At 39.5% G+C, this 144,179-nt stretch overlaps 3 protein-coding genes and 1 long non-coding RNA gene across 8 annotated transcripts in view; 2 read left to right on the forward strand and 2 right to left on the reverse strand.

The window, feature by feature from the left end:
* Positions 1-5,612: 5,612 nt before the first annotated feature.
* LOC115218090 (RAB6A-GEF complex partner protein 2) lies at positions 5,613-29,645 on the forward strand. Of its 5 annotated transcripts, none has more exons than XM_036508017.1 (10): positions 5,613-5,894; positions 10,594-10,663; positions 18,371-18,519; positions 20,866-21,020; positions 21,948-22,031; positions 23,980-24,129; positions 24,864-25,007; positions 26,124-26,251; positions 28,081-28,258; positions 28,847-29,645. In XM_036508017.1, the coding sequence occupies exons 3-10, from the start codon at positions 18,410-18,412 to the stop codon at positions 29,068-29,070; spliced, it is 1,173 nt and encodes a 390-aa protein (XP_036363910.1). In that variant the 5' UTR covers positions 5,613-5,894; positions 10,594-10,663; positions 18,371-18,409; the 3' UTR covers positions 29,071-29,645. The 5 variants fall into 5 exon arrangements, with proteins under 5 accessions (XP_036363910.1, XP_029643733.1, XP_029643732.1 ...); XM_029787873.2 differs by lacking the exon at positions 5,613-5,894 and adding an exon at positions 6,457-6,490; XM_029787872.2 differs by lacking the exon at positions 5,613-5,894 and adding an exon at positions 6,514-6,684.
* An 8,543-nt stretch (positions 29,646-38,188) lies between these two features.
* On the forward strand, positions 38,189-117,853 carry LOC115217926 (DNA polymerase eta-like). Its single transcript, XM_036508018.1, has 12 exons — positions 38,189-38,392; positions 45,777-45,913; positions 48,605-48,739; positions 52,797-53,029; positions 57,336-57,484; positions 59,492-59,595; positions 61,128-61,247; positions 62,823-62,946; positions 65,035-65,100; positions 65,544-65,722; positions 68,478-69,767; positions 117,794-117,853. The coding sequence occupies exons 2-11, from the start codon at positions 45,795-45,797 to the stop codon at positions 69,763-69,765; spliced, it is 2,517 nt and encodes an 838-aa protein (XP_036363911.1). The 5' UTR covers positions 38,189-38,392; positions 45,777-45,794; the 3' UTR covers positions 69,766-69,767; positions 117,794-117,853.
* Positions 117,854-120,067: 2,214 nt separating this feature from the next.
* Positions 120,068-120,765, reverse strand: LOC118765647. The gene is made up of 2 exons (XM_036508019.1): positions 120,440-120,765; positions 120,068-120,376 (listed from the first exon to the last, which is right to left on the reverse strand). Exons 1-2 carry the CDS (start codon positions 120,740-120,742, stop codon positions 120,299-120,301), a joined length of 381 nt encoding a protein of 126 aa, XP_036363912.1. The 5' UTR covers positions 120,743-120,765; the 3' UTR covers positions 120,068-120,298.
* An 11,840-nt stretch (positions 120,766-132,605) lies between these two features.
* LOC118765648 overlaps positions 132,606-144,179 on the reverse strand; it is a 12,383-nt gene continuing 809 nt past the window's right edge. The window contains exons 2-4 of the long non-coding RNA XR_005001512.1: positions 141,803-141,804; positions 138,089-138,094; positions 132,606-132,708 (exon numbers count right to left, since the gene is read on the reverse strand). This is a non-coding gene — a long non-coding RNA (uncharacterized LOC118765648). The remainder of the gene's footprint in view (positions 132,709-138,088; positions 138,095-141,802; positions 141,805-144,179) is intronic.

Genomic DNA, 144,179 nt, shown 5'->3' on the forward strand with positions numbered 1-144,179 from the left:
ATCTTATTTCTTTATTGCCCACAAGGGGCTAAACATAGAGGGGACAAACAAGGACAGACAAAGGGATTAAGTCGATTACATCAACCCCAGTGTGCAACTGGTACTGGTGGTTCAAACTGAACTGACTGCAACACCCCAGGTACCTTGGCTGTGAGTCACCTTAACCAACCAGGAGGGTACAGGTTGTAATGCAGACAATAACACAGAATGTAACAGCAAAGCAATATCCAGGAGTCATGACCTGGATGCAACCCAGCCCCTTAAAGGGCTGAAACACTTGCAGCAGGGTGAATGAGGATGCTTCTTCCCTTAAGACCTTCTGCTGTGTGCCTCTTCATAGAATTTATTACTACCTGGCTGTTTGAGATACAGTAAAAAAAAAAATCTTCTCATGGCTTCATTTTAGTAACTTAGAAGTTACCCCCCTTGTCATGTAATCTTGTTAGCTTTCACTTGAACCAGCGTTTTCCAGATTGGGTTCAGCAAACCTCAGGAATTCAAGAAAACTATACCAAGATTCTGGGAAACAGAGTATCTCTTAATAACATTTAATAAAAGTTATATTTTAAAAACATGGTATTCACTTATTTTCAAAATTATGATAAATTTTTATTAGATGTTTTATATAAATGTCATTTATACATAAATCCTCTATAAAATAAATTTTATTTCATATTTTAAAAATTTATTAAAACTAAAATAGCAGGGATATTGTCTTTCAAATACAGCATTTTATGGCATACAAGATGACAGGTGTATAGTATAAACATGTAGCATAAGCATTTAAGCGTTGTCACTATCTTTCCAAATCCTGTTGAATTTCACATGAAATTTTTGGTCCTCCAAAGTCGTTTTGGTATATAAGTCAACTTCACATTTTTGGCTGTAAATTTGAGTTTTGAAAATTCGACATTTATGCTGGAAAATACGATATTAGTATGAACTTAGAGATTTTTTTTTATTAATTGTCTAAGGATTCTGTGACAAATTAAGTTTTGGAACTTCCTGCCAAAGCCACTTTGCACAATATGAAATCCAAGAAAACTGATTCTTACTCTTTTACTTGTTTCAGTCACGTGACTGTGGCCATGCTGGAGCACCACCTTTAGTCAAGCAAATCTACCTCAGGACTTATTCTATGTAAGCCTAGTACTTATTCTATCAGTTTCTTTTGCCGAACTGCTATGTTACGGGGAATTAAACACACCAGCATAGGTTGTCATGCAATGTTGGGAAGACAAACACAGACACACAAACACACATATACATATATATACAACGGGCTTCTTTCAGTTTCCGCCTACCAAATCCACTCATAAGGATTTGGTCAGCCCGAGGCTATAGTAGAAAACACTTGCCCAAGGTGCCACGCAATGGGACTGAACCCGGAACCATGTGGTTCATAAGCAAGCTACTTACCACACAGCCACTCCTACACCTATGGCAAAAAAAAAATTAATCCTTATTTGGTTAAGAAGCTCTCTTTACAACCATAAAATAGCATGAGATCAGTTAACATATCCTATATATATGTTATATATATATATAGTTGACATATCCTATATATATCATCATCATTTTCATATCTACTATTACATAGTTGCATGGAAAAGCGAGTCACATGAGACATGGCTCATCATCAGCTGGGCTGCACTACTAAAAAAATAGAAGGTGATTTTTCATTAGACATGCCTTTCAAAAAGTCCCGCACACTACATGTGGCCTACAGGTGGTATGTTGTCCATGACTGGGCTAGAACCTTCACAAGGTATTTCTAACAGACCATACGATTTACTGAGTATGTGTTCAGCGCATAAAATAAATTGGCTGTGTGGTAAGTGGCTTGTTTACGAACCACATGGTGCCGGGTACAGTCCCACTGCGTGGCATCTTGGGCAAGTGTCTTCTACTATAGCCTCGGGTCGACCAAAGCCTTGTGAGTGGATTTGGTAGACGGAAACTGAAAGAAGCCTATTGTATATATGTAAGTAGGAGATCAGTTAACAATTGACTTTAGGGTTCCACTGTATCTTAGAACAATGCACATTGTTGTCAGAATACCTGAGAACAAGACATTTCTATGTCGGTGAAGGTATGTGAGATGCACATCTTGCATCTCACCACGACAGTAAATAATTCAGCAGTGGAGAAGCTGTAGATAGGTTTGAGTTTGTTTTGTATCAAGGACATTGTTCTATGGCTCAAACTAAAATACTTTCAGGCTTTGTTCACTTATCTATGGACAAATATCAGAAAGAACACTGGGACTATTACTCTTTACTTGTTTCAGTCATTTGACTGCGGCCATGCTGGAGCACCGTCTTTTAGTCAAGCAAATTGGCCCCAGGACTTATTCTTTGTAGGCCTAGTACTTATTCTATCGGTCTCTTTTGCTGAAAAGCTATGTTACGAAGATGTAAACACACCAGCATCGGTTGTCAAGCAATGTTGTGGAGACAAACAGACACACAAACATATACACACACTTACATACATATATATATATGTTTATATATACACATATATACGATAGGCTTCTTTCAGTTTCCGACTACCGAATCCACTCACAAGGCTTTGGTCAGCCCGAGGTTATAGTAGAAGCCACTTGCCCAAGGTACATCGCAGTGGGACTGAGCCCGGAACCATGTGGTTGGTAAGCAAGCTACTTACCATACAGCCACTCCTACGCCTACTTACATATATATGATGGGCTTCTTTCAGTTTCTGTCTACCAAATCCACTCACAAGGCTTTGGTTGACCCGAGGCTATAGTAGAAGACACTTGCCCAAGTGACTGAACCCGCCACCATGTGGTTCGTAAGCAAGCTACTTACCACACAGCCAATTTATTTTATGCGCTGAACACATACTCAGTAAATCGTATGGTTCCAATCTGCTTCCTTCGATTGGAAGAGAGCAGATTGGAACCTGTACCACACTGAACTACAGCACCCAAACTGGCGTGAATTCTACAACTCTGGAGATGTGAATACTATACTCCAGAGTATCCTGGACTCAATATGGGCAGCATGTGCAGCATCAGTGCCACGTAAACAAAAAAAGAAGAACCGCCCCAAAAGGGCAATTTGGGAAACTTCAGCGGTCCGACTTGCCAGGAGGGAACGTCGGACTGCTGAACGGGAATACAGGTTGCATAAATCAGACACCAAAGGAAGAAGCGGAATAAATCCTCCAACCATCTCAAGCAAGTGACAAAAAAAGCAGTGCTTGAATTTGAACAGTGCATAGCAGCCAATCCTGACAGCAAGGTTTTCTGGAAATATGTGCACTCAAAGCAGAGACCTCACTCTCCAGTGGGCCCTCTTCGCAACCCTCACACAAACCAGATCACTGACGACCCCAAGGAATGCGCAGAACTCATTGCCGAGTGCTATGCAAACATATTCACTGTTGAAAGTCAAAATGTACCATCTTCACCATCACTAACAGCAAACTCCATAACAACTATGGAATTTACACCTGCAATGCTGCGACGTTCACCTTCAAAATAAGCGCAACTATGCCTCCCCTGGTCTCGATGGAGTTACATACCTGCTTCTCAAACGTGGCAGGCACTTCCTTTTACACCAGCTTTCTATTTTCTTCCAGTACTGTCTCAACAATGGTGCTACTCCGGAGCAGTGGGGAAAACTGCCAGTGTCATTCCTCTGTTCAAAAAGGGCGACCGCACATCACCTGTCAACTATCGCCCAGTCAGTCTCACTAGCTGTATTGCAAAACTGATGGAATCGTGTGTCAGAGAACACTCTGGAACTTCTGGAGCTCTCACAGTCTCATCCGACCCTCACAATATGGATTTGTCCCTAACTCCAGCTGCAGTGACCAGCTTGTCGAGTTCCTTGAGGACATTACTCAGATTACTGACAGTGGCTCATGGGTGGATGTTGTCTACCTTGACTTTGCTAAGGCTTTCAACTCTGTGCCACACAAAAGGCTTATGGTGAAACTCTCTGCAATGGGTGTGGGGGATGACCTTTTTAACTGGTTGAAATCCTTCATCCTCAGCCGAAAGGAGGAGTAGTCACAGTTCTAGGACAGCACTCTACACCATATGAGATGTCATCGGGTGTACCACAGGGATCTGTCCTTGGTCCCCTCTTGTTTGTGGCATACATTAACGACATAGATGCCAATTTAAAGAATGCCACAGTATTGAAATATGCAGACGACATCAAGCTGTACCTTGAAATCAAGAGGACAGATCCTGATGTCTACAACTCTTTCCTGCAATCAGACCTAGACACAATGCAGCAATGGATCACAGACTGGCAACTGAAACTGGCTGTGGACAAGTGTACCACCATGCATTTTGGGAGAAAAAACCCTGCGTTCACATACTCCCTCCACAACACTGATATCAAGAAATCCTCTTGCGAGCGTGACCTAGGCATCACTGTCAGCAGTGATTTGCGTTGGTCAAAGCATATCTCTAAGATTGTCAGGAAGGCCGAGGGGTGTGCTTGGCATCACTCAGCAGGTCTTTTGTTAGCCGCTCTCCAGCCATCTATTTAAAACTGTATACAGCTATGGTACGACCACACTTGGAATTCGCATCATCATTGGAACCCCTATCTTGCACAGAACATTGACCTCCTGGAATCTGTCCAGAGACGTGCAACCAAACGCATACCCTCCATCAGACACCTACCATATTCTGAGCGCCTTGTTTCCCTGGGCATGGATTCACTGAAGCTCCGGCGTTTGGCGACGGACTTGGTAAACACCCCAAAGTTATCAACCACCTCACCAACAACAACACTGAACACCTTTTTGATCTCCATGTGTCTAACACACGTGGACATGCCTACAAAGTCAGAAAACAATACAGCTCCTATGACTTTCGGAAACATTTTTTCACGCTCAGAGTTGCTGAAGCATGGAATAAACTGCCTGCGTCAGTTGTTGACTGCCATGACACTGCATCTTTTAAGGCCCTCATGCTTTCCGAAATCCGCCGAAACTACACCTGATTATATATACACTTTAGATGAGTTGTAGTGCACCTGAGCACTGTACACAATTATTATTATTATTATTTAAATACCTTGTGAAGGTTCTAGCCCAGTCATGGACAACATACCACCTGTAGGCCACATGTAGCCTGCAGGACTTTCTAAAAGGCATGTCTAATGAAAAATCACCTTCTATTTTTTAAGTAGTGCAGCCTAGCTGATGATGAGCCACGTCTCATGTGACTCACTTCTCCATGCAAGTATGTAATAGTAGAAGTGAAAATGGTGATGATATATACAGGATATGTCAGCTTTTTGTTAAAACTGTCCTAGGTGAAAGTTTGTCTCGGCAACAATTATAGAGTAAAACTTTGAATAAATTTATAGCCGTGACTGTGAGCTAAGAAGTTTGCTTCCCAACCACATGATTCCGGGTTCAGTCCCACTACATGGCTCATTGGGCAAGTGTCCTCTACAATAGCCCCAGGTTGACCTAAGCCTTGTGACTGGATTTGGTTGGCGGAAAAAAAATCGTCACGTGTGTGTGTGTATTTTCCCAACATCTCCTAACAACCGTTTTAGCTTGTTTTCGTCACTGTAACTAGCAGTTCGACAAAAATGAAACCATAGAATAAGTACCAGACTTATACTACAAAACCTTTCCAGACGGTGCCCCAGCTCAGCCGCACACCAGTGGCTGAAACAAGAGATACGAGAATATACCATGAATTGAAGTGTAATTTGACAGTTTCACTTTGACCTTTCGTCAGAAAAACGCGTTGTTTTCTTTCTCTCTGACGAAAGGTTATTCAGTCGAGAAATGTCAAATTTCTTCTCTCCCAACGGACTAAAAACTCATTTTATTTTAAACATGTCATTACGACCCGTTCAGATCAAACCATCCCCTCTTCTCACACTTTAGTAAGTTGTATCTTCATTATTCTCTATGCCAGTAGTTTCGTTTTTAGAACCTCCTATTGCGAATCATTGTTGTTAGTTACTGATATTTAACCCTAGGTCTGCAGTAATTGTATGAATACAACGTATTTTGAAATATTCCTCGAATCATACGTGAATGACGCCGTTTTAATGAAAGGACAGACACATTCGATGATATAGTCCTGGATAAGCTGAATAAAATCTGAAATCTTGTTACATTTCATCCAACTACGCGAAGGGCAAATAAATGACCATGGAAAAATCTGGTTGTTGTTTAACCCCGAGTCACCCCTTAAACGAATTGGAAAACCTACGATCAAATGCTCACCAGTCATGACTACGTCTATACTCATTCAGTCTTGACTACGTCTATCTACATCTTTGCATTCAATGTGGTCTTCCGTTTTTTTTTTTAAGACGTATGTGTAAGTCGTGGGAAATGTGTCAGCTATTTCTAGGAAGTCCCACATCCACGTAAAGGCTAACGCGTTGGCCGCAGTGCTGATCACGTGACCACTATACCGTAGTTGTCTCCCCCTTCGATTTACTGCTGATTTGTCTCGCAAGCAAAACACATGGTAAATATTGATAAATATATATCTCTCTCTCTCTCTCAATTGAACATCCATAAATCTATAAATATTTATACGTAAAAATGTAAATAAACAAACTCGAGAACTCGAAACTAAGGAAACAGGAAAAATGTTAATAAATTAAACTTTTGTTTTCACTGACTGAAATATTCTACACAAATGTCAGATTTGGTCTTCTGGTATGTTTAATTTTCATATATTTTTTACTTATCTGCATATTTGGTAATTATTTGTTATTGATTTAATTTACTAATCCATGCTAGAAACACTTTGATTTACTGTAACTAATTGTTTTCTATTAGGTAGAAGTGAACCAAACAAGAAAAAAATGTTATATTTTGTGCTTATTGCGAGATCTTATGTGATGCGGAAAATATGATATATATATATATAATAACAAAGGGTAAAATTAATTAATTAAGAAGTAATCAATAATTTCACCAAATAGAATTCGGCATGAAAAAGAACCATTTCACGGTAAACTTAAGTAATACTTAATAATTAGGGTTCAGCAAAGATTTGCTTTACCACATACCGAAGTTTAGAAATAGCAGCCAAAAAACCTTTGCTATTTCTTCTACTTTAAAAAGGGACTCCCAGAAAAAAAACCAAAGTAGAAGAAATAGCTAAGGTTTTTTTGGCTGCTATTTCTAAACTTCGGTATGTGGTAAAGCAAATCTTTGCTGAACCCTAATTATTAAGTATTATATATGAATGAATGTGTATGTGCCTATATATGTCTGAAACAGCATTCATCCAAAGACAATTTCAGCTATGAGAAACGATAGTAGATAAAACAAGAAAGTAATAAAATTTAACGCGGACAATATTTAAAATTTGTTATGCAAATGTTTACTTCGGTTTGTCTAGAAATATCGACAGTTCTATATTTTATCCCACACCTTTCATAAGTTCGTTATTTTAACATCTGTCTAAAGTTTATTTTACAATTATGAAACCGCGACAGACATCGTTATTTACATCTGTGAATTAAAAAAGATACAGAGATGCTGAACAGTTTCTGAGATTTATTTCTGATTCGCAACACTTAGAACGTTTTTCTCCTTTTTTTTTTTTACAAATTTTCGTTTTTCACCAAACCGATTCCACATTTTACACCTTCACTTCTGGTTGTCAACTGCATAATTTGTATATATCACTAATAGCGGCCACATGTATACGTTGGTGACACGCCGCTCTGTTCTAAGTCTTTGGACATCCTTATACAATAAGGGTTGGAAATTATCTAGTATGTACTAAATACTGGAGTTTCTTTGGGTCTGTATGTTTTAAACATCATAGATTACAAATATACTTTTGAATATTTTTTTTTTCATTTCAGATTTATTATTTTAAACAACTGAGATTATGATTCTTTGAAGTTATGCATGCTTAATATAAATAAATTTAAAAAATCAAAACTGAAAATTACGGAAAGGAATGGGAACGAATATTCGGCAGAGGTAAAGAATACACACACCACCCTAACCCTAAACACTGTGTGTGCATATTCTTTACTTTCCCTGAAAATACCCCCACCTTGCTTTTTGTAGATTTGTATGTACAATACTGAAAAACACAGTTCTGGAGAAAGAAAAAGAAAAATTACGGTATTTTGGCGTACTAAATAATTTCAAATTGTACAGGAATTTCTGTTTCCGTTTTGTGATTATTTAAGAATTTAAAAAAAAAAGAGTTTGCATTCAATTAGTAGATATATACCACTTGGTGAGAGGTATTTTGCGGAAAGACAAAAGGAAGTCTTGTCTGCTATTTCTAGTAGATGAGCGATCGCAAGAAATCTGATATATTCGATCAGCTGAATTACCTGCTCCTGGATTAACGTGTTAGGGAGGATTTCAGACACGTGTACTTTTAATCGCGGAATCAATATAAATACAATTTGCCTTGCCACATACTTTTAAAAATTACAATTTGTTAATCCATCCAACGGGGTTCCGTCCAGTTTCTGTTGCTCAATTTCATTTACAAAGTATGAATCAACTCGCGGCAGTAAAACATGAAATTTATCCTAGAGATCCGACGTAAGGATCGAGCCTGGGGCGTCGAGGTTGCCAAGCGAACGTCTTAACCATTCGGCCACGCTGCGAACTTGTTAACTTACTGTAGATGGGCGTTAAGGGAAAGAAAAGGATTAACAGAGGAAGTGTCAAAAAAATTAATCTAGCGATTTCGGTGTGGACTAGCTCTGAATGTTAATCAAAACAAAACTCCAGGTATTTATTTACTTATCTCTTTAACGTTCTGAGTTTAAATCCAGTTGAGTGGGTAGAAAGTCGATGTAACTAACTACAGTCTCCTCTAAAATTTATCAAACTGTTTGAGATACATACACACACACATATATATATATATAGGTAAATTTTTACCAAAAAAGAAAAAATTTATCTTACAGATCATCAACATATATTGCGAATGAAAGGTATCAGTCAAGTCTAACTGGGTATATATATATATATGTGTGTGTATAATGTACGTGTCTGAGAGAAGAGAAAGTCAGAATTTTAATGAAGAATCCCATAAGCACTTAAAAATTTTGAAGATAAATATTACTATTTATTTACAGTTTTATCTTGAAAGAACAAATGAAAAAAAAAATGAAGAAAAAAAGCATTTAGTTTCGAATCGTGAGATCGCCCCAAAGGGTTAATTTATGAGGTCGACCTGGTCTTACATAATATGTGATTGATTTAATTTTAAACTTATTAATGACATAATTTTCATCGTAACATCTGTAATCAACTCATGATATATATAAGTGAATTTAAATCGAATTATTCTCAAGACTTAAGTGTCCTTCCTGCCAACCGATATGTGTGGACGTGGAAAAGAAATTATCTTGTACTCGAAACACTTTAAGAAGTATATTTTAAAGTTCATATTTTAACAGTACCTTCATTCATTTTATTAATATTTTTTGTACCACTTCGTTGGATGCATACAGTAAGAATTCCAACATTTTTCTATTATTTTGTTTATTCCAATGATCAATATTTTTGTTTGTTTTAAGGCGGCGACCACGCCGGTCAAAAGATGCTTGGCAGTATTTTTGTCCACCTTTACGTTCTAAATTCAAATTCCGCCGAGGTGGACTTTGCCTTTCGTCCTGTACCTAAGGCGAAGGTATAGAATACGCACACCACTCGTTTTCGGAGGTTAGCGCTACGCCAAAAACGGATGGTGTGCGTATTCTTTACCTCCGCCCTAGTTGAGCGATGGGGGGTCGATATAATTGACCTTCGCCTTCTCCTGAAGTTACTGACCTTGTGCCAAAATTTGAAGTCAGTACCATTGTTTGTTTTAGTATATATCTTAATTTTCATATAGAGGGAGAAGAAAAAGAGAGAGAGAGATAATTACTTTCATATGGTGCTCTTTGTCAAGATGTTTGGATAAATTGTTGACTAAATACTTTTTATGAAGGTTTATGAGCCAAACGAGGAAGCCTTTAAGTGGTTGCGCAAACTGCCAGAAACAGCAGCCACGTTCTTTTGAAAACACTGCCTTCCGTCTTGAATAAGATGACACATTAGGTAATGTGTGTGTGTGTATATATATATATATATAATATATATATATATATATATACACACACACAAACGAAATACGTGAAATTATTTATAAATATATATATATATGTATATATATATATGTATATGTATATATATATGTATATATATATATACATACATATATATATATATAATATATATATATATATATATATATATATATATACTACATATGCGGGAAATTCTGTCTGTTGGTGTGTTTGTGGAGTTGTTAGCTAACTCTTCCTACATTGTTTTATCGATTTTAATGAAACTTGACATATGAGTAGAACTCATGTCTGGAAAACCTCATGGCATACTCAGATTGTTGAAAAATCGATAATAGGGCCCCTGGAAGGGATCCTTATATATATATATATATATATATATAATATATTTCATTTCAACAGCCAAGGGAAATTAACCCATTCCTTTTCCTAAATCATTTGGTATAATCAAATTGAGTATGAAGAATAACTGTTTAAACTCAATGTCTTTGCAACTTTCTCTTTTCAGGATGGTAGATTACTCAGTCAAATTTTGGATTATGGTAAAACAGGAATATCATTAGGCCTTATATCTATTTGTAAGTAAAACAATAATTGTCTCTTTACCCTTGTAATTGCATTTCTTTTTTCTTTTTTTCCACACATTATTACTTTCTTACCATTCAAAACAAAAGTGCTTAATTTTTTTAAAGGCATAGGAGTGACTGTGGTAAGAAGCTTGCTTACCAACCATATGGTCCCGGGTTCAGTCCCACTGTGTGGCACCTTGGGCAAATGTCTTCTACTATAGCTTCGGGTCGACCAAAGCTTTGCGAGTGGATTTGGTAGATGGAAACTGAAAGAAGCCTGTCGTATATATGTATATATATGTGTGTGTGTATATGTTTGTGTGTCTGTGTTTGTCCCCCCAACATCGCTTGACAACCAATGCTCATGTGTTTACGTCCCTGTAACTTAGTGGTTCGGCAAAAGTGACCGATAGAATAAGTACTAGGCTTACTAAGAATAAGTGCTGGGGTCGATTTACTTGACTAAAGGCTGTGCTGCAGCATGGCCACAGTCAAATGACTGAAACAAGTAAAAGAGTAAAGAGAGACCTTATCATCATCATCCCTTTTTTCTATGTTTGCATGGAACAGATGGAGTTTATTGAGGCAGATATTCTACAGCCAGATGCCCTTTCTGATGTTAACCCTCATCTGTTTCCAAGCAAAGTAACATTTCCCCATGGCCAGACATGTAACAATATTGGAAACAAAGGACACTGCTTGCATAACAGTGACACTCATTTACAATTATCATATAATGTCAGGGTAAGGAGACAGTATTACATGGGCACACACACATAAGACTAATCCATCATATACATACTCGAGAAGACCTATCCATCACAGCTGAATTGAACCAGCGCTGGTGCTACATAAAAAAGCATTGTTGCTCGTGCCACATTAAAAGTAGGGATCTTTACCTTTTGACCTACAGATTTAAAAAATAATTTTTTGTAACAAAACACTTTCAAACTTCGGATACTGGTAGAATGTGTCATCTTTTAGCATTTTTGAGAAAGCTTATATTTACAAAGTTATTTCATGTTAAAGTTGTCGTATTTCAGTAATTTCAACCAATCAGTGACGTGTGTATTTAGCTGAATAAAATTACTATTATTTATGACAACCCTAACCCTAACACCTTAAAGCTAAAACCAGTACAAACACACGAACGATGTCATAAATAACAGTAACAAACGAAAAATACACCGCCGATAGTCATTGTTGACAAACAATGGCAGTCATTTTATTCAGCTGAATACACATTGATTGGTTGAAATTACCAAAATATTACAACTTTAACGTGAAATAACTTCCTAAATATAAGCTTTTCTCGAAAACGCTAAGAGTAAAAGATGTTTTATATGACACATTCTACCAGTGTCCGAAGTTTGAAAGTGTTTAGTTACAAAAAATTATTTTTAAAATCTGTCGGTCAAAAGGTAAAGATCCAAAAGTAGTGGTGCTGGTGCCACATAAAAAGCATACAGTACCCTCTGTGGAGTGGTTGGTGTTAGGAATGGCATCCAACTGTAGAAACCATGCCAGAACAGACACTGGGGCTTGGTGCACACACACCCCCACCAACCTTACCAGCTCTGGTCAAACTGTCCAACCCATGCCGGCATGGAACATGGATGTTAAATGATGATATATGATGGGCTTCTTTCGATTTCCATCTACCAAATCCACTCTCAGTGCTTTGGTCTGCCTGGGGCTATAGTAGAAGATATTTGCCCAAGGTGCCATGCAGTGGAACTGAACATGAAACCATGCGATTGGGAAGCAGACTTCTTAACCAGACAGTCATGCTTGCATCTGTTGCTATGTGTGTGCCATAAAGTCAAAAAGGGGAACACACATATGCAATAAAGTCAAAGAACCTTCTTAGTTCCAAGGTCCCAGTTTCAATCCCACTGCATCGTATCTTGGACAGGTGTGGAATTAGATAGACAGGTGTTATCTACCTAACTGTGCCTGTAACCTGTAATTCAAATGACTGGCTTTATTGTATCACATCATGCTGATTCTGCCTGGGTAAAAACACACTTGTGGATTACACATTCTCTTGAACACTGATTCAATGAGCTTGGTAGTTCAGTTGATCAAACAGCTGTAAATATGTATATGTTATAGTCATAGGCATGGCTGTATGGTAAGAAGCTATCTTCCAAACCACATGGTTCGGAGTTCAGTCCTACTGCTTGATACCTTGGGCAAATGTTTTCTACTATAGCCGCAAGCTGACCAAAGCCTTGTAAGTGGATTTGGTAGACAGGAACTGAAAGAAGCCCATCGTATATGTGTGTGTGTGTGAGGCAAGTGAGAATCGAAATCGATCAACTGCCGGTGGCACGAAAGAGAACCATCCGAATGTGGCCGTTGCCAGCGCCGCCCCAACTAGCCTTGTGCTGGTGGCACGTAAAAAGCACCATCCGATCGTGGCCGTTTGCCAGCCTCATCTGGCACGTAAAAAGCACCCACTACACTCACATTGCCAGATCAGACTGGGCTTGGTGCAGCCTTCTGGCTTCCCAGACCCCAGTTGAACCATCCAACCCATGCTAGCATGGAAAGCGGACGCTAAACGATGATGATGATGGTGATGATATATATATATGTATATATGTTTAAATATACATATGTATAAACAGACCTTCAGAGTGTTGAATGTGTTGGTGTTTACAGACAAGAAAGTAAATTTTAAACACACCAGATCAGCAGAGTAAGATTGGGTATTTATCCTCATAGGACGAAAAAAAGTTGCCAGCAGGCAGCTACAGGAATCAAACCCTGTACTCCTCAGATGTCGACTGAGTATTTACCATTAAGCTAAATGGCCCCTGACAACAATTAACATCATTGTCATGATGTCCACTTTTCCATGCTCTCATAGGTTAGGCAAAATTTGCTGAAGCAGATTTTCTATGGCCAGATGCCCTTCCTGAGACCAACCCTCACTTATTTCTCCCATGGCCAAACATGTTTCCATTAAAGATTAGAAATGGTAAGCACTGTTTGTATGATAGTGACACTTCCTACAACTATCACATGATCTCAGGGCAAGAAGACATTAACACACACACGATAGACTTTGTTCATTTCCATTTACTAAATCCACTTTGGTAGGCTTAGGCTATAGCAGACACTTGCTCAAGTTGTCACACAGCGGGACTAAACTATGTGATGATAAGCAAACTTCTTACTATAAACACACAAACATACACACATGCACTCATTTAATTATTTATCTATATATTTCTTTTTTCCTTAAATGACTCCCTTCCTGTGCATTATTCTATGTACCGTTCATATGCTTTTGGTTACTTTTTCTGTTGAGTTGTAGTGCACCTGAACACTGTATACAGTAAGTTCATTATCATACATATATACACACAACAAATTAGACTGTTAGAAAAGAAAAATTCCTAACATCAGGCTACAGGAAGTAACCTTAGATGCCAAGAACCCTCCTAAGTATCCTATCTGTCGCAATTAACACTGTTTTCCGGAGCTGTACTAAGCTGGGTTTTATGCCTATTTCCTCTATCCACCTATTCAAATCTTTAGGGATATCATAATGCACCTATAACTTTATCATTATTATTATTATTATTCTCTTTTACTCTTTTACTTGTTTCAGTCATTTGACTGCGGCCATGCTGGAGCACTGCCTTTAATCGAGCAACTTGACCCCGGGACTTATTCTTTTGTAAGCCCAGTACTTACTCTATCGGTCTCCTTTGCCGAACTGCTAAGTAATGGGGACATAAACACACCAGCATCGGTTGTCAGGCAATGCTAGGAGGACAAATACAGACACACAAACACGCATATATATATATATATATATATATATATATATATAATACATACATACGACGGGCTTCTTTCAGTTTCCGCTACCAAATCCACTCACAAGGCTTTGGTCGGCCCGAGGCTATAGTAGAAGACACTTGCCCAAGGTGCCACGCAGTGGGACTGAACCCAGAACTATGTGGTTGGTAAACAAGCTACTTACCACACAGCCACTCCTGCGCCTATTATTATTATTATTATTATTGTTATTGTTGTTGTTGTCGTCATCAAGGCAGCAAGCTTGCAGAATCATTAGCATGCTGAACGAAATGCATAGCAGCATTTCGTCCATCTTAAAGACATTCTGAGTTCAAATTCTGCCAAGGTCAACTTTGCCTTTCATCCCTTCAGGATTAAGTACTAGTGACACACTGGGGTTGATGTGTTCGACTACTCCCTGTCCCCCAAATTTCAGGCTTTGTGCCTTTAGTAGGAAGGATTAATACCTCCGCCTTAGCAAAGGCAGAGGTATTGTTTACAGTCACATTTGTTTGTTTGTTCATGGACAAGATATGTCAAAAACTGCTGGATGGATTCGGATGAAACTTTCAGGGATGTTTGGCCTCACGACTGGCATGAACTGATTAGATTTTGGGATTGATCCAGTACTGGACAAGGATTCTGGCTTATTTTTCCGTTTTGTTTTTTTACTTAATTTTTGAGAGCGGTGAGGTTCATTTTTAGTATTCCCGTTTGTGAGAGCAGTCAAGTTTATTTCAGACATTCTCATTTTAAAAATCATCTCTGGCTAATCGTTGAGAGGACATTGATGTCGCCTTGGTGGAGGTTTGCATTCTCTGAGTGCCCTTGTTATTATTATTGTAATACGGGCTTTCACACAGATTTTATCTACCAAATTCTCTCATAGGACATTGGTCATCCTGGGGCTATAGTAGAAGACACTTGCTCAAGGAGTCATGCAGTAAGACTTTACCTGAAACCACATGGTTGCAAAGTGAACTTGTTAACCACACAACCATACCTGCATCCATAGTAAAAGATACTTAATCAAAATGCCACACATTTGGATTGAATCAGAAACCTTGTGATTATGAAGCTAGCTTCTTAACCATTTAGCTATGCTGTGACCATTAAAAACACAGCACTGTACTGATGTTGAGCTATGAGTCACAGTCTCTGCACCAAGAATACAAATAATAGTATCTCAACCGTACAATTCATCTATAGATATAAATATATTCAAACTAAATTATGACACAGAAGATTGTACATACACACACACACACACATGTTAATGTAGGGTAGCGAATTTCTTCACTACTTCAGGGAGTGACAACCCTGCCTGACACAAGTCCCGAGCTCAGCTGGCTCCGGCTGACTACCCGGTATGGGCCCCTATCCAGGGTTACAGAAAGGAGACAACCTTCAAAGAAATCCAGAGTGGAGCCCCGTAGGCAGTTTAGTGTTCAACTTGACATCCTTCTGGCAGCTCCTGCAACCAAGCTGGTGCCAGATGTAATGCTCTGCACTCCTTTGGACTACATCAGCAAGGTCGAGAGAGGAATCCTGGCGATTGGGCTACCCAGGATTTTCTTACATCTAGCCCAGGCCTGCGCAAAACTGGAGAGGACATGAAATGTAAAAACCAGACTGGATTAGTTTATGCACAACTCCATTGTCTCCCGAGACAAAAGGATGCCAACAACAAGAAGATGTTGTTTTATATACATATAGGCACGTACATCCACTTATGCACTGCCAGACATACATGCACTCATATGCAAGCAGATACCTGCATTTACTTTCACACATATGCATACTGACTAGCATAAGTGCCTTACTGGCACTTATGCCTGTGCTAGTAGGGTGCAAGAGCACCATCCGAGCGTGATCGTTGCCAGAGCAGCCAACTGGCTTCCGTACCCGTGGCATGTAAAAGGGCACCATTCGAGCGTGATCGTTACCAACGTCTCTTCACTGACACGTGTAAAAAGATTCGAGCGAGGTCGTTGCCAGTACTGCCTGACTGGTCCTCATGCCGGTGGCACGTAAAAAGCACCCACTACACTCTCAGAGTGGTTGGCGTTAGGAAGGGCATCCAGCTGTAGAAACTCTGCCAGATCAAGATTGGAGCCTGGTGCAGCCATCTGACTCGCCAGCCCTCAGTCAAAATCGTCCAACCCATGCTAGCATGGAAAGCAGACGTTAAATGATGATGATGATATTCACATATACCTTATACTAGCACTATCTGCTATGTGTATATGCATACCCATACACATACAAACACACTAACACAAACATGCATGTTCATACTGATACACACACACACACATAATATATGCAATTAGTCATAGACACATATACATTGGCACACACACATATTCACACACGCTGTTTGAAACAAGCCAATTGATTTATTCTATTGATTAGTTTCTCCTCTTGTAGCACTTTTGCGTTATTTCTGTTGAATGAGAAAACAACTGCATTAAATTTTGTGTGTGTGTGAGTAGTCTGATGGAAGCTGCAGGCTGTCTGGGAGACTCTGAGACCAGGAAGATTAGCACTGTTTATGTGTTTATTGTCCACTCAAGCATTTGCAAGTTCTGTGGTTGTCGAGGGGAAAAAATACTCACAGTGAGAGTTTCTGCTCTCATTCTCTCTCTCTCTCTCTCCCTCTCTCTCTCTCTCTCTCTCTCCTCTCTCTCTTCTCTCTCTCTCTCTTCCCCCTCTCTCTCTCTCTCTCTCCCTCTCTCTCTTCTCTCTCTCTCTCTTCCCCCTCTCTCTCTCTCTCTCTCTCACTCTCTCTCTCTCTCTCTCACTCTCTCTCTCTCTCTCTCTCTCTCTCTCTCTCTGGTTAGGTAACCATGTACCTCCTCTACAGCAAGACATATGTTTCTGTCTCTCTATCATAGTAACCTTTCATCATCTGGTTTAAGATCAATCCCCTCCACTGCCTCCTCTCTGTAACTTACTGGTTTGACAAAAAGTTACAGTTAGGTAAACAAACCAATGCCAGTTATCAAATGGCATTTGGGGACAAACACAAAGACATACACAGATATATATATATATATATATATATATATATATATATATATATATATATATATATAATATATATATATATATATATATATATACTATAGGCTTCTTTTAGTTTCCACCTGCCTAAATCCACTCACAAGACTTTGGTCAGAAATCCTCAGTAACGGTTTGATAGCATTTGTTATAATGTTGAGGGTTTTAATTGCATGCTGACAGGAGGCAGTCAAGAGATAAAAGTTGCTGGAACCCTGTAGACAGGTGATTTTGCAGGGAGATTTATTCTTTTATTCCTTTAGCTGTTTCAGTCATTTGACTGCAGCCATGCTGGAGCACCACCTTGAGGGGTTTTAGTCGAACAAATCGACCCCAGGATTTTCTTTTTTAAAAGCCTAGCACTTATTCTGTCAATCTCTTTTACTAAATTACAGGGACATAAACACACCAACACCAGTTGTCTAGTGGTGGGTGGGGGACAGACACAGGCACAAAACCACATGTAGCTATAGACATATGACATGCTTCTTTCAGTTTCCATCTACCAAACCCCCTCACAAGGCTTTGGTCAGCCCAGGGCTATAGTAGAAGACACTTGCCCTGGGTGCCACGCAGTGGGACTGAACCCGAAACCATATGGTTGGGAAGCAGGCTCCTTACCACACAGCTACACCTGTGCCTAGATGTGAAAGAAATTTGTTGTGTATGTGTGTGTTCTGCATCTTACATGCACACCTTTACAAACGCATCTACCTACAGGTGCCTATTTTCTCATCTCCATGTCACCACCAAACTGAAACATAGCTAAAATATTGAAAACATACAGCATTGTGTAAGTTGTGTTGAATCATATTGAACTGTTCTCTTCTGCTTCAGGGTGTGTTGCTGTTGTTGGTTGCTGTTGAAGGAAGCAAGATGATTGATGTGGTGGCCACCCTCCCTCGTGGGCCAGTCTACCTTGCAGGGGAGACGATCCATTGTATCATCACTTTCTCGAATTCAGCTCTTCCTGAATATGAATCTCAGTAAGTATATTTGTTTGTCTCAGGTGGAGGTGTGTGTTGAGTTGTTAGTGCCCATGCTTGGGACTTAGTCGATCAGTCTCTTTTGCCAAACTGCTAAGTTAACTGGGATGTTCACAAACTAGCACTGATTGTCATGCAGTGATGGGAGAAAAACATAAACACACATGTACATGGATGATGGGATTCCACTCAGTTTCTGCCTACCAAATTCTCTCAAATGGCCTGGTGTTATAGTAAAGAACAGCTAGGTTCCAAAACCACAAAACTAGGGATAAAATCCTGAAAGGAACAAAATGAAAAGTAAACATTTTTACCATATTTCATTTTGTTCCTTTCGGGATTTTATCCCTAATTTTGTGGTTTTGGAACTTAGCTGTTCTTTCTAGCATGATGAATCCCATGAGTGGATTCCTATTATGTGTTTAAATATACACTGTATTTTATGAGTAATATATAGTCTTTGGACTAAATTTTTACACGCTAGGCCACTGGAAGTGAAAATTTCTATTAATTTTCATTTCCCTTCGATATGATTCGTCGTTTAAAAAACGTCCGTTCTCCATGCTAGCATGGGTTGGACTATGATTATATATATATATATATATATATCCATATATATCCATATATATCCATCCCTCTCTCTCTTTCGGAGAGGCACTGAGCAGCTATACACACACGGCAGTAACTTCCACCTACCGAATTCAATCACAAAGCTTTGGTCGGCTCGGAGCTATAGCGGAAGACACCTACCCAAAGTGCCACACAGTGGGACTGAACCCGAAACCATGTAGTTGGGAAGCAAGCTCCCTAACCACACAGCCATGCCCGCGCCGAGAGAGAGAAAGAGAAAGAACTTGAGTCTATAGTGGGGCTATAGTAGAAGACACTTGCTCAAAGTGCCATGCAGTGGGACTGAACCTGAAACTGTGTGATTGCAAAGCAAGCCTCTTAACCATACAGTAGCACCTGCGTCTATCATAGGACAAAGTACCTTGTGGTATTTGTACTAGGTCTTTTGTATTCTAAGTAGGCCTGTGACAACATTGATGTCTAGCTGAATAGGCCCTTCCTTGCCTTTTCCTCGGACAACATCAACAACAGAGATGGGAGATTTGCTACATCAGCAACTGCTAATCTTCCATTAAAAAAAATCTTTGACCAGTTTTGTATCATGCAGAAGAACATCTCTGGTGAAGAAAATGGTTGATCCTGTGTAACAGAGACTATAACAGAACTAACTGTACCCTCCACTACCTACTGAACCTATGTTGGAAATCATTTTAACTCTTTCACATTCAAACCAACCACCATCCAGCCAAAATATTCTTTCTGTTTTAAGTTTAAATTGGACAGATCCTACATTTTACACCTACTCTACAATGTCATAGTAAAAATAAACAATCACCTTGGGCAAGTGTCTTCTACTATAGCCTCGGGCTGACCAAAGCCTTGTGAGTGGATTTGATAGACGGAAACTGAAAGAAGCCCATCGTGTATGTGTGTTTGTATATGTTTGTGTGTCTGTGTTTGTCCCCCTAACATCGCTTGACAACCGATGCTGGTGTGTTTACGTCCCCGTCACTTAGCGGTTCAGCAAGTGAGACTGATAGACTAAGTCTAGGCTTACAAAGAATAAGTCCTGGGGTCGATTTGCTCGACTAAAGGCAGTGCTCCAGCATGGTCGTAGTCAGATGACTGAAACAAAAAAAAGAATAAAAGAAAAATTACATCATTGAAATCTCAAAGCTATGAGATAAAGTATAATTAATTCAAGACAATGTAAATAAAGAAGCATTAGATTTGACCAAGTAACCTGAGTACTAAAGGGTTAACATACACTTTTCTATACTTGCATGAGTCGGATTGCGTTCTGCATAATTGTATGAATTCCCATGGCTAGGACACATCATCATCATCATTTAACGTCCGTTCTCCATGCTAGCATGGGTTGGACGGTTCGACCGGGGATCTGGGAAGCCAGAAGGCTGCACCAGGCTCCAGTCTGATCTGGCAGTGTTTCTACAGCTGGATTCACTTCCTAACGCCAACCACTCCGAGAATGTAGTGGGTGCTTTTTACATGCCACCAGCAAATTCACAAAAAATTTCTGAAAATTCCAAAAATTAAAGAAGCTACGAAGGGTTATATGGGAGGCTTAAACCAGAATTCTGCCAAACTTTTTTCTTCCATTAATATGTACTGCTGAAATTGGAGTGCATCTTTTATGCCCATAGTGCATTTCTTAAGTCATCAAATATGGTAAGTTGAGAACAAATGAGATGTTTTAATAAAAGCCTTCTTTGATTTCTGTGTTTATTTTTTAATTTTATCCTATTTATCTTCTAGTGGTGAGCAGTATGATGTTCTTGCTTGGGCCAGTGTCCAGATACATTGTCAAAGAACGGTGAGTGAGACACGTATTGTTTTACCATCTTCCACTAATTTATCCACTGAAGAAGTATCAACAACAGGCTGTGAGACATCGTTTGTTCCAAACAAAGGTAAGTCCTAGTTTTCCTTGAATATCATTTAAACATCATCATCATTTAGCATCCATTCTCCATGCTGGCATGGGTCGGACAGTTTAACCAGAGCTGTAAGCCAGAGAGCTGCACCAGGCTTGGTTTCTATGGCTGGATGCCTTTTATGTGTCACCAGCACAGGTGCCTCTTATGTTTTACTGGCACAGTATATATATATATAAAATGATCAATATCATTTAATGTCCACTTACCATGCTGGTATGGGTTGGACGCTTTGACAGGAACTGGCAAATCAGAAAACTACATCAAGCCCGTTTGACTTTTTTTGGTATGGTTTCTACAGCTGGATGCCCTTCCTAACACCAGTGTATAAGCATGTGTGTGGGGATGTGATGATATTATATACACAACAGTCTTTCACACAGTTCCTATCCATCAAAATCATTCACAAAGTATTGGTTGGCCCAGGGCTATAGTAGAAAGCACTTCCTCTAGGTGTTATGCAGTGGGACTGATTCCAAAACCACATGGTTGTAAAACAAATTTACAAGAATTGTGTAATGACCAGTATTTATGCCCTTGGCATTTGGAAGAGCATCTAGCTGTACAAACCATGCCAAAACTGACATCACCTGTACTGGTGCCCTGTAAAAAATACATTCAGTCCACTATGCTGGGTAGTTGGTTGGTGTTAGGAAGGGCATCCAGCCATAAAAACCATGCCAAAACAGATACAGAAGTCTGGTGCAGGCTTCTGCTGGCCAGTTCCTTTTAAACCATCCAACCCTTGGCAGCATAGAAGGAAGATGTTAAACAATGATGATGACACACACACACACATAAATATGTGTGTGTTTGTATATTTATCTGTAGGTTTCAATAACAGTTAATGTAACTAGATCATAAATATTTTCATTAATATTTATAATTTTGATAATTTTCCAGGAGAAAAAGGTTGTACAGTTCTTTCAACAAAACCAAAAATACTTTTCTGTGACCTCAAACTGGCACCTGGAGAGTCAAAACAATGTAAGTATAGAACTGCCTTTCCCACTCACATACACACACTTTGTTTCTGTATAAAGATGTTTTGGTTTGGATATTTCACTGAAATATTAATGTTATTATGGACAAAGTTGTTGTAATAAAATTTTCTTTGATATTCATTGACTTCCACAGATATTACTAGCAAACATTAATTACACTATTAACTTCATCTTGAGAGATGAAGTGTTTTTACTATTTACATCATCAACACTGATACAGTTGTGGCTACATGGTTAAGCAGCTTGCTTCCTCACCACATAGATTCAGGTTCAATCTTACCTTGGGGAAATGACTTTTGTTACAAGCTCCAGGCTGAACAAAACTTCTTAGTGGGTTTAGTATATGAAAACTGAAAGGCAATTTTTGTATGTGTCCCTAAAACCAAAAATAAAAAACATGAAACTTCGATAAAACTTTCATCACTTTTGCCTTTGTCGCACACCAACTCAAGTGACCGAAGTTGAACCACAAATCTCCTGTCAGTTTCGACGTATGAGGATCTGACAACCTTCACTGTCTTTGTCAGTCATAAAGCTTATGTTGAATGTGACAATTGAGTCCCGCCAACAATTTGCAAAGAAGCCTGCAGGTGTTACAAGTATAATTAAGGATTACGGGTCAGTGCAGGTGATATATCTGCAGCCACTTTTCTCCTTTGCCTTGCACCCCCAAGTATGTTAATGCTGGTTGGAGCAGAGTCTCTTATTATACTGTTTTGACATGATGATCTTCATTTTGTTACACTCACAATCACTAAATCGTGGATTTGATTCCCAGGCCAGGCAACACATTGCGTTCTAAGCAAAACACTTCATTTCATGTTGCTACAGTTCCCTTTTCAATCAAGGGGAGAATGTTGGCTTGCATGCCAATACTAACCTTAACCTGTTTCCAAGTAAGGTAATATCTCCCCATGACCAGACATGTTTTCATGGAAGATTTGGAGTTATGGAAGAAAATAGGGTAACTGCTCTACCTGACCAGGTCAATCATCTTCCCCGGCGGCAACCTTGTGTAGAGCTCATTTGATAGAGTTGGGCTATTCTTTGTTGAATATCCTAGGTCATATAATTCCATGATTATAAGGTATATATAATATGTATCGATGATGAATTTCTGATGACTGTAGAGTGCACCACCAGGGATAGCATCTATAAGGCACAAGATGCAGGCAACATATTGCAATATACTTTGCAGTGTATGGGAGCATATAACCTGTCTAAGAATCCATAAATCAGAAAAAATATTCACTTGTATATTTGTCAATACATTAGGCATGTTAATTGAAGTGTACAGTACTGTATATCCATTATGGCTGATTTTACCAATCGGTTTTGTACAAGGGGTTCAACAGGATGTTAGCTAACAGTCCAATTATGTAACCTTGTGCTCCTCAGAGTTGGCAGTTATGGAAAAAAAAATATGCTGATCACTTCCACATACTGCAGAGTGTATTGCAATAAGTCACTTGCATCTTGGACTGGATCTATCATATTTAGTGCAAAAAGTGTTAGTTTCATTTTGGATTAAGATGTCAGATTGCTTCAGGTAATATTCTGGAAAGATCTCAGCATGGCCAAAGCCATTAATGACTACAAGACCATTAATAACATCTTAGAGTGAAGTGTAATGTCTAGAAAGCTCCATGAAATATGAACCCAAGACCAGTGGTTTAGCAATCCAAAACTTCTATTTCAATTATTCTGTACTATTTGAATGTGCAGTCTACCTGGCCATTAACACTTTAGCATGCAATCTAACCGTAATCCTAACGCCTAACCCTAAATCATGACATAAACCCTATCCCAGATCAGGTCATTTTACTGCATAGACTACAGATACTGTAGTAGATCACATGCTACAGTAGCACCAATCACTCTATCATGTATCTCTCCTGTGTCAATATTATTCCTTTATATTTATTTTACAGATGAATACAAAGACATCGTGCCAGCTGATTCACCTCCTTCCTATCGAGGTCAAGCTATTAAATACTCTTACAAGATCACCATTGGTACACAGAGACTCAACCAACCAACAAAATTACTTCGCATTCCTATCCGTGTTATGGTGCTATTTGGTAGGTATACTCCCTTTTTGTTTTTCTGTTATTGCTACATTGTCAAGTATTGGTCAGTTATGATGAGGAAACTTATTGCTGGAGTGCTAATAAATTCTTTAAGAGTTTAGTGAAGACTGACCTTCACAGGCTCTTCAGAGTTGTTGGGATTGAACTGGTGGATGTCCAGCTTAAATATCTGTAGGTCGAGATTTGTAGGAAAAATATATATATATATATCGTGATCAGGTGACCGACCAGGCTATCAGATGTTGCTACACATCGCTGGTCACAATGCGCTTCGCATTGTTTTAGCCTTCAAATGACGCCACCCTGCTGGCTAAGCGAGCAGACCTACAGAAGAAAGAGTGAGTGAAAGTTGTGGCGAAAGAGTACAGCAGGGATCACCACCACCCCTTGCCGGAGCCTCATGGAGCTTTAGGTGTTTTCGCTCAATAAACACTCACAACGCCCGGTCTGGGAATCGAAACTGTGATCCTACAACCACGAGTCTGCTGCCCTAGCCACTGGGCCATTGGACCTCCACACACACACACACACACATATATATATATATATATATATATATATATAAATTAAATTATACATATACACACACATACTCACACACTTATATGTAGGAGTCTATTCTTGAAATATATATATTGTATTTGTTTACCATAATATGATGTTGAATGTAGGAAAGTAGTATTATTTGCAAATATATATATATATGTATGTATCTTCTGTTTTAGGGTTAAATGATACAAGTGTTTATAATGAAAACGAAGTAGACGTAGCTCCAACAAACCCATTCTTGAAGCATTCCAGGAAGGAGAATTCTATTTTAGATATGGCATTACAAGTTCTATCCACAGTCACCACCAGGAAAACTGCTCGTATGTCTGATTTGAAAACTTTGATTCTTTGCATTATTGAACTTGTTTCCTCTTTTATAAATAGTTTATACGTCTATCCTTTCTTTTTCTTTAGCTTTTTCAGTCATTAGACTATGGCCATGCTGGGGCACCGCCTTGAAGAATTTTAGTTGAACAAATCAACCCCAGTACTTATTTTACTTTTTAAGCATAGTACTTATTCTGCCGGGCCCTTTTGCCATACCGCTAAGTTACTAGGATGTAAATACACCAACACTGGTTTTCAAGTGGTGGTCAAATACAGACACAAAGACACACACATATATATTATGAGCTTCTCTCAGTTTCTTCTTTTTTTTTTTTTATTTCTTTGTTGTCCACAAGGGGCTATAAATAGAGGTGACAAACAAAGACAGACAAAGGGATTAAGTCGATTACATCGGGCCCTGTGTGTAACTGGTACTTAATTTATCGACGCTGAAAGGATGAAAGGCAAAATCGACCTCAGCGGAATTTGAACTCAGGACGCAACGGCAGATGAAATACCTATTTCTTTATTACCCACAAGGGACTAAACACAGAGGGGACAAACAAGGACATACAAAGGGATTAAATCGATTACATCGAGCCTTGTGTGTAACTGGTACTTAATTTATCTAACCCCGAAAGGATGAAAAGCAAAGTCGACCTCGGCGGAATTTGAACTCAGGACGTAACGGCAGATGAAATACCTATTTCTTTATTACCCACAAGGGGCTAAACACAGAGGGGACAAACAAGGACAGACAAACGGATTAAGTCAATTACATCGCCACACTCAAAAATTAAGTGAAAGAACCGGGAAAAATAATCGTTGACCGGTACCAGATTGATCCCAGAATCTAATCAGTTCGTGCCAGTCACGAGGCCAAACATCCCTGGAAGTTTCATCCGAATCCATCCAGCGGTTCTTGAGATATCTTCTCCATGGACAAACAGACATATACAAGTGAAAACAATACCTCCGCCTTTGCTAAGGTGGAGGTAATAAATTAAAGGATTAAGAGGAGGATGTTTAAGCTACTTTATTTAGGATTAAAACTGATCCCTCTCTAAGACTTATATACTGACTCTATTTCCATTCTTCTCTCTTTCCAGGTTTCTACAACATCACAAATGTTCGAGGAAAAGTTGCCCGTTTTCATCTGTTTAAAAATGCATATCGTTTGGGAGAAGATATTAATGGAGTGTTTGATTTTTCAGGTGGTAGTGTAGCCTGTGTCCAGGTAAATTGAATCTCTCTCTCTCTCATTCTATCTATAATATCTATCTCTCATTTTTTTAATGGCCTCAACCACACAAAATTGGTGTGTAATTCTGCTTTTGAATTTCCAATCATCATAATATATGGTTGGAAACCAAACTTTTTAACAATGAATTCTGCTAGAATTCATTAGTTTTATTATGGAATGGCAGGACAAGTGGCAGAAGGAAAAGAGAAATGGCAGAATCGTGACAGCACTGGACAAATAACTTGTGGTATTTATTCTGGCTCTATGCATTCTGAGTTCAAATCCCATTTTTCATTATTTCAAGATCAATAAAGTAACGTACCAGTCACGTCCTGGGGTTTATATAGTCAACTATTCCTGACCAATTCACCCACCCACAAAACATTGTGGCCTTGTGCCTATGTTAGAAACAGGTGTAGTTGTTGTTTTTTAATAAATAAACACTGGCTATGGTGCCATGCAAAAAGCTCTGGTGACGGTGCCATGCAAAAAGCTCTGGTTATGGTGCCATGCAAAAAGCTCTGGTTATGGTGCCATGCAAAAAGCTCTGGTGACGGTGCCATGCAAAAAGCTCTGGTTATGGTGCCATGTAAAAGCTCTGGTTATGGTGCCACGTAAAAAGTACTGGTTATGGTGCCATGTAAAAAGTACTGGTTATGGTGCCATGTAAAAGCTCTGGTGACGGTGCCATGTAAAAAGTACTGGTTATGGTGCCATGTAAAAGCTCTGGTGACGGTGCCATGTAAAAAGCACTGGTTATGGTGCCATGCAAAAAGCACTGGTGATGGTGCCATGTAAAAAGTACTGGTTATGGTGCCATGTAAAAAGTACTGGTTATGGTGCCATGTAAAAAGTACTGGTTATGGTGCCATGTAAAAAGCACTGGTTATGGTGCCATGTAAAAAGTACTGGTTATGGTGCCATGTAAAAAGCACTGGTTATGGTGCCATGTAAAAAGCACTGGTTATGGTGCCATGTAAAAAGCACTGGTTAGGTGTGCCATGTAAAAAGCACTGGTTATGGTGCCACGTAAAAAGTACTGTTATGGTGCCATGTAAAAAGCACTGGTTATGGTGCCATGTAAAAAGCACTGGTTATGGTGCCATGTAAAAAGTACTGGTTATGGTGCCATGTAAAAAGCACTGGTTATGGTGCCATGTAAAAAGCACTGGTTATGGTGCCATGTAAAAAGCACTGGTTATGGTGCCATGTAAAAAGCACTGGTTATGGTGCCACGTAAAAAGCACTGGTTATGGTGCCATGTAAAAAGCACTGGTTATGGTGCCACGTAAAAAGCTCTGGTTATGGTGCCATGTAAAAAGCACTGGTTATGGTGCCATGTAAAAAGCACTGGTTATGGTGCCATGTAAAAAGCACTGGTTATGGTGCCACGTAAAAAGTACTGGTTATGGTGCCATGTAAAAAGCACTGGTTATGGTGCCATGTAAAAAGTACTGGTTATGGTGCCATGTAAAAAGCTCTGGTTATGGTGCCATGCAAAAAGCTCTGGTGATGGTGCCATGTAAAAAGTACTGGTTATGGTGCCATGCAAAAAGCTCTGGTGATGGTGCCATGTAAAAAGTACTGGTGATGGTGCCATGTAAAAAGCTCTGGTGATGGTGCCATGTAAAAAGCACCCAGTACACGTAAAGTGATTGGCATTAGGAACGGCATCTAGCTGATAAAAACCAAGCCGGAACAGTCTATGGAATCTGGTGCCGCTCCTGTCAAACTATCCAACCCATGCCAGCTTGGAAAACAGACATTAAATGATGAAGACGAGGATTTCCATTTACACTTTTCCTTCTCCCTTTCTATTCCAGCTGAGTGTTTCCCTGCAGAGTGAAGAGAGCGTTGCCGAGGAATGCTGTCGCAAAAAGAACCAACCTACTTCCATCACTTTCTATGGCAAACAGCAAGAGATGTGCCTTCATACCCAGCGCACCCACATCAGTATCCCTGTGCCACTTACTATTACTCCTGGCTTCATTACTGACATAGGTAAGTATAATTGTTGCTGTCGTTTTTGAGGTAGATTCAAAAAGTTCCTGGATTAGTTATGTTTAATAAAAAATAACTTATTTACCTAAGTTTTAACATCATCTCCTTCGAAATAGTCACATTGTGCAGCAATTCACCGGTCCCAGAATTCATGCCACTTTTGGAATCTGGCCTGAAAGTTGTTTTCCGTAAGCTATTGATTTGGATCTTTTTTTTTTTTTCCTTGCCCTTTTAAAGCCTAGCCAGGCTCACAGGCCCGATTTCCTGGTTTCTGTGGCATATGTGTTCCCCATCGCAGCGTTACTCAAGAAACAGGAAGAGAGAGTGAGGGAAAGTTGTGGCAAAAGAGTACAACAGGGGTCGCCGCCACCCCCTGCCAGAGCCTCATTGAGCTTTTAGGTGTTTTCGCTCAATAAACACACACAACGCCCAGTCTGGGAATCGAAACTGCGATCCTTTGACCGCGAGTCTGCTTGTCCTAACCACTGGGTCATTGCGCCTCCACATCTATTTAGTGATTGATTTTATAGTTTCTTATTCAGATATTCCTTCTGTTTTATTGATTTGTTTAATCTTTTCTTTTTCCAGTTTGTCTTCGATGGAGACTTCATTTTGAGTTTGTCACAGTTGTTGATGAAGTACACGACAGCGAACAGATCGTAGCAGCTGATGGTTGCTCCATGTGGCAGGGATCTCCAGTACTAAACGTTGAAACAATGGTGTGGGACCTACCTATTAAAATATTTCCTACGAGTCCAATCCATGCATGGAGTGCTACTTTGCTGAAAAGTGAAGAATTTATCCAAGTTTAATGATTTTCCCCCCACAAAAAAAAAACGAAGAGAAAGAAAAAATCTGTATAATACCTGAATATATTTGTGTGAATGTAAAGGAGATTGATTGCAGGTGTGTTGACATTAATGAACATTCGTAAAATGTTAGCAGCTAGGTATTTGAATCTAATATTACTGTGTTACCTGTGGGTGTTACCTGTGAGGCCTGTAAACCGAGATATGTTTAGGTCACTCACAACAAATAAAGGGATGTCATCATAGCTTTGTATTATAATTTTCCCTCTAAAATCACAACAACTAAATCTTTATTCACATATCAGCTACCCATTTATTTAATTGAAAAAAAAATGGAAGTTTATTTGAGATAGTTTCTCTGAAAATACTCTCCTGTAGATATCCAGGAACAAACACTGAGAAAGTAACTTAGTCATTCTTTATTGTTACAGACATTTTAAAGAATCACAAGAGCTCTAGCAGAATTGCTATTTATTAAGTTTTGTTTTTTTTTCAACACTTCTTCCATTTTCTGTCCAAATTTTTATTTCCTCACCGAGACATATCTTTTCTAAATAAATCAATAGGATTTTAAACGAGTTAAGAAGTAGTTCAAATTCAGCAAAGTAAAACATTTATTTATTGTATTTAATCAAAATTCCATAGTCTAAATTGCTTTCAAAATTCCATATTCTAAATTGCTTTCAAAATTCCATATTTCAAATTGCTTTGAAAGTATAAACAATTATTTAGTTCAGATAAAAAAAATGGAATTCCTAGACAATATGCAATTCCATAACTCCTATAACCAATTCTATATTTCACCATTTTGCATTGTAAAAAGAAGAAAATTCAGAATAGCCAAAGTTTTTTTTTTTTTCTTGCATAGGATCATGCACACATTTATAATATATGATCCCGTGTCATTTTTTACTCATCTCAGCCAGATTTAATTCCACATACTTGTCTTCCAAATATATACCATAGTGTACATGAAATAATTTCTATGAAATATTATTAAACTGAAAAAATAAATTCTATGAAGAAATTTTTGTTGTTGTTTTTTCTTTATCTTTTATCTGTCGGTCATTAGAATGTCGCCATACTGGGACACTGCTTTGAAGGGTTTTTAGTTGAATGTATTGAGCACAGGACATTTTTTTTTTAAGCCTGGTACTTATTCTATCACTCTCTTGCACATCACATCTGGTGCTTTTTATGTCTGACATTTCTCTCAGGGCGCTTACACTCTGTCGTGTGTGCACACTGACATTACACATCCATGCTAGCTTCATTTCTTTCGAACCTACGCATGTCTTCAGCAGTCACAGTCATGGCTCATGTTTCATTGCCGTGAAGGATGGCAGTTCACACACATGCATCATACAATCTACCTTTCACTCAGAGTGAGAGGCCCTTTGTCATCTGTAGGGATAGAAGCTTTCTGAACTTTGCCCAGGCTATTCTTATTCTAGTGGTAACTCTCTCTGAGCATCCACCCCCACTACAGACTTGGTCACCTAGGTAGCGGAAGCTATCAACTACTTCTAGTTTCTCCCCTTGGCATGTGATGGAGTCTGTTTTCTGAGCATCTGTGGTGTTTATTGCCCCTGTGCATCTGCTGCACACAAAAGTTATCTTCCCGGTTAATCTTCTTTTGATGTTGCTGCACTTCTTATGTGTCCATAGCTTACACTGGGTACATCTTATGGAGTTTCTACCTACACCTTTTCTACAGATCGAGCAGGGCCACCTACCTGAGGGTGTGTGTGATGTGTTCGCCTTCCTACTTACTAGAACTTTGGTCTTTGCAACATTGACTCTAAGGCCCTTCGATTCTAAACCTTGTTTCCACACTTGAAGTTTCTTCTCTAGTTCTAGTAGTGATTCTGCTATGAGGGCCAGGTCATCAGTGTAGAGGAGTTCCCAGGATCAACCTGTCTTGAATTCTGTTATTGCCTGGAGGACTATGATGAATAAGAGGGGGCTGAGGGCTGACCCTTGGTGGACTCCTACTTTTCCCAGAATTCTTCACTATACTCATTTCCAATCCTAACCCTACCAACAGCATCTCTGTATAGGGCCTGTACAGCCCTTATTAACCATTCGTCAATCCCCAGTTTCTGCATCGCCCACCAGATAAGGGATCGGGGGAGCCTGTCAAAGGCTTTCTCCAATCCACAAAAGCCAAATACAGGGGTGTATCTTTGGCTAGGTATTTTTGCAGTTGCTGTACCAGGAATATAGCATCAGTGGTACTTCTACCTGGCACAAAACCGAACTGCATCTAAGCAGACTTTCTCCCCATGGGCATAGGGTTGGGGATAAAGGCACTGGTTTAATGCAGTGCAGTCACCAAGAGATTCTGAGTTCAATCCTGGCAAGGCACTTCAGGGAATCACAAGTCACTTGAAGAACACTGTAGTATATATACAGCCGAAATGTAATGAAAGCACTCAAACCAATACATAATATAATTTCCTCATATCAGAAATATAAAATTACGGAGATGTACTTGCATAGCAAGTGACCTGATCTGAGATTGTGTGCTGGAATGAAAACAATTGCAGTGTGGAGAGTGTTTATAAGCCATTTAAGAAACACACAAAAACTGTTAGATTCACTTCAACATTTGAATTTAGTTTGTCAAAATATTTTCATTGCTTTGAGACTGCGACTTGTTCACTGACAAATATAAAAAAAGTTTGTATTATAGAACCATGGATGGTCTGAAATAAAAAATCAAAAGGAGTTAACCATTTTGACTACCCTGGTTCTATGGTATAAACTTCCAATTTTAAAGTGATCTAAATAAAAGCCTATTAAAATTTCATATTAATTTAGGTTCTAAACACCAAATCAATAATGATGGTTATGTTTTTATATTCTTCATTTTAAAAAATATTTATTGAAGGCACGTAAAAGACACCATTCGAGCGTTATCGTTACCAGCATCGCTTTACTGGCACCTGCGCCGGTGGCATGTGTAAAAGATTCAAGCGAGGTCATTGCCAGTACCGTCAGACTGGCCCCGTGCCGGTGGCATGTAAAAGCACCCAATACACTCTCAGAGTGGTTGGCGTTAGGAAGGGCATCCAGCTGTAGAATGTCTGCCAGATCAAGATTGAAGCCTGGTGCAGCCATCTGGTTAGCCAGTCCTCAGTCAAATCGTCCAACCCATGCCAGCATGGAAAGTGGACGTTAAACGATGATGATGAACATATTTTATCCCCCATCTTTTTGCACTTCCACTCACCCTCCCTGAAACCACTTACTTTGTTTCTCACATTCCCAGTATCATCCCTTACCATCTTATTTTCCACTGAATCCCTTTTTCACCTCCACTCTTCCACTTCACAATCTCTCATTCTGCCAGTGGCAGCCCCAACTATTGGTGTCAGTCTCCTACTTGTTTCCACCCCTATGTACCTCTGACCTTGTCTCTGGCACTGTGCATCTATTACACACTGCCCACTCTCCACGTCACCTGTGCTATCACCTCCCAATCCTATTCCCTCCACCTTTCTTCCTTTTGGGTATCCTGCACAGAGGGGAAAATAAGATGGTCGAAGCTGGAATGCCTTTGATTATAGGTTTTCTCAATCGGGGTTAAACTGAATAATAATAATAATGAAATTATTGTATACAGTGCTCAAACTTTGATTATAGTATTATGAGCCCTGCCCTCACGGTTAATTATGAATAAAGTCAGTGTTTAGGGAAATAGAAGAGCTAAAATGTGTAGTGCTGAGATTAAGAAGAAAATAAATATAATTACTGGTTAAGTGCATTGAGCAGTGTCTCTCCAGATGTATTCAACAAAGCGCCATGGAGAACTATGAACCCCAGTACTGATAATTATGGGGTGTGGGGATATGGAATGAGTACATGTAGCATGTACAAGGTCTGTGCACATCGTGTACAGCATAATATACCATTATATTCATTTGGAAGTTGTTTGAGATGTTTGTATTGTTAAAAAAAGGGGGATGCCAAGATCCAAAGCTGGACCTCAAACCTGACCTTCACCATGTGGGATGCACAGTGATTTTGAAGGTCAAATTTTGAGAGAAAAAGTGACCATTTTATATGCCACAAAATACAGTAATCATATCTTCAAAATCTTGAATTTATAATATACATGATTAATTTTTTTTTAATGTTAATAAATAAGCATTACATTTGATAAATTAATCTGAATGCTAAAGGGTTAATGTCCACTTTTTCATGCTAGCATGGGTCAGGTGGAATTTGTTGAGGTTGATTTTTGTATGACTGGATGCCCTTCCTGTTACCAACCCTTGCCAGTTTCCAAGCAAAGTGATATTTCTCTATGACCAGACATGCAGCGCCACATAAAAGCACCCAGTATACACTCTGTAGAGTGGTTGGTGTTAGGAAGGGCATCCAACTGTAGCAAGCCAAAACACACAATGGAAGCTGGTGAGGCTCTCTAGCTTGCTAGCTTTGGTCAAACTGTCCAACCCATATCAGCACGGACAATGGACATTAAATGATGATGGTGAATAACACAGCTTGTATGACAGTGACAATCATTTATAACTATTAAGAGACACCTAGACCAATGCTACTCAAAGTGGTGTTCCGCGGACCGGTGCTGGTCCATGAGCCATCAGCTGCCGGTATGTGGTGAGTTTCCAGAAAGAAAGAAACAATATAAAATGCTTATGTAATATTGTATAATTTGTTAAAAAAATAAATATAAGATTTAAAAAATTGTCTACTCTTATAATATTCATTATGTATATTGTTTCCAGTATAAGTTACTATTACTAAGAATCTTCTGCTCGCACTCTCTCCAAGACCTCTTGCATCATTACCATCATCTTCTCCCCCACTTTATCACCCCAGTTCACTCCTTTTGCTTGCCTTTTGACATAGCTACATGCTGTTCGGATCCATCCTGCGACAGTGTAGTGACTTACCAACTTCCCACACACTGAGAACAGTTCATGCCTATTCATATTCTGATTTAGGTCTCTCCAGCTTGCCAGCCCTGGTCAAACCATCCAACCCATGCCAGCATGGACATTGGACATTAAATGATGATAGTGAATAACACAGCTTGTATGACAGTGACAATAATTTATAACTATCAAGCGACACCTAGACCAGAGCCTACCCACTTTGTCTCCTTTGAACCTGAGCCCCAGTGTCACAGCTCCTTCTATAGCTTCTGGCAGTTTTGTTGTCAGCCCAAACCTTCTAAGATGGTCCACGATTTCCTCTGCCGATGCCACATTCTCATCTACCATGATATCGTTGATATATGAGCTGGTAGCCTGCCCCACTTTGGCCTCTTTGCCCAAAACTGCCTCAAGGATCTTCACTATGATCTTCAGCACTGAACTCAGGTCGAAACCCAGTTGAGTCAGGCAGTATGTTCTGCCCCTGTACCTCACTAGTTGGTACTTCCACAACTTCTCTGATACATGGAGCTACAGATAGGCCGATGATTGTAGTTCCCCCTCCTCCCATTCACTTTCACTCATGAAGGGTTTCTCCATATATGTCAGCTGCCTTGCCACCCATATGACAGGACACATATTTATTCAGTTCCCTAATGTCTAGCGCTAGTTAAACCTTACTTTTTGTCAGCTGAACCACAGCCATCAACAGCAGCACACTGCCCGTTGTCTCCTCACTCCATGGTATCAGAACGCCCTCCTCTATCTCAAACCTTGCTTCTCCTTTCAGGGTGTGCTCATAGCAGCTCACCCTGTTTCTCAGTATGGGAGGTTCGCCTTTCAAGAAGTACTCCACCGTCCATCTTTCACTGTTGAACTCAGCATGGATGTCTTTGTCTTCCACTGCAACTATGGAAAGAACCTCTCTGTGCCAGTAATCTGTCACTCCTACAGCTTTCTTCCTTTGCTCTACACTCACGGCACACAGCACACTGGTCACCAAACTACACTCCTTCCTCACCAACTGTCACATCTCCACCACCTCATCAACTACAATCTCCTGCAGCCTCAACACAGACCCCTGTATCTCTATTTCTATGTCACTGATGTCCCTACATTTGACCTCCCAACCATTTACCGCTTTGAGCCTAGTGTTTCCTCTCTAGCTCTCCCAAGCTTGCTGTAGGCTTTAAAAGTCCCCTCTGTGTACGCATCCTTCAGCCACTCTTCAATTTTTTCCGCTTTTTCTTGGTCTGCTTCATTCATCTCCAGGCAGAGATTCAGTGCACTGCCTTCTAAGTACAATGGCATAAGGCTAGCCGCATCTATTCCCTGCAGCTTCGCCACAAGTCTCACCTTCTTTATTCAGGCCACCACATTGCTTTCCTCGGTGAATGGTTTCAACACATCACTACTGATTCGGGTTTTTATGGCCATTGCAAAAATAAACAAGGAAGAACAAGAGCAACAGAAAAATATTCAAAAATCTACTTCTCGAATGTATCCTCACAGCTTGCAACAATGTGCTGAAATAGCTTGTGGCTTGAAGGCATGAAAATTAAGTTGTTCTTATCTTGACTTACAATAGGATACTGTCAGCAGATTGTTCAATTGTGAACATGATATCATGACCTCTCTTCGCTACGTCTACCCAGACTGTATGAAAAAAGAGGGTAACTTTTCTTCTCATTTGCCAATGTGACCTTATTTCTCACCTCTTCCACATTCCGATAGAATAGTACTGGGGTTGGTTTATTCGACTAAATTTCTTCAAGGCAATACCCCAGCATGGTCACAGTCTAATGACTGAAACAAATAAAAAGACGAAAGACGCTAGTGGTCCAAATTTTGATCATTTTTAGCCAATCAGAAAACAGGAATTGGAAACTTTAAAATTGCTGGTTACTTTAATAACAGGAAGTTTTTTGAGAGCTGCTGAAAGCATTTTGCTCTCCCATGCTAGTATTACAGTAATGTATGAATAATTGTTGATTCAACGTGAAATATCGTTGCAAAAACAGTAGTATCTTTCTTTTTTACTTTTCATTACAATCTTGAATTTTTGATAAAATTTTTTTTAAATGTTTGTTTAAATAAACCCATTTCAAGAAAGTATCAAGCTGCCCGTGGGCCTCAGGTTGGCCAGCTCTGCTCAGAATGAATTTTATGTATATCTTCGTTGAAAGTATTTGGTAGGTACATTTTCGTAGTACTTTTATCAATGTCTGCTTTTGTATTTCAAAATTTTCAGAAAAAATTAAAAAAAGCCTCGTTGTAACATGTAGGCCTATACTGGAACTAAATATATTTTGTCGTTTCACTTCTATTTTTCATTTGCAATAGTTTAGTAGAATAAAAAAAAAAAAAACAGTTTTCAAAAGTAAACAGTAAGAAAATGGAGAAAGAATACAAAAAACTTGGAAGTAAAAAAAAGTGACATGTACATGCCCTCAATTATACACCACTTTGGAAAAGATTTTACCCACACATTTCTTTATAATCGTAATGTATGCCGTTTGAAAGGCATTTCTATAAAATTTCATTGAAAAAAACCTATTTTACTAAAAGTTATGGGGGAAAAACTCGGATCTTGTGAATTTTTCAAGGTCCTCTCCCCACACTCCTGTTGCTTTGCGCGCATTTTTTTTTCATATTCAGGATCTTTTCCTTTTGAGCGGCAGTTTTCAACTCAATTTCTAGTTAACTAGACACCTTTAAACTTCGTATACTGGTAGAATGTGTTTATAAAACATCATTTTTTCTTGGCTTCATTGAGAAAATTCTATAGTTTGTAAGATATTTCCACTATAAAATCGAGCATTTCGGTAAATTTAACCAATCGCTCACCTCCATTTGGGGTGAAAACATTCCGTGCTGTATGAATTTGTCCCTCAGAAACAGATTGGGTTTATTTACATTTGCGAAGAAAAAAAGATACCCTTCCCCCTACCCCTAACTAACCCTAACCCTAAAACAGATTGAAGCGCAATAGATCGATACTAGGGTTATAATTATGGGTGACAATTTCATACGACACCGCTACGGAAAATGGGATATTTTTCTAGCGGTGTCAAATGAAAATGTCACCCATAATTATAACCCTAGTATCAATCTATTGCATTTCAATCTGTTTTAGGGTTAGGGGTGGGGGTAGGGTATCTTTTTTTCTTCGCAAATGTAAATAAACCCAATCTGTTTCTGAGGGACATATTCATACAGCACAGAATGTTTTCACCCCAAATGGAGGTGAGCGATTGGTTAAATTTACCGAAATGCTCGATTTTATAGTGGAAATATCTTACAAACTATAGAATTTTCTCAATAAAGCCAAGAAAAAATGATGTAAACACATTCTACCAGTATACGAAGTTTAAAAGTGTTTAGTTAACTAGAAATTGTGTTGTTCAAAAGGAAAAGATACCTCCATTTTATTAAAAGTTATGGGGGGAAAACTCGGCTCTTGTGAATTTTTCGAGGTCCTCTCCCCACCCGCCCGTTGCTTTGCGTGCATTTTTTTTTTTTCATATTTGTCTCCTACACATTTTTTTTTTTACACCTGTTGCACTATTTTTTTCTGATTTTCGTTTCCAAAACCCCCCAAAAAATTGTGGGTGTGAAGAAGTTTTTGAAAATTCGCACGAGTTGACTTTGTTTCCTCCCAGCTTTCAGAAAAGTGTTTTTAATGAAATTTTCTACGAACATTTTTCAGAGTGTGTAAATTGCGATTATATCAGAATTTGATGAGTGGCGGAGGCAAACGAAAGAAATAGGCACTCAATACATAAAAGCAAGTTACATTATTATTTAAGAGCCAGAGTGGCGATCTTTCGTTACAAGAACATACGACTGCTAGTTACGAACCACGTGTGAATGCCGAATAGAGTTGAATCAAACTTTTAAATAGCAATGTGTATATACAAATTTACATAATTTTATTTATGTTTTATTTTCTGCAGATGTTGTAAGTTCTCTTTATTTATTGGCATTTATGTTCGTAAATGCCAATAAAAATTTAAAGTTTCAATTATTTTGCAACTTTAACGAACTTTCGGCTTTAATCGTCAAGAGGTCGGATAGGAAACGCCCCAACCTAATTTATGTTAATATATTGTATGTAAATCATTTATTGTAATGGTAAATGAGTATAAAAAAAAGAAAAAAGTATTTAAACACATTACACAAGTCACTTATTTCTCATAACAGACATAATAATTAGTTAAAACATAGAATAATAACCTTTTCTCTTTTCTTGACCTGACCTCCATGTGTCGTAAATACAGGGAAATGCGCGGGAAATTAAATTCTGAAACGTTGTCGGGACAGTTGGACGTTCGTTGAAGAAAATATATCACCATGTCAAATAAAATGGTTTAAATGAAAAACCAAGAACACAGGCAGAGTTCTATAAGCAGATAGAGGTATGTTGAAATGAAATTTTCCCTTTTTTAAATTTTTTTTTGCAGATTTTATTGTTTATATTCTATTTAATGAGAAAGTAAGGAAAGCCGAGCATGCTTATATAAGTGTTATTCGATTTTATTTCTTCACAACTTACAGAAAAATGCTTATTTTTTGATGAAAATTTCTATAAATACTTTTCAGTTACAATTATATCGTAATTTAATGTAAAAAATACAAACATTGGTGTGCGTATATACATACTGAAGCACCGCGATTTTTTTCAAATTTTCAACTTGCATTTTGTGTGTGTGATGCATGTCAGTATATATATGTCTGCGCGCCCACCGTTTTTCCCCACATTAAAATAAAAAAATAATAATGAAATTATATTGTATACTGTGCTCAGGTGCACCACAAATTCTGATATAATCATAAGCTACGCCATATGAAAGGTAGGTATTTGTATAAAATTTCTTTGAAAAGTATCTGTTTTTCTGAACGCTACGAGGAAACAAAGTTGGAGGCTGTACACTTGTGTAAGCATGCTCAAAAATAGATTTACCCATTCCTCTTGGTTTGTTTTTAATTTTTACAGTTTTATACAAATGCCTTGAGAAGTTTTAGTCGATCAATTCGATCCCAAGACTTACTTTTTAAAGTTTAGTTCTAATTCTATCGGTTCCTTTTTGCCGATAGAATAAGTACGAGGACGTAAACACACCAACACCGGTGATGGCGGACAGGACATACATAAAGACACGAACACACACACACATATATATATATAGTAATTTAGGAAGGAAACATACATACACACACGATAACACATATACAGACATTAATACATACGCACACGGGAACATAGATTTATTTCACCACTTTTATTTAATCTATTTTATCTGGCGAACATCGCCTTCTATCTTATTTTTCACTTTTACTCCTATACTTTTATTACAGAAGGTAAAGAATACGAACGCCCAGTGCTTCGGGTTAGGGCTACGCCAAAAACGGGTGGTGTGCGTATTCTTTACCTCCGCCCTATCTTCTTTATATATAAAAGTAAGGTTGTGTGTCTGTCTCCTACGATTTAGATTCCTAACTACTCCCACATTTTGCTGTGCAGTGTATCCTATAGTCGTGATTCATATCAAGCCCTTCTGGGTATTAGCGCGCGTCTACGATTTTAAAAATAATTTACCATCATTTTTTTCCATTTTAATGCATTTTTTCGCTATTATATAAGGGAAGTAACTCTCTAAAAATGTCTACGATGAGTCAACGATTTAAAAAAAATTACCATTTTTTTTTCATTTTTAATGCATTTTTTTCTACTAGTTATTTCCCTTACAAACCCGAGCAACGCCGGGTGATACTGCTAGTCTATATATATAAAACTGTAGTTGTGCGAGTGTCTGTCTCTTACGATTTAGATTCCTAACTCCTCCCACATTTTGCGGTGCAGTTTAACCAAATTCAGGTATCTTATAGTCGTGATTCATATCGAGCCCGTCTGGCTATTAGCGCGCGTCTACGATGAGTCTACGATTTAAAAAATAATTTAACATCATTTTTTATTCCATTTTAATGCATAATTTTTCGTGTGTCGATGGCGGCGGAGTTGGCGTCCATGGTCACACCTGCACCTGTGTTTGCTTCTCCCCCTTCTTCCCCCCCTCTTGAAGCTGTGGGGAAGGGAGTGTAAAGAAATCAACGTCGTAATGTGTTGTGAAGGAAACCAGCGTTCTTTTAGAACAACGACTTCATGGCTTGAAGACACCAAAACAAAAATGGCTAAGAAAGCCCGAATTGGCATCTATAAAGGAAGTAACTCTCTAAAAATGCTTATATAGTTATTTCCCTTACAAATCCGAGCAACGCCGGGCGATACTGCTAGTTATATATAAAAGTAAGGTTGTGTCTGTCTCCTGCGATTTAGATTCCTAACTACTCCCACATTTTGCGGTGCAGTGTAACCAAAACCGGGTATCTTATAGTCGTGATTCATATCGAGCCCTTCTGGGTATTAGCGCACGTCTACGATTTAAAAAAAATTTACCATAATTTTTTTCCATTTTAATGCATTTTTCCGCTATTATATAAGGGAAGTAACTCTCTAAAAATGTCTACGATGAGTCAACGATTAAAAAAAATTTACCATCATTTTTTTCGATTAAGTAACTCTCTAAAAATGTCTACGATTTTTAAAATAATTTACCATAATTTTTTTCCATTTTAATGCATTTTTTCGCTATTATATAAGGGAAGTAACTCTCTAAAAATGTCTACGATGAGTCAACGATTTAAAAAAAAAAATTTACCATTTTTTTCGATTAAGTAACTCTCTAAATATGTCTACGATTTTAAAAAAATTTATCATTTTTTTCCCATTTTTAATGCATTTTTTGGCTATAACTCTCTAAAAATGCTTTATAGTTATTTCCCTTACAAATCCGAGCAACGCCGGGCGATACTGCTAGTATTTTATAAACTCTAATAAGTAACTTAAGAAGGAAATATATACGCATACACACATATTGGTCCATAAACCATTGACATCCATACTTGTGCATGAGAGATTTTGGCATCCAGAAAACCCAAAATGGCAGGTAAGACTATGAGACTGCAACTCTAACATCCAACATATATATTTTTTTTTTTTGAGCTTCAGAAACGCACATCTCCAATATCGTTAGTGTCAAGGTTAGGTTTAAATGGAGAGGTGCGTTTCCAAAGAAGCGCCTTTATTTTTAATCTCTTTTTTGCCTTTATACTTCCTATATCACTCCTTTTCTAAAATAACTTTTTATATTGAACTCTACTAGGATCTTTTCCTTTTGAACGGCAGTTTGTAACATAATTTCTAGGTAACTAAAAAGTTTTAAACTTCGTATACTGGTAGAATGTGTTTATAAAACATCATTTTCTCTTGGTTTTATTGAGAAAATTCTATAGTTTATAAAACATGGTTTTATTGAGAAAATTCTATAGTTTGTAAGATATTTCGTCTGAAAATCCGAGCATTTCGGCAATTTTAACCAATCGATTACCTCCATTCAACTAAAATCATTTGCTGCGTCTAAAACTGAAGCAACATCCTGTAACTAACCTTGAATCTCCCCCTAATCCTAACCCTAGATTTTTTTTCGTAATTGTTAAATTAATTTGTTACGAGTGTAAATGATTTTAGCTCAAAAGAGAGCATAGGATTGGTTAAAATTCGAAAAATTAAACTACGTTAACCAAACAAATTACAATTTTCTCAAAGCCAAGAGAAAAAAATGTTTTATTTTGACACATTCTACCAGTATACGAAGTTTTAAAGTGTTTAGTTAACTAGAAATTGTCTGCCGTTCAAAAGGAAAAGATCCTTCTACTATTTCCCTCTATTTAACTCTCATATCGTCTTTGATGAAGGGATAACCCTCGTATCCCAGAAACAGCTGTAAGACTACCTTTCTCTTTACAAATGTCCCAGAAATTTCACACTGCCTTGGCCTTGTCTCATTTTATTTAACACACACACACACACACACACATATATTAATAGTTATCGCCAAGCTAACATGGCAGTCCAGAAAAATAGGACGAATGCTGCCGTTGATTAACTCCAAGAGGCCATCGCCTCTAGCTAGCTATGAGACACACAAACCCGTGTCTATTATAAACTTCGAACAGGGGAGGTCAGCAGTTTCCCCTTGCTTTTTGAGCTCCCGTGTTCAAAGATTATAAGGTTAATATCTAGATCCGTACCCGGTGGGAAAAATGGAAACGAATTAACCATTATTTTTGGGGAGCAGTAATAGGCAATCTTTATATACACCAGTGGTTTTAAACCAGGGTTCCGCCAGTACAGTCCAGGGGTTCCGCAAGAAGTTACAAAACTGCTAAAATCGGCAGTAATTTTTAATTCTCCTGTGCAGATATGTGTGCAGAAGACTATTAAATTATTGCACAGGGGTTCCCCGAGTCAGTGGAATGTTTCCTTGGGGTTCTGCTCTAGCAAAAAGATTGAAAAGCACTGATATACACTATTGAATGGCCGATGACTCTCACGGGTTTTGTTTTTCATCCTGCATGGTGTCTAAATCGCCCTTCTCACCAAGCAAGTTTGGTGGAGTTGCCTGGTTAGTCGATGAAGACCCGACCATGCGACTGGTTTGCATTATTACCAGAAGTACTCGTAACTTGGTGAGAAATTTATTTTTAAATGAAGTTTTTCAAAGATAGATTTTAGCTGGTGTAAATTAAGGTCCGTGGCGCGTCGGATAAAATGCTTCGTTCGTCTTCATGCCCTGAGTTAAATAAAATCCCACCGAGGTCTCTACTTTACCCTTCATCCTTTCGTAATCGATGAACTGGGTCGCAGTGGCACACTGGGATCGATATAATCGACGTGTTCCTCCCACCAAAATTTGTGCCCATTTCAGATGGTATAAATTCGGATTATATAGGAATTTGTTGGGAAAAATATTTTCGAAAGTGTAGAGAGCAGTTTTAGGGGATCTTTTCGGTTTGAACGGCAGTTTTTTCTAGCGGTGTCGTATGTATCGATCTATATCGATATAGTATCGATCTATTGCATTTCGATCTGTTTTAGGGTTAGGGATGGGGGGAATGGTATCTTTTTTCTTCAGAAATGTAAATAAACCCATTCTGTTTCTTAAACGAGGGACATATTCATACGGCACAGAATGTTTTCACCTCAAATAGACGTCATTGATTGGTTGAAATTGCAGAAATTGGAGAAAAAACACAAATATCTTACAAACCATAGAATTTTCTCAATAAAGCCAAGAGAAAAAGATGTTTTATAAACACATTCTACCAGTATACGAAGTTAAATTTTTTTAGCTACCTAGAAATTGTTAAAAACTGCCGTTCAAACCGAAAAGATCCGTTTTAGGTAACTCACACACCTTATTTTGTTTCCTCATGACTTTGAAAACTGGATTTTTTTAATGAAATTTTTTTTTCTAATAGCTTTCAAAAATATCGAAATTTAACCTGTGGTGGTCGCGCACACGCATCAGTGTGAAAAAAATTACTTGTCTGTATGTTTGTGTGTTCCCACCAACTTTTTCTTATAAAGCACATTAAAAATATCCAAATTTGAAAGGAAGGATACACGGGAAGGAATTAAGTTGTTCATTCACCGCCGAAATTGACGGGGGTGGGGGGAACCATTATCCAAAATAACTTACCAAGGGGAATAACTTTGAAAATCTTACTGGAAGTTGTATATTCCACATGGCCATTTAAAATTTATTTATTAAATGGTAGTAATAATATCCATTTAGATTTTGGTTACGCGTGATTTTACGGAGCTTCAAACTTTATTTGATGGAGTGGAGTACAATATAGAATAGACAGGTAAGGGGTGGCAATACGTTAATAAGAAACAAGACAACAAACGAATACAATTGCAAGTAAGCATTTAAGATATTTGTGGTCTTAAGATATACAACAGCTATAACTAAAAAAAATTTGTTGGTCCGCCTCATGGTCACTACGGGCAAAATGCGAAAGGCGCTACTCGCTGAAACTGCCACTTCGACTCACGGGGCTCGTACTTGCGGAAAGCTGTTCCGCTCAGAGAGCAGAGATGTGCGGAGGTCTCCACTGCTACAGGTTCGACCACAGATCTGCTAGAGTGTAGCCAATACCATGACAGTTTCCCCTTCTCGGCCGGACGAGCAGCGAAGCCTGTGCTAGCAGCTAAACACATTAGGTTGTCGCTGGAGAATGCGTCGCAGCATGTGGCATCGCAGAAAAGGAAAATTGCCATGCCACCTAGCCTTGTACCACTCCCTCGCTCTAGCCCCGCTGGCTCGAGCTGAGAAAGGAAACCTGCGGCGTCTGGACCATGCTTTACGATTTCATTGAATGCAGCACTGCTTGGAAGGTGGCCAGCACTATAACATCTAAGCAGACTCTCTCCCTAATGACATGGGCTATGACCCTCTCCGTGGACTTCATCACCTGATCCAGCAGTTTGATACACCTGTAGTTATTTCTGTCTAGAGCATCACCTTTACCCTTGTAGCAGTTGACTATGGTGCTGCTACGCCAGTCATTGGGTATGACTCCATCATGAAGTACCTGGTTTACAATGCAGGTGACTAGGCCATAGTCCACACCATCAGATGTTTTAAGCATCTCAGCAGTGATTCCTGATGGGACGGGGGCTTTTCCTAGCTTCATACCCTTAAATGCTTTATCTACCAGGGTGCTGTCTATTGGGATAGCTGGTCCCTCTACTGGGTCAACATTTGGCAGGCCCTCCTCCTCCCATTCATTGTCCAAGTTCAGCAATCTTTCATAATGGCTTCTCCAAACCTCTTTCTTTTCCGAATCATTAAAAGCAAGTGCACCATCGTCCATGTGGACACATTTCTCTCCCGTGACATCACAATTTTCTCTCACACACTGTCTTGCAATCTAAAATAACCCAGTTCTTTGGTCCTCACGTCACTGGACATTGGCAAACTTCTTTCCTGCTTCACCCTTGGTTATGTATACCTGCCCCACAGCCTCCCTTTAGGCTACCTGGTATAGTTCCCTGCTACCCCCATCCTTCCAGGCCCTCCTGGCCTGTTTCTTTGCTCAAATGGCTTTGTCTACCATACTATTTCATCACATTTTATATACAGGAGTGGCTGTGTGGTAAGTAGCTTGCTCACCAACCACATGGTTCCGGGTTCAGTCCCATTGCATGGCACCTTGGGCAAATGTCTTCTACTATAGCCTCAGGCTGACCAAAGCCTTGTGAGTGGATTTGGTAGACGGAAGCTGAAAGAAGTCTGTTGTGTGTGTCTGTATTTGTACCCCCATCATTGCTTGACAACCAATGCTGGTGTGTTTACGTCCCTGTAACTTAGTGGTTTGGCAAAAGAGACTGATAGAATAAGTACTAGGCTTACAAAGAATAAGTCCTGGGGTCAATTTGCTCAACTAAGGCGGTGCTCCAGCATGGCTGCAGTTAAATGACTGAAACAAATAAAAGAATTCATATGTACGTATATGCATACAAACAAATGAATGGGTGCTGAAAAGTTCCTGGGTTTAAGTAAAAGAAAATAGGAGGATCAGTTAATTATGGTTTTATTCAACATATTTTCCTCTCAGATTCACACACTTACTGTGGCAGTCCTTCAGTTTTTCTAAGCCCTGCAAAAGCACTTGGCAGGTTGGGCCTCCAACCAGACCTTTCACAATACCCTGAAAGCCAGGAACTTTAGAGCACCCCCTCGTGTGTATGTATGTGTGTGGTGTGTGTATATATATACACACACACACGCACGCACGCGCGCGGTGGTGAGTTGTGATCCAAAGTGGAAGTTATGTTATTGACACAGGTTTTGTAAAAATTATAATAATGATTGAACATATTATCTATTCTAGAATTTACCTGTCTTCACCATGGACCATGTTATTGCACTGGTTGACATGGATTGCTTCTTTGTGCAAGTTGAACAGCGTTACAATCCTTCCCTAAAAGGCAAACCATGTGCTGTTGTACAATATACCCAGCGTGGAGTGTAAGTAAAATAAATTTAAAGCATTTATATTTATTTATTTTTTCAAGGTTTTAGTCTTGGTGGGATTTCAACTCTATGTAAAGATTCAGAAGAAATACCATACAAAGCATTTTTCTTTTTTCCGGTACTCTAGCAATTTTGTCATTTCATTGCTTTAACCCTTACGTTACCAAACCGGCTCTGGCTCTATGTACAAATGTCTTGTTTTCAAAAGTTTTGAATTAAAATCTTCCACCAAATCTTAGTCACAATTTATGTTCCTAACACTAGCTGAATGATAACTAAGTTATTTTACTAAATTCTTGGTTATATTTAAAGTAATTGAAAGAAAAACTAAGTATCTCAAAATAAATACAGTAACGAAAGGGTTAATCCTTTAGCATTCAGTTTACTCTGTCAAATGTAATGTTTATTTATTCACGTTTTTTAAATTCACTTATTAACATTTAATTCTGCATATTTTCATTCAGACATCATCATCGTTTAACATCCGCTTTCCATGCTAGCATGGGTTGGATGATTTGACTGAGGGCTGGCAAACCAGATGGCTGCACCAGGCTCCAATCTTGATCTGGCAGAGTTTCTACAGCTGGATGCCCTTCCTAACGCCAACCACTCCGAGAGTGTAGTGGGTGCTTTTTATGTGCCACCGGCACGGAGGCCAGTTAGGCAGTACTGGCAATGACCTCGCTCGAATCTTTTTACACATGCCACCGGCACGGGTGCCAGTAAGGCGATGCTGGTAATGATCACGCTCGTGTGGTGCCTTTTACGAAGCCAGTTAGCCGCTCTGGCAACGATCACGCTTGGATGGTGCTCTTAGCACCCTACTAGCACAGGGCTCAAGTACCAGTAAAGCATCACTGGTAACAATGACACTCGAATGGTGCCTTTTATGTGCCACTCTGTCAGCGATCACACTCGTATGGTGCTCTTTGCACCCCACTAGCACGGATGCCAGTCATAGAATTTGAATTGGATTTCACTTGCCTCAACAGGTCTTCGCAAGAAGAGTTTAGTGTCCAAAGAAGAGATGTCTAGTAAATATATATTTCAACGAAAATATTCGTTCACTGTACTCCGAAGTATCTGCCACTCATTTCCAGCCCGAAATGCTCCGTTCATGGATATATTCCGGTCTTCTATCATCAGTAATTATCATTTTTATCAGTAACTTCATAATATATCATAACTGATCCAAAATAATTTGTGTATTTGTTCCCCCTTATATACAGATTCAAAATAGATAATAAAAATATTTTTTGCATGGAAATTGAAAAAAAAAAAAAAAAAAAAAAAAAAGTATGTTAAGAGGTTAATCATGTATTATCTCGTAGCTTTGAGTGAGAGTTAAATGATGTGATTATGTTTAGATGACATTGTAGGGCAGGTGTGAGAGGCTAGATCTGGCCTGATGGAACATAAAACAGAATATTTCATTGGCTATGGCCTGTTTAGATGCTAAAGGGTTAATTTTTATAATGATCCTTTCTGTTATAGGCACAAAACCTGAAATTTTGGAGGGATAGTTGATTACATCAGTTCCAGTATATAACTGGTATCTAGTTTATCAGTCCCCCAAAGGATGAAAGGCAAACTTAACCTTGGCAGTATTTGAACTCGGAGCATGAAGATAGACAAAATTTTGTCTAGCGTGCTAATGATTCTATTCGCTTGCTCCCTTCTTTTAATAATCCTTTTTGCTATAGGCACAAGGCATGAAATTTGTGGGAGGGTGTCAGTCAATTATGTTGACCCCAGAGCTCCACTGGTACTGATTTCATTGAACCCGAAAAGATGAGAGGCAAAGCTGACCTTGGACCAAATGCTGCTTAGCATGCTAACGATTCTGCCAGCTCTCCAAATCTATTCTGCTTGGAGACAGCTATATTTTGCTAATTAAACACATGCACTATAGTGCGTGTGGTTAATTGGAAAAACATGACTAGTAACCGAGACCTTTGGAAATATGCTGTGCTTGAGAAGACCTGGCAAGCCAAGTGAGACCATAACCTCGTGGTCTATGCCAGGGGTGTAACCAGCCTACTTATGCGTACCTTTCCTTCATTGGACACTAAACTCTGCTTGCGAAGACCTGTTGAGGCAAGTGAAATCGAAATCAAATTCGATGACTGGCATCCGTGCTAGTAGAGCAATAAGAGCACCATCCGAGTGAGATCATTGCCAGAGTAGCTAACTGGCTTCTGTGCCGGTAGCACTTAAAAAGTACCATTTAAGCGTGATCGTTACCAGTGTCACCTTACTAGCACTTGTGCTGGTGGCATGTGAAAAAACATTTCAGTGGGGTTGTTGCCAGTGCCGCTGGACTGACTCCTGTGCAGGTGGTACATGAAAAACACCGTTTGAGCGTGGCCGTTGCCAGTACTGCCTAACTGGCCCTCGTGCCTGTGGCATGTAAAAGCATCCACTACGCTCTTGGAGTGGTTGGCGTTAGAACGGGCATCCAGCTGTAGAAACTCTGCCAGATCAAGATTGGAGCCTGGTGCAGCTATCTGGTTTGCCAGTCCAAAGTCAAATCATCCAACCCATGCTAGCATGGAAAGCAGACGTTAAACGATGATGATGATGATCAACCCAAGTATAAAAATATTTCAATACACGATTTCACATCAGGAATCTTGCAAAATAAAATACATAAATGTAATCTAAATATATATTTTTTTTTAACAGAATCATTGCTGTCAGCTATGAAGCTCGAGCATTTGGTGTTAAACGTGGCATGACAGCTGAAGAGGCCAAAGCCAAATGTCCAGACATTCTGCTACCACGAATTCCAGAATTGAGAGGGAAAGCAGACCTTACTAAGTAAGTCTATTACTAACATTACTTTAACTATCATCATCATCGTTTAGCGTCCGCTTTCCATGCTGACATGGGCTGGACAGTGCAATTGGGGTCTGGGAAGCCAGAAGGCTGCACCGGGCCCAGTCTTATCTGGCAGTGTTTCTACGGCTGGATGCCCTTCCTAACGCCTACCACTCCATGAGTGTAGTGGGTGCTTTTTACGTGCCACCGGCACAGGTGCCAGAGGAAGCTGGCAAACGGCCACCATCGGATGGTGCTTTTTACGTGCCACCGGCACGGAAGCCAGTTGGGGCGGCACTGGCAACGGCCACATTCGGATGGTTCTCTTATGTGCCACCGGCACTGGTATCACCGCTACAATTTCCATTTCCATTGACAATTCCATATATTGAAGCATAAGAGATCTTTAACTTTTCTCATGGCCGTTTTGTAAAAGAGAACCTACATGATATGGTCACCTGACCTGCTAGAAATAACCAAATCTCCTCAAACACTACCATCTTAAGACATTCCTGTATTAATAAAAAAAAAACTGGGCCCCCCTTCAGTCATGAATGACCATGGGATTGCCCCTAAAAAGTTACCCTCCGAGGCACAAGTCTGGCAAGGTTGTGAAAGACCAGCAGTCACTCATGCATTCCAGCCTCCCCTCTTCAGATCACCAATGTTATCCAAGGGAAAGGCAAAGGCCGATACAGCTTGGCACCTGTGACGTCGCGACTCGTTTCTTCAGCTGAGTGAACTGGAGCAACCTGAAATAAAGTGTCTTGCTCAAGAACACAACACAAGCCCAGTCTGGGAAGTGAACTCACTACCTGGTTGTGAGCCTAACGCTCTAAAGATAAGATGGTCATGACACCAGACCACCTTTGACCATTGGTTTACTTGATCAAGGCTCTCTTTTCTGAAGTCATATATTTCCAAGAATATCTGACCCATGCCAGCATGGAGATCATGATTTTCATCATTTAAAGTTTGCTTTCCATGCTGGCTTGCATTGGACAGTTTGACATGGAGCTGTCCAAACTCCACATGTGTGTTGTGGCATTAAATGGTGATGTCATAGAAGACACTGTGTAATTAAGTTGGTCCTGAAGGTTTACATATTTGCATTATTGTATATATGCTTGGCTGCAAACCATCGAGCAGAAATATTAGTTCTGATGCTCTCCCGACCATGTGGTCTTGGTTTCAACCCTATGTTACAGCACCTTGAGTAAATGTCTTGTACCATATTCCTGGGTTGACTAAAGCCTTGTTAATGAATTTGGTTGGCAGAAAGTAAAAGAAGCGTAAGGCGGCAAGTTGGCAGAAACGTTAGCATGCTGGGCGAAATGCTTAGTGGTATTTCGTCTGCCATTACGTTGGGAGTTCAAATTCTGCTGAGGTCGACTTTGCCTTTCATCCTTTCGGGGTCGATTAAATAAGTACCAGTTACACACTGGGGTCGATATAATCGACTTAATCCGTTTGTCCTCTCTGTTTAGCCCCTTGTGGGTAATAAAGAAATAGTTATTTCATCTGCCGCTACGTTCTGAGTTCAAATTCCGCCGAGGTTGACTTTGCCTTTCATCCTTTCGGGGTTGATTAAATAAGTACCAGTTACGCACTGGAGTTGATATAATTGACTTAATCCGTTTGTCCTCTGTGTTTAGCCCCTTATGGGTAGTAAAGAAATAGGTATTTCGTCTGCCACTACGTTCCGAGTTCAAATTCCGCTGAGGTCGATTTTGCCTTTCATCCTTTTGGGGTTGATTAAATAAGTACCAGTTAAACACTGGTGGTGAAGTAATCGACTTAATGCCTTTGTCTGTCCTTGTTTGTCCCCTCTATGTTTAGCCCCTTGTAGGCAATAAAGGAATAAGAAACATTAGCACATTGGGCGAAATGCTTAGCAGTATTTCGTCTGCCGTTACGTTCTGAGTTCAAATTCTACTGAGGTCGACTTTTCCTTTCATCCTTTTGGGGTCGATAAATTAAGTACCAGTTACACACTGGGGTCGATGTAATCGACTTAATTCCTTTGTCTGTCCTTGTTTGTCCTCTCTATGTTTAGCCCCTTGTAGGCAATAAAGAAATAAGAAAGTAAAAGAAGCTTGTTGTGATGCAAATTAGTTTCTCCAGTTTCTAGAAGCTACTGGATTTGTTTGAGACACAAACAAATCGGTTACTTATTTTTCTGGGATTGGTCAAATAAACATCATTTCATTACATTTAGCATCTGTTTTCTATGCTGGTATGGGATGGACAGTTTGACTGGAGCTGGTAAGGCCAGGTGCTTCACCAGGCTCCATTGTCTGTTCTAGCAATTTTGGGAGAGGAACTAGCCAATTACACTGCCTCCAGTTTTCAATTAGTACTTATTTCATCAAGCTTGAAAAGACGGAAAGCAAAGTCGGTCTCTGTGGAATTTGAACTCAGGAAATAAAGCTTTACAAAATGCTGCTGAGCATTTTGTCCAGTATTCTAATGATTTTGCCAGGTCATGACCATCTTTTAAATAATCCTTTCTGCTGGAAGCACAGGGCCTCAAATTTAGGGGAAGGGATTAAGTTGGTTATATCGATTCCCCCAGTATGTAACTGATACTTAATTTGTCAACCCCGAAAGGGTATGCTTGTCTCAAAGCTTAAGCCATGCAAGTGCAAGTTCAGAACGTAGTGACAGATGAAATACCTATTTCTTTATTACCCACAAGGGGCTAAACATAGAGGGGACAAACAAGGACAGACAAAGGTATTAAGTCGATTACATCGACCCTAGTGCATAACTGGTACTTAATTTATCGACCTCGAAAGGATGAAAGGTAAAGTTGAACTCAGAACGTAGCGGCAGATGAAATACCGCTAAGCATTTTGCATGGCATGCTAACAACTCTGCCAGCTCACCACCTTACACCTAATAATCCTTTTTACTAAAGGCACAAGGCCTGAAATTTCAGGAGAGAGCACTAGTCGATTACATCAACCCTAGTGTTTCATCGTCATTTAACATCCTTTGTCCATGCTGGCACACTGGAAGGCTGCACCAGACTCCAGTCTGATTTGGTATGGTTTTCTACACCTGGATACCCTTCCTAATGCCAACCAATGCTTGAAAGGAACTCAGTACTTAATTTATTGACCCCAAAAGAATGAGAGGCAAAGTCTGTCTTTGTGATATTTGAAATCGGAACATAAAACTCGACAAAATGCTTAGCAGCATTTTGCCAGGCATGCTAATGGTTTGGTCAGCTCGCTGCCCTTTTAATAATAATATTAAATAATCCTTCCTACGTTGAGCACAATGCCTGAAATTTTGTGGGGAAGAGGTTAATTGATTATATTGCCTCCAACGCTTAGCTGGTACCGTAAATCCTTGAGTATAATCCGCATTTTTTCCACAAAATTTAAAGGTCAAAATCCCTAGTGTGTACAATATACGAGGTTAAAAATGAAAAATATTTTCTAAGCAATGTCCGAGTCTCTATTTGCTGTCCGGCAATGTTTATTAAGACACATTTGTGATGTCGGGCTCGAAAATACCTTAAGCTAAGCCTGAAAGCAATGAAGTCATAAAAGAATCATCCACAACTTGCAGTAAGCAACATTTATTAAATGTTATTACTGTTATTTCTTTATTTTCTGCAAACAAAATGCACAAAAAAGCTACACGTTTGCATTGTTATATATACAATAATAATAAAGGGCGTTACCGTACACATTTTTACAAACCAAGGACGTTATATAGACCTCCTTGACTCAAGTTAGAGAAGGGGTGCGTATTATACACAAGGTTTAGGTTTTTCAGAGGTACAGCCCACTAAAAATCCTCTGCGTATTATACTCAAAGGCAGACTATATTCGAGGATTTATGGTACTTATTTTATCAATTTGGAAATGGGGGTGATGTTTGGTGCCAGGGAAGGCATCCAGCTGTAGAAAATCTGTGTTTACAAATTCTGTCTGACCCATGCAAGCATGGAAAAGTGGATGTTAAATAACAAAGCTGAAGAGCCCTGTTATATTTGTATTTTTTTCTGTTTCTTTAAATTTTTTTTTCTTTCCATCTCATTTAGGTTCAGGGATGCTGGAGCTGAGGTCATTGATGTTTTCAGTCAATTCTGCCAGTGTGTGGAGAGAGCCAGTATAGACGAGGCTTATCTCGACCTGACGAAGATAGTAGAAGAGAGGATGAAGACCGTCGACGTGACTTGCATTACGTCATTTGCGGACCAACTGACGAACACGCATGTCATTGGTTGGGAGTCAACAGAAGAAAAGTCTTCTGACAAAACAGATACGCCAAAAAGTAAGCCCCCTTTTTTCAAATTCTATCCTTTTTTTAAATTTTTTTTTATGCAGTTCATTTAACAAAGTATAGCAAGACAGCAAAATTGGACATGTTGATAAGGTAATGAACAACCATTCAGATCTTGGCAGGTTAGGCCACTGGGAAGTCCTGGTTTGTGTCTATAGGTAGTTACTGTGATATACAAGCAGTTTCTTATTTCTTTATTACCCACAAGGGGCTAAGCATAGAGGGGACAAACAAGGACAGACAAAGGGATATTAAGTTGATTATATCGACCCCAGTGCGTAACTGGTACTTAATTTATCGACCCCGAAAGGATGAAAGGCAAAGTCGACCTCGGCGGAATTTGAACTCAGAACGTAACGGCAGATGAAATACCTATTTCTTTATTACCCACAAGGGGCTAAACATAGAGTGGACAAACAAGGACAGACAAACAGATTGAGTTGATTATATTGACCCCAGTGCATAACTGGTCTTTAATTTATCGACCCCGAAAGGATGAAAGGCAAAGTCGACCTCGGCTGAATTTGAACTCAGAACGTAGCGGCAGATGAAATATCGCTGAGCATTTCGCCTGGTGTGCTAACGTTTCTGCCAGCTTGCAGCCTTCAAGCAGTTTCTTTGCAGTAAACAGGTGTAGCATTGTAAATTTGAGGAGTGTTTTGGTTAGCTTGTGATAGCAAGTTAAGTATTTCCTCTTGATAAGCACTGAAGATAAATACTCCATGCTGCTCTTTCTTGACTCTGTCACAACAGACTACATGTAGATGTATGCTTCATTGCTGCTCCTACGTTCAGACTTGAATGACTGAGTAGAAATGGTTAAATTATAAGCCTGTTCCAAGGGAATGGGCTTGGTCAGATTGGTGGGGAAAGAAGACCCTGTTGAGTTTGACTCTAGTCCGGTTTTGTGAGGGCTACAGTGGTGAGCTGGCAGAAACATTAGCACGCCGGACAAAATGCTTAGCTGTATTTTGTCTGCCGCTACGTTCTGAGTTCAAATTCCGCCAAGGTCGACTTTGCCTTTCATCCTTTCGGGGTCGATTAAATAAGTACCAGTTTCGCACTGGGGTTAATATAATTCTTTAATCCGTTTGTCCCCTCTGTGTGTAGCCGCTTGTGAGTAATAAAGAAATAAGAAATGGTTAAATTATAAGGCAGTGAATTGCTAGTCATAAGAGCATCAAATAAAATTCCTAGTGATATTTGTTCCAGCCGTGTGCTTAAGTAACTTGCTTTCTAACCAGATGGTTTTTAGGTTCAGTCCCACAGTGCCTCTTCTATAAACCAAAGTCCCATGAATGAATTTGGTAGACGGAAACTAAAAGAAGCTTGTGTGTTTGTTTCTCCGTCTTAATGTCATATGTTAGTTGCAAATGAGTCACTGTCACACAAACAGTTTTGTTCATTTCTAATCTCTCATGAAAACATGTCCAGCTGTGTGGATCAAGTACTTTGCTTGAAAATAGATGAGGGTTGGCAACAGCAAGGACATCCATCAGAAGGAAGTCTAACGCAGAGCTTCTCAACTGGGGTTCATATAAGATTTTTCTTGATCCATGTAACGAAATAGTAAATTGGGGATCCACAATAGTATTTTAAGGGACCCCTGAAAAAAATGTTGCTTTTGAAGTATGTATTGGTATGTATTGCAACAAACAGCTTGGTTCCTTTCTGAAACATTTCACATAGTTCAACCTACACAAGTGAATGTGTGAAAAACAAAATAGGGATTTTGAAAGAGGATTCTATAAAACTTTTAAACATCAAATGGTTATAGGGGTCCACCAGAATAAGATATTAATCAAAGGAGTCTACTCTTATTCTTTGGAAGCCTAGTACTTATTCTATCAGTCTCTTTTGCCGAACCGCTAAGTTACGGGGACTTAAACACACCACCATAGGTTGTCAAGTGATGTTGGGGGGGGACAGAGACACACAAACATATATACACACATACATACATATATATATATATATATTATATATATATATATATTCGACAGGCTTCTTTCAGTTTCCATCTACCAAATCCACTCACAAGGCTTTGGTTGGCCCGAGGCTATAGTAGAAGACACTTGCCCAAGGTGCCATGCAGTGGGACTGAAGCCGGAGCCATGTGATTGGTAAGCAAGCTACTTACCACACAGCCACTAGTCTATTGATAAAAAATGGTTGAGAACTCCTGGTTCAACCCATGGAAATATGTAAAAGTGGACATTAAAATGATGATCATCATGACTGTTTTCTGAGTTCAAATCCTGTTGAAGTCAACTTAGCTTTTCACTCTTTAAAGTTTGATTTAAAAAAACAAAAAGCAAAAAAACAAAAACATCTAGGGGGCAGGTGATGGGTGGAATTGTTAGAGTATAGACAGGTGAATGTTATCTGTTCCAGTTCTTTGCTTTCTGATGGCATTGTTTGCAACAATGCTGATGCCAAGTTGTATTGACTTTGGATAACATTGATGCTGTGGAGACATGACTGCATCAACAACTATCATCATCATCATAATGTCCTCTTTTCCATTCTTGCATGGTATTTGTTGAAGCAGATTTTCTACAGCAGGAAGTTGTAGTCCACAGCGCTCTGGGTGGTTGATGCTAGGAAGGGCATCTAGCTGTAAAAACTCTGACAAAACAGTCTGGTGCAGGCTCCTGTCAAACCATCCAACCCATGCCGGTATGGAATCAAGGCGGCGAGCTGGCAGAAACGTTAGCACGCCGGGCGAAATGCTTAGCGGTATTTTGTCTGCGTTACGTTGTGAGTTCAAATTCCGCCGAGGTCGACTTTGCCTTTCATCCTTTCGGGGTTGATAAATGAAGTACCAGTTACGCACTGGGGTCGATGTAATTGACTTAATACCTATGTCTGTCCTTGTTTGTCCCCTCTGTTTAGCCTCTTGTGGGTAATAAAGAAATAGGTATGGAAGGCAGATGTTAAACAATGATGATGCCTTTCTTATCACCAATGCTCACCTGTTTCCAATTAAGGTGATATTTGCTCATATCTGAACATGTTTGCACGGAAGTTTGAAATCGAAGGATATGTATGACTATGGCTATAACACTTGTTTTCAACGATCACAACGTTAAGACAGACACTACTGCACTTGTATGCATGTGCATACACATCTCGGAACATAGTGACAGATGAAATACCGCTAAGCGTTTCGCGTGGCGTGCTAACGACTCTGCTAGCTTGCCACCGTACACCATCCTTTAAATAGTAATAATAATCCTTTCTACTAAAGGCACAAGGCCTGAAATTTCAGGGTCAAGCAGTGGTGTACATTAACCCTTTTGTTACCAACCCGGCTGAAACCAGCTCTGGCTCTGTTGTACACATGTCTTGTTTTCATAAGGTTTTAATTAATTAAAATCTTCCACCAAACCTTAGTCACAATTTATGTTCCTAATACGAGCTGAATGATAACAATGTTATTTTACTAAATTCTTTATTATATTTAAAGTAATTGAAAGAAACACAGAACATCTCAAAATAAATACAGTAACGAAAGGGTTAAATGATGGTCTTCCATACAGTTCCCATCTACCAAATACACTCAAGGCTTTGGTTGGCCTGGGGCTATAGTAAATGAAATTTGTCCAAGCTTCCATTCAGCAGAGCTGAACCCAAAGCCATGTGGTTAGGAAGGAAGGTTCTCAACGACATAGCCATGCTTGCCTCTTTAACCCCTTACCCAACAATTATTTTGAAAATAAATATATTTTTTCAGACATATTTTTTAATTGTCGATTTTGGCGAGTCTATCTTTTGACGAGTTAACTCGCCAGAGATAGAAAAAAACGATTTAGGTCAAAACGCATATATTCGTTTCTGCCGGGTAAGGGGTTAATACTTAGAAAATAAAATTTTTAAAAATCCAGTTTAGACAACAAAATTTTATTCAACAGAAAAGCCACTTTTTCCCCCCTCCAGCTGGTTCTACTTGATCTTTCTTTGTATTCAATGCAACTTTTTTTTTTTTGTTCCCAACCCAGTTTTTATCCTGTTTACTGGTATTTTGATTGGGAACAATTAAATATGCAAAAGTGGAATGGCTTAAGCAAACAACTTGAGAGACTGAGGAGTGGCAAAATTTGCCAAATTAAAAACTTGGCAACTTCAAATTATATTACTTCACTTAATCACGCGTCTCCATTTTTCACCAACACTCAGGACTGACTGTAGGTATATATACATATATACATACATACACACACACACACACACATACATTCATACACACAGACAGTATGCATTGCATTGTATTGTGTACCAATCCTCTCTGTTTCAGATTGCAAAAATGATCTGTTATGGTGGTTGTCAAGTGTACAGTTTGAGGATATTAAGCTTGTTGTCGGTGCTCTGATTGTTGAAGAAATGAGAGCAGCTGTCCACAAACAGACTGGCTTTAGCTGTTCGGCTGGGATCTCCTGCAATAAAGTAAGTCATTACCGTAATTTCTCTGAGTTCCTAATCTACATTGATAGGTATTGGAAGGTAACCCGTTGCCTGTTTTAGCACCCTTGAGTTCTTTTTATTACTGTATTTCTGTAGACCTACAAAAGCCTTTCTTTCAAGTAATTTTTGAAATAATGGATTTAGTAAAATAATCCCATTATTATGATGGTGTCTAAGGCAGCAAGCTGGCAGAATCCTAAGCACACTGGGCAAAATTCTGATCAGCGTTTTATTCATGTTCAAATTCTGCTGAGGTTGACTTTACCTTTCATCTTTACGGGGCTGGCCTCCGTACCGATGGCACATTAAAAACACCATTTGAGCGTGATCGTTACCTGCGTCGCCTTACTAGCACTTGTGCTGGTGGCATGTGAAAAAACAATCGAGCGAGGTCATTGCCAGTGCCGCTGGACTGGCTCCTGTGCAGGTGGCACATAAAGAGCACCATTTGAGCGTGGCCGTTGCCAGTACCGCCTGACTGGCACATAAAAGCACCCACTACACTCTTGGAGTGTTTGAGCGTTAGGAAGGGCATCCAGCTGTAGAAACTCTGCTAGATCATATTGGAGCCTGGTGCAGCCATCTGGTTCACCAGACCTCAGTCAAATCGTTCAACCCATGCTGGCATGGAAAGCGGACGTTAGATGATGATGATGATGATGAATAAAATAGGTACCAGTGGAACATTGCGGTTGATGTAACAACTTATCTTCTTCCCAAAATTTCAGGCTTTTTTACCTTTTGTAAAAGATTATTATCATGGTGTCTGAAATAATTATGATTTTGATGGAAGGTTATTATTTAGATCACTTTAAAATTGGAACGTTTGTTTCAGCGAGGGTTGCTATCAAAGGGGTTAATGAAGTCTACTCTGTGATAAGCTTTCTCAGTCTCTCCAGTCTGAAGATAACTTCCTCTTATTATGGAGGCCCTAAATTAGGTCAAATGTGCTGACCTTTCTTTGTTGTCAGAGAAAGTGTATTTAAAATGCTTTTTTTTTTTTTACCCTTCAACTACTTTGTGGAACTTTTCTGTAAAATAACCTTTTCATGTATGAATGTAGCCTCTATGGTATAATGGCGTGGTGGGCTTGTGTGTGTACAGTAGGCCCTGTGTGAGAGTGACTACACTATAGGTGCACACAGGGCCTACTGTACAGACACATAAGCATACATGCACGCATGTACACACACATATACACAGGTCTTTGAATACAGACCATACAATAAATGCCATCATAGATGGGTTAAAAAGTCCATCGTATGTGAGCGTTTCTCATTGTATTTGTTTCCTTGATCGCTAGTATTGGTTTGTTTACATCACTATAACTTAGCAGTTTGGCAAAGGACACCAATAAAATAAGTATCGAGCTTATAAAAAAAATGTACTGCCTTGATTTGTTTAAGACCCCCCCCCCCCTCGAAGCAGTGTTTAGACCACAGTGCAATGGCTGAAAAAATAAAAGTTTTAAAGACTTTATGAATTAATCGTTAATCTTATGAAATTATTTATAACTCTTTTACTTGTTTCAGTCATTTGGCTGTGGCCATGCTGGAGCACCGCCTTTAGTCAAGCAAATCAACCCCAGGACTTATTCTTTGTAAGCCTAGTACTTATTCTATCAGTCTCTTTTGCTGAACTTCTAAGTTACAGGGATGTAAACACACCAGAATCGGTTGTCAAGTGATATTGGGGACACACACACACACACACGACGGCCTTCTTTCAGTTTCTGTCTACCTAATCCATTCACAAGGCCTTAGTCGGCCTGAGGCTATAGTAGACATGCCCAAGGTGCCATGCAGTGGGACTGAGCCTGGAACCATGCAGTCCGTAAGCAAGCTACTTACCACACAGCCACTCCTATGCCTATGCAATATTAATTACTGATACAATATTAATTACTGATGCAATATTAACTACTGAAGCAATATTAATTGGTGAAATTAAATAAATCTTTTCTTTCTTTTTTGATTCCCTCTTCATCAGATGCTGTCTAAATTAGCAGCTGGTCTTCATAAGCCAAATCAACAGACAGTTCTGCCACATTCAGGTGTTGAAGAACTTTTCAAAACAATCCCGATAAGCAAAGTGTAAGACATCTCTTTTGATTTAATTTGTTATATTATTTGAGCTCAAGTCTCACAGAGTTTGACTCTGCTTTTCCTCTTTTTGGGGGTTGATGAAATAAGTTACCAGTCAAGTTATTTAAGATGATTAATATCCTCTGCCAAATTTCAGGCTTTGTATGAAGATATAAAATTATTAGGGCAATAGTTTGGCAAAATCATTAATGTTGGGAAAAAAAAAATTCCTTTCAATAATTCTTCTGGTTCTGTATGACTGGTTTCTGGGTTCAAATCCTGCTGAGGTTAACTTTACATTTCAGTCTTTTGTGGTTGATAAAATACCTATTTCTATTTCTTTATTACCCACAAGGGGCTAAACACAGTGGAGACAAACAAGGACAGAAATAGCTATTAAGTCGATTATATCGACCCCAGTGCGTTACTGGTACTTATTTAATCAACCCCGAAAGGATGAAAGGCAAGGTCGACCTCGGCGGAATTTGAACTCACAACGTAACGACAGACGAAATACAGCTACGCATTTGGCCCGGCACGCTAACGTTTCTCAGTGAAGTATTGAGGTTGATAGAATCAACTAACACCCTCCCTCTCAAAAATTACAGGACTTATACCAAAATTTGAAACTATTATTACTATTATTTTTATTACTAAGGTGGCAAGCTGGCAAAATTGTTAGCACACTAGACAAAATGCTTAGTGACATTTGGTTCATCATGTTCATCATTGTTTAACGTCCGCTTTCCATGCTAGCATGGGTTGGACGATTTGAATGAGGACTGGTGAACCAGATGGTTGCACCAGGCTTCAATCTTGATCTGGCAGTTTCTACAGCTAGATGACCTTCCTAACACCAACCACTCCGAGAGTGTAGTGGGTGCTTTTATGTGCCACCTGCACAGGGGCCAGTCAGGCAGTACTGGCAATGACCTCGCTCAAATCTTTTTACACATGCCACCGGCACAGGTGCCAGTAAGGCGATGCTGGTCACAATCACGCTCGAATGGTGCCTTTTACGTGCCGCCGGCACAGAGGCCAGTTAGCCATTCTGGCAACGATCACACTTGGATGGTGCTCTTAGCACCCTACTAGCACGGGGTCAAGTGCCAGTATGGTGATGCTGGTAATGGTGCCTTCTATGTGCCACTGGCACGGAAGCCGGTTAGCCACTCTGTCAACGAGAGTTCAAATTCAACCAAGGTCAACTTTGCCTTTCATCCTTTCGGGGTCGATAAGTACCAATGGAGCATTGGGGTCAATGTAATCAACTTATCCCCTCACCCGAAGTTTCAGGCTTTGTGCCCATAGTGGAAAGGATTGTTATTATTATTATTATTATTATTATTATTATAATAGAGGCAAGCCATCAGAACCATTAGCATGCCAGGCAAAATGCTTAGTTGCATTTCATCCGTTTTTAACGTTCTGCATTCAAATTCTGCCAAGTTCAACTTTGCCTTTCATCTTTTTTGGTGGGGTTGATGTAATCGACTTCCCACCCCACTTTGATATTTTTTTCCTGTTTTTTCTTTTTGCAGCCGTAACCTTGGCGGTAAATTTGGTGATGACTTAAAACGTGACCATGGAATAGAGATGATGTCTGATTTATGGCAGTTCTCCAAAGAACACCTGATAGACATTTATGGAAGTAAAACGGGGTAAGAAACCTTTTGATATTCATAGACACCACCTTGGCCCTTCTTGATCCCAACTTTCACCTATTTCCAAGCAAACTAATATTTCCCCATGGCCAGTCATTTCTTTGTAGAATACTGGAAATGAATGATACTGCTTGTATGACAGTGACACTCATTTACAACAAATACGGAATGCCAAGGCAGGAAGACACACATGCATGTGTGCACACATACATGTACATGCACTCTCACCAGGTTTGGTCTGCCCAAGATTCTACACAGTGGGTTTGAACTCAAAACCATGATGTGGTTAGGAAGCAAGCATGTAAAGACAATAAATCAAACACATCCACAGTCGCATACTCTTACTCTTTTACTTGTTTCAGTCATTTGACTGCGGCCATGCTGGAGCACCGCCTTTAATCGAGCAACTCGACCCTGGGACTTATTCTTTTGTAAGCCCAGTACTTATTCTATCGGTCTCTTTTGCCGAACTGCTAAGTGACAGGGACACAAACACACCAGCATCGGTTGTCAAGCAATGCTAGGGGGACAAACACACACATGCATATATATATATATACACATGATGGGCTTCTTTCAGTTTCCGTCTACCAAATCCACTCACAAGGCTTTGGTCGACCCGAGGCTATAGTAGAAGACACTTGCCCAAGGTGCCACGCAGTGGGACTGAACCTGGGACCATGTGGTTGGTAAACAAGCTACTTACCACATAGCCACTCCTGCGTATGTGTCTAGATATCTTTTTCTTGTTTCAGTCATTAGACTGCAGCCATGCTGGGGCACTGCTTTGAAGAACTTTTAGTCAAACAAATTTGATCCCGGTACTTATTTTTTACCAAACTGCTACGAGCACCATGCGAGCGTGATCGTTGACAGAGCAGCTAACCGGCTTCTGTGCCAGTGGCACATAAAAGGCACCATTCGAGTGTGATCGTTGCCGGCTTCACCTTACTGGCACTTCTGCCCCATGCTAGTAGGGTGCTAAGAGCACCATCTAACTGGCTTCCGTGCCAGTGGCATGTAGGAGGCACAATTCGAGCAGAATCGTTACCAGCATCGCCTTACAGGCACCTGTGCCGTTGGCATGTGGAAGAGATATAAGCCAAAATCCTCATTGATACATCTACCTTACCATTGCTGTGGGGGTCTGATGAGATTGCATTGGAGTAGAGCCTTCTATTCTAAGTGTCCTTCTTGATGCCAACTTCTGCCGGTTTCAAAATAAAGTCATGATTTTGCCTGTTGAACAACAGACAACCTGGACATAGTTATACAGTAATCTGGAAACATCATTTTATGAACAAGCGTTTTGTTTAGAAAAATCACATCCATCATGGATGTTCTTTTGTCGTGGACTGCAAACAAATGGCATCGTTTGTCTGACTTGTGAGGCCATGGTTAACAATCAGTGAACATTCTAATGACAAAAAATATGAACTCGTGTGCACATGTGCATACTTGATAGATTGACTTTGTAGAAAGTTTCTAGAAATAACGTAGTAGTTAGATTGGCTTTGAGCTACAATCTGTGTTAAACTGAATGACCACCAAAGAAAAATTTGTTTACTTTAGAACCTGGCTTCATGCGCTTTGTCGAGGATCTGATAATGAAGCAGTGACGGCAAGACAAGTTCCAAAATCAATAGGATGCAGCAAGAACTTTCTTGGAAAAGCTGCTTTAGACACAAGAGACAAGGTAAGACATCTCATATTGAGAAATTTGTGTGTGTGTGTGAACATATAAATCATTTAATGACTAGACAGGTAGAGGAATAGATAATGGTTAAAATAAAAGTAATTCTTTTATTCTTGTTTGTCATTGACTGTGGCCATGCTGGAGCACTGCCTTAAAGGGTTTTAGTTGAAGAAATCAACCCCCGGGGATATATTCTTTGTAAGCCTAGTACTTATTCTATCGGTCTCTTTGCCACACCGCTAGGTTACAGGGATGTAAACACACCAACATCAATTGTCAAGAGATGGTGGGGGACTGACAGACACACAGTGTTGTGTCCTTGAGCAAGACACTTCATTTCACATTGCTCCAGTCCACTCAGCTGGTAAAAATGAGTTGTACCTGTATTTCAAAGGACCAGCAGCCTTGTCACACACTGTGTTACGCTGAATCTCCCCAAGAACTACGTTAAGGATACACATGTCTGTGGAGTGCTCAGCCACTTGCACGTTAATTTCACGAGCAAGCTGTTCCGTTGATCATATCAGCTGGGACCCTTGTCATCGTAACCGACGGAGTGCTCCTATATATATATATATATAACGGGAAGCTTTATGAAAATAGACAAAAGACGAAGGCAGGTTTACGGAAATAAACAAAAGACAAAGGCAGGTGGAATACAAACAAACAATTGTATTAGTATGGCGCTCAGGAAATATAAATAAAACAAGTCTTTAACGTTTCGAGCCTACGCTCTTCAACAGAAAGATACACAGAGAAGAAGGAGAGAAAAAAAATGCGTGCAGATATATATATATATATATATAATATATATATATATATATATACGCACACACACATGACAGGCTTCTTTCAGTTTCCATCTACCAAATCCACTCATGGTTGGGCTGGGGCACTACTGTCAAGGGATTTTTCAATCATTTATTTTACTGTCCAATAACTATTATCCCTTTGGCACAAAAAAAATGTGACTTGATATATTGGTTTGTGTGGCTGTGTGATTAAGTTTGCTTCCCACTGCTTGGCACCTTGGGCAAGTGTCCTCTAAAACTCTAGGCTGACCAAACCCAAATATTTAATACTCTTTACTAGTACAACATACTTAATGTGAGTTGTCTTTTCTATTTTGGAAAAAATCTCTTTAATGACATCCAGTGTTGAAAAACTGTACACTTCAAAGTCAATGATATCACCTCAGAAGTGACCATGAGAGTGACATATACACATTTTACCATAGTTGTAGTGTATCAGTGTTGCATACTTGTGTCACCACTGAAGCAAAATCGAATCTGCTAGTCTGAAGTGAGTGGCTCTGTGGTAAGTAGCTTGCCTACCAACCACATGGTTTCGGGTTCAGTTCCACTGCGTGGAACCTTGGGCAAGTGTTTTCTACTATACCATTGGGCCAACCAAAGCCTTGTGAGTGGATTTGGTTGACGGAAACTAAAAGAAGCCTGTCGTATATATGTTGACATTGGTGTTGGTGTGTTTATGTCCCTGTAACATAGCAGTTCAGCAAGAGACCCTGACAGAATAAGTACTAGGCTTTAAAAAAAAAAAAGTACTGGGGATAATTGATTCGACTAAGAATTTTTCAAGGTGGTGCCCCAGCATGGCCGCAGTGCAATGACTGAAACAGATAAAGGATATAATGTAGAATATACTCTTTACTCTTTTTGACTGGCCATGCTGGAGCACCACCTTTAGTCGAGCAAATCGACCCCAGGACTTACTCTTTGTAAGCCTAGTACTTTTTCTATTGGTCTCTTTTGCCGAACTGCTAATGTTACGGCAACGTAAACACACCAGCATCGGTTGTCAAGCAATGTTGGGGGGACAAATACAGACACATACTCACATATATATGACGGGCTTCTTTCAGTTTCCATCTACCAAATCCACTCACAAGGCTTTGGTCAACCCAAGGCTATAGTAGAAGACACTTGCCCAAGGTGCCACGCAGTGGGACTGAAACCAGAACCATGTGGTTGGTAAGCAAGCTACTTACTGCACACCCACTCCTGTGCCTAAAGTTTGTTTTATGAAGCAGAACACTGAGATTTTTTCTTTTTTTTCTGTTTATTCCAGGTGAAACATTGGTTGAAACAACTGGCTACAGAAGTTGAAGAAAGGCTAATTAAAGATAAAGAAAATGTAAGTTCATCCTGAAATTGTCTGACAAATTCATCATCATTTATAAGACTAGTACTTACTCCCTCTTTTTTGCAAAACTTCTAAGATATGGGGACATAAACACACCAACATCAGTTGTCAAGCGATGGTGGTGGGGGACAAACAGGGACACACACATACATGATGGGCTTCTTTCAGTTTCCGCCTACCAAATCCACTCATGGCTTTGGTGAGCCTGAGGCTATAGTAAACACTTACCCAAGGTATCATACAATGTGACTGAACACTGAACCATGTGGTTGGGTAGCAAGCCTGTTACCACACAGCCGCACCATACCATTTCACAATGGACAGGGACACATTGTACTGTTTTCAAAAAACTGGAACACATTAAACAAATTAAGTCTGAATAAAATAAATTAAAGAGTTTAAACTATTGACTGTTAATTCTTCAATATTTTTAGAATAAACGAACTGCAACATCGATGATTACCAGTCTTCGATTCCAAAGTCCTGTTAATCGAACAATTCAATCAAGCAGTCGTACAACAGCAGTTGTGCAATACAGTGCTGAGAAAATTGCTAATTGTGCATTTTCTCTGCTGCAACAATTCAATCTAAGCCCTCCGCATCAAGCATCATGGTAAGTGGCATGGTTTTTGTTTCTCATTTAACTCTTTAACCCTTTAGTGTTCGCATTATTCTGCCAAAATGAATGCTTCTTCATCCACATTGTTTTGAATTAATCATGCATTATCTTGTAGCTATGAGGTAGCTGTTAATTTTTAAAACGATGTTGTAGGGTTGGTGTGAGAGACCAGATATGGCTAGTTTGAACATAAAACAGGCAGAAAATTTTTGGCCGGATATGGCCGGTTTAAACGCTAAAGGGTTAAGGCTGGGTATAAATCTATTTATCTATCTGCTCAGCCGAAGTCGACTCTCGGTTACTCGATGGATCAGTGTCCTCCAGCCAGTTCTATCCTGGGTCGCTTCTTTCAGATTGGCTATGGCCATTCCCGTGTCACTCTTAATGGTGTCAAGCCAGCAGGTTCTTGGTTGGCCTCATCCTCTCTTGCCACTGACCATTCCGAGCTTGATGTCCTTCTCCAGGGATTTTCTCCGCATAATATGACCAAAATATATCCATCTATGCTTGGTGATCCTAGCTTCCAGCGACAGTTTCAGCTTGATCTGGTTAAGAACTTCTCCATTGGTGAGCCTCGCTGTCCATGGAATCCATAAAAGTCTTCTCCAAAGTATAAATAACAAGTGTTTTTGTGCGGGACGGGGCTGGTGAAATAAGGGAAAAGATACAGGAGTGGCTGTGTGGTAAGTAGCTTGCTAACCAACCACATGGTTCCAGGTTCAATCCCACTGCATGGCATCTTGGGCAAGTGTCTTCTGCTATAGCTCTGGGCCGACCAATGCCTTGAGTGGATTTGGTAGACGGAAACTGAAAGAAGCCTGTCGTATATATGTATTTATATATGTATGTATGTATGTGCTTGTGTGTCTGTGTTTGTACCCCTAGCATTGCTTGACAAATGATGCTGGGCTTACAAAGAATAAGTCCCAGGGTCGATTTGCTCGACTAAAGGCGGTGCTCCAGCATGGCCGCAGTCAAATGACCGAAACATGTAAAAAGAGTATATACCACACCTGTCTTCTTCACAAGTTAGCTGTGTCAATAAGCCACACCCAACCAAAGGGTTAATAGAGATTCCTTGCGATGGCATAATGCAAAATAGTTGATTGGATCGAACCTCAGTATATAACTGGTATTTTGTCCCGGGCATGACACAGAATTGCATCGGGTGTTGATGCTCCAGTTCAGGAATTGTGGAGTTTTGTGGGGTGTAGAACTACACCTTAACCACTACTCTTCCCAAGTATGCTTAGACCCAAAGTGGTTGTACCTGTCAAAGGGTTTCAGTTATGGGTCAGATAGCAGAAATAGTCTTGTGACTAAAACAGGAAGTGGGATGGCCCTTAGAAGTGTATCATGCAGTCCCACCAGTTTGTGGACTTGTGAACACTCCCTGATGTTACCTGAACCAATACCCTTGTTTAAGGGTCAAATGAGCTCTGAATGAGCAGCTGAAGAGAGCTGGAGACTAAAACAGAATAAACTGCAAATAAATTGTCAGAAGATTAATGGAAAAACAGTATTTTCTAAGAGAAGTGATGCATCTTCAGATTGTGACTCAGAAATCCATTTTTGCTGGTACCATAGGCATGGTGCATGAAAGAAAGAGGGAGAAAAATTTTTTTTTAGTGCCGCCTCGACTGGCTTCCGTGCAGGTGGCACGTAAAATGCACCAATCCGACCGTGGCCGATGCCAGCCTCGCCTGGCACCAGTGCAGGTGGCACGTAAAAAGCACCCACTACACTCACGGAGTGGTTGGCATTAGGAAGGGCATCCAGCTGTAGAAACATTGCCAGATAAGACCGGAGCCTGGTGCAACCTTCTGGCTTCCCAGATCCTCGGTCGAACCGTCCAACCCGTGCTAGCATGGAGAACGGATGTTAAACGATGATGATCACACCAGAATGATGAAAGGATTTGAATTCAGAATGTAACTGAATGAAACTAGAAAGAATAACATGTTTAGAGTACCCTATCATTTCCTATTTTGGCCATGGCACTAAATTTTAATGTTGATTGTCATAATGATCAACAGTAGTAACTGTTGCATTTATCTCTCATAACTTTAGCTCTGTACTACTTTTTTGTTTTTAATACTAATCATTATTTGGATGTAAGATTATTGCAGAGGGTGGGATAAAATCGTACCATCTTAAAGATGCTGCCAAAGTAATTGTTATAAATTATAATATCCTACCATTAATTCCTTTCTACAATAGTAATAGATAAAAAATTATCTTATTTTGTATTGAGTACGAAAATGTAGCATAGTGTCGAATGACATTGATAGATACTGGCTTTACCTAATATAAAATATGTCTTAAACATTGGATGGCCGTGATTAACAGATTAGATGGTAAGCAGAAATAAAGTTTGAATAAAAGCTTTCTTTGAACTGGTTTATGACAGTAATTGAGGTCACTCACATCAGGAATAAAATCTTGAGTAGGATTTGAAGTCAGAACATGGAGATATAAAAATAAATACAAGACCTATGTCTGGTCCCTCACTTAGAATTTCTGCCCTATTTCTGTGACAATATTCAGTCCTTACATAGACAAGACCCCTCTTATTTATAAGACACGATAGAATGAGATTGTGTGCCATTTATACCTTTCTCAAGTGCCTTCCCTCTTTGTCCATATTGTTGACACTTTGAAATTTATGCTCTTGAATGTAAACTCAATCATTTTTACTTCTAAAAATATCTTATCCCTTTTCTTTTTTTCTTTTTTGTTTCGTTATCAGGTCACCTCCAATTCTGATGCTTAGTATTTCAGTAGGAAAATTTGTTGACATTCCTTCTGTTCAGACTGGCAGTATTTCTGCTCTCATTAAAAAACAAATAAGCAATACTCAAGCTGTGAGGTCATCCTTCGTGGCCAACAACGTTAGCTTACAAAACCAACAGGCGGAAACTGACGGCTTTAGCCAAAAGGTGCTTAAGACCTCCAACTCAAAATCTATCAAGAAGCCGTCTCTTATATCACAGAATAACACTTTAACATCATATTTAAAGAACATTGAAGTTTCACAAATTGAGCCATCATCTACAAACCAAAGACAAATAAATTGTTCAAGCACCATCCCAGAGCTTCCTGGGAATGATGCTGATGATAATAATAGACTTAATAAAGATACAATCGAAAGTTTTTTTTCACGGAAAGTTTTGGAAAGTTCTTTTCCTAAATCATTTAGTGGAGTTTTAAAACCTAATGGTTCTTCACCTGATGCCAGTGGAATTTCTAGTGAGGGAGACGAGGCTGAAAGTAAACATACGAGTAGCTTCTTTGCAATGAAACAAAATGAGATACAGAAACTAAAAGACTATTCAGTAAAACCGGTCGGTTCATCTACTGGTGAAGAAAAATTACTCCAACCTGGACACCAAGGGGTAGTTTTTGAAAATTCATTTCCAACTCAATTTGATAACATTTCCACCACAGAAGACATTTCAAATTCTTCAAATACAGATGTTGTTCATAATAATGGCCTTGCATTGAAATCTTGTGATTCCTCAGATGGTACTGCTGCTCCTGATACTTGTAATGTTCCTGGTGATGAGGTATCTGTAATTTATGTAACTGATGATGATGAGGAGGAGGAGAAAGAGAAGGAAGTTTATGCATCTGAGAGTTTAAGAAGTGATACTGTACCTGTTCCCTATCAGGAAAAGTCAACCTGTTCTCAAAAGCCGTCATTTGACAAACAGACTGTCTTTAACGAGGATTCAGTTGATTCTTGCCATTCTGCAGATTATTCATTGCATTCTGATAGAAGAGATGAGGTGGATTATGTAGAATGTCAAGACTGCATGAAGAAAATCCTTGTTTGGGACCTGCTGGAACACCAAGATTACCATTTTGCTCAGCAACTACAGAGAACTGTTGACAGAAATATGACTCATGGGAATCCCAATCACAGAACATCAAATCCAACACAAAAGAGGAAAATCCAAACTGCTAAGAATAAAGAGAAACGGCCTAAAAGTAACCCCCACATGAAAACACTGGAAGTTTTTTTCCAACGGAAATAATTGTAAATATTGAGGTTTTATTTAATTTCATTTATTTATTGGGATTTTTTTTTTCTTAATATTTAATAATGTATGTTATTTAGTGAGATAAGTATAATTTATTTTTCTTCAATTTATTTTAATACTGGTTAAAGACCACAACTACCTTAGCAATGTTTCTCAAACTGTCAAAATACCTACACACACATACACGAAAATTTATTTATTTTTTTCCTCTCACCTTTCTTTGTTAATGAGAAAACAAGTTCTATTGGCCATGCTATTGGGCAAATTTTAAAACCATTTCAACTTTATTTAACTCAGCAATTTGTCTCTTGCTTGCTCTTTAATAGCCCCTCTTCAATTCTCTAGTCTCTTCTTCTCTATGGATTAAAAAAAAAAATACTAATTTAATATTCCATCCATCCATTTTGTCTGCCAAATATTCCTTGAAAGGTCATGGAAGTAGGATACTCAAGCACCTCTTCCACAGTCCTGTCGGGCACCTTTCCCACAGCCCCGTCGGGCACCTCTCCCACAGCCCCGTCGGGCACCTCTCCCACAGCCCCGTCGGGCACCTCTCCCACAGCCCCGTCGGGCACCTCTCCCACAGCCCCGTCGGGCACCTCTCCCACAGCCCCGTCGGGCACCTCTCCCACAGCCCCGTCGGGCACCTCTCCCACAGCCCCGTCGGGCACCTCTCCCACAGCCCCGTCGGGCACCTCTCCACAGCCCCGTCGGGCACCTCTCCCACAGCCCCGTCGGGCACCTCTCCCACATCCCCGTCGGGCACCTCTCCCACAGCCCCGCCGGGCACCTCTCCCACAGCCCCGTCGGGCACCTCTCCCACAGCCCCGTCGGGCACCTCTCCCACAGCCCCGTCGGGCACCTTCTCCCACAGCCCCGTCGGGCACCTTCTCCCACAGCCCCGTCGGGCACCTTCTTCCACAGCCCCGTCGGGCACCTTCTTCCACAGCCCCGTCGGGCACCTTCTTCCACAGCCCCGTCGGGCACCTTCTCCACAGCCCCGTCGGGCACCTTCCACAGCCCCGTCGGGCACCTTCTTCCACAGCCCCGTCGGGCACCTTCTTCCACAGCCCGATCGGAAGCAGTTATCGTTACACTTTCCACCTGTATTCCCAAGCATGATCAAATGAAACTATAGATTATTATCCAACTGTCTTGTTCTTGGTCTGCCCCTTGGTTATTCTCTGGTTAATGCATATGCCAGGTAAACTTAGAAGTTACCTTCTCGAATCCTACCAATTCGTAAGGGCTGGTTTCATGGTATATATATTTCCCACCTGGACAGGACACTGGTCCATCACAAGTTAACTCACTTTTGCCAGCTGAGTGGACTGGAGCAACGTGTAATGAAGTGTTTTGCTCAAGAACTCGTGTCGCCCAGTCCTGGAATCGAAACCATCACAATCTTACAATCATGATTCCAACACCCTAACCACTAAGCTACTTGCCTCCACCATGCCAAGGTAGCTTGCACCTTTGAAAAGTCACCAGAACAGTGGCAGGCTGTAGTGATAATCCCGATCTTTAAAAAGGGATACTAGAGAGCCTGCTCTAATTATAAAGGAGTCTCTTTGTTAAGCCATCCTGGAAAAGTCAATGCTAGGTGTCTGGGAAAGGGATGTAGGGAAATTGAGCCCAACCTAACTGAGGAACACTGTGGCTTCCATCCTGGATGCAGCACAACAGGGGTTCAGAATTTATTTCTACAAAAAGTTTTTTTTTTTAACAGCTAATCCTAAAGTTTCATTATAAGCTGAACTTAATTGGCAAATTTCCAGAATAGCTGTCACACAAGTTTTTTTTTTTTTTTATCCCAAATTTCAAAACCATAGCGGGCTGTGGCTTTTTTTTTTTTTTTTTTTCAGCTTTTCCAATTTTTTGATCTTGCATTTCAAAACTATGGTGGGTGGTGTTTTTTTTTAAAAAAAATTTTTTAACACCCCCTTCCCCTCAATTTCACCTTCATGGCAGCAGCTACTACTTGTATTTTTTTTTTGTCCTCATTTTGAAACACTTGATCCTTGTTTTTAGAGAAAATAATTTCATACCCACTTCACTGCTCCTTCATACTTTCACCCCCTCCCCACTCTCTCTTTATTATAGTGCTTCACACTGAAGCATTTCTTATGAATTTGTAATTTGCATCCAAAGTTTTTTTTTTTTTTTTTTGTTCATCAGAAATTCTGTTTTGCAAAAAAAAATTTTCCTGAGCTCTTTTTTTATATTTATATTTTTGCCCCCACCCCACTGCCAGCATAAAAAAAAATTTTTTTTTCACCCCAGTTTAACCATTATTTCCTGCCTCAAAATTTTGTTTTTCACACTTTTTGCCATTATCTGATTTTATTTATTACTATTTGTGTGTTGGATCTGAATGTGAATAACTCAATGTTGGTTTTCTCTCCTTTTTTTTTATTCCTTCATTACAACTCCCTGTTTCAACTTAAGGACAGATAATTCCTCCTTACCCCACCACTAATGATAGCAACACTCCCTTAGGATCATTCCATATGAACTCAGCCAGAGCTGTACAAGTAACTAAATTTGGCTCAAATGTTTTTGGGTAATAGCTTTGTATGCATAAGGAATGCATGCATAATTTTAGGGTCCAATTCCTAAGTCTTTCAAAGATATCCCCCCCCCCAAAAAAAATTTGTGGGTCATGTCCATCATGGAGTTCAAATGTCAATTTATACAGATTTTGGTGCTGAATCTCTTTCAAACTAATAATATTTAACTTAAATTGGCTACCTTCAGTAATCTGAATTCAGCCTGCTCTCAGAATTGCTCTATTTCCTTTCATTTTCAAGTTATTGGCCTTTTAAATATGGACCTGTTTAATGTGCAGGAATTTTTTAAAACTCAACATTCAAGCCCCCCACCAATGAGGTCAAGATATTTAATACAAGCAAACTTCTGCTGAGTTTCTTCAATTTGACGGCTGCTTTGTCCATGACAAGACTATTGACTATGTACAAGGCATTATATATTTAGAGGCCTCTGAAAATGTTTCGGGGTGAAAAAAATATTATTTTGAAAATTTTCACCTTGCAAGTTAATCCATGTTGACAATTAAACAAAGGAATGAAATCTGGGTTGATACTTCTGACGTAAGAGTCAAAAAGATGTACTTTGTTGCATAAACTACGGGCATTCAAAACAACAGTTTGTATCTGGATTTCAGATGACGATGATATACAGGTGATGGCTGATTGTTCTTGTTTAGTTTCCCATGATTTTTGTATTGCCAGTTATTGTGGGTGCAGTATGCTCAGACCAATTGATATCCCTTATCTATAACTCACCAGACTTGACGAATTTCCATATTTGCCCATCATCGCGTAGGCTAAAGCTTTCCTGTGGCACAGAGTTGCGATTTAGGGAAGCTACAGATCTTAACTTTGGGCGTACATCAGGTTGTAGGCCAGGATGTGTCCTAAAGGTGATTATGTTGTCACGCTGAGCTCTATCAGCAGCCAGATGGAATGCCCGCGCCTCAGTAAAGTTTGTAAACATCAGCTTGTGTTTCGATCCTGGTCTGCCAAGGCGGAAAGCATTTTTTGGAGGAACACAGCGGAAGTCCTTAGCTGTGTTTCCAATGAATGCCTGCAGATCTACCACATCTTCCAGCACTCCGATGGCTATTAATTCATGAGTGGTTGGTTCAGCAGCACCCTCGATGCGTTGAAGTTCCATACGAGCTACAGGTAAGTTGCTGAGCAAGGCACTCCGATATGACCCCTCGCTGTGAGTTTTTGCACAGACGCTGGTTCTGATTCCTGCTATTTCGCGTCTTAAAGCAGAAATCATTTGTTGAATTTCTGCAACTTCTGTACTGTGGTCGATTTTTGTTTGTGTTGAGAGTGTCAGGTGGTAGGCCAGGACATGTCCGAAAGGTAATTCTGTTTTTGCGCCAAGCCCTATCAGCGGCTAGATGGTATGCCCGCGCCTCAGTAGGGTTTGAAAACATCAGCCTGATCAGCCTGGGTTTGGATCCTGGTCAGCCAAGGCGGAAAGCACTTTTTGGGGGAACACAGCTAAGGTCCTTAGCTGTGTTTCCAATGAATGCCTGTAGATCAACTATGTCTTCCGATACTCTGATGACAATTACCTCATGGCTGGTTGATTCAGTGACTTCTTCGATGCATCTAGGTTCAGTAAGAGCTATGGGTAAATTGTTGGGCAAGACACTCCGATACAATCCCTCAGACGCTGGTTTTGATTCCTGCTATTTCGCGGCTTAAAGTAGAAATCATTTGTTTAATTTCTGGCTGCTCTTCACTTAGAAGAGTGAAATGGTCATCAGCTGATATTCTTTTCATTAGCAATTCAGTTCTTGAAAAAGGAATACAGCGGTGATGGGATTGTGTGCCAATTAGTTTCACTGCATTGCTGAATAATTGCAGGCAAGTCGAAGCTGTTCTCATTTTGGACGACATTGGTGGCCGATATGTAAAAGAACTTTATTCTTGGAATTCTTGCACATGCCCAGTCATACATCTTGGAAGCCATGAGAATACATCCTTCTGTTCGTATTTGTATTTATTGCCGTGGTAGTAGCAGGATTCATACAAGAAGTTTTGTGGGAATATTGAATTCACAAGCGGTCCCTGACATCCCGCATGCATATCCTGAGTGACGGGACGCCCTGTTTGCCACGGAGTCTCCACAGACACAGGGACAGAATGACCTTGAAGCCACCGGTTGCTGATCAGACGCCTCTTGGAATTTTCACCAGACTGCGGCCCTAATATCGCTCGGTGCCAGACCAATCTGCCTTGGGTGGCCCTACTAGGAGCCAAAGTTTCTGACGGCATAGCTCTGACACTGCCTGTTTACACCATCCTACCGCTTTGAGGAGGGGTTGGACTTTAGCTATCTCCAGTTACCTCGCACAAGACTGTCGAGTGTGGGCCGCCATGGTTTGTGATGCCATTAGGACTAGAGAAGAATCCGGCTCAACCCGCCCTGGGTGAACACCGTCAGAAGTACAAGTAAGTATCCTTCTGTAGCTGCTTATATATAGGTTTGCTTTTTTAGCCAAACATTTCACTGTCCCATTGATTCCATCGTATGAACTTTTTTCATGTGTCATGGCAAAGAAATGCCACTCCATCTCAAGCCCCTGATCGTTCTGATGAGGACAAAGATTTGTTAGATTTTTGTAGTTCTTCTATTGGCTCTCTGTACCATCACTTGTTTGTGAATGGAAGTTCTTTTTTTATATGCAAAATCACCTTCATAATAAAAGCATGCACCGAGGTGGTGGTGTTGGTGGCGGCGAGGGGTTTCAAACAATCAAAGGACACTGATTGGAGTGCACCAGTCTTATAATAAAGGGATGAATAGTTGCCTGGGCGTTGTTCCAACGAAACCCTTGCACTATGTCCTGCACTACAAAATTATAATTTTCTGCAAAGTTCAGCAATACTATTGCTTGATTTGATGTCAGATAATATTTCTGATGACTAAAGAAACTAGATTGAGCCTTTGTTATGAAATGGTGCTGTTGTAGAGAATCAAATGCACTGCCAGCTGTTTGAATGATGTCATTCACTAGGGAAGGTAGGCATAAGAAGGTTGTTGGTTCACATATGCCGACTGTCTGTACATTATTAAATTGTTGGAGTCAAATCGTGATGAAAATACGTCCAACAAATGTTGTTTAAAGGCAATCTTTGCAGGGCATGATTCACTCAGGAACAACACACATTCACAATTGCTCACAGAACAGATCATTTTGCCAAGCAAGTCTTTGTAGTCATGACTACTAGGGAGGGTGTTGCTCAGACACATACTGAATACATGCCTGAGGCAGTAACTGGAACACACCACTTCAGTCACAAGTCACAAAACTTGAAAAAGCCTACCTTATCTGCAGGGTACTTCTACCTGTATTCTATAAAAAAGTTCATGCAGATTCACAAGCAATAGCTGTTTTTGCCAGTGGCTCTTTACTCTGTTCTCTTTTACAGTAACAAATTCCTTTTTACCTGGGCAAATACATGAATATTCCTCTGACTCATAGAATTGTATTATCCATTCTGTGACATTAGAAGCAAGTGCTCTCCCAGCCTTTTTTGGGTGAGGATCTGCCAAAATATATTCTTTCCTCAGTTGCTCTGATCTCTGATCATGTAGATCAAAGGTTTTGATAGTTTTTTTTCTCTGTGACCAACTTTCTCGATACAGGGAAAATAAACAGAAATATGTATTTTAACGATATAAAAGTAACAGATAAGCGTAATGTAATACAGCATTTATTGGGAAGTATTTCTAAATTCACAATTATGTAAAACTAAAATGTTATGCAAAATTCATAGAATAAGCTTAATGTCTGCAAATTGTTCTATATTCACCAATCTATTTGCTTATTTTATAAACCTCTTAGTTAAATCATATTCTAGTTATGTACATAACCTACATAATCTACAGCTAATATATACTTGTTATACTATTACTAATTATGACTATATAATTAGTAATCTAAATTAGAGTTTATATATATTCAAAATCAGCTAAACTTATTATATAAGTAATTCAATTTATGTCTACATTTTATTTTTCTCTCATCCTGGGAATTAAATAATTTTGTATTATATTGTAATATTTACGTAAATCCGTTTGTACATCGTAAACCATTGCATCTTTGTCCCTTGTTATAGTATTGACTAGCTGAGCAGATATTAGATGCAATGGTATTGATGGTATGGGATACTGTTGTATTTTGTGCTTTGTCCTTTGTTATAGTATTGGCTAGCTGAGCAGATTTTAGATGCAATGGTATTGATGGTATGGGATACTGTTGTATCTGGTTGAGCAGATTTTAGATGTTGAAGAGGTTCGATGGTTGTTGGCGGCTAAGTCGGTGAGTTTATCAGAGCCTGCGAAATGTCCGATCGCGTTGGCTGACTTGCCAGAGAGAATGATTTGAGTTTAGCGGGCCTAAGGGAACGTTTCCTGCGCATGGGGAAGACTTCCGGTGGCCACCTGGAAGTAGTCCCATTCTGCGCATGCGCGCTGAACCCTACACAGTAGCATCACTACAAGGCTCCCCCTCGAGTGCGAGAGTACGACAACAAGAAAAACTCTAACACTTTGTCAGCCATTGTGGCGATCTGGTCCACAGACACAGACTCCAGTGCCGTAGCCAACATTGTCTGCATGTGGGCAGGCAGCCTGGAAAAAAAAATTTTTCATAAGAGCGGTGCGTCCGCTGCGTTGCCGCTGAGCTCCCTTAGATGGCGCAGGAACTGGGATGGAGTTCTGTCCCCCAACCGCTCGTCGGCCATCAGCTCATTGAACTGACTTTCCTCCGACCGCGTGTTGCGGCGGAGGATTTCTGCCTTTACTGACGCATATGTGGCGTCAGGGTGGGGACTCATAATGAGATCCCTGACCGATGTGGCGAGCCAGGAAGGCAAACTTGAGTACAGCAGATGTAACTGCTGTTCTGGAGGAATGGTATGCGCAGCAAAATGGGATTCCACCTGGGCAAGCCACAGCCCCGCATCCCCCGTGAATGAAGGCAAACCTGAAGCCATGCTTTTGTCGGAAGGATCGTCTGTCAGAAAGGGGCAGAAGGTATGATCGAGAAATGGAGAGAGAACACGTGGAACCGACAAAGCAAATCAATGGTGTTTTGTGTACTGGTGTGTGTACCTCGTGGGTAGTAAAACAAGTGTGTGTGTGTGCACAAAGGAAAACAAAGTACAGAAAAGGAAAAAAAAATGTTGTGTTTTTTTTTTTTTTTTTTTTTCGGTGTACTGAGTGCGATGAATAAGCTTGTTTGTACCCACCTCGCAGTTCTGAAAGAATGAAAAAATGAATGTTCACTGCTCTATCTGGCAAAAACCTGTTCGCTGCGTCTTCTGTTCTTTTTTTTTTTTATCACGTCGGGGTCACCAATTGTAACAGGATGGGTTATCGATTCACTGAAAGGGTGTCGATCCGATCCAGTCACGTACAACTTTTGTAAGACAATACAGACGAAGTCAGTTGTAGGTAAAAGACAGCAGTTCGTTTATTTATTGCGATGGCGTATGTGTGTCTGATGGGAGAAGGACAGCTTCTTGTTCGTTTTGTTGAAGAGGTTCGATGGTCGTTGGCGGCTAAGTCGGTGAGTTTATCAGAACCTGCGAAATGTACGTCCGATCGCGTTGGCTGACTTGCCAGAGAGAATGATTTGAGTTTAGCGGGCCTAAGGGAACGTTTCCCGCACATGCGCATGGGGAAGACTTCCGGTGGCCACCTGGAAGTAGTCCCATTCTGCGCATGCGCGCTGAACCCTACACAGTAGCATCACTACAGTTCTGATGGTGTGGGATGCTGTTGTATTTTGTGCTTTGTCCTTTGTTATAGTATTGGCTAGCTGAGCAGATATTAGATGCAATGGTATTGATGGTATGGGGTACTGTTGTATTTTGTGCTTTGTCCTTTGTTATAGTATTGGCTAGCTGAGCAGATATTAGATGCAATGGTTCTGATGGTATGGGGTACTGTTGTATTTTGTGCTTTGTCCTTTGTTATAGTATTGGCTAGCTGAGCAGATATTAGATGCAATGGTATTGATGGTATGGGGTACTGTTGTATTTTGTGCTTTGTCCTTTGTTATAGTATTGGCTAGCTGAGCAGATATTAGATGCAATGGTTCTGATGGTATGGGATACTGTTGTATTTTGTGCTTTGTCCTTTGTTATAGTATTGGCTAGCTGAGCAGATATTAGATGCAATGGTATTGATGGTATGGGGTACTGTTGTATTTTGTGCTTTGTCCTTTGTTATAGTATTGGCTAGCTGAGCAGATATTAGATGCAATGGTTCTGATGGTATGGGATACTGTTGTATTTTGTGCTTTGTCCTTGTTATAGTATTGGCTAGCGAGCAGATATTAGATGCAATGGTTCTGATGGTATGGGATACTGTTGTATTTTGTGCTTTGTCCTTTGTTATAGTATTGGCTAGCTGAGCAGATTTTAGATGCAATGGTTCTGATGGTATGGGATACTGTTGTATTTTGTGCTTTGTCCTTTGTTATATTAAGTTGTCCCAAAAGTTCGTAAACACTTGCGAAAATTGAATTTTTACTTGCCAAGTACTAACAAAAACAACAAAAATTATTCCTCAAAATAAAGACCATTATTTTCCAAGACTTTCTGCCATCGATCTGCAAACTGTCGAATCAGGTCAAAGTACCATTCAGCCGGCTTCGAATCAAAGAATATATGACACGCTTCCTCGACTTCATTAAACGAGTCGGATCGGCGGCCCTTAAAGTGTTGCATTGAGCAGAAAAGGCTATAATCTGATGGAGCACAGTCAGGACTGTAGGCTGGATATGGCAGAACCTCAACGCCGGCCATCTCTTCAAACTTGTCTTTGGTCTTCCTGGCGGTGTGTGGCTTGGCATTGTCCTGCTGCATCAAAGCGCGCTTTCGGTTGATCAGAGCCCGGGTACTTTTGCTTCAACATTTCATAGACCCGCTCCAGTTGCTGACGGTAAAGTTCGGCACTGATGGCACGACCACTTGGAACCAACTCAAAATGCACGATTCCTTCAAAGTTCCACCAAATGCACATGACTTTCTTGCCGAATCGATCTTGTTTTGGAACCGACGGTGTCTCTTGCCCTTTCTGAACCCATCGCTTGTCTCGATTGTGCTGGACCAGATAGACCCATTTCTCGTCCGAAGTCACAATGTGCTTCCAAAACCAGTCGTCCAATGGATTGCTGAGCAATTGACGGCAAATTTCAACTCGTCTGTTGGCTTTTGCTTCGGTGAGTTCGTGTGGATCTTGGCGCGGCTTTTTGTGAACAAAATCAAGTTGCCTTAAGTGAATTGTTGATTTGCCAACTCCAAGCTCATCAGCCAATTCTCGAGTACTCGATGAATGCGCAATGTTCAACCCGGTTTGTAAGTCTCCATCATCTAACTTTAATGGCCGTCCCGAACGAGGCTTATCTTCAAGAGTCATGTCGCCAGAATCGAAACGCTTGTACCACTTTGAGATCGCCGCATATGCAATTGTTCCTTCACCTTCGGCAGCACAAATTTCTTTGGCAGTTTTTCTGGTTGAAAGACCTCGCTTCCAGCAGTAACGAATCAAAACTTGCAGCTCAATTTTATTCATGGGCATCAGGAATATAAAGATGAAGGTAACTATGACAATATAAACCCAAACAAACAATTAAAATTGCATAAAAATTCAAATTTTCGCAAGTGTTTACGAACTTTTGGGACAACCTTATAGTATTGGCTAGCTGAGCAGATATTAGATGCAATGGTATGGTGTACTGTTGTATTTTGTGCTTTGTCCTTTGTTATAGTATTGGCTAGCTGAGCAGATTTTAGATGCAATGGTTCTGTAACGAAGGTTCTTTTATCGAAGCACTGAAAGGGTGTCGATATCCGATCTAGTCGCATATAAAATTTTAGAAAACAATACAGACGAAGTCAGGTTAAAAGGTGAAAAGACAGTAGTTCTGGTTTATTGATTGCGATGTCGTACGTTGTCTGGTGGGAGAAAGACAGCCTCTGATATACAGCTTCGTGTTAGTTGTTGAAGTTGGTTGATGGTCGTGGGCGCTATGTCGTAGCACGAGTGGTTGTCAGAGCCTGTGAATTTGCGTCCGATCGCAATGCTGTCTAGCCGAAGAGGGAGATTTGAGCTTCGCGGGCTCGAGGGAACGTTTTCCCGCACATGCGCATGGGGAAGACCTCCGGTGGCTACCCGGAAGCAGTCCCATTCTGCGCGTGCGCGCCGAACCCTACACAGCAGCATCACTACAGGGCTCCCCTCCGAGTGCAAAGTACGGCAACAAGAAAATTTGTGGTGGTGCTGCAGAAAACAGAAGGCTTGCCGATCCCCCAGAAGACTTGGTACATAATATCATACAACAAGAAAAATTTTGAAAGAAAGTTAAATGTAGAAATACTCAAAATGAGCAAAATCAAAGTGCATGCGTGAATAAGAATAGCTTTCGGCCAACGTGAGAAATGATCGATAAAGTTAAACATATATGAGAACCCATTACTCACAGGCCATGGTCCAACCAAATGAAGGTGGACATGGCGAAAACGGGCTTCAGGAGAAGAAAAACTGTCCAAGTGGAGCGCGAACGTGTCCATGGAATCTTGGATCGTTGACACTTGGAGCAGGTGCGTGTCCAAGAAGTAATAGTGCGACGCATATTCGGCCAGAAAACCGAGCAGTAATTAGTTTAAGGGTGGCAGCGATACCAGGATGTGAACATCCAACGTTCTTTGAGTCGGGAAAAGAATTAAGCTGACGCAAACGTGTTGCAAAACAAAGCAGTACACGTGCAGAACAGAGGTGCATGAATGCAATAGGGCTTGCTAGACTGAAAAACAGCAATGAATATGCCAGTGGTTAATGTAAGGCTGAGGCGGCCAGCCAGTGCTTGAGCGATTATATGCCTGGTCGTGCAGGAACAAAAGTGTGACATGCTGGTGCGTTGTAAGAGACAAACAACTTTCTCTATGTATACGAGACCGACCTAGGGTCTTACAGAAATGAGTTGTGTCCAGAAAGGCAAATTTAGCATGGAAAAACAAGCGAGAAAAGGCATGTGTGACGTATGAATGTGACAGTGTTAGCATGTGTGTTTGTAACAATACAAACATTTCCAAAATGAACGTAAAAAACGTACATGCAAAATATGAATAATAATATAGAACATTCAATAAGATATGCACATGAATTTAGTTGTGTTAGTAAAACGAGTTGTGAAATTTGTGCATTGTGGAATTTGTGTAACTCGTAAAGAAATGAAAGTGTGCAATGCAATCAGAACAGAATAAAATAAGCAAAAATGACAAACTTAGCTGGAAAATAGTGTTCTTTCTTAAGTCTATTGCTGAAAGTGAAAAATATGTGCATGCAAAGAATTGCTGAGAGTCTATACGAGTCTTAAATTCATGCAAAAGTTCGTAGACAATGCAGGGTCTGTTTGTTGGGATGAGACGAAAAGCACGTGGCCAAAAATGTTGCAGGTGCGGGCTTCCATATTTTCTTCCAGTTAGTTTCTGGGCATTTAGCTGTCGAAACGATGCATTTATTGGCTTCCATAGTGAGCAAATTCTTTGTGCCCCAGCAGTGTTGCATTGCTGTGAAGTACATCGTAAATTGCCTCGCAGTATAGTGCTTTCTGTTGTGCATACGGTAACAAGTGGAACGAGGGTGCATCTTGGAGGTGACAATGGTTGTTATTCTTTTTTTTTTGGTTTAGCAGCTCGCCGTGGTGAAAAGAGAAAAAGTGAAGAAAAATGAATGTTCAGCGCTCTCCGGCAAAAACCTGTTCGCTGCGTTTTCTGTCCTGTTCTTTTTTTTTTCAACTTGGGGTCACCAATTGTAACGAAGGTTCTTTTATCGAAGCACTGAAAGGGTGTCGATATCCGATCTAGTCACATATAAAATTTTAGAAAACAATACAGACGAAGTCAGGTTAAAAGGTGAAAAGACAGTAGTTCTAGTTTATTGATTGCGATGTCGTACGTTGTCTGGTGGAAGAAAGACAGCCTCTAATATACAGCTTCGTGTTAGTTGTTGAAGTTGGTTGATGGTCGTGGGCGCTATGTCGTAGCACGAGTGGTTGTCAGAGCCTGTGAATTTGCGTCCGATCGCAATGCTGTCTAGTCGAAGAGGGAGTTTTGAGCTTCGCGGGCTCGAGGGAACGTTTTCTCGCACATGCGCATGGGGAAGACCTCCGGTGGCCATCCGGAAGCAGTCCCATTCTGCGCATGCGCGCCGAACCCTACACAGCAGCATCACTACAGTTCTGATGGTATGGGATACTGTTGTATTTTGTGCTTTGTCCTTTGTTATAGTATTGGCTAGCTGAGCAGATATTAGATGCAATGGTATTGATGGTATGGGGTACTGTTGTATTTTGTGCTTTGTCCTTTGTTATAGTATTGGCTAGCTGAGCAGATATTAGATACAATGGTATTGATGGTATGGGGTACTGTTGTATTTTGTGCTTTGTCCTTTGTTATAGTATTGGCTAGCTGAGCAGATATTAGATGTAATGGTTCTGATGGTATGGGATACTGTTGTATTTTGTGCTTTGTCCTTTGTTATAGTATTGGCTAGCTGAGCAGATATTAGATGCAGTGGTATTGATGGTATGGGGTACTGTTGTATTTTGTGCTTTGTCCTTTGTTATAGTATTGGCTAGCTGAGCAGATATTAGATGCAATGGTATTGATGGTATGGGGTACTGTTGTATTTTGTGCTTTGTCCTTTGTTATAGTATTGGCTAGCTGAGCAGATATTAGATACAATGGTATTGATGGTATGGGGTACTGTTGTATTTTGTGCTTTGTCCTTTGTTATAGTATTGGCTAGCTGAGCAGATATTAGATGCAATGGTATTGATGGTATGGGGTACTGTTGTATTTTGTGCTTTGTCCTTTGTTATAGTATTGGCTAGCTGAGCAGATATTAGATGTAATGGTTCTGATGGTATGGGATACTGTTGTATTTTGTGCTTTGTCCTTTGTTATAGTATTGGCTAGCTGAGCAGATATTAGATGTAATGGTTCTGATGGTATGGGATACTGTTGTATTTTGTGCTTTGTCCTTTGTTATAGTATTGGCTAGCTGAGCAGATATTAGATGCAATGGTATTGATGGTATGGGGTACTGTTGTATTTTGTGCTTTGTCCTTTGTTATAGTATTGGCTAGCTGAGCAGATATTAGATGCAATGGTATTGATGGTATGGGATACTGTTGTATTTTGTGCTTTGTCCTTTGTTATAGTATTGGCTAGCTGAGCAGATATTAGATGCAATGGTATTGATGGTATGGGGTACTGTTGTATTTTGTGCTTTGTCCTTTGTTATAGTATTGGCTAGCTGAGCAGATATTAGATGCAATGGTATTGATGGTATGGGGTATGTTGTATTTTGTGCTTTGTCCTTGTTATAGTATTGGCTAGCTGAGCAGATATTAGATGCAATGGTATTGATGGTATGGGGTACTGTTGTATTTTGTGCTTTGTCCTTTGTTATAGTATTGGCTAGCTGAGCAGATATTAGATGCAATGGTATTGATGGTATGGGGTACTGTTGTATTTTGTGCTTTGTCCTTTGTTATAGTATTGGCTAGCTGAGCAGATATTAGATGCAATGGTATTGATGGTATGGGGTACTGTTGTATTTTGTGCTTTGTCCTTTGTTATAGTATTGGCTAGCTGAGCAGATATTAGATGCAATGGTATTGATGGTATGGGGTACTGTTGTATTTTGTGCTTTGTCCTTTGTTATAGTATTGGCTAGCTGAGCAGATATTAGATGTAATGGTTCTGATGGTATGGGGTACTGTTGTATTTTGTGCTTTGTCCTTTGTTATAGTATTGGCTAGCTGAGCAGATATTAGATGTAATGGTTCTGATGGTATGGGATACTGTTGTATTTTGTGCTTTGTCCTTTGTTATAGTATTGGCTAGCTGAGCAGATATTAGATGCAATGGTATTGATGGTATGGGGTACTGTTGTATTTTGTGCTTTGTCCTTTGTTATAGTATTGGCTAGCTGAGCAGATATTAGATGCAATGGTATTGATGGTATGGGGTACTGTTGTATTTTGTGCTTTGTCCTTTGTTATAGTATTGGCTAGCTGAGCTGATTTTAGATGCAATGGTTCTGATGGTATGGGATACTGTTGTATGTATTTGTACTTTGTCCTTTGTTATAGTATTGGCTAGCTGAGCAGATTTTAGATGCAATGGTTCTGATGGTATGGGATCATGTTGTATTTTGTGCTTTGTCCTTTGTTATAGTATTGGCTAGCTGAGCAGATATTAGATGCAATGGTTCTGATGGTATGGGATCATGTTGTATTTTGTGCTTTGTCCTTTGTTATAGTATTGGCTAGCTGAGCAGATATTAGATGTGATGGTTCTGATGGTATGGGATACTGTTGTATTTTGTGCTTTGTCCTTTGTTATAGTATGGCTAGCTGAGCAGATATTAGATGCAATGGTTCTGATGGTATGGGATCATGTTGTATTTTGTGCTTTGTCCTTTGTTATAGTATTGGCTAGCTGAGCAGATATTAGATGTGATGGTATTGATGGTATGGGGTACTGTTGTATTTTGTGCTTTGTCCTTTGTTATAGTATTGGCTAGCTGAGCAGATATTAGATGCAATGGTTCTGATGGTATGGGATCATGTTGTATTTTGTGCTTTGTCCTTTGTTATAGTATTGGCTAGCTGAGCAGATATTAGATGTGATGGTTCTGATGGTATGGGGTACTGTTGTATTTTGTGCTTTGTCCTTTGTTATAGTATTGGCTAGCTGAGCAGATATTAGATGTGATGGTTCTGATGGTATGGGGTACTGTTGTATTTTGTGCTTTGTCCTTTGTTATAGTATTGGCTAGCTGAGCAGATATTAGATGTGATGGTTCTGATGGTATGGGGTACTGTTGTATTTTGTGCTTTGTCCTTTGTTATAGTATTGGCTAGCTGAGCAGATATTAGATACAATGGTATTGATGGTATGGGATATTGTTGTATTTTGTGCTTTGTCCTTTGTTATAGTATTGGCTAGCTGAGTAGATTTTAGATGCAATGGTTCTGATGGTATGGGGTACTGTTGTATTTTGTGCTTTGTCCTTTGTTATAGTATTGGCTAGCTGAGTAGATTTTAGATGCAATGGTTCTGATGGTATGGGGTACTGTTGTATTTTGTGCTTTGTCCTTTGTTATAGTATTGGCTAGCTGAGTAGATTTTAGATGCAATGGTTCTGATGGTGTGGGATACTGTTGTATTTTGTGCTTTGTCCTTTGTTATAGTATTGGCTAGCTGAGCAGATTTTAGATGCAATGGTTCTGATGGTGTGGGATACTGTTGTATTTTGTGCTTTGTCCTTTGTTATAGTATTGGCTAGCTGAGCAGATTTTAGATGCAATGGTTCTGATGGTATGGGATACTGTTGTATTTTGTGCTTTGTCCTTTGTTATAGTATTGGCTAGCTGAGCAGATTTTAGATGCAATGGTTCTGATGGTATGGGATACTGTTGTATTTTGTGCTTTGTCCTTTGTTATAGTATTGGCTAGCTGAGAAGATATTAGATGCAATGGTTCTGATGGTATGGGGTACTGTTGTATTTTGTGCTTTGTCCTTTGTTATAGTATTGGCTAGCTGAGTAGATTTTAGATGCAATGGTTCTGATGGTATTGGGTACTGTTGTATTTTGTGCTTTGTCCTTTGTTATAGTATTGGCTAGCTGAGCAGATATTAGATGCAATGGTTCTGATGGTATGGGGTACTGTTGTATTTTGTGCTTTGTCCTTTGTTATAGTATTGGCTAGCTGAGTAGATTTTAGATGCAATGGTTCTGATGGTATGGGGTACTGTTGTATTTTGTGCTTTGTCCTTTGTTATAGTATTGTCTAGCTGAGTAGATTATACTTACTATTTCTATTCGTAATCCCAGAATTTTTCATATAACTTTCTTTTATAAGCCACACAGGGCTGAATACAGAGGGGACAAATACAAATGTAGAGCTTTTCTTTTAGAGGGTTGAAAAAAAGGAAAGCAAATGTAAGATTTTGATCAAAAGGGGGTCGAGAGGAGGTGGGGGGAAATCCTGTATCACAGAAACACTTCTTTTAAAAAAACATTGATAAAAGAGGATTGGGTTCATCCGTGGGGAGAAAATCCTACAGAAAAGACCACGGGACCTCAGTCAGGGAGGAAATAATCACACGAGAGTAAAATGCTCTCTCTCTCTCTTTTTTACGATTTACAGGGTCATGCTCAAAATGGTTTCGTCACTCGCACGCACCATCTTTGCAACATTCACCCATCTCTTTTTTAATCTTTCGCGAGACAAAACATCCCTCCCCATTCTCACCTTCCTTTTCAAGTGGTACTTGAAAAAGTTGATGAGCGATTGGCCAGATAGGTAAGTGTTTGTCTCTAATCCTTTGGCTTGGGTCTACCACACACATTCTTTCACCATGGCCACCAGTACGGTGAAAACTGCTTTGCCTTCCCGGTTGAAGGAAGGGGGTGGAGCAATTTTCACGATAGACTCGGCCGATAGGTGAACTCGTCCCACACGTGACAGCAGCCGTTCGGCATAAGCCCACAGGTCTGAAATGGTTGGACATTGCACGAGTGCGTGCAGAACGGTTTCTTCGCTCTGACCGCATCTCGGGCAAGTCAGTCCAGTGTGTCTGGAACCGTATCTGTAGAGCTTATCCCGAACAGGTAATGCTTCTCGATAGCACTGCCAGGCCAGGGATCTTTGGTCATTGTTCATAGGTCCCGGCCTGAAAGTTGTCCTGAACTTTCCTCGTCGACGCCCAGACTCTGCCCGAGATCGTCATCGCACCTCCCCTTCACTAATCCTCTATAGAACGCCTTTGTTGTGATGGAGTCGCACAAGTTTGATCCCGGACGGCAGAGTTGCTTGAGAGCAACGTGACACTCGCGGTGCCATTCACCTAGCCTCGGTCTCTGCTTGATCCATGACAGTAGTTCGGCCAAGGAGATGAGCTGCAGGAAAGCGCGCCGCACAAAAGGCGACCACACCCGATCACCGTCGTCTATGAAGCGCCGGAGATGTTGCAGTCTCAGTGCATGTCTGCGCATCATCAACCACGGCATGCCCAGCCCTCCATTTAGCGGGTGTTGACAGCAAATTGATCGCCCCAGTTCTTCTCCATTTGGAGGTCCAGGCTGAACCAGACTCTTTTACTTGTTTGTCAGTTGACTGTGGCCATGCTGGAGCACCGCCTTTAGTCGAGCAAATCGACCCCGGGACTTATTCTTTGTAAGCCCAGTATTTATTCTATCGGTCTCTTTTGCCAAACTGCTAAGTGACGGGGGACATAAACACACCATCGGTTGTCAAGCGATGCTAGGGGGAACAAACACAGACACACAAACATGCACACACACACACACATACACATATATATACACACGACAGGCTTCTTTCAGTTTCCGTCTACCAAATCCACTCACAAGGCTTTGGTCGGCCTGAGGCTATAGTAGAAGACACTTGCCCAAGATGCCAGGCAGTGGGACTGAACCTGGAACCATGTGGTTGGTAAACAAGCTACTTTATTTCATAAATTTGTCATATAGACAGTACAAAGAGTGAATGAAAATGAATTATAATGAATAAATGAGACGAAACCCAACACCTGCCAATTGGATTTTTCTCAAACATATTTTCCTGTTTTTTTTTTTTTTTAAATCAATATAAGGTTTCGAAACTTTTACAAGGAGGAGGCACTAAAACCTCTTACTTAACATATTTTCTTTTTTCTTTCTTAAAACACAAAATTGAGGTTATAAACCATTACAAAATAGTCCAATTAGGTGAGGTTTCAAACTCTGTAACGAGGGTCTTTCACTGCCTACTCTTCGATATATCCATCGGTATATTCATCATTATCTTCAATGCCGCTTGAGTTCCTGTATCTCGCCATTTCCCATGCCTCACTCATGTAGGACATGTAAGTCGTGAAAGGGCCACCCGGCCATATGCGACACTCCTCCCCAAATCCTTTAAGCCTTTCCCACAAGGGAAACCTTATGACCTCCACAGCTATCTGCGGAGGCCATTCGGGATCCCGTGTGAAGGGCATATCTACTGTTTCTTTAAATTCTGCTATTTTTCCACCTCCCCGCCCTTGTAGAAAAAGATAATTAATTGATCATCTTTAAGGGTGGGGGTGGTTTCTTCCACCATGGGTGGCACAACTTCGGGACATGCAGTCGGCACATCATCTCCCTGCTGAGATGACCCGTTCTTTTTCTTTCTTTTTTTTCTTTTCTTCCTGGCTTCGGGAGAGTGGAGCCCTTCCTCTTTGTCCGGAGACTCTCCCCCGCCTCCCGAAGCCATAGGTTTCTTCAGTGGGCAACTATTGTTGCCCGCCTTCTTCCTTTTTAATCCTTTTTGAGTTGAGGAGGCTGAAGCCTCCTCGACCACATCCACCTCTCCCTTTGACCGGGTAGGGGAGGTGGCATCTAGTGACTGTTCCAGGACCTTACCGTGGTCCTGGGGGCAGTTCCTTTTAATGTGGCCTGGCTGCAGGCACGAGTGACACTTTGGGGGACGCCCCTCGAGTATCACCGGATACCTGCAGCCAGCCATTTTCAAGAAACCTGGAAAAACCAGTTCTGTTGCGGCCGATGGGGACCACAGGGTCAAAATCGCTTTTGACCCTTCCCAATCGACTGCTGGCAATACTCTTACATTTAAGAGCCTGGGAAAGAATTCTCGATCCTGCACATATCATTTTCGAGTAGGACCTCCGCAGCAAACTGTGGTGTGGGTAATAAAGCTGGCTTTTTTGTTCTTTCCGGCTGTTGTTGTTGTTGCTGCTGTTTTCTTGTGGCAGATTTGCAATCTTTTTTTAGATGTTGCTCACTGCCGCATATGTAGCAACGTGCTCTTCTGCCCTCGACGACCACATACAACTTGTGGTCTTCTGATATCTGGGTGGGTATTTTCTTGATGGCATCTTGGTTGATGTGTAGTAGAAATTATACTCTTTTTCCCACCCAGTTTTTGTGTTCAGTGACCGTGGTTTGTAAAATTTTGAAATCGTCTATTTCCACACTTATGGCCAATGCTAGCCATAGTGTCCGCTATTTGTGGAACATTGTTTAAGATGACCTTAGTCACTCTCTGTCCACTGTAGCTAGGTATCATTGTAAGTTCATCCGAATGAAGAGTTAGCATTGAGAATCGTCTTGCTAACTCTTCAGTGTGGAAAACTACTTGTATATGTGCAAACTTGTTCCACCAGGTCACATATTCTTTGAAGTTCCAGATAGGTTGCAAGCATTTTTCGATTTTGCTTGTGTTAGCCTTCTCTGGACTTTTTGTCTTCTTATTGATTATTTTATATATAATAATTCTTTTTTTTTCATTGTCTAATATTTCTTGTGGTATGTTTATTTTTACTATACCATCTACTTCCGTTATTAAAATTTTCGTATCTTTTATCTGTTGTGCAGTAAAAGATACTGTTGTCTTTTTTTCTTTTATCGCCTCGGCGAAATTTGTTGTTGTTTTGTTATTGTTGTTGTTGGCTGCAGTTGGTAAAATCAGTGTATTTGGTTTGATTGTGCAAGTAGGAAGGGGTGGAAAATTACTTGCATAATTTATCCCTGTATTCGAGCAGCTTTTGTCAATTTGTTTGGTGGCCACAGTCTTTTGTTTATCTCCTTCAGTTCTTGGTGTTGGAGGAAACAAAGTCTGAAAGGAATTGTTGTTTTTATTTTTGTTGTTGGTGTTGGCGGTGGTGTCAGTGGCAGCAGATATAGAAATGGTGACGCAATTGTTGTTATTCTTGTTGTTGGTAGTTGTGGTGGTGGTGGTGGTGTTGATTTCAGTTTTATCTTTTTTTCTTTCAGCATGTTTGCCGATTGTATTTTGCAAAACAGGGAAATCTTTGTTAGAAACATAATAGAATATTTTTCTACTATAAGATTTCTCGACATTATTTTTTTCCAGGAAAAATAAAAATAAATTGATGAAAATTGCCACTATGGGCAAATTCTATATTTAAAAAGACTCAAACGAAAGTTGGGCGTTTGAAAAGTTGAAAAACTCCGACAATGTAGAACGTAAACAATGAATGCAAACGAGAGAGAGAGAATAGCGTTTGTATGTTATTAGAAATGCTTCGCCGACATTGTGTGAAAAAACAAGTTATTACAGCAAAATTTTTATATATATTCGAGGCTGAAAATGCCCCTAGGGGCAAAATCCCTTCCGGAAAACACACCCAGATGAAAGCTGGGTGTCTTACACACTCCGTGTGCAAAATTTAAAACAAAACTTTTTCAAAAACACAATAAAATAAGCAGTTAACTTATGAGCTGATCTGTCAATGAATACTATCAAACGAGATAGATAGATAGAATTTTCCATATATATATATATGTGTGTATATCTAGCAGAACATACATACATATAATCTAACTATATTTAATAGATTTAGTGTGTAGTAGAAAACCTATTCCTAATGCACGGTTGGTGAAAGATGGACTGTCTGAAAGTGATAGACTGGCATATTGAAGGCAGGTTTGTTATTGATCTAAGGATACCAATACTATATCATCACTGATAGCGAAAGTACAATTGTCATAGAAACTAGAAATTCTGTTGTCAAGGGCAACAATACTAATTTTTCTCACCAAAAGATACATTGACCAACAAGGAAATAGGAGAATCATATTACATTTATATACAGCTATATGTATGAATAGATGTGTGTATTCTTCCCTTGTTAAAATATATACATATCACTATACAGGCTGGGCCAAAAGTCATGTATTAAGATTAATTTATATTGCACATTTCATAAACAACACTTTTATATTTAATTACAAACAAAATAAATAGTTAAGTTAATTTTTTGGCTCAAAAAGCAAAAAGCAAGGCCATGTAGGGGGACATGGAGTTATGTACAGGGAGGGTGTTCATGCAAAGAGTTCAGGCCATTTCTGGTCAAGAGAGACTTTGAACCGAGCGGTTGTCGGTATCTTCACTATCTCAACCAGCAGCTTATTCCACGGATCCGCAACCCGGATGGAGAAAGCCCCCTCTCCTTCGATTGCAAGTGTTGGAAATGGTCAACTTCTGTAGCTCAGCATAACGCCAGAAAATACTCCAGTAAAGCAGAATCCCATTTGATGTGATGATAGGCATCAATAATCCGTTTTTGTTATTGGTCCAAATCTGTGATTTAAGTTCATTGGATTAAGATCAGGTGATCTAGGGGCCCACTCCTCTGTTCCTCTTTGATCAATCCAATAGTTAAGTTTCCTTAAACCAATTATGCACACTCAGTACTTAATGGGGTAGAGCTCCATCTTGCATGAACCATACAGGTTTCCCCTCCCTCAGCAACTCAGTAACACCAGCTGATGCAACAGTTTTGCATGCAGCCCTTTAGGATAGTTTTGTGAAAAAGAATGGGCCTAAAACCTGGTTTCTCCATAATCGGCACCAAACCATTAATTTATGACAACTATGTTCTTTGATGGCTTCCATCCAATGAGGATTTTCTTTCAAGTAATAATGGCAATTTTGTCTATTTACCTTGCAAAGAAATTTGCTTTATCACTTCCATTCATCTATTGGCATCGTCTTTATACCATTTGCTTAGGAGTTGCAGTCTCATAAGGATGGAAATGTTTGCTGTTTATTATTCATTGCATATGATGAGTGACATCTTCCTCTGGATTCACATTGATTTCTTTGGTCTATTTTTGATCTTTTTTATGACAGATACACGTGTCTCGTTTGATATCACTGGGTGGCCACTTCAGGATTTGTCATGCATACTGCCTGTTGCATGAAATTTGTGGACTAATTGACTAATTTGTATGAGATATGGCTTTTCCAGGATGCTTTTTGGTTGAAGGTGTTATTGGTGGTTCTATTGGTTGCACCATCGTCATCAGACTGAAGAATAAATTCAATATTCTCTAGAATTATCAAAGACATGTTTAAGTGTTTCTAAAATAGAATATAATAAATAGAAAAATGATGAATATATACATACTTGTGTATGGTGAACAAAATGAATAATGATGGATTCAAATTTTGCCACAAGGGCAGCAAAGATGAAAGGCAAAGTTGACCTCAGTGGAATTTGAACTCTGAACATTAGCTACTGATGAAATACCACCATGCATTTTGCCCATCATGCTAACGACTCTGCCAGCTCACCACCTTCCGTAATACTAATGATAATAATAATTAATTCTTTTTATTGGCCACAAGGGCTGACACACATGATTAGAAAACATAAAGGGACGAAAGATTACAAAGGGTTTTGTCCGGTTGTGAAAAAATCGTGTAAAAACAGTGTAACAATCAAATAATATAACAACGAAAAACTCCCAATAGGGGGAGGCGCTTCGAAAGGTTCCTGGTGGAAAAAACCCCATAAAAGCCAACGGGAGCCTGGTCAAAAGTGGGGTAGAGAGCCCCTTTCTCCTTTTATAAAACCTTTTTCAATCACAGGCGAAACCTGAGAATTGGTCCATTTATACTGGCCATTCTCGCACAATTCACCCACCTTTCAGAAAACTTGCTATCGGACAGCACTCTCCTCTCTAACCTCATCTTCCTTTTCAAGTGAAACTTGAAAAAGTTGATGAGGCCTTGACCAAAGAGGAAAGTGTCTGACTTTAGCCCTTTCAAACGGGTCCACCATACAACCTCTTTCGCCACAACCACTAGGCACAAGAAAACGGCCTCGCCCTCCTTGTTAAAGGAGGTCGGCGGGGCAATCTTCATTATGGATTCGGCTGATAGCCGGATCCGTCCTATACGTGACAGTAGCTGTTCGACATAAACCCATAGTTCAGCAATACTCGGGCACTGGATGAGTGTGTGCAGAACGGTTTCGTTGTCCTGGCAACACCTTCGGCAGGCCTGGCTGACGGCACTTCCGTGCCGGTAGAGTTTATCCCGAACAGGCAGAGCCCCTCGGTAGCACTGCCAGGCAAGCGACCTCTGGAAATTATCCATTGGCCCCGGCCCGAAAGTCCTTCCGAACAGACCGCTCAGTTTGTTATCGTCAACGCCTAGAGTTTCCCCGAGAATGTCGTTGCATTTTCCTCCACTAACCCTCTATAGAACGCCAGAGTGGAGCTGAAACCGATCGCATTGCCCGCCTGGTGGAGGGTGGAGAGAGCTTGACGGCACTCAAGGTGCCAAGCGCCCTTTCTCGGTCTACGTTTGATCCAGGTCTGCAGCTCTGTCAAAGAGACGAGCTGCGTAAAGTCGCGTCTGACATAATATGACCACACCTGTTCACCGTCTAGGAAACGCTTGAGATGTCGCAGCCTGAGCGCATGTCTGCGCATCAGTAACCACGGCATGCCAAGGCCTCCGTTCAGCGGTCGTTGACAGCAGATGGATCGCCTGACCAGTGGCACCTGACCCTTCCACAAAAAGTCGAAGAGCAGGTGTACCACCGGCAATGTCCCGTTTTTCTTTTTCTTCTTTGTTTTCCTCGAGCCACTGGAGGGTGAAGTTCTTCCGTTTTGTCCAGAAGATTTTCCTTCCCTCCCATAGCCTTCGGATCCTTTTTTCCCCTTTTTTCAAGGAGATCTCTATCTCCTCAACTGCCTCCTTCTCTTTCTCCAATGGGGGAGTAGGGAACGCTATTTTTAATAACTTCTCCAGGACCTTACCTTGGTCTTGAGGACAGTTCTTTTATAATGTGACCTGGTTCCAGGCACAGGTGACACTTGGGGGGGGCGGTAGCATCCCTCAAGCATCACCAGATACCTAGATCCAGCCATTCTCAAAAAATCTGGAAATACCAGATCTTTGGCTGATTAGGTCCATAGGATTGATGACAATCTAAACTGTCAAACATCTAAAACATTGATGTTGGGTGTGTACCACATAAAATCGTACACTGCCATACAGGATATGAATCTGTATTGTCCTTCAGGTGTTTTCCAGCTACTTTCTAATTGATATTGCATTCTGTACCTCCTTCTTTTCATTGGCAGGTATAGTTTGTGTAGTTTGGAAGATGATACCGGGCTTCACAAGTCCTGTTACACTTGTTACGATGCTCTCAACAAAGGACACGACAATAGTTTTGTGCAGTCAGACATGTTTTTATTGTTTTAACGTATAAATATGTGTTTAAATATTAACAACAATCAACGTAACTGCCTCCAGCAGTGAGAATGCTCTCCAGGTAAGACCTGAAGGCTGTGCACACATTGTGGACAAAGTCCTTCATACTGGCCCACATGCAATTGACGGAGTACTTCATTTCATCAATGTTGCTGTGGTGGACCATGCAGTCCTTGCCCTTGACATGTGCCTATACGCTAAAATCAGTTGGATTGGGGTCAGGCAACTGCAACGGCCAAAATCCTTTGACCAGAAGTTCATGTTTGACGCCATCCATTCTCACACAACCCTAGCCATGTGGGCCAGGGCACTGTGCTGCTGAAAGACGTAGTTGGTCTTCTTCATGATATTTTTCACCCAGGGCAGGACTTTCATAGCCATGATGTCCCTGTTGTTGGCTATGATGAGCCTGTAACTGGTTGCGAACCACACTGTCATCATCTTCTTGCTATCTGAAGTCACAACGCAAAGCATCATCAGGTTGTGGGCATGTAGCAGAGCTTAGAGATTTGCTGGCTGAAGCTGATCAAGGGGTCGTTCTGATTGTTGATGACTGGATTGACCATGAAGGTGTTTTCATCAGAAAACATGAGAATCCACTTGCCATGACACTTCAAGTTGTTGAGTAGGTGATAACAGTGCTCCCAATGATATTCTTGCATATGGTCTGTGAGCAGAGACCTTTCTATGCACCTCAAGCTCTTGACATTCCTGGACACTGTTGCCACTGAAATGCTGTTGTCCTTCATGAGTGCAGTCATTTTAAGCTTCTGGTCGCTTTCGAAGGCTTTCTCTCCGCCAAACTGTTGACAATTTCATGTCTGTTTGATTGAGGTTGATCTTAGAGGTTTTTCTTGTTCTTAAGAAGCCTCACTGTGAATCTGTGGACAGTCATTTGGCTGACATTTAGCTGTTTGGCAATGTTGGACTTGTGGCCCATGTGCAGGAGAGCAGAAATCTCGATTTTTTTTTTTTTTTTTTTCTTTCCCCCTCTCATTTCCATCATAATGGAAATTATGAGCAAGATGAAATTACGAACGGAATCAACAACCAAGAGACTTAAATATTACTCAGTGATTGCTGCCAATTCTTGAGAGATAGTTTTGGATAGCTGAGTAGTATTTGCAACTTCATTCTAAACTTTTTTTTATACTTTCTGCTTTTTCCCATTGTCATTTCTACCCACTTTGGTTATTCTCAGTTTTCTCTAATCCGCACCTGTTACCTTGCCTCTCTCTCCCTCTCTTTCTTTTCCCTTTTTGTCCTCTCTTCTCCCCTTCCTCCCCCTTTTCTCTATTTCTTCCATCTTCATCCTTTCTTTCCCTGTTTTTATCTTCTCCTCTCACCTCTTTTTTCTCTTTGCGCTTTTTGATTTTTTTCTCCCCACACTTTTAAATTTTTCCTCCCCATGTCTTTATTTACCTCTTCTCCCCCCCCCTCCTTTTTTCCCCTTCTTTCTCTTCTCATTTTACATTCATGCCCGATTACAAAGCTTTCCTCCTTGATCTCCACAAGCGCCTAAAACAACACCTCCCCCTCTTCCCTACGCATTTTCAAAAAAACTTGTTTCTCTAGTGACATTTCATTTCTTAGTCACTGCTTTCATCACCGCCTCATCCTTAAAGGTTTCCACCTCCATTTTCACCTCACTCTCCACTCTGCTACAACCATCCTACCCATACTCCTCCGTACTGCATTCTGCCGCCTTAGGCGTGCCACCATTCGCTCTAATCTCTCCAAAATACACCCCTCTTCTACCCATCCATAATTGACCTATCCTTATCATATAAGAATTATATCTGATGTCTTTGTGGACAACATTTCTGACTTTTCCTTCTAACACATGGAGATCTTTTGCAATTGACCTCATGGACTTTCTGGGTCTGTTGACTTACTGGATAAATTCATGTGTTCTGATGATTTCAGAGTGTTTAGAATGCTTTTTATGCTTTGATACTGGTGATAGGTTTCCATCATCAGTCTCTAGCACTTTTCAAACTTTGTAGACGAAAGATCTGACACCTTTTAAAAATCGAGGTATTTCTAAATTGCTATGCTCAGCCTTTGTAACCCACAATAACAACACACCTCTTTATTTTTTGAGTAAGCTGATGGTCTTTCATTATTATTTTCTGGAACAAAGATTATACAGAGTTAGCAAAAAATGCAGCAATGACCCCCCCCCCAAGTTATGTCCTCAAATAACTTAAGCACCCTGTAGTTAGATAAGAATACACATACATCTAAAAAAAAGCAAATAGATAAATAAATAAATACACGTACAAATAAATAAATATATATATATATATATATACGCGAGAAAGAAGCAACAAGAATGGATAGGTTTTTAGTACGATCGTTTCATACAAGGACAGGTTTTATTAAAAGTTGCAAAGATTACAGCATATAAACGAGTCCCGTACTCATCAGCTAAAATACATGTAAGTTCTCTAGACATCCTAGTGTTTGAGGCTATACTCATGAAGTAATGTAGGTATTTGATAGGGAGAACTCACGTATTCCTAATAATGAAGTTATCAGTAATCACGTAAGCAGCAAAAAAGACCAAGCCCGAAATAAAAGTAGAATTAAATTAACGGTAAACGCTAATCTAGAGTACAGGCCCAACAATCCAAATAGAAGCATTGACCAGAACATAGGTAATTCGGATAAGATTGAAGTAGATAAACCTAAGATGCACACAAATAAAAAAAAATAATGGTAATAAATAATAACTAACTCCGGTGAGATGAATAGTAATATTCTACGAACCCTAAATTTTATAAAAAAGATATATTATGGCTGAATATTCCTTTCAACTGTGCGATACAATCGGATTACAGAACAAATTCAAAGTGATTCTGGAAAAAAATTTCCCTATCTCTCATAGATATCATAGAATTATTTCTAGGAAAACAGTTAGGATTTCTTATTCAACCCTCCCAAATATGTCCACTTTAATAGCTAAAATTAATAATAACAACATTAAGCTAGCCAGGAAAGATAGAAATAAAAATAATAATATCAGAATGAATACCAATAGCAATAACAATAATACTACCAACAATAAAAACAGCAATAGGAACTATCAAAACATAGGTGAAATTAGTAACCACAGAATGACTAATAACATTAACATTAATAGTAATAATAACAATGCCGATATTAATAGAAGTAATATTGTTAATAATAGAATAGAAATAATATAAATAAGCTAATGGAGAAAATAAGGAGAATGAAAATATCAGTGATATCTATAACAATAATATGCAGTTGGATAAAAAGACTAACAATAATAATAACATTACGAATAATATAAGAAATCTTGGTAGGACTTTACACCTAAATGATGAATCAGAAGGATCAATAAATAATAACAATACTTTAGATATCAGCACCAACTATAGAAATGATAATCAAAATAATAGGAACCTTAAACATCTACCCAGGAATAATCCAAGGCCTGAAGTTGTTCCTCCTGTGTGTAAGTGTAGAATAAAATCAAAATGCCCGCACCTGGTCTATGTAGGGAAAATAATGTAATCTATAAATGTACCATATCCACGGAGAATAACAAATATTTTTACATTGGCTGTACAATTAATTTTTAGCCAGAGTTAGAAATCACATCTCGACTTTTAAATTACGTCATAAAGCTGGTACCACCACACTTTCAAACAAAATCTGGGAACTCAAAAATAATAATAAAAATTATACCCTTAATTGGGAAATAGTTAGGAGAGCAATTCCGTATAAAAATAGTAGGGTTGGTTGTCAACTATGCTCCATGGAGACGTACGAATTCTAAAGCATAGTAAACATAGAAACTTATTGAATAACCATATCGAATTAGGTCAAGTTTGTGTCCACGCTAAATTGAAGACTTTAAAATATTTTAAATGATTGGAATATCATAACTAGATAGATAGATATAACTTGATTTCTACTAGTATAGCACTGCTTTAAGTAGATAACTAAGAGTTCTCACATTACAGTTATCTTTATCTTTTTCCTTATATCTGCATCAGTTTTTTGAGAACAGGGAAATGAATAGTACTTATTCGCTACTTAATTGAGGCTTTATTTAATTTCAAACTCACAATTTTTAAATTCTTAATTTTAAATCTTAATTGTAATATTTATTTTAATTCCTACTTAATCTAATTTAAATAGCATAACTCTAATAAATTATAATTAGTTACTGTAGCCACATAATTCTATTTCATAATTAAATAAATAAGGCTATTCCCTCGGTGATATATGATTGTCTTCATTATGATAGACAATCCCCTAACACCTTGTAAATAATCTTATAAGATTTGACCTGTAGTCAGTCAATGTATGAATAATAACGACAACTCCTTAAGACAATAAAATGAATAAATGAAATAAGTAATTTTTTAATGACTTTTTGATAAGATTATACTTAGATTTTCCTAATGTATTTTCTGGCGATTTTAGCATCTGACCCCTTAACCCCTGACTATGTTATCTCTTTAGATTCTCTTTAAACTCATAGCTGATTTCAACAGCAATAAATTAACGGTTTACTGGTCAAAGAATATTTTCTCCTCTAGTTCCTAGATGCCTGTTGATTAAAACCAGACTTACAGTCTACTAACTCTTCTGTATAACTAGAACCCTCTTTTTTCTTTTCCTTTTTTTCCCTTCTTTCCCTATTTCTTTCTCTTTTCTCTTTTTTCTTTTTCTTTTTTTTCTTCTTCTTATTCTCTGTTTCCTTTTCTCTTCTCTTTTAGTCCCCCTTCCCGCCCCCCCTTTTTGCTCCCTCCTCCATTATTTTCTCTCTTTTCTTCTATTCCCTTCTCTATTCTTGGCCGATCTAGTAAGCCCTTCAGCCTTTAAGAGTTAAATAGCTACAGCCTCTTGTGAATAGCAGTAATGTGATTAATGTGGCAAATACCTAATCATATGACAAGGATTGATACCTACCTCATTGTGTTCAACTATGTAAAAATTTATCGCCTGTGAATATGAAATTCATCTCCATTTCTCTGGAAATTTACATCTACACCATTAGAATCTGTGCATATATACAAAGGATTAATTCACCCTCTCTGTAATGCTAATAAGCAGGAATTAAGACCCACCTCGTTGTAATTAACAATGGATAAATTTGTCTTCTGTGAGTATATAATCCCTCATCATATCTATGGAAATTCATATGGATTAGGTCACCTTCTCTGTGATGCTATCAAAACTTTTTTAAAATTCTGTGATAAGACTGTACATCATCTTTAAAGAACTTTAATGAACTTTAGAAATCTGTTTAAATACCTACATTACTTCATGAGTATAGCCTCAAACACTAGGATGTCTAGAGAACTTACATGTATTTTAGCTGATGAGTACGGGACTCGTTTATATGCTGTAATCTTTGCAACTTTTAATAAAACCTGTCCTTGTATGAAACGATCGTACTAAAAACCTATCCATTCTTGTTGCTTCTTTCTCGCTTATAATCACCCCACATTACTGTATTGTTAAATCAGTATAGTTTTTTTTGGTGCATCTAAGTTAGGTACCATATTCAAGTAAATTTTTTAAATTAACTTGAATCTTTATTGCTCTTTGAATATATTCCCATACAGTCTGTATGTTTTTCTGGTACTTAATTTCTCAACAAGAATGGAAAAAGTAAACATTGAGTTCTCCCCTAAAGACATCCCCTTACATAGTATAGATGAATATAATTGGCTTCTCATTCATAGGATTAACGATTTCATTAGAAGAATCAGGTGGAAAACGTACCATTTTGATGTCAAACAGAAGAAGAAACCTCAGGAAATGAATACCGAAAAGAATTTTAGAAGAATTTTTAAAAGTAGAAAAAGCCCACCTCAGAACCCATTCCTGGAGAACTTTGAGAAAGACTTGCTGAATCTTATAGATGATATTAGCTTCAATGAACACCCGTTAAGGTATAACCCTCACCTTAGACACCTTAGGAACTTTATTCAGTCAACCCGGTGCAAACATGGAATCCTAGTACCAGCAGATAAAACGGGTAATATGTATAGAGTTGATTACGATATTTATAGCAAATTAATTAGGAAAGAACTAAACTCCAAATATAAAATTACAACTAAGAACAATTTGAAAAAAGTAAACATGGAAATGAAAGAGATCATGGAGAAACTAAATTTAACAGATAGAACGGAGCCACTTATACCCTGCGAGCCCAGGATCAACCTTAAAGACCACAAAAAGGACTTCTTGAATAACCCGTCGGTAAGGCTGATCTGTCCAACTAAGTCGGACATTGGCCGACTTAGTAAATCCATCCTGGATACTGTTCTACCCCAAATAACCCCTCTTCTCCCCTTAAACCTATGGCTAAGTACCGACGAAGTTCTAAAATGGTTTAACTCTCTAACTAATACTAGTAGTCTGTCCTTTATTCAGTTCGATATTAATAGTTATTACTCTAGCATTTCCCCTATCTTACTCAACAAATCACTAATATTTGCCATGAATCGCTCCCTCATAACTAGAGAAGAACAATATTGTGCTACTAGCTAGGAAGACATTTATTGAATTTGAAGATAATTATGGACTAGAGCAGATACACCAAATTTTTTTGATATACCAATGGGTTCCAGTGATTCGGCTGAGGTAACCAACCTAGTAGGCGCATATCTATTAAAATGCATAAGCAAGGATATCCCAGAAATACAGGGGGGTCTATATAGGGATGATGCTCTGTTGTTATCCCTAGTAATAATAAATCTGTTATAGAAAGGATTAGAAAGAAAATTAATAAGTTCTTTAAGGACTTCAACCTCAGTATAACGTATGAACCAGGCACTAAAATAGCTAATTTCCTAGATATTACCCTAGACCTTAACTCCAAGCTACATACACCCATTTAGAAAGGAAGGCGAAGTCACGAATTACGTAAATAATTATCAAATCATCCCCCAAATATAATAGAATCTTTAGTAAGAAATATTTCATTAAGAATTTCAAAATTATCATCCAATAAGGATATATTAACTCCCATTCTGAGCATTATAATGCGGCGTTAACTAAGGCTGGATACAACCAAAAGATTACATTCGTTGATAGGGAGAACTCACGTATTCCTAATAATGAAGTTATCAGTAATCACGTAAGCAGCAAAAAAGACCAAGCCCGAAATAAAAGTAGAATTAATTAACGGTAAACGCTAATCTAGAGTACAGGCCCAACAATCCAAATAGAAGCATTGACCAGAAATAGGTAACTCGGATAAGATTGAAGTAGATAAACCTAAGATGCACACAAATAAAAATAAAAATAATGGTAATAAATACAATAACTCCGGTGAGATGAATAGTAATAATTCTACGAACCCTAAATTTTATAAAAAAGATATATTATGGCTGAATATTCCTTTCAACTGTGCGATACAATCGGATATACAGAACAAATTCAAAGTGATTCTGGAAAAAAATTTCCCTATCTCTCATAGATATCATAGAATTATTTCTAGGAAAACAGTTAGGATTTCTTATTCAACCCTCCCAATATGTCCACTTTAATAGCTAAAATTAATAATAACAACATTAAGCTAGCCAGGAAAGATAGAAATAAAATAATAATATCAGAATGAATACCAATAGCAATAACAATAATACTACCAACAATAAAAACAGCAATAGGAACTATCAAAACATAGGTGAAATTAGTAACCACAGAATGACTAATAACATTAACATTAATAGTAATAATAACAATGCCGATATTAATAGAAGTAATATTGTTAATAATAGAAATAATAGAAATAAGGCTAATGGAGAAAATAAGGAGAATGAAAATATCAGTGATATCTATAACAATAATATGCAGTTGGATAAAAAGACTAACAATAATAATAACATTACGAATAATATAAGAAATCTTGGTAGGACTTTACACCTAAATGATGAATCAGAAGGATCAATAAATAATAACAATACTTTAGATATCAGCACCAACTATAGAAATGATAATCAAAATAATAGGAACCTTAAACATCTACCCAGGAATAATCCAAGGCCTGAAGTTGTTCCTCCTGTGTGTAAGTGTAGAATAAAATCAAAATGCCCGGCACCTGGTCTATGTAGGGAAAATAATGTAATCTATAAATGTACCATATCCACGGAGAATAACAAATATTTTTACATTGGCTGTACAATTAATTTTTTAGCCAGAGTTAGAAATCACATCTCGACTTTTAAATTATGTCATAAAGCTGGTACCACCACACTTTCAAACAAAATCTGGGAACTCAAAAATAATAATAAAAATTATACCCTTAATTGGGAAATAGTTAGGAGAGCAATTCCGTATAAAAATAGTAGGTTGGTTGTCAACTATGCTCCATGGAGACGTACGAAATTCTAAAGCATAGTAAACATAGAAACTTATTGAATAACCATATCGAATTAGGTCAAGTTTGTGTCCACGCTAAATTGAAGACTTTAAAATATTTTAAATGATTGGAATATTCATAACTAGATAGATAGATATAACTTGATTTCTACTAGTATAGCACTGCTTTAAGTAGATAACTAAGAGTTCTCACATTACAGTTATCTTTATCTTTTTCCTTATATCTGCATCAGTTTTTTGAGAACAGGGAAATGAATAGTACTTATTCGCTACTTAATTGAGGCTTTATTTAATTTCAAACTCACAATTTTTAAATTCTTAATTTTAAATCTTAATTGTAATATTTAATTTTAATTCCTAACTTAATCTAATTTAAATAGCATAACTCTAATAAATTATAATTAGTTACTGTAGCCACATAATTCTATTTCATAATTAAATAAATAAGGCTATTCCCTCGGTGATAATATGATTGTCTTCATTATGATAGACAATCCCCTAACACCTTGTAAATAATCTTATAAGATTTGACCTGTAGTCAGTCAATGTATGAATAATAACGACAACTCCTTAAGACAATAAAATGAATAAATGAAATAAGTAAATTTTTAATGACTTTTTGATAAGATTATACTTAGATTTTCCTAATGTATTTTCTGGCGATTTTAGCATCTGACCCCTTAACCCCTGACTATGTTATCTCTTTAGATTCTCTTTAAACTCATAGCTGATTTCAACAGCAATAAATTAACGGTTTACTGGTCAAAGAATAATATTCTCCTCTAGTTCCTAGATGCCTGTTGATTAAAACCAGACTTACAGTCTACTAACTCTTCTGTATAACTAGAACCCTCTTTTTTTCTTTTTCCTTTTTTTCCCTTCTTTCCCTATTTCTTTCTCTTTTCTCTTTTTTCTTTTTCTTTTTTTTCTTCTTCTTATTCTCTGTTTCCTTTTCTCTTCTCTTTTAGTCCCCCTTCCCGCCCCCCCTTTTTGCTCCCTCCTCCATTATTTTCTCTCTTTTCTTCTATTCCCTTCTCTATTCTTGGCCGATCTAGTAAGCCCTTCAGCCTTTAAGAGTTAAATAGCTACAGCCTCTTGTGAATAGCAGTAATGTGATTAATGTGGCAAATACCTAATCATATGACAAGGATTGATACCTACCTCATTGTGTTCAACTATTGTAAAATTTATCGCCTGTGAATATGAAATTCATCTCCATTTCTCTGGAAATTTACATCTACACCATTAGAATCTGTGCATATATACAAAGGATTAATTCACCCTCTCTGTAATGCTAATAAGCAGGAATTAAGACCCACCTCGTTGTAATTAACAATGGATAAATTTGTCTTCTGTGAGTATATAATCCCTCATCATATCTATGGAAATTCATATGGATTAGGTCACCTTCTCTGTGATGCTATCAAAACTTTTTTAAAATTCTGTGATAAGACTGTACATCATCTTTAAAGAACTTTAATGAACTTTAGAAATCTGTTTAAATACCTACATTACTTCATGAGTATAGCCTCAAACACTAGGATGTCTAGAGAACTTACATGTATTTTAGCTGATGAGTACGGGACTCGTTTATATGCTGTAATCTTTGCAACTTTTAATAAAACCTGTCCTTGTATGAAACGATCGTACTAAAAACCTATCCATTCTTGTTGCTTCTTTCTCGCTTATAATCACCCCACATTACTGTATTGTTAAATCAGTATAGTTTTTTTTGGTGCATCTAAGTTAGGTACCATATTCAAGTAAATTTTTTTAAATTAACTTGAATCTTTATTGCTCTTTTATATATATATATATATATATATATAAAGAATTAGATATACGCACATATATAGATATAAAATATAGAGGAGATTGAAAATGCAAGTCATAGGCAGTCAAGCAGAATCCCAAACGCGTAAATGAAGATATTTAATCATTGTAATTGAATCGTATATATTTATACACACCAACATAAATCGTGCATGTACAGGCGTAAAGATTCTCCGAGGGTATAGAGAGTAAAACCAATCATACATAAAAATTTAGAAGAAATATAAAACCATATAAAAATACATATAAAATTGAATATAAATAAAGGTTACATGTATAGTGTTATGCACGATAAATATAGGAATAAAAATGCCAACCTTCAAAATGGCAAAACGCCTAAATCATCTAAAAATTCCTTATATATCTAGGGTATAAGGTAGAAATGATGCAAGATATCAAGGTTAAAAAATAAATAAAATAGGAGGGTGTTCCATGTATGGCTGTTTCAGAGGTACATTACCAGTTAGGGTTAAAAATTAAGTGCACCATGTGTACAAAGTCCTCATCATCAAGATGATGTCCTCCTTGGTGGCTTAATCAAAATAACACAAAAACAAATATTTTAACATCCTGTGATTTTGAATACTAGGTTCACTTTTATCACCAGTTAAGGAAAATCAAAGGAGGCGACTGCTTCCTCTGCCTCAGCCTGGCTACTGCCCTACCAGGTTAAAGACATCATCTCCTGTTGCTCTTTCCTTTAATTCACAACAAAAGAGAAACTGACTTATGATTTTACCACTTCTAATGATTCGCAAAAAGGAAATTAGTTGCTTTGTTTCTGATGTCTGTACTTTCATTGATATGTAAGCCCACAAGTTTTTGAGTTCATTTTTTTTGCTTCAGTGAAATGTTTGCAGAGTTGATCATCAATATCTTGCAAAATGTCTTAAATTTTACAAGAAATCGTCTCGGCAGATAAAAGAATGGTCTTAATTTGTTTGACTAATCATTGTGCCAGCTGTGATATCCAAGGCTGGTAAATAATGTTTTCGGCATCAGAAAGATTTTTGTTTCTTTTTGCCAAATGCTGGTCAATCTTGTAACTAGCTGAGTGAAATTTCTTCAGCCTTTTTTGATTGGATTTTAAAATTATTTTTTACCATCTCAAAGTATTATTTTGGTTTGTCTTCATGTTGTGGATGATTTGTTACTAAATGACGCTGAAGTTTCCTGGGAATCATTGCTTCTGTTAAACAAATCATACAAAAAGGAAATGGGTTGTCTTTTTCCTGATATTTCATTTCATTTCATTTGAGTTTGAGTCCATGCTCAGGCCAAGTCGAAGACTCCACCCTCAGAGTCTGGTGTGGTTGCCAGGTTGTATTCTGTTTAATTTTGACATGTGTAGGAGCGAGTTTGAGTCAGTTTGTGCTTGTTGTGTATATCCTGGTGCTTAAGTATCTATCCAGCTGCAATTTGAATGATTCGAATGATTCCACACTGCATTCTGATAGATTTCTGACATGTACCGGAATGGAGTTGAATAGTTGTGCTCCTCGAACCAACAGACTTGACTCTCGCAGGGTTTTTGCTGCCTGGCCAGCCTTTTTGTTGATTGGTGGTAGCTGGCAGTGTCGTCTGTGGCGCAGTGAGTGGTAGGTTTTGATACCAAAGTTTGGCACCTTTTGCTCTATCATTTTCCAAATGTATATAATTCAGTATCGCTCAAATCTTCTTTCTATTTGAGTACATCTTCAAGGTTTTGAGTCTTTGCCAATAGTCCAGGTCCCTCGTTTCTGAGAAGTATGAGGTAAAATTTCTTTGGAGTGATTCCATCTTAGATAGTTGGCCCTTTGTTGTTGGTGACCTATTGGATTTAATTTTTATATTTTCATTTTGATGAGGTGGACTTTTTATTTTGGTGTCCATCTTGTTTGCTATGACTCTCTTCCTCGGTTTTCTGAGGTCACAATAAAAATCTGTCCATGTTTAGATCTAAAACTAAAAATCGATTAAAATTAACATAAAATAATTTATGTTAATTATAAATAAATCAAAAATTAAAAACTTCTAGGACTACTACACATCATGGATTCATCAATTTCCATGATGTGCCCAACCCCACCAATTTGGTACGGGTTATTGACAAGATTGTGACTAGTATTGAAACCACTGAATAACAGTAGATTTGGCCAATCCAGTCAATTCTATTGATGATGATATTGGTAAGTTATTACTCCAAGAATATATTACATGTATGAAGTCATGTACTTACAGACAATCCAAGTTCAAATGCAGAAAAGTAATATATTATAGCAAAACTGCTGTTCGTCGTGGAAATTAATTTATATTTATCATATTTTATGAATTATATAATTAATTTATATTTACGCTCAAACTTTGTATCGAGCAAAGTTGTTTCCTGAAAATACCAAAAATATTTTCCGTGGCACACAGTTTGCAGATACCGGGTTACAGAGAAAAAGCAACAAGCAAATTTCATATCTGCACATTTTCTGATTTTCATTCAAATCATGTGGTGCCCTTTGTTGAGCTTTTTCGATTTTCCAATTGCATGCAAATGGTTGCAGGGAGTTTTCTGACTAATTTGAAGTTCTTTTGACAGTGTCTCGAATGGCTTTATGTGGATCTTTCTCGACGACAGTCTTTAATTGACTATCATCAATGACAGATGGGTGTCCACTATGCTTATGAACTTCAAGGCTCAGGTCTCCACTGCAAAATTGTTTAAACCATTTTCAAGCTGACCACTCACTGATCATTTCCTTACCAAACGTTTCTTCATTGATACTGAGAGCAGTTTCAGTTGCTTTACATCCTTTTTTGAAGTTGAATAGCAAAATTGATTGAATATCGCACATTGACAGTTCCATTTCAGATGATTGTAACCTGCAGCAGTGTGAATTTATTTATTTATTAATGCATTTGGGCAAGTCTATGTTTGTATTATCAGACAATTGCCAAAAAAAAAAAGTTTAAAAAATTCAAAACTGCAAAAATCTGGTACAAATTTTTTTTATGGTTCAAAGCGTTGCTTACTTTTTACTCTACTTGATATCTTCTATCTTTGAGGCATATTGGGAGGTGCTTTTATGAGGCAGGGCAGATTCAGACAGATTATTATGTGGAAAGGATGCACTAAATAGAAATAATTTTGCATGTATTGTATATTTCCAGTTGACATTTCGTAACAACTTAGAGAGAGAAATGCCTGACAGTCCAATATGTCAAACATTTCAGACATTTACGTTTAGTATGTTCCACATAAAGTCATGAACTTTAGAAGAAGTGACCGACTGACTTATTAGGCCGATCGATCACTTCCTTTTTTTTGCATTGCTCTTTTTTTTTTTTTTAATATTTATTAATAAAGATTTGACATAAATGTTAAAAGCATCTTTAAGATATTACAAATTATGTAATAAAGAATAGAAATATCAATTTTTATATTATCTCGAGGATGTTACAAAGTATATAATGAAAGATAAAATGAAAAAGTAATATGAAAATTATTCATTCAATGGTTCTGGTGATGGAGCTGCTCTATTTGAATTCATCATTTTGCGGTATTTGCACCATTTTGGTGTTTCTCCTCATCCTTGTTCGTTGCCGGAATCTGAGGAGTTGTCGAGCTTGATAGTGTCCCCACTTCGATCAGGAGACGGAGTCCGAAGTCTGTCTCGTCTTTGTCTACTTTGTTCTCGCAGTATTTCATACTCTTCTACAATATTAACAAGATTATCATCGCTTGACGATTCATCGTCATTGAGTTCACGAAAACAAAGTTCATAAAATAGGATATTCCAAATAAAAGGATTTATTTTTTTCTTAACGTATCTTAGGAATGGAGATGCACAGTTGAATGTATATTCAGTATATCTTGTTATAAATGCAATTTTTTCTGCTAATGGTGCATTTTGGTCAAATTTGTTATTAGAGGTTATAATTAACGGAGTTCTATGTACAACTTGGTCTTGTTTGAATTTTACTGATACCTCTGTGTCAGTTCCCTCTGCTAATTTTTTGAATGTTTGCAACGTTTCAAGAGTGAAGTTGGGTTCTTCAATGAGTCCGATTTCAATGTTTGAGATTTTGGAATGGAAAACTACTGGTGCCTTTTATGGTGCTGACATGTGTGAACATGTCGGCTATGCTTCTTGCAATCATAGTCTTACCCGTATTAGGTAAGCCTCTTAGAACTAAGAGGTTTCTTTTAGGTTTTTTTCTTGTTTAAAAGTTCCCAAACATTTTCAACGAATAAAGGTTCTGAGATATCTTGCGTCGTTAAAATTGATTTGAATTTGTAATATTACTTTAACGATGTGCTTGTCTGGTTCTACCGACTCTCGTTATTTCATAATTACATAAACCCTGTGGCCATTTGCATAAGTTTGTTTTGGCAGAATTACTTATAGTAGCGTTATCTGTACCCCAGGCCATCCATCCCATTGTTTGTGGACTACCAGATATATATTCTATCTATTCTATATACATATTCAATCTATTTCTGAGTGATATGTTATTGTTACCATAAATGAAATTTTTGCAGGTTGATTTTGTGAATCTAAAATTGGTATGGCATCTAAAGTAGCTATTGGTGGAGGATTTGAAGGATTTATAGGAAATTGTGTTAAATGTGATCTTCCAGTATTTTCTTCTTCGTCTGTTTTATCTACTGCTAGATCTTTACTCCATGAACCGTCTTTAGTAGGTGCCCACTGACTTTTTTTAGCACCGAAATAAGTGTTTATTTCGCAGATGGAGGTTGTTATCAATACTTCTACCCAGCATGGCACATGTTTGTGCCTTGTTGACTAGTTTCTCGATGACAAGCGCCAACCTCTCAGCTAACACCTTGGCCAAAGTTTTCAAATCTGCGTTGAGCAGAGTGATGGGCCTGAAATTATCTATGATGTCCCCCTTATTTGGGTCTTTTTTAATCAGTGCCACTGCACCTCGCCTTACAAAAGCAGGGATACTCCCGTTTTGCTGCCAGTTACAGTAGACAGCTGCCAAGATGCCTCCAAACAAGTCTGGCATATGACAATAAAGTTCGTAGGGCAGACCATCCAAGCCTGGTGACTTGTCTGTCGCGCAGCCTGCCATCGCATCCTGTACATCCGCAGCTGTGATAGGCGTTTCACAAGACTCCGCCTCTCTTGCTGAGAGTCGTGGCAAGGCATGCAGGTAGGCACTAAAGTCCACTCTGCGTTCCGACCCACCACTTGTCCCAAACAGTTGGGTGAAGTGTTGTTGAAAAGCCTCACACATCCTTTTAGGCTCGAGCAATTCGCGCCCCTGTTCATCTGTAAGAGACTTGATGGTGGCTCTGTTGCCTCATTGCGTCTCCACCACTCGGGCTTCTCGGGCAGCTCCAATTCCTTCGTTCCTCAGAGCACGCATCCTTCATGTTTGGTGTTGAGGTGTTGGTCGAGGGCCAACCTCGCTGCCAGTACGTTGGACACGATGCCAGTTCGAAGTGCCTCTTCTAAATTCTTAACTAAGTCTCCCTCTATTCTATTTCGGTCTAATGTTAGGGCCTTACTGTACCTGACTGATTCTACTTTAATTGCTTTTTTTAGAGCATACCACCATCTGTTGTTGATGATGGTACCTGTCCAAGCTCTCTTAACTAATGTGCTGGTCTGATCCTTGTAAGCCTGTCGTGCTGTAAAAGACGCGTTCAGCTTCCAGTAACCAGGACCCATATGCAAATATTTGGAGAAAACAAAATATTTGATATTAAAACAGGGCTGAAAATGCCCCTAGGGGCAAAATCCCCCAGGTAAAAAACACACCCAGCTTAATTAGGATAGTCAACAGAGAAGCTTTGTGGACCGTGTTGAAAACATAGGTCGGGTCTGTGAACATGGAGTGTAAATCCATTCATTGTTCAAAGCACTTCTCCTTGACTTTGACACACAGCAAACACTATATCTATGGTGCTGTGGCCAGGGCAGAAGCCACACTGGTCTTTAGGTGAGTTGTTCTCAGAGACGCCAGTTATAATCCTGCTCAAGAGGATGTGAGCCAGGATTTTTCCAGCAATGGAAAGCCGGGAAATGTCCCTGTAATTTCTGCAGTCTGGTTTGGCTCCATTGTTCTTGTAGAGCATAACTATGGTGGCATCTCGGGAAGTCTGCTGCTGAACGCTCTTCCTCCCAAATGGACACAAGGATGTTGTGGAATGCTTTGTAAGCTGTGGTACCAAGTGTTCTGTACAATTCTGCAAGGAGTCCATCTGCTCCCGGAGCTTTACTACTGTTCATGTTTTTTATGGTAGTCTTGACCCCCAGCAGCTGGTCAAGAAGTCAGACATGGTCAACAGTAATGGAAATCTTGAGCAAAATGAAATTACGAATCCAATCAACAACCAAGAGACTTATATATTATTTGGTGATCTCTACCAATTCTTCAGAGATAGTTTTGGATTGCTGAATAGTATTTACAACTTCGTTCTTAGATTTTGCTTCTCAAGCACTAGTTTTAGTTTTTCAGAAATAAAGTGCTTTGAGGATCTGTGTTGGATATAAAGCTTTTGTTGTGTTAAGCAGAAGGCCACTACTTCATTTCTTGAATTATGTGTGATATTGGTCCATTGACTAGTGCCAACCCTGTAAAATGCTCTTTCCAGGGTGTATTTCATAAGGTTTAAATTACTTCTTTGAAGACCTTCAACAAAGCTTGATGTGAAGGAGTGTCGCCTGCATTCTGATTGTTCATATTGGGTACTCTTGTACTGATGAGGGCCACAGCATCAAGTTGATGGCTGAAAGTAATGTAAACATGACAGACATTGGCATAATAATCACACTGAATATACACTCATTTTCAATGCATATGAAGTGAGCATATGAAACTGAATGTATGTACAAGGCTTTAGAAAAGCCCTGTTACACTCATTACAATGCACACAAGGATAGTTTTAATTGATGTTGCCACCCTCGGTGCAAGCGAGGCCTGAAGGCTGTGCACACATTGTGGACAAAGTCCTTCTTCATATGGGTCCACACATGGTTGAAAGAAGACTTCAGCTTGTTGGGATTGCTGTAGCGAGCTTTGCAGGCCTTACCCTCAACATGTACTCATACACTGTAGTCGAGTGGGTCAGGGTCAGACGACTGTAGTGGCCAAAATCCTTTGACAAGAAGTTCATGTTTGACCCCCAGCTACTCTCACAGAACCTGCTGAACGATGTAGTCTATCTTCATTATTTTTCTCACCTAGAGGAGGACATTGATAGCCAAGATGTTCTTGTAGTCAGCTTCGGTGAGCCTTAACCAGTTGCGAACCACACCAGCAGCATCTTCTTGCTATTTGAAGTCGCAATGCGAAGCATCATCAAGGAGGCCGGGTGCTTAGTTGTGGACATGTATAGACGTCCTGGTTGAAGCTGATCATGTGATCGTTCTGATTGTTGATGACTAGATTGACCACGAAAGTGTTTTCATTAGAAAAAAATGAGAATTCCATTGCCATGACACTTCAAGTCATTGAGTAGGCAACGGACTTGTGACCCATGCACAGGAGAGTTGAGATCTTGATTTTTTTCCTTTTAACTTCCATCTCAATACACCTGCATGCAATGGAAAAGTAGAACTTCAAGTACGTTTGATGGCACATTTTCTGTCACACTCTTTAACCTCTTCAAAGATCAAAATTTACAAAGCCTGGTATCTTTGTGAAGGCCATTATTTTGAGAGGCCCTCTTCTCCAAACAACCTAATGTAGCAGTTTATGTGGTTTGTTTTTGGAGACTTGAGTTCTGCTCCCTAAATGACAGTATCCCTTTGGTAAAATTCTTTAAATCTCCATTATAGGAGTATCGTATCCAAAATTAGCAACAGGTCAAGAGGTCAGACATGATCAGCAATAATGGAAATTATGAGCAAGATGAAATTACGAACCAAATCAACAACCAAGAGACTTAAATATTACTCAGTGATTTCTGCCAATTCTTGAGAGATAGTTTTGGATAGCTGAGTAGTATTTGCAACTTCATTCTTACATTTTGTTTCTCAAGAAATAGTTTGTTTTTCTGAACTAAAGTATTTTGAGGATCTGTTGGATATGGGGTGATTTTTTTATTTTTTTTATTATTTTTAAGAAGCAAAGGGTCACTGCTTCAGCTCTTAAGTTATGTGTGGTATTGATATATTGACTAGTGTCAAACCTGTAACATGTTGTTTCTATGGTGTATTTAATAAGGCTTCTATTACTTATTTGGAGTCCTTCCACTCAGTTTGATGTGAAGGAGTATCGCCATCAATGTTCTGCATGTTGACCTCGTCACCCAGTAATATTAAAAGGGCTACAGTAGTGGTTCCCAAACTTTTAGAAGTTGTGGCACACTTGAAGCCTTACAAAAAATTACGGGCACATTACACAGAATGCTAAGACATATAATGCAAAATGTAACGAAGTACAAAAATAACTGTAAAAAGGGTATATACCTTTTATCCATTATCTATTTTGCACTGATGAGATGTATGAGCTTGGTGTGTCTTGCCAATTTCTTCAATGTTGGGACATATGTATGACTAGCAGCATAGCCCGGCGTTGCCCGGGTATGTAAGAAACTTTGTCGATAAGCAATGCCCTTTACCTTTTTACTCTTTTTTGTACTCATTGTACCGTTATTTTGTAAAATGAAGCCTAAAAGGCATTCAGGGCATTGTTCCTTTGCATGCATGAAGAAAATTTATGACAGTCAAAGTGCATTTTCTGGTTTTGTTTAGCACACCCAACGCAGTTCGGACCACAGCTAAGCCCTACCTAATCCTAACTTAAGTCTAGCGAAAGGGGGCTCGGGAGCCTCTAGTAGGCAACGACTAATCCCGATCTAGTCCTTTCCCTCTAGGGAATGAAGGCGCATGTGTAGGTTGCAACGTCTTCTCTTCACTCCAATACTTCTGTGTATACGACATTCCTAGCTTTGGGTGAAAACATGAAAACATCATTGCGCCTCCCAACGCGTGAACAGCCCTCATAGAGTTGACCGTGGGCGAAGCACTGTTTGCCCAAATGTAACCCAGCGACTTGTAGTGTTTCGCCTTGGGATTTATTGATGGACTTTGCGAAGCAGAGTTTAACAGGAGACTGAGAATGTCTGAAGTCGATTGGTAGGTCAGCGCCCAACGGTTGAAGGTGCATGCGTGGAATGAAGACGTCCTCTCCCTTCCCACAACCGGTAAGTATTGTGGCTGTTATTAAATGTGGTACCAAATGTTTCACAACCAGACGTGTGCCATTACACTGTTTAGGTGGAACCAAATTCCTGATGAGCATAATGGGCGGCATCCTATTTTCACCGAGCGATAAAAGGTCCCTGGAGAATGCAGCGGATCCGCTGTCACCAATCAATTGCGTGCATGTTAGTTTGGAGGTGCAAGGGCTGCACATGTGCCCAAAGAGCTGATGACTTAAGGCGCACGGCATCGGCACGGGTTCCTTTAGGAATAACAGGTCTGCCTGAAGTCTCCTGAAAGAAGTAAAGTCAATCCTCCCATGGGGGCCGTAGAGTCTCTGATGTCTTGCAGGGACCTGTCCAGTGCCTCACATCTTAATTTAGCTAACTAATAAAATCGAGGAAAGAGTGAGAGAAAGTTGTGGTGAAAGAGTCAGCAGAAGTTCGCCCGGTCTGAGATTCGAACTCACGATCCCTCGACCGCGAGTCCGCTGCTTTAACCACTAGGCCATGTGCCTCCACTGTTGGTGAGAGTGGAAAATCCTAATTTGCATAAAGGTGATGTTGAAAATTACTGTAAAATGGTGAAAGCTTTTTTGGATATTGACAGGTATTCTTCTCTGATTCCCTATATTTAATCTTCAATCCACCATCGGTGGATATAGCAGCTAGTTCTTCTTTGGTTAATGTTAAACTAGCATCGTATGAAATTTTTATGAATGGATTTTGAATCCAGTATATTGTTTAGTGTTATATCGGCAGATTACGATAATTTATCTTCCAAATTTGTCAAACGTTCGAGTATTAAAAGAGAAGATACCATTTATGCAAGTTCTACTTATCAAAGGAAACCTTTGCAAATTTTCCTCAGAAGCTCTTACAGTAGTTTTTTTTCTTCACACTATTCCACGGATTCTTCACTGATTGTTGGCTTCCTAACTTTTCCTGTTGGTGTTCGGTTGGAGTCCCCCCCCCCCTGCATCAACTTGCTCCATTCATTTCTCATTAGTTACTTGAATGCTTTGTTGATACCAACATCCACAGGTTGGATTTGGCTTGTCAGGCCACCAGGAATAACTGCCAATTGGGTTTCTAACTTTTTTTGTCCCATCAGTTATATGTACCCTAAACTGATCTAACACTGGACTGGCATAGATGGCTTCTTAAAAAGGTTCCCAGGTCTCTTTCTCCAAAGCTTCATACCATCTTGATCCATCCAGCCCTTTGCATGAACATGCACAAGAACTCCTTCTGGCAGCTTCTCTGTTGGAAGTGTATTCTTTTTGAAAATGAGCATGTGTGGCAACTGGGTACCATCAGCACAGCATGCCAGGACAGCTGTGCGAGTCTTTCCATGCCCTCCTGTCTTGATGGCCCCTTTTTGATTCACAGTTTTGTTGGAAGGAGCATCAAAGTTAAGTGGAACTTCGTCCATATTTGCTATGTGGCAAAGTTCAAAGTTGGTATTCTTGTGTAAATTAATGATATAAGAACGAAGCTTAATCATTTCTTCATAAGCATCAGGCATCTTCTGAGCAAGCTTGATTCTAGTCCTTAGACTGTTATTAAATGTGGTACCAAATGTTTCACAACCAGACGTGTGCCATTACACTGTTTAGGTGGAACCAAATTCCTGATGAGCATAATGGGTGGCATCCTATTTTCACCGAGCGATAAAAGGTCCCTGGAGAATGCAGCGGATCCGCTGTCACCAATCAATTGCGCGCATGTTAGTTTGGAGGTGCAAGGGCCACACATGTGCCCAAAGAGCTGACGACTTAAGGCGCACGGCATCGGCACGGGTTCCTTTAGGAATAACAGGTCTGCCTGAAGTCTCCCGAAAGAAGTAAAGTCAATCCTCCCAAGGGGGCCGTAGAGTCTCTGATGTCTTGCAGGGACCTGTCCAGTGCCTCAAGGGCGCTTTGTGTGCCATAGTGCACTCGTCCCATACTCTCACATCTTAATTTAGCTAACTAATAAAATCGAAGAAAGAGTGAGAGAAAGTTGTGGTGAAAGAGTCAGAAGTTCGCCCGGTCTGAGATTCGAACTCACGATCCCTCGACCGCGAGTCCGCTGCTTTAACCACTAGGCCATGTGCCTCCACTGTTGGTGAGAGTGGAAAATCCTAATTTGCATAAAGGTGATGTTGAAAATTACTGTAAAATGGTGAAAGCTTTTTTGGATATTGACAGGTATTCTTCTCTGATTCCCTATATTTAATCTTCAATCCACCATCGGTGGATATAGCAGCTAGTTCTTCTTTGGTTAATGTTAAACTAGCATCGTATGAAATTTTTATGAATGGACTTTGAATCCAGTATATTGTTTAGTGTTATATCGGCAGATTACGATAATTTATCTTCCAAATTTGTCAAACGTTCGAGTATTAAAAGAGAAGATACCATTTATGCAAGTTCTACTTATCAAAGGAAACCTTTGCAAATTTTCCTCAGAAGCTCTTACAGTAGTTTTTTTTCTTCACACTATTCCACGGATTCTTCACTGATTGTTGACTTCCTAACTTTTCCTGTTGGTGTTCGGTTGGAGTCCCCCCCCCCCCCCCGCATCAACTTGCTCCATTCATTTCTCATTAGTTACTTGAATGCTTTGTTGATACCAACATCCACAGGTTGGATTTGGCTTGTCAGGCCACCAGGAATAACTGCCAATTGGGTTTCTAACTTTTTTTGTCCCAACAGTTATATGTACCCTAAACTGATCTAACACTGGACTGGCATAGATGGCTTCTTAAAAAGGTTCCCCAGGTCTCTTTCTCCAAAGCCAAAAGGAGTAGTAATTGCTGTTTTAGGAATATCGTCTGAGTTGACCGGTATTTGACGGTAGGCACGTATCAGGTCAACTTTAGAAAAAATAGTACAGCCATGTAAATTTGCCGAAAAATCGTTTAAAATCCTTATGGGATATTTGTCTGGAATCGTCACCGAATTTAGACGCCGATAATCTCCCACCGGGCGAAAATCTGTATGCCCTGTTCTTACTAAATGAAGGAGGTCCAGTTGTTGTTATAAAGTGTCGTGTCGAATGCAATGGCTTAGCCACCCTAAAGGTAACATCATATAGCTCTGGAAAAGAAGCTAAAAGAGAGTGAAAAACATCTCCAGATGTACCGACAAAAAATGTCGGGCTAAGAGCTAAATTGGTAGATTCTCCGGTCGGCGTGGAGAGTGTAGTCGAACTATCGACCAACCTCCGACGTCTGACATCTACCAACAAATCAAATTTATCCAGAAAATCCGCACCTAAAATAGGATGTGGAATGTCGGCAATGACAAAAACCCATTGAAAGTCTCGTCGAAGACCAATATCAAGGCGCAACGAGATCTGACCGAATGTGGCTATTGGTGACGAGTCAATAGCGTGCAAGATGATGTTAGATCGCTTTGGCCTGTCGGTTGTGCAACGCAGAGGCCAAATACTGCAACAAGAACCAGTGTCCACCATGAAGTTTTTCTTCGACACTAGATCTTTAACAAAGAATGCACGATAACCAGAAAATGTTGTGGAGGAAGTTGACGTGCTCAAATTCTCCGAATCTAGTTTAAAGACTTATAAGTGCATGGCTGTGTGCATCTATGTGCATTCTCTCCATACTTGGAGTGGTACCAACACAGTCCAGACTTAGACTGTTTTGATCTCGAGGATGAACGACTGCGACTTCGCGATTTTGAAGATCGCGACACATCGCGTCCATCCTTTTAGTGAGGGTTTCTATTAGTTTAGAAAGCCCCTCAATTGAGGCCGAAGAAGTTTGTGAACAGGCACAAACAGACCGTGACGATGGTTGAACGGCAAATTCAACCATCTTATCAGCCATCGTTGCTATTTGGTCCACTGTATTTGTCTCTACTGCTGCTCGGTAGTAATACTTTGTGCACGAAATTGTGCCTCTAACTGTGAAAACCACAGTGTGACATCACCTATAAAAGTAGGTAACGAACCCATAAACATTTTGTAGCCTTTTATTCACTAGATGACTCTGTCAAATGGAAAAAAAGAAAATTGACAACGAACCAACGCTGAACAGACGCAACAAGGAAAAACAAAGGGAAAAAAGAAAGGAAGAAAGAAAGAAAGACCAACAATTGAACCAATAAATTTTGAATGTGCAATTTACAAAAAAAAATGGGTTTTTTGGTTTTTTTTTTGTTTGTACTGTGTGCACAGAGAATAGAAAAAAAATTCTTTTCTCTTTTTTGTTTTTTTACCAACCTTCGTCGCGTTTTAATCGAGAAAAAAATTTCTTCTCTTTTTTTTTTTTTTTTCTTCCGTGCGTGAGTGCAGATGAAGAAACAAACTGTTGAAAGGGACTGGAAAACAGGTTGGTCGTGTTTCAGACTTGGCAGAAAAACTGGATTTTTTTCTTTTTGTTGAGTGTTCTCTGGAACTTCGGGGTCACCACTGTAAGGAATATGTGAATATCTCCTCTTGCACTTTGGGGGTGCAAGTTGGTGCAATCACTTTCCTTGCTTTTATATCCAGACTCTACCAGTCAAAGAAACACAAAACGCAGACGTAAAAAATAGATATACTTTATTGTTTTATACCGGTGAGAAATCAGTGGTACATCTGATGTCCTTGGTTCTGGGCGCGCAAGGCTGAAAGTTAATCGATTGTAATATTTACAATGTTCAGCCGCTAAAAACAGAACGGGTCAAAAATGGCGTCCGGAGGAAGAAGATGATTTGACTGCAACAATTCAGGTTAAAAGTCTTCGGCCAAAAGACTGCTGCTATCAACCGGAGAGAGAGCGAATTAAACGTCTGCTTCTATGAAATGCCTGCCGCTGTCTGTCGGACGCTAATGGTCAACGCTTTACGCTCCCTTGCCTCTTTGTTAAGGCTCACGCTCCCTTGCCTCTATAAGCTAAGGCCACGTCAGCAAAATTCCCTCTTTCGGACTTCGTGTATTCGCGAGAGGGCGTTGCGCGCGCGCTGTTGTATAGGATCACTACAGCTTCATACCATCTCGATCCATCCAGCCCTTTGCATGAACATGCACAAGAACTCCTTCTGGCAGCTTCTCCGTTGGAAGTGTCTTCTTTTTGAAAATGAGCATGAGTGACAACTGGGTACCATCAGCACAGCATGCCAGGACAGCTGTGTGAGTCTTTCCATGCCCTCCTGTCTTGATGGCCCCTTTTTGATTCAGTTTTGTTGGAAGGAGCATCAAAGTTAAGTGGAACTTCATCCATATTTGCTATGTGGCAAAGTTCAAAGTTGGTATTCTTGTGTAAATTAATGATATAAGAACGAAGCTTAATCATTTCTTCATAAGCATCAGGCATCTTCTGAGCAAGCTTGATTCTAGTCCTTAGACTGTTATTAAATGTGGTACCAAATGTTTCACAACCAGACGTGTGCCATTACACTGTTTAGGTGGAACCAAATTCCTGATGAGCATAATGGGTGGCATCCTATTTTCACCGAGCGATAAAAGGTCCCTGGAGAATGCAGCGGATCCGCTGTCACCAATCAATTGCGCGCATGTTAGTTTGGAGGTGCAAGGGCCACACATGTGCCCAAACAGCTGACGACTTAATGCGCACGGCATCGGCATGGGTTCCTTTAGGAATAACAGGTCTGCCTGAAGTTTCCTGAAAGAAGTAAAGTCAATCCTCCCAAGGGGGCCGTAGAGTCTCTGATGTCTTGCAGGGACCTGTCCAGTGCCTCAAGGGCGCCTTTGTGTGCCATAGTGCACTCGTCCCATACTCTCACATCTTAATTTAGCTAACTAATAAAATCGAAGAAAGAGTGAGAGAAAGTTGTGGTGAAAGAGTCAGCAGAAGTTCGCCCGGTCTGAGATTCGAACTCACGATCCCTCAACCGCGAGTCCGCTGCTTTAACCACTAGGCCATGTGCCTCCACTGTTGGTGAGAGTGGAAAATCCTAATTTGCATAAAGGTGATGTTGAAAATTACTGTAAAATGGTGAAAGCTTTTTTGGATATTGACAGGTATTCTTCTCTGATTCCCTATATTTAATCTGCAATCCACCATCGGTGGATATAGCAGCTAGTTCTTCTTTGGTTAATGTTAAACTAGCATCGTATGAAATATTTATGAATGGATTTTGAATCCAGTATATTGTTTAGTGTTATATCGGCAGATTACGATAATTTATCTTCCAAATTTGTCAAACGTTCAAGTATTACAGAGAAGATACCATTTATGCAAGTTCTACTTATCAAAGGAAACCTTTGCAAATTTTCCTCAGAAGCTCTTACAGTAGTTTTTTTCTTCACACTATTCCACGGATTCTTCACTGATTGTTGGCTTCCTAACTTTTCCTGTTGGTGTTCGGTTGGAGTCCCCCCCCCCCTGCATCAACTTGCTCCATTCATTTCTCATTAGTTACTTGAATGCTTTGTTGATACCAATATCCACAGGTTGGATTTGGCTTGTCAGGCCACCAGGAATAACTGCCAATTGGGTTTCTAACTTTTTTTGTCCCATCAGTTATATGTACCCTAAACTGATCTAACACTGGACTGGCATAGATGGCTTCTTAAAAAGGTTCCCAGGTCTCTTTCTCCAAAGCTTCATACCATCTTGATCCATCCAGCCCTTTGCATGAACATGCACAAGAACTCCTTCTGGCAGCTTCTCCGTTGGAAGTGTCTTCTTTTTGAAAATGAGCATGTGTGGCAACTGGGTACCATCAGCACAGCATGCCAGGACAGCTGTGCGAGTCTTTTCATGCCCTCTTGTCTTGATGGCCCCTTTTTGATTCACAGTTCTGTTGGAAGGAGCATCAAAGTTAAGTGGAACTTCGTCCATATTTGCTGTGTGGCAAAGTTCAAAGTTGGTATTCTTGTGTAAATTAATGATATAAGAACGAAGCTTAATCATTTCTTCATAAGCATCAGGCATCTTCTGAGCAAGCTTGATTCTAGTCCTTAGACTAAAACCATTTCTCTTCATAATACAGAAGCAGCAGATGGGCATGTCTTCAAAAGCAGTTGTCTCGTCTGTCTCTTGTCCTTCCTCATCTCCTGAGCAATCCTTCTTCCTTGATTGATGAGGATCTTTGTCAAAACAAATGCACCAGTTTGCTTTTGGCTTTCAACCCAGTGCTTGAGTTTTTCTTCCAGATTTTGCCACCTTGCCTTTTTGCCTTGTGCTGCTCTCTTCATCCTTGGTATCTGTACAAGTTCATCTTTGTGCTTTCTCCACAGTCCAGTCATGGCAGCCGTAGGAGGAGGAGGAGGCCCAAACTGTCTTGCTGCAGCTTTATTTCCATTCTCTTCTGCAAAGTGAATCATTTTCAGTTTGAAATTTGCTGGATATGTTATGCGCTTTTTATTCTTGGACATTTTTGCGCTAAGAGAAAACAAAAACCTATAAAAAGAGTAATGCACAATCATTTTAGATAACAGTAGACAATACTTAAGATTGTGTCTCGATTGAATTTCCATATTTGGTTATGCTACATTCGCGCCTGTTTCAGTGTGAGCTGTATTACCATATACGTCTATTGAGCATGCTTGCTGTCTCTGATAGGTTGTATTACCTCTATGTGTGGTGTGGGTTTTTAAAGTCTTTGACAGTGTGGACAAGGAATGGTAGCGCCTGCTACAGGGTTGTTAGCTCTATTCTTCTTGGCTTGTCTGCGGTCTTCTGCAGCAGCGATCCTATTGGTCTCGCATGTGTTGGCACTCTTGTGGACAGCTGATTGCCACCCTTCTCTGTCTAGAGCAGATTGCTCCCAAGTGTCATGGTCGAAGGTTTTTAGTGTGTCCTTAAAGCGCTTTTTCTGGCCACCTTGTGAGCACTTTCCCTTTTGCAGCTTACCAAAGAGCAATCATTTTGGTAATTGATCGTCTGACATGCAAGCTACATGCCCTGTCCAGCGAAGCTGAGACTGCATCAAGATGGTATGGATGTTGGGCCGGTTAGCACATATTAATACCTCGGTGTCCGGGATCCTGTCCTGCCACTTTATGCCGAGAAGTTTTCTGAGGCATATTGTATGAAAGTGGTTCGACTTGCTGGCATGGCGTTGGTAGACCATCGAGGACTTGCAGCCGTAAAGCAGCGTTGTGAGAACAGCCCGTACACATTGATCTGCGAACTCACAAAACAAGTTCCCCCGGACGACTAGATGGTCTTCGTCGCGTCGACAGACAATCTACATGGGTTTTTTAAAAAATGTTAATGTTTTCACTTGTATGTTCACTCAAACTTTTAAATACAATGTAGAAGTTTTATTTTAAATAAAAATGTTGATTTAGCAAACCATTGCTTGACGAATGGTTAGTGACTCATCCAATAGGACATTGCAACTTGTTGGGTGTTGGTCTGAGGCTTGCGATGTTGTAAGTCATGGGTATTTGAGGTTCAAGGAATTAAGTAATTTATTAATATCTATAATACTATCAGGTAAGTAGTTCTGGATTTGGTGCAATTAAGGTGGATATAGATCTGTAATATGAATGGTGTATGGGGTGTTAGTGGTATTAATTGAAAGGTTAGTAGTGTTCTGTATTATGTTATGTGTTCATATTGAGTTGTGGAAGATATTTGAGGAAAGTTGCCTCTTTATTCATTCTTTGTTGTACTGAGGTGTTCTGTGAACATTGATAGAAGGGCAAAATTAGGATTAGGATTTTTAGCACACTGTTCACTAACCTGTATTGTGGGTTGCGGATTTGTTCTTTGTGTAGAGTGGTTCTTCAACGGAGTGATATTCCTGTTTGGCCAATATAATTATGACCACACCCTAAGCATGTAATGGCATAGATAAGATTTTCCGAGGTACAGGTGAAATTTGATTTGATCTTTCACCTTGTTTAAAGTGGAATTCTGAACCCTCCAAAAGGTGGGGGATGTACCACAGTTAGGTCAACTACATTTTTTTCACTTTTGGTTGTGTTGTTAATGGATATAGTGTTGCACTGGTTAATATTTTTTTCAATGATTTAGGTTGCATTTTGCTCTTGATAATTTTGTATGAGCCTAAAATTATGTTCATTGTTTTATCTCCTGTGAGGATGGGAAGATTTTGGATGATGATGTTAAAAGGCCTTGTTGTTTCTAGGGTTATGCGTGGAGATGTATGGGAGTATTAAGTCTGGTTTAGTATTTTGGTTGACTTCCCTTAATGTTCGTATATCTATTTCCATAGCTTGTTTAATGCCATCATTTATTAATGATGTTGGATAATATCTTTTGATTAGTATTGATCTGAATATCAAGGTGTCTTCATTCACGAGTATAGGTGTCCGAAATTATGGCACAGATTCTTTTCGCTACATTATAAGGTATATTAATTTTTATGTGTTTGGGATGGCATGAGTTGAATAATATGTATTGTTTAGAATCTGTGGATTTTATAGATGTCTGTTTTGATGTGGTTATTGACTATTTTAATTAGGATGTCAAGAAAAGGGGAGTTGTTTACTGCTGTGCTCCATGGTGAATTGTATGTTGCTATTCATATTGTTAAACATTATTTTGAAATCGAGGAGTTTGTCCATATTGTCGTTCCAAAATATAAAGCAATCGTCCAAATACCTCTTCCAGTTCTCCTTAAATAGCAATGAAATGAGGTGTCATAGTAGTGATGATTGATATATTTTAAGCTCTAGGTAACCCATTACAAGGTTTGTAATCACTGGAGCAGCTCTGGTTCCCATTGCAATTCCACATTTTTGTTGATAGTAAGTTGTATCGAACATGAAACAGTTGTTAAGTTGGATGAATTTGAGTGCTTTGATTATGAATTTGTGGTTAATGCGTCCTGGGATCTCTTCTGGGTATTTTTCTAGCCAGAAGGTGATCGCTTCTATACCCTAATCATGAAGGATATTGGTGTACAAATTCACCACATCGAATGATACTAACAGCGTTCCTTCTTTTATGGTCTTCGGTAGGTGGTTCAACATGTCTAAGTCATCCCTGATGAAGCTTTTCACATATTTTAGAAACGGTTTGAGTAAGATGTCGAGGAAGTTGCTCAATTGGTGGGTTTCACAAGCAGGGCCAACAATGATGGGTCTCAGTTTGAGGTCAGTAGGGGGAGGAACGTTAATGCACAGGCTTGGAGAAACTTTGCAAGCTTTACAAATATGTAGATTTTTGTGTATTTTAGGTAATCCATAGAATAGACTAGGACCGTATTTAAAATTGGATAAATAGTCTATTTCATGTTCAGCGAGGCCCTTTCCATGGATTTGATGTAAGGAAGATAAGCTTTTGAGTGTCTTCTGTGGGTTGCATTGTACTATCTTCTCAAAGTAAATATTATTTTTCAGCATGGAGAGTATTAAATTTATGTAGTACTCTGTGTCCATCACCACTACTGCACTTCCTTTGTCGGCTTCTTTAATGGTGAGGCTTATATCATTTTTTAACTCGATTAGGTCTTTCAGCCATTTAATTTGGGGGAGAACTTAGCTATGAAATATTTTTCCATATTCCTCCTGAAAGAGGTGTCGTTCTTCGGACATTTGTAGAAGGGAAAGATCTTAAATTTTCCTTCTCCACACGTAGCTAGGTGTGTACTTAGTAGTATCTTGCGTAGTTCTTCCTGCCAAACATGTTGTCGGTGAATCCTGGCTCGCTGGCACAAAGAATTACCAGTTTCACCTATGTAATCTTCCTTGCACGTGGGGCAGGTTATGCAGTATATAATGTTCTGTGTCTTGCAGTTCATATCTGCATTTACTTTAAATACGTAACCACTTTTAAATTTCATCTCTTTGTTTCCCTCTATGTATTTGTAGGTGGGGTTGCTGCAGATCCCACATCTACCATCTCCGCACTCTTTTGTAAAGAATTCCGTTTTAGTTTCTGAAGAGAATTTCGCTCTTGTTAGATGTTTCTTTAGGTTTTTGTCCTGTCGTCTACTGTTTTTTATGCAATATTTGTTTAATATGTTTTTCATTTTGGGGCTTTGTAAGGCTATTGGCAAGTTTGAATGTATGGTTTGGAAGATGTTGGTAACTCCAGGGTTGTGCGTGTTTATAAAAGAGATAATTTTTTCTTTGTTTTTTGGTTTAGGTGTCCTGAGTTGTGTGATGTCTAGTTTCAATGCTCTTGTGATTCCATTTTCTATTAGTTTAAGGGGGTATTTTTGCTCTAGAAGGAAGTTTTTAAGTTCATCTAGTCTTAGTAGTTGTATTTGTGAATCAGTTACTATGCTACATATTCGTCTTGCCATACTATATGGGATGTTTCTTTTTGTGTGGGATGGGTGGCAGGAGTGGAAATTTAAATATTGGTGTGTGTCAGTTTTATTGTAGTGGATGTCTGTTGTGACGATGGAGTTGTGTATTTTGATGTTGATGTCTAGGAAGGGAAGTTTGTTGTGGCTGGTATCTATTGTGAAGTTGATAGATGGGTGCAGCGTATTGAGGATGTTGTGGAATGTTCGTAGGTCATCGAGGTAGCGTTTCCACTTTTTCTTGTTGTCTTCTCTGAAGTCGTGTTCGAAGACTTTCCTTATTTCATCGCATAGTTTGTTCTCCAGGAAACCTATCGCCAGGTTGGCATATGAAGGTGCGAATTTTGTACCCATAGCCGTGCCCTTTATCTGTCGGTATGTCTTGTTGTTGAATGAGAATGTATTTTCTTCGAGGATTAATTGGGTGGCTTGGGTGATAAAGTTTGTCTTGAAACGTTTGTCTATAAGTACTCTGTATTTTTCTATTGATTGCTTTATTGCTTCTAGACCTAGGGTGTGTGGTATGTTTGTATATAGATTTGTGACATCAAAGCTTGCAAGTATGGTGTTTTTTGGGACTGTATTTGGAATGTGTGTGAAGAAGTCTGTCCATCCCTTATTTAGCTTAGTATCTGTGGGCATAAAGGTTTGAGGAGTACATCTATGAAGTGGCTTAGTTGTTGTGTTGGTGCCTGGGGTCCTGCCACTATTGGTCTCATTGTGAGGTCTGTAGGCCTTTGTATTCTTATATAGTGGTTCCTCTGTTCCTTTATGGCTCTCTGTATTTCAGAGCTTTTATGAATTTTAGGTAATCCATAAAAATTGCTTTCTTTGGTTCTTGAGTTGCATAGATAGTCTTTCTCCTTATCTGTAAAGGAGTCCTAGTATTCATTGACTAAAGTTCTAATTTTTTTTATTGTTACTTTCTCCGGTGGTGTGGGTTCCTCTTTATAGTATGTCTGGTTGTTCAGTAACTCCAGTATCTTTTCTTTGTAGTAATCTGTATCCATAATTACTATTGCTCCACCTTTGTCAGCTTCTTTTATAATGATTGACTTGTCATTTTTCAGTTTTTGTAAGGCTTGTTTTTCTCCTGCGGAGGTTCTGTTTGCATTTGTGTGTGGAGAGGGAATTTGGATATTGTCTCTATGTATGCGTCAAGGTGTTTGTCACTCCCCTTGAAAGGGATGAAATGGGATTTTTTTCTTATGATTGAGTTATCTTCTGTTTCTTTATTTTCAAAGAATTCCATAAGGTGGGGGTGGATGTGGCAGCTGAAGTTGTCTATATCAGTTTTTAGTTCTATGAGGTTTGAAGTGGGTCTGGGTGTAAATTTGAGGCACCAGGCTCCAGTCTGATCTGGCAGTGTTTCTACAGCTGGATGCCCTTCCTAACGCCAACCACTCCGCGAATGTAGTGGGTGCTTTTTACGTGTCACCGGCACAGGTGCCAGGGGAGTCTGGCATCGTCCACGATCGGTTGGTGCTTTTAACATGCCAGAATTTAATTTCTTCCTTATATCCAGCCTTCCTTAATGCTTCGTTTTAGTAGCCAGCATGTTTTAGGAAGCTCTCATAATTCGAAAAGACCATTGATATTCCATTCCCAACGTTTTTTATTAACATTTTCTTTATCGAGGAGTGGTGGTTACTGTATGCATTTATGTATTTTAAGAAGCTCTCATAATTCGAAGAGAGCATTGAAATTCCATTGCCAGTGTTATTTATTAACGTTCTCTTTATTGAGGGGTGGTGGTTACTGTATGCATTTATGTATTTTAAGAAGCTCTCATAATTCGAAGAGAGCATTGAATTCCATTGCCAGTGTTATTTATAACGTTCTCTTTATCGAGGGGTGGTGGTTACTGTATGCATTTATGTATTTTAAGAAGCTCTCATAATTCGAAGAGAGCATTGAAATTCCATTGCCAGTGTTATTTATAACGTTCTCTTTATCGAGGGGTGGTGGTTACTGTATGCATTTATGTATTTTAAGAAGCTCTCATAATTCGAAGAGAGCATTGAAATTCCATTGCCAGTGTTATTTATTAACGTTCTCTTTATTGAGGGGTGGTGGTTACTGTATGCATTTATGTATTTTAAGAAGCTCTCATAATTCGAAGAGAGCATTGATATTCCATTGCCAGTGTTATTTATAACGTTCTCTTTATCGAGGGGTGGTGGTTACTGTATGTATTTATGTATTTTAAGAAGCTCTCATAATTCGAAGAGAGCATTGATATTCCATTGCCAGTGTTATTTATAACGTTCTCTTTATCGAGGGGTGGTGGTTACTGTATGTATTTATGTATTTTAAGAAGCTCTCATAATTCGAAGAGAGCATTGATATTCCATTGCCAGTGTTATTTATAACGTTCTCTTTATCGAGGGGTGGTGGTTACTGTATGTATTTATGTATTTTAAGAAGCTCTCATAATTCTAAGAGAGCATTGATATTCCATTGCCAGTGTTATTTATAACGTTCTCTTTATCGAGGGGTGGTGGTTACTGTATGCATTTATGTATTTGAAGAAGCTCTCATAATTCGAAGAGAGCATTGATATTCCATTGACAGTGTTATTTATAACGTTCTCTTTATCGAGGGGTGGTGGTTACTGTATGTATTTATGTATTTTAAGAAGCTCTCATAATTCGAAGAGGGCATTGATATTCCATTGCCAGTGTTATTTATAACGTTCTCTTTATCGAGGGGTGGTGGTTACTGTATGCATTTATGTATTTTAAGAAGCTCTCATAATTCGAAGAGAGCATTGATATTCCATTGCCAGTGTTATTTATAACGTTCTCTTTATCGAGGGGTGGTGGTTACTGTATGCATTTATGTATTTTAAGAAGCTCTCATAATTCGAAGAGAGCATTGATGTTCCATTGCCAGTGTTATTTATTAACGTTCTCTTTATCGAGGGGTGGTGGTTACTGTATGTATTTATGTATTTTAAGAAGCTCTCATAATTCGAAGAGAGCATTGAAATTCCATTGCCAGTGTTATTTATTAACGTTCTCTTTATCGAGGGGTGGTGGTTACTGTATGTATTTATGTATTTTAAGAAGCTCTCATAATTCGAAGAGAGCATTGAAATTCCATTGCCAGTGTTATTTATTAACGTTCTCTTTATCGAGGGGTGGTGGTTACTGTATGTATTTATGTATTTTAAGAAGCTCTCATAATTTGAAGAGAGCATTGAAATTCCATTGCCAGTGTTATTTATTAACGTTCTCTTTATCGAGGAGTGGTGGTTACCGTATGCATTTATGTATTTTAAGAAGCTCTCATAATTCGAAGAGAGCATTGATATTCCATTGCCAGTGTTATTTATTAACGTTCTCTTTATCGAGGGGTGGTGGTTACTGTATGTATTTATGTATTTTAAGAAGCTCTCATAATTCGAAGAGAGCATTGAAATTCCATTGCCAGTGTTACTTATTAACGTTTTCTTTATCGAGGGGTGGTGGTTACTGTATGCATTTATGTATTTTAAGAAGCTCTCATAATTCGAAGAGAGCATTGAAATTCCATTGCCAGTGTTATTTATTAACGTTCTCTTTATTGAGGGGTGGTGGTTACTGTATGCATTTATGTATTTTAAGAAGCTCTCATAATTCGAAGAGAGCATTGAAATTCCATTGCCAGTGTTATTTATTAACGTTTTCTTTATCGAGGAGTGGTGGTTACTGTATGTATTTATGTATTTTAAGAAGCTCTCATAATTCGAAGAGAGCATTGAAATTCCATTGCCAGTGTTATTTATTAACGTTCTCTTTATCGAGGGGTGGTGGTTACTGTATGCATTTATGTATTTTAAGAAGCTCTCATAATTCGAAGAGAGCATTGAAATTCCATTGCCAGTGTTATTTATTAACGTTTTCTTTATCGAGGAGTGGTGGTTACTGTATGCATTTATGTATTTTAAGAAGCTCTCATAATTCGAAGAGAGCATTGAAATTCCATTGCCAGTGTTATTTATTAACGTTCTCTTTATCGAGGGGTGGTGGTTACTGTATGCATTTATGTATTTTAAGAAGCTCTCATAATTCGAAGAGAGCATTGAAATTCCATTGCCAGTGTTATTTATTAACGTTTTCTTTATCGAGGAGTGGTGGTTACTGTATGCATTTATGTGTTTTAAGTTTGCATTAAATTTATGGAAAGGTTGGTTGTATCAACCCTGTTGCAATATTCAAATTTGCATCTAGAAAATTTACATTATAATGTTCATTATAGATTGTAGTTTCTAACCCGTAATTTTTTAAATATATATTTATTATATAAAGTCAATGTCTTTGTGTGCTCCTACTGCACTGATCCTAATGAAATTTGGGAAACAAAATCCAATCCTAGGGAGAAGGGTAATGGTGTATGTTTCATACAATTTCATGGACCAAAATTACTGAGTGGATCCTTATGATATTTGGAACTTACATTCAATGCATAAGGGCAAGTATAATGCAGTATGTTTGGTGTGAATTTGAGGTGGCTTAAAGGGGGCAGAACACCCCATAAAAATTCATAAATTTTCGATGTTCGTGAAATTACAACCATAGGTAATTGACAGACATCGAGAAGTATTCCGAAAGTTACCACTTCTTGTGCGGATTCTAAGACCCCCAAATGGAGGCCTTAACTCCCATATTTTAGTAATTTCTTATGATCTAAAACTAGGTCAAAAATCTTGAATAGATCTTTATGAAATTTGGAAATTATACTTTATTACATCTGTCCTTATGCAGAGTTTAACTCCTTCAATATCAAGTCGTTATACAAATTTGGTGGTACAGAGTAAATATTTCCGATTTTATCAGACAATATGTGTAGGTCAGGAGATGATTTCATGGACGATATCTTCTGAGATAGCAGCTTCTGGAAGGGATTGGTGTATTTTGAAAATTTCAACCGCTTAAGTGCATCAGGTCCTGTTCAAACTTAGCAAGAGCTGGGTTGGATGGAGGGTTTCTATAGGTTTTAAGGTTAAAATTATTTTTCTCGCCGGGAATGTTGGAATCATTAGAACTGCTGTCATTCTTCTTATTTTTCAAATCAAAGAAGTAGGCTCACCATCTTAGCCTGTTAATGAATTCCGTGGTTTGATTCCATGTATGCATTATTTGAGAGTATGGGAATATTCTTTGTGGAAAAACCTAGACAGTGCTTATTCATTATGCAGCCTATATGAAGTGCTCGAAAGAGCAAAAGTATATAATTATATATATATATGTGTGTGTGTGTGTGTGTGTGTGTATATTTATATATATATATATATATAAATAAAAGGAAAATAAGTCAAGGTAGAAAATGTTGAAATAATTTTATCATAAAAAACATTTTAGTACCGGTTTCAGTCATTGAGACTTTTTCAACTCTAAGTATGGAAAACAACTAAAGTTCGGAAAAATTAAATGAAAAGTTTTTTAAAAGAATATTTGCATAGTATTTAAATACAAGGGGCATTTTCCTTGTTTTTGCCTGTCTCTGTCCCTCTTTTTGACTCTTGTGTGAATTCTTGGCAGAGAAGAAAAAGAAAAATACTTTTGAATGCATCATTTTTAATATTTGCTTGTGTGTTATTCTAAGGTCATGGTGGATATGTCATTTGTTGTAGATGCGTTCAATAGGGGGGGGGTCTGTATTTTGTGATAAAGAACAACTCTTTACTAATTCGTTGGCAACAGGTTGTATCATCCCTGAATTGATAGAGGGGGAAAAATACTGAAACTTGGATTTTTGTTTTTGGCACAAATGTTGATGTGTTGGCTGAATGCTATTTTTCTGTTTTTCGGAATTTTGATTAGTACGTCATGTAGTTTCACGAATGTCCTGTCCGAGAATAGTGACGTCGAGTAGTATTTTGACTTCAGATATCTTTCAATACTGGATAACATTCCCCTCAAAGATGAAGGTTCATAGTTGCTACCGTCCGGCTTTCGTAACGAGATAAAGAAAGTACAGAGAATGTCACAAAGTTCACTTTTGTCGATAGATTCAATTGGACGCGTGTCGCCATTTTTCGCCATGAAAACAAACAATCGTTTAACATCATAGTTTGTTTTCCGAAGAGTGTTTTTATTTTGATTACCTTGAACGAATTTGTCTATTCCAGAATGATCATACCTTGGTTGAAATTCAAGTTCATTATTGCTCTCATCAAAGAAATCGTCACATAGAAGTTCGTTGTACACCTCATCAGGGATGTTAGATCTAGGGTTCGATGACAATCCACTCGTCGATGACACTGTTTCAGGTACCTTTGTTAACCTGTATCCAGCAACATGTCGAACTTGGCCAGTATTGATCTTCACTTTGAACATTCTGTATGTTCCAAGAGGTTGAACAACGGATAACACTCTTCCCCCATCTTTACTATCAATCTTATCAAAATCATTCACCTTGATATCGACAACAGTAGCCATCTTGTTGATAGATCTACCTGCACTGCAAGAGTATCGACGAGCAGACGAAATATGTTGTGATTTTTTTGGCAACAAAAAATTGAATTACCACCAGAAATGTTAATATTTTATGTGTATATGACTTTAAGTGATATCTGGTATAAAAAAGATAGTATGTTTGTTTAATTACATGGCTACATTCTACCTGCTCATGAAAGTAATGAATGAAGTTTAGTTGTAACTTATGAATGACAAAAGTAGTGCCGTCACCATGACCTCGGGTCATCACCATGGATTGACCAATCAGAAGCAGCGCTCGCAGTATCTGACATATGTTAGATACCAAAAATACCTCAGTGTTCTCACTCACATGTGTGTAATAAATCAGGTTCTCCAAAGCACATGTGAAGCTGTTTTTCATTGAAACGTTGTCCTTGTTTGAAGGAGAACTCTGATCTCTCAATTAAATTGATGCATCTCCCACAGTTAGGTCTTTTGCATTTTTTTTGCTGATGGCTTCAGTGTTGTTGTTGAGTGTATTCAGACTTGTGTTAGGAGACTTTTCATAGATTTGGGCTGTCTCTTGCTTTTTATGATGGCGTGTGTTTGGAGGTTCATTCTGTGGTCCTTTTTTAGCCGGGAAATGTTTTGAAGGATGGTGTTGAAGGCTTCATTGTTAAGAGGGTTGTGTGTGGAGATGTATGGTAGGGCTTTTGGTTGTAAATCCTCCTTTAATTTGGGATTTCTGAGTTCATGGATGTTGAGTTGTAGGGCACGTTGAAAGCATATGACAATTAATGAAGGTGGGTAGTTCCTGGTGATGAGTGTATCCTTTAGTTCATGTAGTCGTGTGTCCTTGGTGTTTGTATTAGAAACTATAGTACATATCCTTTTTGCTAGGTTGAAGGGGATATTCATTCTGGTGTGTCTGGGGTGGCATGAGTTGAATGGGAGATATTGCTTGGAATCCGTAAGCTTATAGTATATATCTGTTTCTATTACATTGTTAGATTTCTTAATGAGGATGTCGAGGAAGGGGAGTTGTTGATGGCTATTTTCCATCGTGAATTGAATGTTTACGTCAAGTCCATTTATAAGTGCTTGGAATTCTTTAAGTTTCTCTATACTTTCATGCCAAAGACTGAAACAGTCATCCAGGTATCTCTTCCAGTTATTTTCAATGTAGAGAGAGAATGGGTTGCCATATTTTTCTTGTACCGTACAATAAAGACTAATTTCTAGATATCCCACGACTAGGTTAGCAAAGGAGGGGTCCATTCTCGTACCCATCGCAGTCCCCGATTTTTGTCAATAGATGTCTTTGAAGACCAAGTAGATATTCTCCAAGGTAAATTTTAGCCCTTCTATCACGAATTCTTTTTTGATGCCATGTGGGAGTTCGTTGGCATGATTCTCTAGCCAGAATTGAATTGCCTCTATTCCTAGGTTGTGGGGGATATTGGAATAGAGGTTGACCACATCGAAGGATACTAGTAGGGTGTTTTCGTTTATTGTTTCAGGAAGGTGTTTGAACATATCCAGGTTGTCCCTTATGTAGCTTTTGGCATGCTTGAGGAATGGTTTTAAGAAGGTATCTAAAAAGTTATTGAGGTGGTGGGTTTCACATGCGGGACCTGCTATTATAGGTCTCGATTTGAGGTCATTTGGAGTAGGGACTTTGATCATCATGTCTGTGGCTTTCCTGCATGAGTTACTTATTTTCTCACTTTTGTGTATCTTGGGAACCCCGTAGAATTGACTGGTTTTACTTTTGAAATTGGTCATGTAGTCGTATTCTTTGTCAGTGAACTCTTCTCTGTATAGGTTTAACATGGATTTTAGGTCTCTCATTATTTTCTGCTGACTGTAGTGTTGGGCCTTTTCATAATATGTTGTGTCTTCCAATATGGATAGTACTAGAGTTATATAGTATACCATGTCCAGTGAGGGTAGAATGTCAAAGGTAGACTTGATCAGGAAGGATGTTCTTGCTTGTTCCGAAGCCCAAAGTTCCTTCCACAAGAATCTGCAACTGACCACATATTTCTCCCATCTCAGGCACTGTCCTTGTTGACTACATTGCACCAAATGTACATTTTGCCTGTCTTCTTCCTCCTTTCTTATTTCGTGTACCACTGCCTCTTTCATCTCTTTTATGCTGCTATTGCAAAATGGCCTGAAATTGTGCGACCCTAGACCAGCTCTTGTTTCTTGCGTTGCTCTAACTATATCGGCGTGCCTTAGTTTTCCGATCGCCGTTTACAGCCTCTTCCGCCTTCCATTTCCTCCCTGTTTGTACCTTTGGAGGGTTTTCCCAGATGCTCTGATCTTTTGAATACCTTAGCATCATTACTGTCCTTGGCTTTCCTGCCTTATATTCTTCGGCGATTGATGTTATTGGTAGTTGCAGCATAGGTTTTCCATATAGTGCAGTTGTATTCAGTGGTTTCGGCAGACCAAGCCATTTTCTGATAAACACACTGCATCTTTGTTCCATCCTTTCTACTCTACTCGAAGCTATTCATACATTTGCAATGACCACATTATCCTTGGGTACAGCCCAAATTGCAGTATTCAACATTTGAATTTTCCTGGCAACGTTGTTCTGTCAATTGCCTTTAATCCTTGTTCTACTAACTCGTGTGTTTCTTTTCCTTGCTTCTTATCATTTAATAAATCTCTATACCATTGGTATGTCTTCACCTATCCTGAATTTCACTTCTTGCACTCCTTCCATGAAAGCCATGCATTGAGATTTTTTGGCTTTGAATTTCATCCTTGCCCATCCTATCAGTTCATCCAACCACTCTAACGTTCCCTCTGCTGCTTCTCTACTTTCCGATAATATAGTTACGGTGTCCATAAAAGCACTTAATGGTGTCTTTGTAACAGCTTTCTCACAGGTTGTAGATCTAAGTAACATTTCCATAACTAGCAGGAATAAGATGACTGATATCGTGCATCCGGCTGCAATACCTATTTCAAGCCGTTGCCACTCCGCTGTGAACTTTCCTGCTGTAAATCTCATCCTCAGGTTGTCGTAGTAGGACATGAACATCCACTGTTACTGTAAATTTCATCCTCAGGTTGTCGTAGTAGGACATGAACATCCACTGTTACTGTAAATCTCATCCTCAGGTTGTCGTAGTAGGACATGAACATCCACTGTTACTGTAAATTTCATCCTCAGGTTGTCGTAGTAGGACATGAACATCCACTGTTACTGTAAATCTCATCCTCAGGTTGTCGTAGTAGGACATGAACATCCACTGTTACTGTAAATCTCATCCTCAGGTTGTCGTAGTAGGACATGAACATCCACTGTTACTGTAAATCTCATCCTCAGGTTGTCGTAGTAGGACATGAACATCCACTGTTACTGTAAATTTCATCCTCAGGTTGTCGTAGTAGGACATGAGCATTTGTTGAACATCTTTTGGAATCCAAAAGAAGTCCAACGCTGTTTTTATTAGTGCGTGCGGCACAGATCCATAAGCATTGGCAAGATCTAGCCAAACAATATACAGGTTTTTCTTCATTTGTTTTGCACAGGTGATGGCTTCCCCAGATGGCAAATGCGTGTTCTATGCACCCAGGGATTCCTGCTTTTTGAATCGCTTCATTAACGTATCCGTTATGCTGTACGAATCTTATGATTCGTCTAGCAATTATTCCAAACATGATTTTCCTGCTGTATTTAGTAGTGAAATCGGTCTAAATTGGCCTAGTGATTTTGCCTCTTTTTCTTTAGGTAGATAGATACCTTCGGCTATACACCATCGCTCTGCTACATCTTTCTTCTTCCACATTTCTCTTATCAGTGCTAACAGCTGCAAATGTAATTTTGGGCAATATTTGTATACTTTGTAACTCACTCCATCGTTCCCTGGTGAACTTTTTGCTCTTGCTTTTCTTATGAACTCATCCATTTCTTTCCATTTGATGTCACTCAAATCAAATGGTACTCTTGGTTCAGGTGGTTTCTTCAGTCCGTGCATTTCTGGGAGTACTTCATTTCTGTCAGTCGCTGTATGTCTCTTTCAGATGTTGCTCGAGCTCTTCTTTCGTGCAATCCAATTTTCCGCTTTTATTTTCAGTAAATAAATGACATCATCAGGAGGAACCACGTCCGGTTTCGGCCCCTACTCCTCTACCGTAAAGCACATTTGATGGGTCTTTTATGTGCGCTGTGCCTGTACAGTGCAGCTCTATCAAAAAATACTCCATGTCACGTTGAAAGTTCGGGCTTCTTTTTCTTTTAATTCCCTGACATATTTTGCCAGGCTGGTCTTCATCCTATTTTCAGGGTATCTGAAGGAATTTTTATGCAAATAGAATTGGGTTTTGAAAGAATTTTCAAAAGCACTTTTATAAGTTCTATATTCGCGTGAGCCTTCTATCTGCATCTTGGCTCTATACACGACTCCTTTTTCCAAACATTTCCCTTCCAACGGACAGGAGGACCCATCTTTGCAATTACAATTTTTAAGAGAATTGGAACTATGATTATTAGCAATTATCCTACTGTTTTGTTGGTTAATGAAAGAGGCAAAGTTTCTGCAGCAAGAATAGCTGCATATCCATATGGTATATTGCTAGCCGACATTTTAAATTTATCTGTGTGTCTGCAGGATTTCAAGAGTTCATGTCTTTGATTTAAAGAGTTATTGTCCTGGAATAAAATGAAATATTTTTCCAGCAGGCATAAATCACATTTGATGGGTCTTTTATGTGCACTGCTGACTAAGTTCCTAAGAATATCTGGCAGATGATTGGATTCTTTGCTAATATAAGATAGCTTATCATTAGGTTTACGGTAAGGTTTAAATTTATCCGACCTTATCCAAATTTACATCTAAAAAATCTAACCTTTCAGGTTAGTATCTATCATAACCTGTAAGCCCATCCTTTGGAAGAAAGCATTAAGATCCTTCCTAAGCGTATGATTCATGGCCGTTTAAATTATGGGTGACTATAAGGCCATCATCCCTATATAATCCTGCATCTATAAACGGGAATTCTAGTTTAATTTGCATAGAATATAAGCTCCTATGAGCATACATAACTTAGCTCTGTCGTATGCCCCCATCTGTACATTGAAAAGAGAATCCTCACTCTTCTTAACCCAGGTGATTTCCTCGCATGTATGATAATATCAATTTCCGAGCTACTGATGTCGACATACTGCTTGGCGAAGTCTAATGCTTTTAGGAGTAAAGGCCTAGATATTGATGGGTAAAAGTCAAAATCAAACTGCGTAAATTTGCAGTTATGCTTATTGGTTTAAAGGGATTAGCCATATATACACGTGTGTGTGTGTTAGGGCTTGCAAAAAAACTGATTATTCCCAAAACCGAGTTTAAGTATAAGTAATTCTCAAAACCGGTTAGAAACCGGTTTTCGCAGATTTAGAGTGGAGTCCCTGTAACAAAGAAGTTTGTCATTGTATTTTGTTACCAGAGGAAAAGAGAGAAAGTAACAGGTTGACTGATATCCACAAATATGTTGATGGTGCCTGTATCTATGTACAAGCAATAACAAAAAAAATAATGGTATTATATTTATTGAATGAGGAATGCAACGTTTTTCTAAGTCGTATTTTTGAGAATCAAACCAAGTTTCTTGACTTGCTGATTCACTTTCCTTGGAAAATAATCTTTTAAAAAACACAATGCATTCAGTGTTTTACCTGACAAACTTGTCATAATTTTTGTGTTGAAAAGTCTAGTAATTGAAAAAGCTCTTTCCAATTGGACACTAGTTGCTTTAGTTGTAAGCAATGCTCTTTAAAGTTTTTTGAGCTTTTCACTTCTGTTCGAATTTGCTTCAAAATATTCAAATTCTTTAGAGATTTCACATCCATCTGTTACTATCTTGGGTTCTTCATTCATTTTCTTCATTGCACTTGTGTATTCACGAATGAGTTCATTACCTTTGTAAGTAGATGGGACAATGGTAACACTTGTTTTTAGGTTCCCTCCTATTTCATTTTCTTTGTATAATGCTGTTGTGTCCTCAGCATCATGTTCAGGGAATAATCTATGTTTGTTCAGCATACTTCCTTAAATGTTGTTTCATTAAAAAAAAGAAAAGGTCCAGAAATTGATTCACCTTTAGACTTCCTTCGGTTATGTAAATACCTCAAGAGAGTCAAGGTTTCGACATTTCTTCTCTTATTATATCTATGCATAAATCTTTTACGAAGATTTAGAGCCAAAGGGTTGCCGACAATATTAAGTTTATTCAATAAAAATTCTATAGAATATTCTGCTTTCAGTAAATCCGTATCATCAGTGCAAATAGCCTTCAAAATAATTTCTACTGGATGCAGAATTTCATATAGTAAATCAAGAGATTTCCATTCTTAGTCAGCTACGGCATCTGTGGAAAGTACTGCTCGTAGAGCATTTGGAATACAGCTTTTCAATTTCAAAAATCTCTCAATTATATGGAATGTGCTATTCCGCCTAGTTCTGCAATCCAGTATAAGTTTATATTCTCTGTTATCAAAGTTCGCTTGTGCAAAATCTTGCAAAATTTCATTATTTGTAGGAGATTTATGGAAAAGTTTTGAAATTTTTCTTACCTTATTTAAAACTTTGTTAAATTCAGGTTTTAGCTGGAGAAAACAAACATTTTCGTGAGCCAAATCTGTTTGAAAAAGTATGTCTTGTTGGCTTATGTCATCTTCATCATCACTATCATCTGTAATTGTGATCTCTTCACTTTTTTTATCGGTCTCATCGGTTGAGGCAATATTTTTTTGATAGAGAATGTCGATCACAGACAGATGTATGCAATGTGTGAGACATTGTTGGTGATCAGGTCTTGTTTCTTTTCCGAATTTCACCATCATAGAAGCACCATCCATCATACAGCCAACAATGTGTATATCCAAATCCAATCCAAATTCATGAAGATGTCCTCTCACAAATTGCTCTGTTCTCCTGCTATTAAGGGAGCCATGGATCTCAATAAGACCCAACGACCAATGATTGTCTTTCCCATGAACATTTATGTTCATATATCATTTATTTTGAATTGATGTGTATTCATCCAATGTCAATGAATATCGAATCCCCAGCGCTAGTTTGTCTTTCTTGGTTATGTAATTCATTACCATATTCCTGACTCCGTTTGCAGATGTTGGTTGTAATTTATCATATTTGTCTCTCTGACTATGAAGATTTCTCTGTATAAAATTGCTTTTGGCGATTGAATTGAAAGAGAATCCATCCATAGCAGCTAACTTCGAAACTTCTTCTTCCATTGATTTCTTTGTTAAAAAGTGTTCCATTGCTTTTGTTATTTTCCCAGGAGGCTGGTTTGCATCTTTATATATATATATATATATATCAGGAACTATCAAAAACATCAAATTTAAAAATCACCCATTGAGGTATAACCCGTACCAAAGAAAATTAAAAGAACTAATAAGAACTCTTAAGAGTAAGAACGGCATTCTAACCCATTCTGACAAAACCAGTAACATTTATAATATGGACATCCTTACATACCATGAATTACTACATAAAGAAATTACTAAAAAATATAAAATTGTACCTTTTAACATACTTAGGAAACTAAACTTTGAGGTTAGAGAAATAATGTTGGATTATTACCTGGAAGAAAAAACTGAACCTTATACCCCCACTTAGGCAGACTGAGTAAACTTATTCTGGACAAATATTTACCAACTATACGTAACAAAATTAAACTTAGCCTTTGGAAGAATACTCAAGGTGCACTAGATTGGTTTTCTGCCATTAAGGTCAGTGATAATGATAGAAGTAAATTCATCCAATTTGATATACAAAATTACTACACATCCATAAACCCTATTATATTAAATAAGGCTTTAATTTTTACTAGGAGACACTAAATTAAGTATGGGGGAGATTAGGGTTATCTCCCTTCATCAAACCCACTTCCTGCCTCCTCATCCGTGCTACCATCCGTTCCACCCACTCTCTCCTTCACTCCTTTGACCACCTACTTCCCCAAGCTTACCTTCTCTCCTCCCTCTGCCCTCCACTCTTCACCCAACCTATTCTCCGCTTCATTCTTAATCTCAACCACCAGCTTCATAATTTCCTCACACACAAAAAACAAAAAAACTCCACCACCTCCTCAACCCTTCACCTCCTTCCCATCCCCTCTCCTCCTGTTCCTCCCCTCCAGCTCCCCCGACTCTCTCCACCCCCCTTCCCCCTCCACGGATCAACACACACCCCACCCTGACCTTTCTACACCTACCCCTACTTCACCTAACCACCCCCACTCTCCTCACACCTCTGCATCCCCTCTTCCCGACCCCACTCATCCCACCACCCCGCTTCCTCGCACTGTTGTCACTATAACTCCCAATCTCCCCCACTCCGCCGCCGAGCGCTCCCTCCTCAGTAAGGGACTCCGCTTCACGCCTCTCACGTGCCACTGTGACGAATTCAAGACTCGGATGGATGTCAACCAGTTCCTGCGCCGCCTCAAACTTTGCGCCTTCTACCACGCGTCTCCGCAGCGTCACGACAATCAGGATTGCTTTTTGGAGCTGGGGCGCTGCCCATCCAACTGGACGCCGCCCCCGGTCCAATTCAGTAGCCTAGACTCGTTTGTGAACGACTGCAACGCGTTGGTAAACCGGTTTAATTTTTAAAAAAGACCTCTCCGAGACAACCTCACACAGGCTGAATTGGTTGCCCTTTGCCACCTCCGTCACCGCAATGACATTGTCATCAAACCGGCGGACAAAGGCGGAGCAGTGGTGGTGTGGCGCGCCAATCTCTACAGGGAAGAAGCGCTCAGCCAGCTTCAAAATCCCCTCTTCTATCGCCTCCTCCCCTCTGATCCTACCTCTTCCTACCAACAGCGAGTGTCCTCCACTATCCGCGAACTCATCTCCTCTTCTGCTCTCCCCCCCACCGCCACCAACCTCATCGTCCGCACACCCCGCACCTCCACCATCTATTTCCTTCCCAAAATTCATAAGCCCAATACCCCTGGCCGCCCCATCGTTTCCGCCTGTAATTGCCCTACTGAACACATTTCCCTATACCTCGACCGCATCCTGTCCCCTTTAGTCAAAGCCCTCCCTTCCCACATACATGATACCAACCACGCCCTCCGTCTCCTCAATTCCTTTTCCTTCCCTTCCAGCCCCTCACACCTCCTCTTCACCCTTGACATCAAATCACTGTATACGGTAATTCCCCACAACGACGGTCTCCTAACTCTCCAACACTTCCTCGACCCCACCCCTAGCACCCCCACCCTCCTCCGCCTGGCAGAGCTCGTCCTAACTTTCAATTGTTTCATGTTCGCTGGGGAAACGTACCAACAGGTGTCCGGGGTCGCGATGGGAATGAGAATGGGTCCCAATTTCGCCAATCTCTTTGTTGGCTACATTGAGGCCCAAGTATTCTCCCAATTCTCTGGACCGACCCCAGAACTATACGGTCTTTACATAGACGACTGTATAGGCGCCACCTCCCTTTCCTGCGAACAACTCTGCCACTTCATCTCCTTCCTCTCTAACTTCCACCCCTCTCTACAATTCACTTCTACCATATCCAATACTTCCGTTAACTTCCTTGATATCTCTCTCAGCATCGACCACTCCTCCCACTCTCTCACTACCTCCGCCTTCTTCAAACCCACGGATTCCCACCTCTATCTCAACTTCTCCTCCCATCCCTTCCACACCAAACGGGCCATCCCCTACTCCCAGTTCCTCCGCCTCCGACGCTTGTGCAGCCGCGACCAGGATTTCGAGACCCAGTCTCAATACCTGGCCCGCCTGTTCAGGCTTCGAGGATACCCACCTACCCTGGTCTTGAACGCGCTCGTCGCATTGACCGCACCACCGCCCTTTCTCCTTCCAATCACCCCCCCCCCCAACCGCACCCCTTTCCCCTCCTTTTCCACCCCTCTACTCTACCCCTTCGTCGGAAGATACTTCGTGCCTTCCGTTGTCTCCAGCTCTATTCCACGACCCACCCCATTTTCCCCAACCCACCCCTGTCCTCCTTCAAACGAGCCCGGAATCTACGCGACCTCCTGGTCCGTAGCACCCTCCCTTACCCCTCGGCCCCACTCGGATCCTTCCCATGCTCCAGATCCCGCTGCAACACCTGCCCCTTCATCACCAACACCACTGCTGTCACCGGTTCCAACCGGCAAACTGTACGTATCAGGTATTCCTTTACGTGCACCTCGTCTGGACTCATATACTGCATTAAATGCAACCGCTGCAGGATGCTGTATATAGGACAGACGGGACGCCGGTTGTCAGACCGATTCGCCGAGCATCTGAGGGATGTTCGTCTACCTTCCAATTCTCCCGTCGCATGTCACTTCTGCTCGGCCAGCCATTCCCTCAATGACATCTCGATGTTTGGTCTTGCCCCACACAACGGCTCTCCACAATCTAGGCTTCACTTGGAGCAACGGTTCATATTCCTTCTACAGACTCTAACCCCACACGGACTCAACACAGCCCCCTCCTCTTAGTGACTGCACTCCACTTCCCCCCACTAGCATCTTTTATTTTTTGTTTATTAATTATTTTATATTTTTTAATTTTTATAATTGTCCTTATGCAGTCACACACACACACACATACTCACGTACCCACGAACACACCTACTCCCAACACACCACACACACACAACGTACATGCACATGTACGCACACATACTTCCACACCTATACACACATGCCCGTGCACACAGACCAGGGACAATACTCATACAGATACGCACACTCCTATAAACACCTAGCTGAGACGTACAGGTATACGCACGTAAACGCACACACGCACATGTACCTTACGCCTACACAACTCCAACCCCCCCACACGTATACATTCATACACACACATACATACGTACACACACATAATACATACATAGCTACATTCATTCATACATACACACACACACACACACACACACCACACGCGCGCACACATACATACATACATACACATGCATACACATACATGCATACACACACATACATACACACATACACACACACAAACAAACATACATACACACACATACACATACACACACATACACATACATACACACATATACATACATACACACACACATACATGAATACACACATACATACACACATACACACATACATAGATACATACACACATACATACACACACATGAGAGATTTAGTATGCTCGGTTAAAGAAACTTGATAATAGCCTTTTCTCAAATCTAATTTGGTTAAGCAGACCGAATTGCGGACTCTATCAACTCAATCATCAATCCACGGAATAGGGGAAGAATCTGTGGCCTGGCCTTGGTGTAATTATTGATGATGCTATCGTGTAGGGGTTGTGAATATATGCTGTTTTCTACCAGGTACAAGTTCTTGGTTTTGTTGGGAAAAAGTGCTTTTTTTTTTTTTTTTTTTTTGAGCTTTTTATGTAACTTATATATTTTTTCAGTTTCTGTTTGAAAGTGTTAAAAGACTTACGGAATTTTATTTTGTTCATAAGCTTCAGTAGGTCTGCTTCGAAGTCTTCCAAGCCATTGCTCTTTGGAGGGAATTTCTTAGATTTTATACCATAGAATATATTTTCTATGGTGTCCACTTCCGTGTTGTAAAAGAAAGCTTTCCATCTCATGCGCTTCATCAGGCCTGTATTATTCTCCAAAAGTTTCCCTTGATGGTATTGGTATGTTTTTCATAGAATAATCGACGTAATAAGTGTCGATATTGAATTCTTTTGCGGGATAGTCCTCAACCGATGCCAAGGATATATATATTGTTACGAAACCACCTGCCGTTGCTTGAACTTCGGAACCCGGGACCCTACCAAGTTGAGTGACGACGATTGACCGGCCCAGTCGAACGGGGAATTCGCCACGGAAAGAGAGGATTCGGTGGGGGAATGGCAGCGAACACAAACCGGAGACCGGAGATAACAGCAACAGCAGGAAGAAAAACAGAGACACGGCGGAAGGCAATTGGCTACATTTAAGAACAGTTTATAACTATTACAAAATCAAATACAATGTGATACATATCAAAGATACATTAAAAAAAATAACATGCAAGAAAACAACAAAATCAAAGCATTTAAACGGTTCACATCGAATCAAAACAGAATGTTCATGATATAGCACAGCCCGGAGACAATAGTTCAAATCAGTTCAATGTTCTACATTAGTCTCTCTCTTTCTTTTTCTTTTCAACACAGTTCTTTCTTTTTCCTCTTTCCTTCTTTCTCTTTTTTTTCACATCAATTCTCTTTTCTTTAACAACTCTTTTTAACACAATTCACATCAAAACATAAACAACACATACCGTTACATTTTCTAGTTACAACTCCTACTACAATAGCCATGCCTTCTATCCGCTGTAATCCCTCTCTTTCGCTCTACATGTTCCCAATGCTTATCTGTCTGTCTTCCTCACCACGCCTGTCATCCTCTCGCCATCGCCACCTTCTTGGCTGCTGTCTTTTGCCAACTGACTGCCTCCTCCAGCCCCTTTGCTGTCTCAGGCAGAACTCCTAAACTGCCCTGTTACCAATTCACTGTCTCCGGCCGAGCTGACCCAACAAACCCACAGCTCCCGCATTTTAAAGGGTAGCAGATTTATTTTTTCCTTATAAGGTGTAGCGTATAAGGTGAAGATTGTCCTGGATCGACCTGCCTGGAATTGCACATGTCTGTGCTCTCCCTACAAGTTTCTCCACGACAACCGTCAACCTTTTTGCTAACACCTTGGCCAAAATCTTTAACTCTACATTAAGTAG

Source organism: Octopus sinensis, linkage group LG12, assembly GCF_006345805.1.
Source record: "Octopus sinensis linkage group LG12, ASM634580v1, whole genome shotgun sequence".
In the NCBI taxonomy this organism is placed as follows: domain Eukaryota; kingdom Metazoa; phylum Mollusca; class Cephalopoda; order Octopoda; family Octopodidae; genus Octopus; species Octopus sinensis.

What these genes read in the sequence shown, in the direction of transcription:
- LOC115218090 (XM_036508017.1), top strand. Translation starts at nt 18,410, where the DNA reads ATGATTGATGTGGTGGCCACCCTCCCTCGTGGGCCAGTCTACCTTGCA. An exon ending in GTAGTGTAGCCTGTGTCCAG is followed by an intron (nt 26,252 to 28,080) that starts GTAAATTGAATC and finishes TTTCTATTCCAG; the next exon opens with CTGAGTGTTTCCCTGCAGAG. An exon ending in TGGCTTCATTACTGACATAG is followed by an intron (nt 28,259 to 28,846) that starts GTAAGTATAATT and finishes TTCTTTTTCCAG; the next exon opens with TTTGTCTTCGATGGAGACTT.
- LOC118765647 (XM_036508019.1), bottom strand. Translation starts at nt 120,742, where the DNA reads ATGAAGAGAAATGGTTTTAGTCTAAGGACTAGAATCAAGCTTGCTCAG. An exon ending in TGCTCATTTTCAAAAAGAAG is followed by an intron (nt 120,377 to 120,439) that starts ACACTTCCAACG and finishes AAGGGCTGGATG; the next exon opens with GATCAAGATGGTATGAAGCT.
- LOC115217926 (XM_036508018.1), top strand. Translation starts at nt 45,795, where the DNA reads ATGGACCATGTTATTGCACTGGTTGACATGGATTGCTTCTTTGTGCAA. An exon ending in ATTTATGGAAGTAAAACGGG is followed by an intron (nt 61,248 to 62,822) that starts GTAAGAAACCTT and finishes TGTTTACTTTAG; the next exon opens with AACCTGGCTTCATGCGCTTT. An exon ending in CTTTAGACACAAGAGACAAG is followed by an intron (nt 62,947 to 65,034) that starts GTAAGACATCTC and finishes TGTTTATTCCAG; the next exon opens with GTGAAACATTGGTTGAAACA.